Here is a 129,321-nt window from a genome sequence, read left to right on the forward strand (position 1 = left end):
GAAGGAGGGCACAGCGTGCTGGTTTGGACGGGTTTTATCTGTGAAACATGAAAAGAGGGATGGACACGCAGAGAGGCGTAGACGAACAGCTGATGGATTGATAATGGACTCTATTTCAAAGGGGCCGATAAATCTGGGAGAAAGCTTCTTGGACATAGACTTCAACGGGATATCACGGGAGGATAGCCAAACCTTCTCACCAGAAGCGTAGGAAGGAGCAGGAGTTCGTTTGCGATCGGCCAGCCGCTTGTTCTGTTCGGCCGTGTTGTGGAGGGCGTGTATTGTGTTCCTCCAGATGTTCTGGCAGCGACGGATGTGGTGTCGAATGGAAGTGACAGCGATGTCGTCTTCCTCGGATGAGAGTAATGGTGGCTGGTAACCTAGAGAAATTTCAAATGGAGACAGACCAGTAGCGGCAGAGACATGGCTATTGTGGGCATATTCCACCCATGAAATGAATTGACTCCAGTCAGAGGGATTAGTTGAGGTGTAACAGCGGAGTGTTGACTCTAATTCCTGGTTCATACGTTCAGATTGGCCATTAGTCTGTGGGTGGAATCCCGAGGATAAAGAAACTTTAGCATTGAGCGCCCTACAGAAATTTTTCCAGACTTGAGAAATAAACTGAGGTCCTCTGTCAGATAGTATTTCCTGAGGAATGCCATGCAAACGGAAAACATGCTTCACTAGAAGTTGAGCCGTCTGAAATGCGGTTGGCAGTTTACGAAGAGGGATTAAGTGACAGGCCTTAGAAAAACGATCAATAATTGTAAGAATAGTGGTCATGCCATTAGACGGAGGTAGGCCAGAGACAAAATCAACAGAAATATGAGCCCATGGACGTGTAGGAACGGGTAACGGTTGAAGAAGCCCTGATGGAGGTTGATGGGAAGCTTTATTTCTAGCACATACTGGGCATGCCAGAACATATTCTTTAACGTCTTTGTGAATAGATGACCACCAGAACTTACGGTTTATAAGCGATATGGTGCGGCTAACCCCTGGATGTCCAGAAAACTTGGACGCATGGATCCAATTAATAAACCTGGCCCGGACCGCAGCAGGTACATAGATCCTATTAGAGGGGCAAGAGACAGGAGCTGGTTCTGATTGTTGGGCTTGTCTAATGAGATCCTCAATTTCCCACGTTACTGCTGCAACCGTGCAACTGGGGGGCAGAATAGTGGCTGGAATCTTCTCCGAGTCATCCGAAGAATGCAGGCGAGACAGAGCATCAGGTTTGACATTACGAGTTCCTGGCCGGTATGAAATAGAGAGGTTAAATCTAGAAAAGAATAAAGACCATCGGGATTGCCGGGGATTTAGCCTCTTAGCTGATTTAAGATATGATAGATTTTTATGGTCAGTCCAAACCAGCACAGGATGTTCGGCCCCCTCCAGCCAATGCCGCCACTCCTCCAGGGCCAACTTAATTGCCAGAAGTTCACGATCGCCCACATCATAATTGCGTTCCGGGGAAGATAATCTGCGTGAGAGAAAAGCACAAGGATGAGTCTTGTTATCTAACTCGGAAACTTGTGAGAGTACAGCTCCAACTCCGGTATCAGATGCATCAACCTCGACGATATACTGTTTTGTTGGGTCTGGTTGGATGAGTACGGGCGCACTGGCAAAAAGGGTCTTAAGTTGTCTGAAAGCCGCATCTGCCTCTGGGGTCCAACAGAAAGAGGTCTTGGTTGATGTAAGGGCAGTTAATGGCAAGGCGGTTTGGCTGTAGTTTCGAATAAATCGGCGATAAAAATTGGCAAACCCGAGAAATCTTTGTAGTTGCTTACGTGTCTCGGGAATCGGCCACGCCAAAACAGCCTTTATTTTCTCCTCCGTAGGTCTGATTCTCCCACCTTCAAGAACAAAACCAAGAAATGAAACTGATGCTTTATGAAATTCACATTTTTCAGCCTTTACAAACAGTTTGTTTTCTAAGAGTCGTTGTAAGACCAGACGGACATGTTTCTTGTGTTCTGCGAGGGACTTAGAATAGATCAGGATATCGTCCAAATACACAAAAACAAATACATTTAGGAAATCTCTCAGGACATCGTTAACGAGTGCTTGGAAGAAAGCCGGGGCATTAGATAATCCAAAAGGCATAACCAGATATTCATAATGACCAATGGGTGTTTTAAATGCTGTCTTCCATTCATCCCCTTGGCGGATTCGGATTAAGTGGTATGTGTTTCTGAGATCCAATTTTGAAAAAATAGTGGCACCATGAACCGGTTCGAAGGCGGATGACAACAGGGGCAGAGGGTACTTGTTTTTCACAGTTATCTGATTCAGTCCTCTATAATCAATGCAGGGTCGAAGCGAGCCGTCCTTCTTGCCAACAAAGAAAAAACCTGCGCCCAAGGGAGAGGAGGATGGACGAATTATGCCTGCGGCCTTTATTCTGAAGTCGATTGCGAAATCCGCTACGGTTCGCTGCCCCTGTTTCATTTTCCACAACTCCCGTGAAATAAACGTCTTGTCCGACTCTTGACTGAAAATTAGTTTGAATTCCCTTAGAAATTCAGCAAAAGTGCACCCATAGTTGTCGGGGATGGGAAATCTGGCTTCAGCCCAACTTAAAGCTCGACCTGACAGTAACGAAAGGACATAGGCAATCTTCGCGCTATCCTGTTCAAAACTTTGGGGAGCATGATTAAACATTATCGAGCACTGTAAGATGAAACCCCTACACTTGTCTAAATCACCAGAAAATCTTTCTGGTGTAGGTGGTCGGACCTCGGAAAACGTGGGGCGGACCGACTGAACCGGATCGGGAGCTGGTGCAGGAGTAGAGGGTGGAGTTTGTGGAACGGAGTTCTGCAAGAAGTTTGTTAGATCTAATAAGTGCTGGTTGGTTTCGGCCTGACGGGTGCACAGCTCACGTAGGGCGGATTCATGAGATTGAAGTAGGGCCTGTTGTTCTGACAATGTTCTCCTAATGGCATCTGCAGGGTTTGACGGTTCGCTTGAGTGTTCTGTCATGGTGAGGTCTAATTTTCTTAACCACATGCAGAACACCACTGGAGGACAGAGATCAGCAAAATATAGTTTATTAATGTAAACACAGATTCGGTGGATAGAACGACGAACTGTCAGGAGAGGGCTTCTGGGGGAGGTCGGCACACTGAGAAGTAGCAGAGGGAATGGTAAGTTCAGGGGTAATCGGAAATGGGAGCTGTGAGAGTAGTAGTCGATCTTACTTGGGAAAATGATGATGACAGTCCTGGAGGCACTCCGGTGGATACCGGGTCTTGGCTTACAGTAAGTTCGAGTGGCGTCCAGGAGGATCGGAGGAGGCTGCGGCAGAGAGCGGGCCAGTGTTTTCTGTGGTGGAGGACAGACGAGGAGCGGATCCACAATCCGCCGAATAATCCGGAACGGAAACGGGGCTCGGGCAACCCGTGGGTAGGTGGTGTCTCGAGGTGAGTCAAACCAGGAAGGATTCTTCAAGGAGGCCGCTTGGTGTCACGAAAGAATAGCTGTAGGAAGAAAAACAACGAGAGGGATACTCAGAGGATCTTTCTGGAAAGGCTCGGAGGTAGCTCTCTAGGGGCTTAGAGTACCATATAGGCTAACACTCAAGCGACGAAGTACTGGTAGTCCGCTCCTCTTAAGCTCCATGACTGAAGAGGTGATTAAACACCGGTGCGCTGAACCAAGGCCCGTCCCTCCAGAGAAACCTCCGCCCGTAGACGCCATCTGGTGGATAAGGAATGAAACAGCAGCGAAAAGGAAACCCCCCAAAACCCCGATTCCCAACATCAGATCCAGATATTTGCTTCAGTTTCAGCTGCAGTTTTATTTTTAAACTGTTTGTGTCGCTGCTGATGCTTCATCTGTCCTTTATGAATCTTTTCTGTTCATCATGTTTCATATATTTAATCGCTGCAGGAGCTCCTGACCCGTCAGGCGATCAGAGCGCCGCCTGAGTCGTTTTGACCTCTGCAGCCTGAATGTTTGACCTTCAGGTCGTTTAGAAACAGATTCATCCTGTTTAACTGAGCGGGGTCATGCAGAGCAGGTTGTAATTCAGTATCTTCAGGCTTAAAGCTGCAGAGTCTGAATGAACAGATTTCATCTTGTTCACATTTGACCTTCAGATTATTATTATTATTATTATTATTATTATTATTATTATTATTATTATTATTATTATTATTATTATTATTATTGTTGTTGTTGTTGTTGTTATTATTAAACACTGAGGATGTGGTTGTCTCTGACTTCCTGTCCGCCATGTTGGAGGACAGAGCGACGAGACGTTGACGTTCATCAACCAGAGAAAACAATGAATGATTTATATTATTCATGTTGTGACATTTTAATCTCTTTACCGTTTTACTTCATAACAAACAATAAATATTATTATTCAGGCATCATCAGGACGACATCAAGTCCAAACGTCCCAATAATTCAGTAACAATAATAATAATATATATTTTCCTCTTTGGGTCTGAAGTCCTGATGAAATCCACAGGAACCATTTTCACAGACGGATCGGATCATGTCAACAGACGGACTGCGTCTCCCAGCATGCATTATGCTGGAGGCCATGTTGCTGAAAAACCTTTAAAACCGACCCTGTTTGAACCCAGACAGCCGGTTCTGATCGGTTCCTTAAAACCTTCAGTTTAACCTGCAGAACCTTCCAAAACCTTCCAAAACCTTCCAGAACTGCTGTTTGTTCATCTGGGTTCTGGAAGGTTCTGGTTTTTAACAAGTTATTCTTCCTGTTTGAAGTGAAAAAAATCATCCAGAGGAACCAGAACCTCTTTTTATTACTAATCAGTAATTAATGTTTAATTAATGTCTAATTAATGTTTAATTGGTTGAATCTGCTGCAGTTTAAATGTTTTGCTGCTTTAATCTGATGGATCCAGAAGCTGCAGATTATTTTTCTCCACTTTTCATGATTTTCAGGTTCAGATTTTAATTCATCTGATTCCGACAAGAAAAAATAAAAAATGTTTTTCAATCAGAGCAAAAACAGACAAAACTAAATAATGCAAAGTTTCTGCAGGAGGATTTTAACGTGTTCATCAGCTTCAGATTCATGTGTTCATCAGCTTCAGATTCATGTGTTCATCAGTGAAGCAGAAAGTCCTGCTGCGTCTCGGCTGCCTGATCTGTATTCATCCTCGCAGCAGAAGGTCAGAGAGACGGAGGACAGATGAAACAGTCGGGCATCAGGCTGCATACCAACGAAGAAGAAGAAGAGGAGGAAGAGGCGGAGGAAGAGGAAGAGGCCCGCGGGTCCAACGGCGCCGGACGGACAGCAGCTCAACGATTCTCTCTGAAGCAACGAAGAGCCACGAAACAAGATGAGGAAGAACTGAGAATAAAATATGAAATATCAGCAGAGAGAGATAGATATATGATAGATAGATAGATAGATAGATAGATAGATAGATAGATAGATAGATAGATAGATAGATAGATAGATAGATAGATAGATAGATAGATAGATAGATAGATAGATAGATAGATAGATAGATAGATAGATAGATAGATAGATAGATAGATAGATAGATAGATAGATAGATAGATAGATATATGATAGGTAGATGCTGTATTTTGATCTCCATCTAATTGTGAATTTTAAACAAACGTTTGAAAAGTTGCATAAAGATAATTTAAAGTTTTATTATTTAGTTTTATTGCTGCGTTGATTCGACTCCTGCACTGCAAAAACACAAAATCTTACCAAATATCCTGATCCAATTTATGTTGCTGTTATATTTAAACTCTAGAAATAAAATAAAACTAACATAAATAAATTTTCAGATGAATATAGAATCTTGATTTCAGTCAATTATTCCTCAATATTTCTGAGAAAGTTCTGGTTCCACTGGAAGATTATTTCACATTTTCACGTTTTGTGTTTTTGGTTACTCACATTTAGTGTGTACCTTAGTATTTAATTTGTATTTTGTTTTCTTTTGCACCTTTGCTTACTGTGTGTTATCTTTGTTTTTTGCCTGGGAGCTGCTGGTAACTTCAGTTTCCTGAGGGAGTCTTCCCAAAGGATCAATAAAGTACAACTCTAAGTCTTTTTCAGTGTATGTGGAATAAACAGGAAGTGAGTTCTGGGCTCCAAACAGGAAGTAGTGATGTCAGAGTTTGGTGCCTCTGGTGTGGCTCAGAGTCGTCAGGATTTTTCCACTAAAATCCGTTTTTATCTCCTGGTTCTGATTCTGGTTCATGAAACTCGGCTCATCGGTGGTTCTGACCCGGTTTGCTGGTTTCTGTTCAGGAAACGGTTCTGTTTCTGCTTCGCCGTCTGCAGGACTTTGTGACCTTTGACCTCATGGACAGGTCACCTTCAGGTCACCTTCCTCCTAAAGATTTACAGGTTTTGTTTCTGAATTTGATCTTTGGTGAATTAATCAGGAGAAAAACTTTATAATTCAGATTCTAACAGAACCGTTGGGTTAATCCTAATTTAATGGAACCAGATTAAAGGATTAAATGGTTTCATTCCCAGTTCAACCAGCAGGGAGCCGTTTGCTCGGTGGGAACTTCCTCCCTGGTTCTGAGTGCCGTCGGCCCACGGAACCGACCCGAGGTCAGCCGGCCCGCCCACGTGCCGTTGCCGTGGCGACGCGGCCATTCGGCTGAAAATCGGTTCATTGTTCCTCAGAACAACCAGAGCCTTGATTTACTCTGCAGCCATTTCTGCACACGACCTTTGACCTCCTGCCAGCAGTGATTGATCACCAGCGTCTCCATCTGATTAATTCAACTTCAGCTTCCTCCGAGGTCAAAGGTCAGAACCAGGTCAGAACCAAACGGATGTTTGGATTATTAGGAAGAACGATGGAAAAAATTCTGTTGGACTGAAGAGACCCGAGCCTCATCCCAACTCCAGTCTGATTAACCCAACTCCAGTCTGCTTGTCTAGTCAAAGTCCAGTTCGGTTGTGAGGTGTGAACACTAACTGACCTCTGACCTCTGGTCCTCCAAACCTCCGTCTGGGTTCAGTTTGAATGTGAACGCCAAGCGGACCAGAGACCGCTCCACAAGCAGGAAGTGGACTACAGCGCAGGGCATTCTGGGTAAATCCACCCACAGCTAACGTGCTAGCCTAGCGCTAGCAGCAGAAATGGCTCCTGGTCTTCAGCCAAAGACTAAAGAGAAAAATCTGACGCCTCCATCTTGTTTCCATCTGGTGAAACAGGAAGTTGCTCTCAGTGTCTTCAGAGGTTTTTGTGTCGTTTCCTTCAGTGGTTCTTGGTGCAGCGCCCCCACAGGCCAGGAGGGGAACAGGTTGGTTTGGGTCAGAACCACAGCAGCTGGAGGTGGAGCAGATGATGGAGTTCTGGTTCCAGTAGAACCGGGTCGACTGGACTGAAGGAGGGAAACAGATTTAAATGCACCTAGAAAATGTCCCCCATCATGATTCCACCTCCACCAGCCTGGATAGTGAAGGAAGGATCCGTGTTTCATGATGTTTCCATCAGATTCTGTTTGGAGCTTAAATTGGACCTTTAAATGTTCTGTTCTGGAGGGTCTGAGTGGTTCCAGCTTCAGTTTCCTGGTTTTATCCGACAGTTCTGGTCTGGTGGTCAGAACTGGACCAACTGACCTGCTGCCTTTAAAGCTCCTTCATTCGTCTTTCTGATGCTCCTTTCATCTTCAGAAACTCGTCTAAACGTGTTGAGTTTCTGCCACCTGATTGGCTGATTCAATAAATGATTGTTTAATATTAAAACCAGTAAACTTTTGTTCCCAGTAGAAACCAGTAGCTCCAGTCTGAAGGGCTTCATGGTTTCCTGAGACTCTCAGGAATGTCATTAAAACCTTTTCATGTTTCGCTGCTCGGCTTCAAGGAATGCAGAGGAACAAAGACGCCTTTCTGCTGCGTCCGCACCGAGCGGCGGGCCGGTTCTGGTTCTGGAGGAGAGCAGGGGAACAGTTCTGGTTCTGGTTCTGGAGGAGAGCAGGGGAACGGGTCCGGTTCTGGTTCTGGAGGAGATTTAATGGGTTTAAAACAGGAAGGAGAAGAAACAGAAAAAAAGGAGGGATGGAAAATATGAAAGGAAGAAAAAACTCAGGAACAAAATGAATCAAAAAGAGAAATAAAACATCAAATAAAGGAAAAAAATTAATTAACTTGCAAAATATTAAAATAATAAAATTGAAGTAAAATATTAAATATGATAGTAATTCTATTAGCAGCAATAAAATTTATGTTTTCTGTTCTGATTTAAATGATTGAATAATTTCTGAACACAGAAACATTGAAGCCGAAAATGAAGAAAAGCTGCTGGTGACACCTGGTTCTGGTTCTGGTTCTGGTTCTGGTTCCGCCTGCAGGAAAATCTCCGTTCATTAAAAACATTTCAGTCATTTTTTGAGTCCAGAGGAGAAACAGAACCGACGTCCAGCTGGAGGAAATCTAGAGAATAAAAACCAGAGAGGATCAGAACCAAACGGAACCGGACCGGACCGGACCGGACCGATGTTACCAGAGGAGAACGAGAGACAAGATGGAGGAAAACATCCTGAATACGATCGAAGATTAATTTAATAAAAACTAATAATTCAGTTTGATTTTCTTGTAAATCTATAAAAACTAAAGATGAGATTCTGGAGCGAAGCTGGAATAAACATCTGATATGATGATAAATAATATTTATAATATTTATAATTTGATTTAAAATTCATTTCCAGCTAATTATAGAAACATCATCTGCTGTTTAAATATAATAAATACATGGATAATAAAAACTACAGCTGTTTGGCTCAAATGAAACATTAAATGAAAAATTAATGGTTTAATGAAAAAATTATTTTTTTAATAAAAATAATTTTATTTAAAAATCTAAAACCTGTAATTTATTTTGAACTTTCGAGAGAAAAAAATATTTCTGATGTTTGTTACAGATTAATCTTTATGCAGCTGCAGAGGATCGTTTATTATATTTTATTTTATTTTAAATATTTCCATATGTAATAATTTTCCATCAACATTTTCTTTTCGGTTTATTTGAATCGTTTTGATGAAACTCTTGACAGAAATATGAAGGAAAGTTTCTGTAACTTTATGATTTGGTCCAGACTGAGTGTTTGTAGATTAATGTCCCCCTGAAACAAACTTTATCTAAAGTTCCACTTCAGCCAATCAGGCGCTGACAGATGAAGGAGCTTCAGGTTCCTTTATCTGACCTGACCTTTGACCTCCGGCTCTCTCCTCGCGGTCGGATGTTTGTGTAGGAATGTGAGCAGAGCCGCGATTATCCCGCTAATCCCCGAGCGGAACCAGGATGATCCGCTCAGACCCGCCGCTGGTTCTGATCCCATCAGTCACAAGATGGCCGCCGGCAGGAAGTCAGGAAAACTGGGCTTCATGTTCAATGAAGCAGTAAAAACAGCAACCGGCTCGGCTCGGTTCTGTTGGGTTCTGTTGGACCGGTCCAGTAACGTCTCCTCCTCCCTCCTCAGTGTCTGGACTTCAGCCGCGGCTCGCTGAGCGGAGATCTGTGTGAGGATCTGTGTGTCGGCGGCCTGGTGGAATATCAGCGCTGCCTTTACTACGAGAACGGAAAGAAGGTGATGGAGGCGCGATGGAGGGGAAACCGGGTCATCCTCAAGTCCAAACTGGAGAACTTCTCCTCCTACGAGCCGCTGGGCCTTCTGGACTACCAGGTGACCCACACACACACACACACACACACACACACACACACACACACACACACACACACACACACACACACACACACACTGAGGGAAATCTGAAAAGTGTGGCGTGTGCCTTACTGGCAGTGAACTGAGCTGCTGATGAAAAATCCAAACTGAAAACAAAAAATGAATTCAGCTGAAAAATGTTGCAAACAGGAAACAGCAGAAGCAGAAATCCTCCAGGCCACCAGGGGGAGTCTAGAGTCTAGAGTCGTTATTAGCAACAGAAATATTTACTGGATGTTTTGTTTTTTCAAAACAGATCAAACTCCATCAGTGCAGCTGTCGTCAAGGCAACGGCATCTGGTTTCTTGGTTTTTAGTTAAATGTTATTTAATTTAAACATTAAGTGATAAATCTGATAGTTTTAGTAAATTTGTGTTGATGCTCTTTGGTTTTAGTTGAGTTTGAATTTGAATGTGGGGGGAACTTTAGTTTGGTTCCATGTGTTGCCTGGGGAAAGAATTGGCGGGCGCACTTTGATCCAGCTGTAGAAACTGATTGTAAGAAGTTAAAGTTTTATTCCTCTGGACTCAGTAATGAGGTTCAGTTTAGTTTTATTTGTGTAAATATTATTTTATGAATTAATTTAGTTTTGTGTCACATTTTTAGTTCTGACGGCATTTTGGGGATTTTATGATAAATATTCACAATAAACGGCTGAAAACAAGAACTGTGTTGATTAAACTCAGGAGAAACAATCTGAACTTTGACTAGGCCATTTGGACCCACATCCACCCCAGGCTCAGGATTATCTCCGTCCATCTTCCTGTTTCCTGTCCCCCAGCATGATGCTGCCACCACCGTTTCTTGTTTTCAGGAATCGTTTTCTGACTCATTTAATCTTCTGTGTTTAAATCTGAAGTTCTAATTATCTGAACTTTAAAGCTTTAAAATTATCGTGTAATTTTAAATTATTGTCTATCAGCCAAAATAAAACTCATCAGTTTCTTGTTTTTGTTTGTGAATTTGTTTAAATCTCAGGAAGCAGGAGAGGAGCTGTCGGCGCTGGACGTGGTTCTTTACGCCACTCTGGAGGTGAGTCATCTCACCTGAATAATCCGTCTTTGGCTGCTGTCAGCCTGAACAGGTGATGTTGTTCAGGTGAGAAACTCTCTGGGTCTGGCTGAGGAGGAGGAGGAGGAGGAGGAGGAAGAGGAGGGAGGAGGAAGGAACGGCTCCAGCCTGTGGAGGCAGAAACTGAAGCTGAGAGAGAAAAGTTACTCCAGAGCCGATCTGGGCTCACTGTGGGCCCTGCTGCAGCAGGAGGAGTACACCTTCCTCAGGTGAGGGCCGGCGGCCATGACGGCGGCCATGACGGCGGCCATGACGGCGGCCATGACGGTGGCCATGACGGCGGCGACACGCAGGAATGAACCAGTTTAGACTTTTCAGATTTAATTTATCTTTTATTCTCTTTTCCACAAACCTTCATATTCAGTTTGTTCAGATTTGAATTAATTTAGTTAGAAAACCAGGAAGTGACTGAAGAGGAGAACCCAGTGACCCAGTGGGTCCAGGTTCTGGTTCTGGGCTCCTGTTGGTCGTTTTCAGAATGAAATCAGTTCATTAATTTGTGTTTCGGGTCCAGAGTTCTGCAGGACCTCAGCCCCCATGTGGCCCAGGTTCTGGGCTCCTGCGGCCATTTCTACGCCGTGGAGTTCCTGTCGGCCGGACACGCCTGGGACCAGAACCTGTTCTCCATGGACGAGGTGCCGGGTCACGCCGGAGGTTCTGGTCGGTGGAGCTCCAGGCTGGTGGTGCATCGGATCGCGCTGAGCTTCATGGACATGGTCCGGCACTTCGACGACGACTTCACTCACAAACTGCATCTGTGTGACGTCAAACCGGAGAACTTTGCAGTCCGGAAGGATCTGACGGTCAGTCTGGGTCCGGTCAGGAAGTTCTGTTAGGATCGAAGAGGATTTTAATCATATTTATTATTATTAAAATAATCTTTATTAGGATTAATAAAAGACTCTTTAATGTTCTGGTTTAATCAGAAAATATCAGCTGAATGTGAATTTATTGGCTTAAAGTTTAAAATCCAGATTTTCACTTAAAAAAACTCTGAATAAATTTATGAGTTAAAGATTAAATTATAAATTATAAAGTTTTCAGATAAAAATGCAGGTTATTAATAATAACAAGTAAACATTTACAAAAATAAAAATCTAAACTGTTTTAAAGTTAAATCATTAAAACTGAATAAATTCAGGTTATTAATGAATTTACATTAAATCACGTTAAATCACAGTTTTAATGTTCATAATAAAATATGATCTTTAATGATTTTTGTCTTAAAGTTTAAATCCTTTTGCTTTCAGACGTTGTGACAAAAGTTTTATTATGAAATAATTCCTGCAGTTTTTCAGAAACAGAAACAAAATCATATTTCAGAGAAGAAAATATTAAAAATTTGAATCTGAGCTTCAAACTTTAATCTGTGGAAAAACCTGCAAATGTTTTTAACTTTAAAATGTTTCCAGATGTGGAGAAAAATCTGAGAAATTTCTATTTTTACCCAAACATGGAAAATAAAATCTGTTCTTTACTGAAATATTTCTGGAAGATTTTATGAAACTGGAGTTTTTGATGCTTCAGGCAGAAAAATAAAAATAAAATAAACTTTGAACTTTGAAACATGGAAAGTTTTTTATTTTAGTTCAAACTTTATGAAATGAAAACATGAAGGATTGAATATGAAGTTACATTTCATCTCTAAGGTTTTCTTATGAAACTAAAACAATAATCAGGAAGGAAAAGAAACGTTTAAAATAAACAAACATTTCTGCCTCATTTTTCATCATTTTTCTTTTTGTCAACTTTTCATAAAGTTGATTCTGAGCTGCAGCCGATAATTCTGGCTGAGCGCTGTTTCCTCGCTGCTGCTGGGAGAACTGGGAGAACTGGGAGAAACAAGGAGACCTTCTCAGTTTAAATATGAACTGGATTTAATTTAGACCAGGAATTAAACTTATTATTTATTAAAACCCAAAATAAATGATTTTAACATGCTGTAAAAACTTAAAGCAGATAAATTGTTACTGATGGAAAATAAGTTTAATTTGCTGTTTATTCTTAACCATAAATAAATATTGCTAAATATTATTAGCAGATTATTAATCTCTCAGATTAAATCTCTGACTTGAAGTTTTTATTTTAATTCTAACATTAAAATTTTACAGTCAGATTTTCTTCACTTCATTTTGTCAAAAATTCAGGATTTAAAATAATTTCATATATTTGTTCATCATATTTTACACAAATTTAATTAAACTTTAACATTTTAAAGTTGTTTTGTTGCCACAATTAATTATAAATAAATTTAAAATTCACTTTGACAATTTTTAACTCTGATCATTCATAATTATAATTATTATAATTACTAGGATTATTATTGCTAATATTATTATAAGAATTATTTAAGTATGTTTATTAATTAATAACTAATCTTTATATATAAAACAACAGAAAACTTTTTGAAAGTTTGTCTCAAAAATAATATTTTTCTATTTTCATATTTTCTGTTTAAGGTTTTAAAATTAACTTTATTAAGTTTAGAGATTCGTCTCTAAAAATGATTTTTCATAATTTCTGATGCCTGTTTTGTTCTATGAACATTTGAGAAAATGTTTTTTATGTTTAGGAATTTATTAATGTTGTAAAAAACTGATAGAAAAAAGAAATAAATATAGAAATAAATATAAAAGGTTTTAATGACGTCTGGTTAGTTTAAAAGTTCAAAATCAAAGTTTTCACAAATTAATTAATTTATGTTTTTAGATTTTGATCTTTTTGACTGAAAATCTATTTTTATGTTCAGAAAATGTTTTATCCTCTTTAGATAAAAATGAACCAGGTTAAAATATTTCAAAATAAAGTTCTGGTCCAACATGTTTCCATTGAACTGATTTTTGCTAATTAATTTTTTATGTTTGGATTTTTTTTAGCTTCATATTTCTCATCATTTTGCATCATCACTGCAGTGTTTGTGGTTGTGTGTGGATACGTTTGACCTCCTGACCTCCAGGTGGTGGCCATCGACGTGGACATGGCGTTCTTCGAGCCCAAGATGAGGGACATCCTGGAGCAGAACTGCAGCAGCGACGACGACTGTAACTTCTTCGACTGCTGGTCCAGGTGTGAGGCGCAGCGGCGGCGCTGCAGCCCGCGGCGCCGCAACACCAACCTGCAGGTCAGAGGTCACCGCAACGTCTCAGGAACAGATTCTGAAATTCAGAAAAACTTTTTCTTACACTGAATAAAACGAAGTTTTTATCCTGGGAATTTCTCAGCTGAAAAAACCAATTTATGAAATAAAATTATGAAATTATCTTTATTATTTATGACACTTTGAAACTTTAGATTCATTTTAATTAAGTGAATAGTTAAATATAAAGAAAAATTATAAAACTTCAAGCATTTTCAGGTTTTAAACTAAAATGAATTTTATTCTTGCTAAATATTTTTATTGATGTATTTTATAATAAAATACTGATTTTCTTCTGCTTATTGTCTCTGGGATGAATTATGGAAGAATAATTTGACTTTATAACGTAAATACAGTATTGTTAGATAGAAATAAATGTTTTAATTATAAACCTGAAAATAAATTAAATATTAATAAATAATAATGAATGTTTAAAACAAATGAAGAGGAAAGTTCATAGGTCGTCTGGTTGAGACCTTTTGGTCTGAAAGACCTCAGATCTTCATCGCCATCATCACCATCATCGTCGTCATGACAACAGGAGGACAGCCTGTCGTCAAGCGGCCGATCAAATGTCTCCGATATCAGATATCATTTTTCATACGAGGAGAAAAACTGTTTGAACGAAATGATGGGAAAAAAATAAAAGTTCATAAATAATTACTGAGATTTAAAGATAAATTCTTTAAATAGTTTGAAACAAAACAAAACATTTTTAAACAGCTTCTTTATTTCATAGGAAATAAAAAGTTGATAAATGAACATAATAAAAAATCTAAAATCTTTTATATGAAACCGAAGAACAAAGAGAGAAAGAGGAGAAGAAGAAGCAGCTGAGTGACGACGGCTCCTGATGAAAGGTCACTGACAAGCTGCTCTCTGATTGGCCGACGCTCCACAGGGTCTGCTCAGGTTGACCTTTGACCTCTGCCAATCATCTCTTTTCAGAAAGACGGTTTTGTTTTTCTGAAAGCTCAAATCGGCTTCAGATGATTTTTCATCTGATGTCTTTATTGTTTGACTTTCATCAGATTTTCTGTTTCTTATTGTTTGTTTTTGGATCATATTTTCATCATTTCTCCTGTTTTCTTCTGTTCCAGGTGATTTGTGAGAAAATCTTCAGGCCTTGGTTTTCTCCCACCGTTCTGGGGGCCAAAGCAGGGCTCCCCCTGCAGGTGGGGCTGGAAAACGGACTTTTATTCACTTCTGTTTCTCACTTCCACTAAAAGAGGAGAGTCAGTAAAATAAAAATAAAACTAATAAATTAAAACAAGAGAACTGAGAAAAAGAGATTTTATGATCTAAAATTAAACCTTTACTAAAATTGTGCAGTTTTCACATTTGAATTGTTGACTGTGTTGTTTGAAATGAATCTGTAATATTTAGATATTTGTTCATATTTAATCCCCCAGTTTACAGATTATTTACAGATTATTTACAGATTATCCTCCAGTCTGTAGTTTGTAAACAATTTTTCTGCCATGAAGGTCAAATGTTTGCAATAAAAAGTTATTTTGTCGTTTCTGCAACGTTTGGCTCCCAAACTGAAAGATTTAGTTTTCATTGGTTTATTATAAAAACTAGATTAAATCTTCTTCCTGTTGTTTGCAGGTTAATAAAACATTTTAGCGCCACCTACAGGTCACTGCTGGTATCTTAGTGGTTCGTCTAAAACTTTCCTCTGGTGACGAACATCAGATGATTTTGGCTGTTTGGTTGAACAGGTGGAGCTGCAGCGAGCCGTGCAGGACTGCTCCGAGACCGACGGCGGCGCCGGCGACGAGGGCGGAGCCCGCAGGGTCCATCAGCGCCTCCTGGCCGTCCTCAGAGCCCTGCTGCAGGAGGAAGTGGCTCCTGAGGACAGGAAGTGGACAAAAGACGAAGCGGAGCACGTCCACACGGTGCTGAACTTCTGAGAGGAACCAAACAAAACGTCCTTCATGATGATCGGACTGTTCTGGAGACAATTCCTGCTGTTTCCAGAACCTCATCAGAACCTCATCATGACATCAGAACCTTATCAGAACCTCAGAACCTCGTCATCACATCAGAACCTCGTCATGACACCAACCGGTCAGATCTGATCCAGAAAGTCTGGATAAACGTTCCAATCTAAATGTTCTGAAGTTCTGGTCGTTTTCACCAACATGGAGGAACTTTAGTTTGATCTGCAGAGAAAATCCCAGATATTTTACAAAATAATATTAATGATGTTTACAAAATAATCCCAGATATTTTCAAAATAATATTAATAATATTTACAAAATAATCCCAGATATTTTACAAACTGTTTCAAAATCAAATGTTTTTGGTTTGGAAACAAATGTAGCCAAACAACCAGAACGGATCAGAACCGGACGGGTTCTGATGGTTTCTTGTTTGTAATGAGCTTCTTGTTCATCGGAGTGTAAATATGTAAATAGACGGTTTATAAAAATGATTATCTTGATGAATCTGGGAACCGAACCTGTTCTGGATCCTGCAGGATTTTCTTCTTACAGCAGAACTTGGTAACGATTAGGCTCCGCCCCCTCCTCCTCGTCAGCAAGCCGGTAACCATGACAACAGAAGAAAAGCCCGTTGGCTCCTGTTTGGCGACTCGTTACCAAGTTCTGCTCCGACCCGTTGGTCTCAGTGAGATTTATTCACTTTTTCTCATTTAAGGAGAAAATAAAACATTTTTAGCTTCTGCAAAACTTATTAAATAAAATGTTATTAAATAAAATGTTTCTTTGCTTAATAAATAGATTCAATGTTAAAACATTTTTCTGTTTGTCGTCCATAAAATATTAGCAAAGAAAAATTTTTTTCTTTCTAGGCAACAAAGTTCAAATACAATTTATTTAACAAGTTTCTCTCTATAAGAATAATTAGTTCATCAAATAAAAACTACGACACAATAACACAAATATTAAAACATTTTAGCTCTAAACGAATCAAAGCATTTGATTTTGATGCTTTTTGGGAAACAAATGGTTCCAGGTTCCTGGTTCCAGATTTCTGGTTCCTGGTTCCAGGTTTCTGGTTCCTGGTTCCTGGTTCCAGATTGCTGGTTCCTGGTTTCTGGTTCCAGGTTCTGGTTCCAGATTTCTGGCTCCTGGTTCCAGGTTCCTGGTTCCAGGTTTCTGGTTCCAGGTTCCTGGTTCCTGGTTTCTGGTTCCAGGTTCCTGGTTCCTGGTTTCTGGTTCCAGGTTTCTGGTTCCTGGTTCCTGGTTTCTGGTTCCAGGTTCCTGGTTCCAGGTTTCTGGTTTCTGGCTCCTGGTTCCAGGTTCCTGGTTCCAGGTTTCTGGTTCCAGGTTCCTGGTTCCAGGTTCCTGGTTCCTGGTTCCAGGTTGCAGGTTCCTGGTTCCAGGTTCCTGGTTCCAGGTTTCTGGTTCCAGGTTCCTGGTTCCAGATTTCTGGTTCCTGGTTCCAGGTTTCTGGCTCCTGGTTCCAGGTTCTGGTTCCAGGTTTCTGGTTCCAGGTTCCTGGTTCCTGGTTCCAGGTTCCAGGTTCCAGGTTCCTGGTTCCTGGTTCCAGGTTCCTGGTTCCAGGTTCCTGCTGGTCGGAGGACAAACTGGAGTAAAACTGGAAGATTGAAACTTTGATCATGTTTCTTATTTATTAATAGTAATATTAATATTCCAGAGTCCTGGATCTGATGATGAGGAGGAAGATAAAGATCAGAGCGACGGTGAAAAACGTTCCCCAAAAATAAAACAAACTACCAGAAGAAACCTGGAGACGGCAGCTCAGCTGCTAGAAGGATCTAAATATTCCTCCAATAATTATTGATAAGATCATAAATCTGTTTTTTATCAGGGTTTAAATTGTTGGATCATTTTAGAGGTTTAGAAACGTCTCAACTGAATGAATGAATTTTACATCTGTAAATAATTTGGGTTTTAAAGGCGAATCAGAAACTGGTTGTTGCTGCTGGCAGAAGATGCTGGTCAGAACTGGAGCACAAATCACAGCGTCTGTCTGTGGGGTGCTGGTTTGTTGAGTCTCCTCACTTTATCAATCAGGACACAAATATTAAACTTATGAGGTCAAACTGGAGACGCTGCCATGGCAACACCGACCATCAGGACTGAGATCATTTCCAGCTTTTCTCTCTGAACGGGTCGGAACACGAACCCTTTCGAGCCTGAAGGCTTTCATTCAGAACCGACTGGACTTTATGAACCACAAACCAGAACCAAACATCTGAGGAGTGGATTTCAGCGCTGAGCGTCCTGCGGCGCTGCGGCGGCGCGAGCTAATGCGCTCCATGTGCGGGTCGACGACACGCTGAGGAAAAACAGACTGGAAACTAAAAACAAGAGGAAAAACTGAGACAGAACCGATTCAGGTTCTGCTGAGGCTCCGACAGGCTCAGTGGGTCAGGAGGGACCAGAGAAACCAGAACCAGCTGGTCTGGGGTTCGGCGGAGCAGCAGGTGGAGTAATTAGAGAACCAGAAACACAAAATACCAGAAACTCCAGAGAATGAACCGGGTTTGGTCCGTCAGTCGGTTCTCTTGACCCATTTAACGCTAGAAAAAAGAAAGAACAACAACAAACAGATGTTGCCATGGCAACTTCAGGTGTAGATTCACCTGGAAACCTTCCAGAATCCATCTGGGATCTGAGCAAAAACATTCAGAGCAGGAAACAAAGAACCGGCTCGGTTCTGATGGTTCTGGTTCTGATGGTTCTGGGTCGGTTCCTCTTCAGGTTCTGCTAACTCATTTCGTTTCTCTTCTGTTTCTTATTTTCTGTTTTGGAGATAAAATCTTAATGTTCATTAATATTCATGAAGCCTCATTTGCATAAAGCCTGAGGGGATTATGAGATCTGGGCCGGTTCTGAAGAACTGGGCCGGGTTATTCTGACACCTTTCAGCCATTTGATGCTTTTATTCTGGCGGTCCGTCTGTTGTGTTCGGAGTTTGACTCTGTTTTCAGTTTGTTGCCATGGCAACAGGGTTCGTTCTGGATCTGGGCCTCAGGAACCGGATCAAACAGGCTGGTTCTGCTACAAACCCGACCAGAACCAGAACTAGAGATTAGATCAGAAACAATCAGCAGAATCTCCAGTTATCAGTTATTATATGAAAAACGTGATAAAAATAATTGATCAATATTTTTGTTCAAATCATATTTTCTGTTGTGTGAAAATTTGATTTGATTGTTTCAACCCAGAAAATGAATCATAAACTGAAATCAGAATAAAAGTCATTTTTATTTTTATGCAAATCACAAAAAGCAACAAAAGGTTAAATTTTAGATGGAGGCCCTCAGGTGGACGGGGGCCCTCAGGTGGGCGGCGCCCCCTTCAGGACGGACGGCGGCGCTAACGGAGCGGCAGCATCATGCTGAGGTCTGTTTTCATTTTCCATCTGGACTCTTGATGCTTTTTGAAGGCAGGAAAATGATCCAACCTGAGCATTTCCATCAGGTGGAGGTCTGGACTTTGACTAGGCCACTGCAGCACCTGATTCCATCTTCAGTTGTAGATCTGCTGATGTGTTTGGTCCTGGTTCTGACCCAGTTTGGACCCGTTTCAGCTGCCGGATTCATGGACTGGTTTGGGCTTCAGAGGAAATCCAGAAACCAGTAAGTCTGTCCTGGTCCCAGTAGAAACCAGTAAGTCTGTCCTGGTCCCAGTAGATTCTGAGTGGAAACATTCCTGCAGCTCCGGTTCTGATTCCTGCAGCAGTTTTCCTCTCTGGGCCCAAACAGAACCATCTGGTTCCACTTAGCTCTGATGTTCCCAGTGCAGCAGCCCCGCCCCCTTCTCACTGGTCATAAACCAGTTTAACTGGAGGAGACTGTGCGGCCCACTAACCACAGCCTGACGGGTCCGGTTCTGCCTCGGGTTTAATTAACGATAAGAACCGATAGGAGAGCAGCTCATTTCACACCCAGCTGGTTCAGAGCCACAAACCCGCCGGGCCAGAAACCGTCCTGCAGACCCGCCGGGCCGGCTGCAGAACTTTAACTGGAAACACGTTTATCCTTCTGCTCAGAAAGAAGAAATTAATTTATCGGTTCTTCTGGAAATAAATCATGAATTAAAGATTCAGTCAGACTGAGAACATCGATCTGATCTCCACAAAATAAAATCCTTCAGTTTGTCCTCAAATAAAATGAAACATCCAGGAGTTCAGTTCTGGTTCTGACCCGGAAACACCTGGTTCTGTAAGTACTGATCCGTTTATTAAAGAACTCCATATAAACAAGCAGAACGGAACAAAGAACAGAACAAAATTCAGAGCAGCTTCAAGTTTCTCTGTGTGTAAACTACACATTAAATAAACTACACATTAAATAAACTACATATTAAATAAACTACATATTAAATAAACTACACATTAAATAAACTACATATTAAATAAACTACACATTAAATAAACTACATATTAAATAAACTACATATTAAACTACACATTAAATAAACTACATATTAAATAAACTACACATTAAATAAACTACATATTAAATAAACTACACATTAAATAAACTACATTAAATAAACTACTATTAATAAACTACACATTAAATAAACTACATATTAATAAACTACATATTAAATAAACTACATATTAAATAAACTACATATTAAATAAACTACATATTAAATAAACTACACATAAATAAACTACATATTAAATAAACTACATATTAAACTACACATTAATAAACTCATATAATAAACAACTACACATTAAATAAACTAATATTAAATAAACCTACACGCTAAATAAACTACATATTAAATAAACTACACATTAAATAAACTACATATTAAATAAACTACACATTAAATAAACTACACGCTAAATAAACTACATATTAAATAAACTACATATTAAATAAACTACACATTAAATAAACTACATATTAAATAAACTACACATAAATAAACTACATATTAAATAAACTACATATTAAATAAACTACATATTAAATAAAACTACATATTAAATAAACTACACATTAAATAAACTACATATTAAATAAACTACATATTAAATAAACTACATATTAAATAAACTACACATTAAATAAACTACATATTAAATAAACTACATATTAAATAAACTACATATTAAATAAACTACATATTAAATAAACTACATATTAAATAAACTACACATTAAATAAACTACATATTAAATAAACTACATATTAAATAAACTACACATTAAATAAACTACACGCTAAATAAACTACATATTAAATAAACTACATATTAAATAAACTACACATTAAATAAACTACATATTAAATAAACTACATATTAAATAAACTACACATTAAATAAACTACACATTAAATAAACTACATATTAAATAAACTACATATTAAATAAACTACACATTAAATAAACTACATATTAAATAAACTACATATTAAATAAACTACATATTAAATAAACTACACATTAAATAAACTACACGCTAAATAAACTACATATTAAATAAACTACATATTAATTAAACTACATAATAATTAAACTACACATTAAATAAACTACACGTTAAATAAACTACATAATAAACTACATAATAAACTACACATTAAATAAACTACATGTTAAATATGTAGTTTATTGTGTAGTTTACTGGACCCAGGTTCTCCTTTTGAACAGATCCCTTTAAAATCTGTTTTTCTGTTTATGCAGTAAATTTTAAAACATTTCATGTTTCTGTGTATTTTTGCTATAATTTTTATTATTTTAACTTTTATTTGGCTTTAAAAGGATAAAAATATTCAGAAAATTGATCTAACAGAAACTCAGATGTTGATAATATAACTGATAAAAGCCGTTTATTAATAATAACTTTAAGTGGAGGTCAAAGGTCGCCTGCTTTTCTTCCCTCCAGCAGAACCAGAACTTGATACTTCAGGCTGTTACAGAAACATCTGGAGCAGCAGAACCAAGCGGGTCCAACTCCAGCTTCAGCTGAGCAGAACCAAACCTGGAGCAACGCTCGGCTGCTGGTCTGAGGAGAAACACGGACCTGGATCCACCGAGCAGCTGGAAATGAACCGGGCCGGATCCGGACCCAAACAGGTTCTGACAGGTTCTGGTTTACAGACGGTTTCTCTCCTGAGTCTCTGTTTCCCACAGTGGAGCTAATCTGCTGCAGGACCTCTGACCCTCAGCAGGTCAGAGGTCAAACCAACTGTTGGTGTAAGGTTACCGCCGCCTCGGGTTCTGGACGGGTTCTGACGGGTTCTGGACGGGTTCTGGACGGGTTCTGGCCGGAGCTTCTCCTTCAGGCGCCACAAACGGGCAGAGAACGATGACGCCTCGTTCTGCTCTGAAACTGCAGCACAGATCAACCTGCTGCAGCACAACAGTTTAACCTGCTGCAGCACAACAGAGTTTAACCTGCTGCAGCACAACAGAGTTTAACCTGCTGCAGCACAACAGTTTAACCTGCTGCAGCACAACAGTTTAACCTGCTGCAGCACAACAGAGTTTAACCTGCTGCAGCACAACAGAGTTTAACCTGCTGCAGCACAACAGTTTAACCTGCTGCAGCACAACAGTTTAACCTGCTGCAGCACAACAGTTTAACCTGCTGCAGCACAACAGTTTAACCTGCTGCAGCACAACAGAGTTTAACCTGCTGCAGCACAACAGTTTAACCTGCTGCAGCACAACAATTTAACCTGCTGCAGCACAACAGTTTAACCTGCTGCAGCACAACAGTTTAACCTGCTGCAGCACAACGGTTTAACCTGCTGCAGCACAACAATTTAACCTGCTGCAGCACAACGGTTTAACCTGCTGCAGCACAACAATTTAACCTGCTGCAGCACAACGGTTTAACCTGCTGCAGCACAACAGATCCTTCGGTTCATGAAGGATCCAGAAAATCCTCAGAGTTTCGTCTCCAGACGCTGCAGCGTCTTTCATGTCCTAATTAAAGTCACATCCAGCTGCAGCAGGTTCAGCTTCCCGCCGGCGATTCCTTTAACGAACCTTCCTGGGAAACATCCATCAGAGGAGAACGTCTGAACCGGGCCGAACCGGGCCTGCTTTAATTAGGCCGTTTCCTCCCCGATGCCTTCAGAGGATCATCACCACTAAATCAGCAGCGCAGGACCAGATCAACCAGGACCAGATCAACCAGAACCAGATCAACCAGGACCAGATCAACCAGAACCAGATCAACCAGGACCAGATCAACCAGAACCAGATCAACCAGGACCAGATCAACCAGAACCAGATCAACCAGGACCAGATCAACCAGGACCAGATCAACCAGAACCAGAGTTAACCTGCTGGTTTACTCGGATCATTAAGGTCCGATTGACCTGCAGGTCCAAAAGTCCCGGCAGCTTCTCTTTCTGTCTGCCTTCGTTTGCAGTGGGACAGAATTAAACGTGACGCAGCTCGATAAATGATTTAGTTTCGTTTTCTGATGTGACATAAAAACCATCAGAGGTTTAAAATCCTGCAAACAACAACAATAATCATAACTAGAGGAAAATAAACTAAATGACACCAGGAAGACAAAACTGATGAAATAATGTAAATATGACCAGTTAGTCCTAAAAATAAAGAGAAAATGGTTGAGAGGCTCTGAGCAGCTGGACAATATGAATAAAACTAGAAATAAACTAATAAAACTATCAGAGGTCCAGAAAATATTAAATATTAAAACAAACTTCTCAGTGAAAACATTCTAAACAAAAATGATTAAATCAGCCAAACTGTGATCCGCTTTGTGATTTTTCATCCATAATTAGATCAAATAAACGTTTGTTGACAGATATTTAATTTTTCTCGGCAGTTTGATCGACTGGATTCTGATTCTGATCTGTTTTTCCTCCAATAAATACATAAATCCGATCATTTCCAAACGTCTGCAGTCTGAACGTCGCGTTTCTCCGACAGGCGTCGTAAAACTGGACTAAACAGAGGAAACGCTGACGATGAGAGCAGAGGGTCAGTGAACGCATCACAGCCGCTGGAACTGATGGTAGAGGAGCAGAAACTGAAACTGTTTGAGTGACAGCTAACAGGAAACGCCTCACAACCAACCAAATCCTTCAGCATGACATCACTTCCTGTCCTCGTTTCTCACAGGAGCAAAGCAGACGGAGCGTCTCATTACTCCACATGAAGAAGAACCCGACATTCCTCCTGACTAATGAAAGTCATATTTCAGCTGCAGGCGGACGCAGGAACACAAAGGAAATATTTCCAGAGCAGCTCATGATGAGTTATGGCTGCTGGGAAAATATTAATCATGTCACATAAAAACGCCTTCGCCGCTTCTGAGCCAGAAGGTTTCAGCGAGGAGGAGGAGGAGGAGGAGGAGGAGGAGGAGGAGGAGGAGGAGGAGGAGGAGGAGGAGGAGGAGGAGGAGGAGGAGGAGGAGGAGGAGGAGGAAACGTCTTTCCCACAGAGACGGATTGTTTATGTCTGGACCAACAAGTCTGGTCAGAAAGCAACCAGAAAATCCTGAGAAATGTTCATGTTTGTTTAAAAACAGCCAGAAGAGACGATAAGAGAAGTTATGACTTCAGAAACGTTCCTGTCCTCAGCAGAGACCTGGGCTGCTGAGACCTGGGCTGCTGAGACCTGGGCTGCTGAGACCTGGGCTGCTGGGGTCTGGGCTGAAAACCACCAGGACGTTTTTACTCAGGTTTTAATAAACATCAGGAGAAAACGAGACGATTTGTCTGCAGAGGAAAACTGAGAAAACAGAAACAAAAGTTTTATTTTATTAAATAAACTGAACTTATAGAGGAAAAACGGTTTAAATAGAAACGTTTCTGGATATTTAAACCTCAGATCAAAACTGTGGGAAATTAATTTTTATATAGAGTTAAAGTTTGTTTAATGAACTAAAATAAAAAGAGAAATTTTCTTGTTTGTTTCATTTATTGCAGTTTTTCCAGTTAAAGATTTACTGAGTTTATCCAACAATTATGGAAAAACTTTCAGATAAAAAACATCAGAAAATGTTTTACTTTTAAATATTTATCAACATTTTATCAAAGTAAACCACATACTTTTAATTTCTATAATAAAATATTGTAATCCTAAATGTTTTATTAAAATCCTCATAATTAAATAAAGGATTATTCTGCATGTTTCTCTGAGAGATGAAGTTATTAATAAACTTTTCTGTAATTTTTTTAGCTGTTGTGTTAAACAGGATTAAATTAACTTTATTTATTATAAACAATCTGCTGAACAAAACGTTTTTATTATGAATATTTCTGCATGAATAAAATAACCATCAGCGTTTTGTTCTGTGTTTTTACTGTTGTGTGGTTCTGAAGGATTCTCACTCATTTCTCGGGTTGGTCCAGATCTCTGCAGAACCTCGGCTTCATGTTCTGTGATTTACGTCTTTGGATCGTCTGTCGGTGGAAACCGGGCCGTTTCTCTCGCCTCGTTTCTGTCCTCAGACAGAAGCAGTCTTTGTTCTGGACCGGGTCTGGACCAGGTCTGGACCGGGTCTGGACCGGGTCCGGCTTCCTGCTGCCGGCTCCTCGCCGTCAGGATCCGACAACGAGGCCGCTCCGCTCCGACCCGGTTCCCTCCGTCAGCATTTCTGGGTCGGAACCGACGGTTCTGTGCAGGTCTGAAGAAAAACTTCAGTAGAATTGAGAATCTAGACAGTTTTGATCTAGGCGATTATTATTAATATGTTAATGTTTGTAATAAATAGTTTTATTTATTGTTTCCATCCGTTTTTCTCCTCCATGAATCCACAGAGGGTCAAAACTTTACATACAGCTCGTCCTCCTTCCGCCGCAGGAAGTTGATCCTCCATCTGGAGCTTTTTGGATTCATCAGGAAGTTTTTCTGTTTTTCTCTTGAACCGTTTTGAGTTTTGGTTTTTCAGGGTTTTGTCCCTCCCAGGATGCCGTACTCACTTCATTCCTTAGTTTGTGATTCTTGGCTCTTGGTTCTGTTCTCTGTTTTCATCTCACCTGGTTCTCATGTCCATTAATCACCTCCCAGCAGCTGGAAGCCAGCCAGTTCCTTCACCTCGCTGTCAGATCCCACCATCATCCTCCATGTTTACTGAGTCCCAGCAGATTTTCTCCTGAAGTTTGTTATTCTTTCAGTAATTATTCACACCAACAACACATTAACATGAACATTAAAGTTCAGATTAGATTAGATTAGGTTCAGATTAGATTAGGTTCAGATTAGATTAGGTTCAGATTAGATTAGGTTCAGATTAGATTAGATTAGGTTTAGATTAGATGAGGTTTAGATTAGATTAGGTTTAGATTAGATTAGGTTTAGATTAGATTAGGTTCAGATTAGATTAGATTAGGTTTAGATTAGATTAGGTTTAGATTAGATTAGGTTTAGATTAGATTAGGTTTAGATTAGATTAGGTTCAGATTAGATTAGATTAGGTTTAGATTAGATGAGGTTTAGATTAGATTAGGTTTAGATTAGATTAGGTTTAGATTAGATTAGGTTTAGATTAGATGAGGTTTAGATTAGATTAGGTTTAGATTAGATTAGATTTAGATTAAATTAGGTTTAGATTAGATTAAGTTTAGATTAGATTCAGATTAGATTAGATTAGGTTTAGATTAGATTAGATTTAGATTAGGTTTAGATTAGATTAAGTTTAGATTAGATTCAGATTAGATTAGATTAGGTTTAGATTAGATTAGGTTTAGATTAGATTAAGTTTAGATTAGGTTCAGATTAGATTAGATTAGGTTTAGATTAGATTAGATTTAGATTAGGTTTAGATTAGATTAAGTTTAGATTAGATTCAGATTAGATTAGATTAGGTTTAGATTAGATTAGGTTCAGATTAGATTAGATTAGGTTCAGATTAGATTAGATTAGGTTTAGATTAGATTAAGTTTAGATTAGATTCAGATTAGATTAGATTAGGTTTAGATTAGTTCAGAGTTTAATCCATCAGCAGGATTAAGTTTCCTGTTGTTTCTGTTTTTATCTTCATCCAGAGTTTAGAGTTAAATCTCGGAGCCGCTTCGATACGAGCCACACTCTGATATTTCAGAGGAGGTCAGATGACCTTTGACCCCTGATTCCTTCCTTCAGCTGTTTTCCTTCCTCCAAGTTTTTCCTGCTGCTGTGGATTTAATTTGCTGTCAGATTATTAATCTGTTCAACGTTCTCATCTGAGGAGATTAAAATCTGTTTAAAGTTAAACAGATTTTTAAAGCTGGAGGATTTTCATCAGAACAGCCGTAACAGAGAGTCTTCAGTCAGAGGCTACTACTGAACCGCTGGAACACTGACCTCTACAGGAGATCCTTCCTGCTCAAAGCCACCAAACAAATTAAAACATCTCATTTATTCTCTATTTCCTTAGAATATCTTTAATAACTTTCTGCATACATTTGATGCTGATTTCTCTTCTCAAAACAGGAAAGACAGGAAAACATGTCATTGATAGAGAAGCAAACAGAGTCTCTGCTGGGCCTTTGACTAGACCAATCTCTCTGGTCTGATGACACAATATTTATTTCTATATGTATCAAATGTTTGGGCAGGTTCAGTCCTCCGTAGAGAGGAAATGTTAGCAAAATCATAAACTACTTGAATAATTTATAACTAAATGACAGAAATGAAAGTTTTTAAGTGTTTCAGCAGCTGGAGGAATAAAACGAATCCAGGTGTTAGAACTTTATTCTGATAAATTAAATAAATTAAATAAATATTATTATAGATTCACAAACACAAAACAAGAAGCTGCAGTTTAAATATGTAATAAATACAAAACATACCCAAAATATAAAACTTTCCCAGAACTGGGATTTTTATAACTTACAGGTTTCATTAGTAACACAATTTACCCAACATTTTCAAACCAACTTCAATTTCAAACCAACTTCAAGTAAAAATCTTTCAAAAATCTGAATATGTGTTAAATTTACATGAAACTAAAAAATATTTTTAAAAATGTAACCAGAAAGTTTTATGAAAATAACTTTTAAACTCATGAAATATTTAAACAAACGCAGGAAACATTCTGAACATTTAGCAGAACAATCATCTTAAAAACAGATTTTATAAAAACTAAAAGCTTTTTTTTATTATATCTGAAAATAATAAAACTCGTTTGAATTTAAGAACATATGAATCTCCTGTTAAACATAAATGTCAAACCTCAATTTCTTTTAATTAAAAAACAATACAAAATAAATTATAATCTAAAAATTACCTAAATATTTTTTTTAAACTAAACCCAATAATGAATATTTTCTTTATAAATAATGCAATTAAAATAAAACTAAAATAAATCAATGAAAGAGAAAATAAAATGTTAGACATTTCCTTTTTTAATAAAAAATAAAGCTAGAATAAATAAATGAAATTAAAAAGTTAGAACAGAAATAATATAAATGTTCTTTTTAAATAAAAAACATTAAATCTTTCCTCCAGCAGCAGAGAACGCTGCTGCCGCCGGAGGATTTTACCGTTCTGTGATTGGCTGTGGTGCAGCGGCGCCGTCCAATCAGGCGGCTCAGGCCTCGGCCAGGCAGCTCATCACCTTCATCATCAGCTCCTCCTTCCTCAGCTTGGAGCTCACAGGGATTCCTCTGTTCCTGAGCCACAGCAGTAGAGAGCGGCCGCTCAGGCCGGACCACTGGGAGGGAGGGAGACCATGATGTCATCAGGCCGCGCTGACATCAGCTCTGACATCAGCGCTGACATCACACCACGACCTGATGTCAATATTAACGTTCAGCGAGCCGCAGCCGATGGATCGTCCATCACTTTGGGATTAATAAAGTATTTTAAGTTTGTAGCCGCCTGCTGCAGCGCCACCTGTCGCTGTTCATCACTCTAACACACTGCGATGCTTCACCCTGAGGACGGCTCCATGTTTAAAACCTGCAGTTTACCGGAGCTAACTGCGCTAAATGTTTTCAAAGTTAGCAGGAAAGCTAAGCGCTAAGCTAAAGTTAGCTCTAATGTTATGGTGAGTTCCCACCCTGAACAGAACCTTTAAGGTCCGGTTCACAGCCGGTCTCCAAAATAAGAGCTGATTGGGGGGTCAGCTGCTCTTTGAGTTTTTAAATCAGGTTTTCCTGCAGAACCGGGTCGATCTACAGAAGCGGGTCGGTCTACAGAAGCGGGTCGGTCTGCAGAACCGGGTCGATCTACAGAAGCGGGTCGGTCTACAGAAGCGGGTCGGTCTGCAGAAGCGGGTCGGTCTACAGAAGCGTGTCGGTCTACAGAACCGGGTCGGTCTGCAGAACCGGGTCGGTCCGTCTCACCTGGTTGCTTCTGGCCATTTTCTCCACGTCTTCCACTGAAACTTTGGACTTGTTGTGTTTCTCTTTCAGATCGAAGCCGACCGTCTGGAAGGAGAACCAAACAATCGTCTTAAGGTTCTAACAAAATGATGCCATTAAATTCCTTCTAGAACCAGAACCAGAACGAACTGGACCGACCTTCCTGCTGCTGGCGGTCTCCCTGTGCGGCAGGGTTGGTTCTGGTTTGGTGCTGCCTTCAGGGCCGGCCTCTCTGCTGGTTTTCATGATGCTCCTGGGGGCGATGCTTTCGGGTCCCGCTGCCTTCCAGCGGTCGGCGGCCCGTTCGGGTCGGACCGTCCCAGAGGTTCTGCTGGGTTTGGTTCTGGGTGGGATGATGATGGCTGCTTTCGCCTTGAACACCGGGCTGAGGCTGGAGATCCGGGTGACCCTGGACTGACCCGACGACTGAGGAACGGCGGCGCTCCGGCTTTTAGGGCGGCGGGCGAATCGGGGGACGATGAGAGGAGGAGGAGGGAGGGGTGCAGCTGAGGAAGAGGAGAAGGAAGAAGAGGAAGAGGAAGGTGTGGTTCGTGACCCAACAGGAAGCGGCAGGGTGAGTCTGCGTTTGTCCTCCATCCCTCGGTTCTGCTGCTTCTGGACTCGCAGCAGAGCCACGCTGAGCCGGCAGGTCGGGTCGTTGTTCCTGAAGATGGGAACCAGTTTGGGAGGCGGGTTCACTGGGACCGGACCGGGCTGAGGAAGAGGAGGGAGGGATGAAGCCGGCTGGAAGTGTTGGAAGAAAGAGGAAACGAATCGGGAGTGGTCCGACTGGTGCTGGTTCTGACTGGAGGACGGGTGGGCTGACGGGGACCGGGCTGCAGGGAACCGGGCCGAAGGGAACCGGGCCTCCGGACGGTACCACAGCGAGTTCCCAGATCTGCTTCCTGGAAGAGCGCCGCCCTGCTGGGAGAGCGGGACCCAGGCGGGCGGGTCGGCCCGGGAGGACGGCGCAGGCTGGGACAGAACCGGCCTGGTGGTCAGGTTGATCTGGTCCGAACTCAGAACCTGAGGAAGGAAACGATTCACCTTCATCATCTGGATCTGATATCAAACCTTTATGTGAATCAGCATCACACCTGAAAACAGCCAATAGTATCCATGGAAACGACACAGCTTGGCTGATTAATGTTCCTCTCATACTGAGGAAACTATTAGCAGTGCTTTGGTGCCACCTGGTGGTGGGAGTCTGAACTACACCTGGTTCAGAAAGGGCTGACCGCCTGGAACAGGGGTGGGCAATCCTGGTCCTCGAGGGCCGGTGTCCTGCAACTCTTAGATGTCTCCCTGGTCCAACACACCTGAATCCAACAGCTGAATCTCCTCCTAAGTGCAGTCAAGTTCTCCAGAGTCCTGCTAACGACCTCATTATTTGACTCAGGTGTGTTGAAGTAGAGATGCATCTAAAAGTTGCAGGACAGCGGCCCTCGAGGACCAGGAGTGCCCACCCCTGGCCTGGAATGATGCTGATAAACTCCGTCAATAATCTTAACCAGGTTGTTCATGTTTCTGCAAATGATCATATATTGTAATGGGACCAAAATCCAAAAAGTTACTTCTGATTTTGGGTTTGAAGGTTTCTAGCGACACTCAGCAAGTTAGAAATGGAAACAAGTAAAACTAGTAATAAGAAGAAATATGTCAAATTTAGGTATAATTTTAGAAAAAGTAATTTCTTTCCATGTGTTTTGATTATGGAACTCTGAATCAAAGTTCCAGATTACTAAAATAATAACTAAATAAATCCATACTACAGCTCTACAATATACCACGGATTTACTGTGACTGTGTGGCCCTTAGAAGCATCAATAAAATAATCAACATACTGAGAATAAAAAGTCTGGTTCATTCCCTAACTGCCTGGTGTATCTGATTGGCATCACAGCTAAATTTACACTAATGGTGGATGTTTAAATTTATAATCTCTAATTAACTTAACATTTCATTGAGAATCTTCTGTTTCCAATTATGAATTTATTCTGAGGCTTTCAACCGTTTTAATGAAAGGAGACGGAGGTGAAAATGCTGTGACCTTTGACCTTGTTCCACATAGAGCAAATATTTCCTAAATGTTGCTGTTTTCCAGAACATCTGGTTTTTACATGCTACAAACAGCAGAGCTGAGGTTAAACTGGAACATCTGCAGGTCTGTGGAGGTGATTCTGGACGGTACCGGGTCGCCCAGATACGGAGAAAACAGACATTTAAATGTAACAGACTCTGAAACTAATTTAACGGAGCAATAAAAAGGGAAAGATAACAATAATCTGATAAAAAATAATAGCAAAGTTCATTTTTAACGACTTTCTTTTAACGAGGACAAAAGGAAAAGTGAAATCATTTCTTCCGTTCAGTTTCACCTTCCAGGCTGAGAACCAGCAGAAATTTCCACCTTTGAAGTGTGAAAATAAAACGTCTGAGCTCAGATGGATCTGGGCTGAACGGCATGAATATTTTAGCCCGACTCTGTGGGAGCTGAACTCGTCTCTGCAGAGTTTCTGACGGCCTTCTCCCTCCTCTAACACTCTGGATGAAGGATGGCTTTAATTTCAGCGGCTTTGATGCTCAACCTGCAGATGCTTTACGGCGGCTGGCTGCTGCTGAGAAACTCTTTTATTACGGCGCATAACGAAGAATATTCTGCATTAAAACGAGGATTCTTCACCAAACCTCATGAGGAGAAGCTCCTCTCACTCCACTGACGTCAGGAACATTAATTCATGAGATGGAGAGGAAGAAGCTGCTCTGAGGCTGTTAAACTGTCTGAAGGTTTTATTGGCTGGAAACGCGCGAATAATCTCATTTCCTGCAGCTTCACGCTCAGCAGAGAGGATTCAGGAAGCTACAGGAACAACTGGGAAATAAAACCACTTCTATTCTCACGGTTAGGAGACACTACCTCTATTTATCGACATCATAAACATTCAGATTAATGAATTACTGAGAAGAGGAAATTATTTCTCCTTTTTAGTTTCAACTTGCTGGTTCTTCCACAAGGGGGCAGTAAAGCAACAGCTGCTCCGATTTCACACTGCCAATCATTTTCACCAGAACAATTAAAGGATGCAGTAAACAGGCTGCATCATTTATCTTCTTTATTTTTATGTCATCTTCACAGGATTATTATTTCTGTTTTGCTAGAGAGAATGTTGTTATTAATCATCATTGTTATTGTTTATTTTAGGATCAGCTGTTTTTGCAGAATAAACATAAAGTTTGAAAGTTTTTTATTTTCTGTTTGTCTTGTTTTCTCAGAGCGTCGTCTCCTTCCTCTCCTCCTATTGGCTGCTGCTTGAGCAGTTGTGAGCGCGCTCAGTAGGCTCAGACAAACAGGAAGAACCTCCTGAATTAGTTTACTGTTGTTGACAAAAAAAAACATGATTTTTCCTGCAGTCGTTCAAAACTGAAGAGACAAACAACTTTTTTACAAATTAAAAATATGAAGAATACAAAGAAATGAAGACATGAGAAATGATCCCAGGTTCAGAAATGATTTACTTTCAGATTTAAAGTTTATCCAAAATAATTTGGAAGTTGATGTGAAAAAGTTTTGCAGATTTTCTGGTTTTAATCAAATAAATCAGATGTTTCTGTTGTGTTTGTTAATTTTCCTCCTTGACAGTAAACCTCAGTGATCTTGTTACAAAATCACTTCTGGATAATTATTTAGAGAATGCAAAACATTTATAATTCTGTTTTACAATAGTCTTGATAGTATTCTACATATAAACATATATTTCCATAAAATAAGTATTTTTTTCCCATCGATGGCAATAAGACTATTATAAAAATAAAAAATATTCTGTTATGGTTCATTAAGAATAGTTGAAAAACCTGAGATTAAATTAAATTAATTATAGACACTCATGTGATTAATAACTATTAAATGTTTTAGTTGACAATCGTCATGAAAATATTTAATGAATAGATAAATAATCAAATTAAAACAATTTAAACTATTTTAAATTCAATAATGAATTAAAAATAAATGAATAAAAAAAATACAACTTAAAGAAAATTGGAGATTTTTTGTATTTTCCTCCATGTTTTATTTGGTTGATGTACCTAGTAACTAATTATCATATTTCATTTTAAACTTTCTGGTAAAACAAACAAACAAAAAGAATATTTACTTTTATGTTTCTCATTTTTCTGAATAAAACAGTCAAAGAGCAAAACAGAAACATTTAGAAAGAAACAAGAATTTATCTAAGAATTTAAAAAGTTTGGTTTTAAATAGAAATTTTCTTTCAAAAACTTTTATTTAATAACTTTATCTGTGACTCAACCGAGCAGCGCTGCAGCTCCTACCTGCATGGAGGCAGCGGTGGTCAGGCCGGCCATGGGGTAACTGGGTTTACTGGTCAGACGGGTCGGGAAGCCGCACACGCTCTGCAGCCGCTCGCTGCTGTCGGCCAGGAAGCGGGCCAGCGCCCCCTGCAGGTCGCCCCGGGGGCAGCGCTGCACAGGCTGCAGGCGGATACAGCTGAGAGGGTAACTGAGGGGCAGGAGTGAAGGGACGACGCTTGGTACCATAACAGAAATAATAATAATAATAATAATAATAATAATAATAATAATAATAATAATAATAATAATAATAATAATAATAATAATAAAGTGTTTCAACCAGTGATATCTAGTTCAGGGTTTCTATGCTCTGCTGCTCTGTGCAGCTTCTATGCAGTGAATCTATGTTTGGATACGTGAAGACTTTCTCTCCCACCGGTCTGAAGTAGACGCTGCAGTAGACTCCGCCCCCCTCCAGGTCCGGCAGCCGGTAGCCGTACTGGGAATCAAACCAACAACCACTTCAGACCCGTCTGGGTTCCACAGAAAAGCAGAGCGAGGTTCTGACAGCGCGGGCCGGGTCGGGCGGTACCAGGCGGTTCCAGTGGTTCTGAAGGTCTCCGTAGGTCCGGAAGGGTCCGTCTCTGGGCAGCTGGCGGCTGATGCTGATGATCTGACCCTTCTTCATGCTGCACACAAAAACAGCCATGAACACGCAGAGCAGCGGCTCCACCTGCTGGCCAGAGGCAGCATTACACCGACCCGATAAATCAGAACCACAGAGGAAGGCTGGATTAGATTAATCTGGATTAGATTAATCTGGGTTAAAATATCACTTTAATACAACAAAGTATCCGAGTCAGGCTAAGAAAAAACATAAATTATGGAACATAAAGCCAGAAAGTTATGAGAAACAAGTTTAGGGCGCCGTAGGGGAATAGAGTCGTTTTACAATATAAAAGTCAGATTGAGAATAAAGTCATAATAGTTCATATCTCACATTACTAGAAATAAGTTTTACATCAAAAAGTCTAAATAATAGTTGGTTTTATTTTTTTACTATGGATCTTTTTAGTGTCTGAAATAAAGATTATCATCATCAGCAATAATAATAATAATAATAATAATAATATTAACAATGTCAAAATGTTTAAATAAACTGAGAATAAATGTGTCATTTTATGAGAATATAGAAAAAATTAACTAACAAAATTAAATATGTAAAGTTATATTTTGGTATCAAATGATGAAATTCTTAATTTTTTAACTAAAATTATTACATCAGATGGAATAAAATGAATTAGTTTAGAAAACCAGTGAGATGGAACAACTAGGACTGGGAGAGACTGGGAGCGACTGGGAGGAACTGGGAGAGACTCCAGCTTTTATTCTTTAAATCAGGATTTTCTGTTAATATTATGACTTATTGATCATCATAATAAAGTTATTAGGTTCTTTCCTGGCTCTGACAGGCCGTCAGGTCCAGGACTGTCCACCGGGTGGCGCCGGCCCACCTAGGCAGGACGTGGCACCAGACGGGTCCCCCAGTGGAGGACGGGTCCAGGATGAATTCCGGGTCGCTGCAGAACCTCTGGAGGACCGGCGCCGGCAGCCCAAGGTTGTCCAGCTGAGACAGAGACACAGACAGGTTCTGGTTCTGGTTCCGGTCGGCCCGCTGCCCCCCTCAGGGCCTCCTACCGTTGGCGGCGGCGTTCTGACGGCGCTGGCTTCGATGCTGAGGCTCAGCCGATCGCCGCTGGTGTTCATCTCCAGACCTGAACCAGAACCAGAACCGTTAACTATACCGGGCCGGCAGAACGTGATGCCGCAGAGGAACAGGAAGCAGAACGTACTGACGGCGCTGAGCATTCCTTGCCGGGTCAGGAAGTCTGCCCCTGCAAACAGAACCAGGTCAACCCGTTTCAATCAGTCAAACTTTAATAGTTTTTTTCTCCCTCCAGGGTTTTTTGTGGCTCTAGTTTCCCTGATATGACAGAAGCTGACAGGAAGGAGGAAGACATGCAGCAAATATATGAATAAATATTCATTTATCAAAGTAAATACAGTAATTTTCTATTTCAATAAACCAATAAATATTCTCTGGGCTCTGTTCCAATCTGATTCATCATAAACTGATTCATATGTAAATATCTGGATATGAGGGATGAATTCATGACCTTTGGCTTCATCTTCATGGCGTTTCAGGGTTGAAGCTGATTGGTGGAACCCTGAGTGGGTGTGGCCTGCTCTGCCTACCTGAGATCAGGTAAAGTCCTGCTTTGTTCCAGCTGGGAGCCAAACGGCTGATCAGAGAGTAAGAGAGGCAGCACTGCAGGTCGCCTGGAAACGCCGTGTGAGGACCGCCCAGCTGCACAAACACACACACACACACACACACACACACACACACACACACACACACACACACACACACAGTCAGGTGACCCCTGCTGGTTGCAGACAGTAACTACAACAGCCTGATCTCACCTGCAGACGGTTTCTGATGGCAAAGGCCTGAAGGACGCCGCGCTGCAGGAAGTGGACCTGACAGGGAGACACGGGTCAACATGAAGCAGCAACATGCAGCAGCAACATGAAGCAGCAACATGTAGCAGCAACATGCAGCAGCAACATGAAGCAGCAATATGTAGCAGCAACATGAAGCAGCAACATGCAGCAGCAACATGAAGCAGCAACATGCAGCAACAACATGAAGCAGCAACATGCAACAGCAACATGCAGCAGCAACATGAAGCAGCAACATGTAGCAGCAACATGCAGCAGCAACATGAAGCAGCAATATGTAGCAGCAACATGAAGCAGCAACATGCAGCAGCAACATGAAGCAGCAACATGCAGCAACAACATGAAGCAGCAACATGCAACAGCAACATGAAGCAGCAACATGTAGCAGCAACATGCAGCAGCAACATGCAGCAGCAACATGCAACAGCAACATGCAGCAACAACATGAAGCAGCAACATGCAACAGCAACATGCAACAGCAACATGCAGGTCTGATGTTCCCAAGTTGCCCTGATTGCATCAGAATTCCGACACACAGGGAGGATAAAAAGCTTCACACTGAGCCAACATGTCCAGCAGTGACCTTCAGCAGGGTCGTTCTGAAGGTCGCTGCTCTTCTCTCCTCCTGGTTTCCTGCAGAACTTTCACTGACTGCCTCTGATGAGGACAGAACCGAATGGACTGAACGGTTCAGACTGCTGCTCTGTGCTGCAGGCAGTTTGTTCTGATAGTTTGGGTTTCCCTTCATCAGCAGCTGGTTTTACTTTCTAGAAACAAAGTTAAAGAAGAGAAACTAAAGTCTTTGAAATAGAAACTTTCCCTGATTATTCTGAATCGGTTCAATGAGATGATTTCTAGAATAGTTTTCTGTTTCCAGTCACAGAGAGGCGAACTGCTGCTGCTGCTGCTGCAGCGGCGCATGCAGGTAGCGTGTGAGCAGACGGGGTGGCGTGCAACGTTTCCACGGCAATCATTCATGTTCCTGTCAGCCTCACAATGTCTCAATCTCCACATCTGTGGAACAACAGGAAACTTCCTGCTGCAGCAGAGAGCGACAGCAGAACCAGACCTCAAGTTTACATCTTCATTCATCTCATTTATTTATTTACTTTTTACATAATAATTATCCCTAGTCTATTACCTATATATGATCTAATATCATTATTTACTAGTATTAGTATTTTATTGGATTTTTAAAATTATTATAAGTTGTAGTTTTAACATGGAAGTTAATTAGTTATTATCATTATTATATATTTTTAATCTTTTTAATATTCAGCTCAAATGATTTATATTTAACCACATTATGTCCGATCTGAATGAGTAAGTTACCAAACTTCCATCCATTTTCTGCCATAATGTTTCACACTGTAATGCTGCTTATTAAAGCCAATAAACGGTGGAGGCTTACAGACATGACTGCAGTGACGTCAGTGATGGAGTCCAGAGCAGGACAGGCCAGGATGTCCGAGTACAGCAGCACCAGCTCCCTGTGGAGACAACATGGCGGACAACATGGCGGACATGTCAGAGCGCATCCTCAGCTTCACGTGTCTCAGCTTTGAACAGGTGATGTTTCAGGTGTTTACCTGCAGGTCTTGATCTGATTGGTCCTGGGCTCCTGCTGCTCTTCCTCCTGCGGACTCAGCGTGACGCAGACCAACTGGCTCAGGTCCGGAAGTCCGAGGAAGAACAACGACTTGGGCCCGACGCCGCTCATCCTGCTGAAGACACACTTTACTTCATATTTACCTTTTCTATTACATAAACTCTCCTTTTAATTCAGATTCAAAACTTCTAAAATAGATAGATTACAACGTCTATATTGTAAAACCGAAAGTTTGTGTAAGAATTAAAACTCTTTAGCCGCATAAACAGAACATTAAAGATGCTACAAAGACATTAGCAAAAACAACCACTGTTGAGTTTTTTATTTTGGGTTATGATAAAATAAAACATTATGACACATTTATAACTTAACACACAGCAACAAAAACACTTGTTAAAGTGATGTTAGGTTAAAAGTCTAAAAGCTCTTCCTCACCTCGTTGACTCCTGAACTTGGTTAAATCAAGATAATTCAGCTGGGCTCAATTTAGCCTCGATTTTTCTGTCTGAAGTAGTAAATGTACATCTACTCTTCAAGGTTCTCACATTTGTTTTCTATAAAAACTATTAAATTCAAAGCAGTAGTTCTGAATATATGAAAATCATTTAAATGTGCCTAAAAATCTGATAAACCTTTGCTCGAAACAAAGATGGGTAACACAAAGGACGAGTCTTCATTCCTTATTTCATCCATTGTAACTTCTTTTGTTTTTAGTTCAGGTTATTTTCTATAAATTCGCTCAAATATATTAAAAGGATGACGCTGTGTTCCTCTATAACCTTTACTTACATCCATGTGGCTGTTGTCAGTATTTTAGTTAAGTCTGGTTGATTTTCTCTTCTGCCACAATGTAGAGAATCTTTGTAATATAGACCAGCTTTGAGTTTCAGGGGCGCGTGTTTCCCGCCGGAAACTTCCAGTAGTTAAATCAAAGCTGGTCTGTTGGACAGGAAGCTCTGCTGTTAACAGTTTAGAAGCTGCTAATGTCCAGAGGAAATCCACATTAAAGCAGGCCCTCTGGCAGCACCAGCGAGTAACTCAACACGCATTACGTGAGGTGCGTGAGAGAAGCCAATCCTTGCGTGAGAACTGGTTTCCTTGAAAACTGTTGAACTTTAGTGAACTTTAGCCTGCTTTGCCCCACAGTCTTCGCCCACAGCTGGGCGATGACTGACGTCTGGTGAGAACCAATCAGCGACTCACTTTGTTAACGATATGGAAGTGGAGAGCCAATGAGAGTACTAGAATAACTTTGAGGGCGGTACCAACCGTGCAAGGTTCTGCTTGGTGCCTTTAAGTAGCATTACTTAAACACAGTCGGACCGGAAGTAGACGTATTCTTTCAAAATAAAATCTCAACATTTATCAGTCTAAGTTAATAGCCAACAACTGAGTCTGTAGTCCGCACATAATTATTTATTAAATAGACAAATATACTTCCATCTGGTTTTAATATAAAATATTGACTCAGCTACATCAACACCCAACTGTAAGAAAAATGGATAAAAATATGAAAAAAGGGGGAAAAAAAACCCCAAAACATTTCTTAAGAACCCCTGTGGGTGAGAAGGGGACATTTTTAAAAGCAAACTCAAGATCCACTTTTTAAATTCATGAAGTGAAATGACTTCAGATTAACACGACTTCTCACCGGTTAACGACTTCATTGAGGAGGAGGGGAAGAGGGTTGGTCAGGGCACCAAACAGGCTAGGACCGCCTCTGGCTGCTCAGGACACTCAGTGACGCTATACAGTAAAACCAACACGTTTTAATTGTATTTTATCTTAATCTATTCCTTTATCTTTTTATTTATTCGTTTTATTTTAAAAACTTTTTAATTTTTAGCTGATTTATTTATTTAAATACCTTTATAAATATGTATTTAGTTGTTTGCTTAAAGCACTAATTTCTCTAGTTACCTAATTTTTTGTTAGTTTTATTGCATGTAACATTTTATTTTTATTTTTTAAATTGAATAGAACTGTATATATTTACTTATTTGTGTAATCAAAATATCTTCATTTTGATTTTTTTATTTTAATTTTTCACAAGTGCAGCACTTTTATGTAATTATTACAGCTTTTGTTTTATTTTTTACTTTTATTATAGTTGATATATTAACGCCCTGACTCTTCAGCTTTATTTTGAAAACTCCAACCGGAAGTGGCGTTACCGCGAGCTCACCTTGATCATTGATAAGTAGTGAGCGCTGGAAATTGGAGTGGAGTGTCTCTGGGGTAAATGTCGGAGTGTTTGTGCGGAGTCACGGTCGGACTCTCCCCGGTATTACATAAGCTCAGTCCGGCCGAGTAGCTCCTCCCGGTTCTCCCGCCGCTTCGCCTCCGAACCGACGGACCAGGAGCCACAGAGATGGGCGAGAAGCAGGAGAAAAGCCCCGAAGGAGTGAAGTACTTCAGGCTGTCAGAGATCGAGGAGCAGAACTCCTTCAAGTCCACCTGGATCATCATCCACAACAAGGTCTACGACGTCACCAAGTTCCTGGACGAGGTGAGGAAAGTTCTGCTTCCGGTGTCCAGAACCGCGGTCCGGTTCCGATCACCAGCCGGAGCTTTTCCGCGGTTTGCTGATTTTATCAGGATTAAATCAGAGCCGCCAGGGCCGTAGCTAGGGATTCCGGATTTGGGGGCCCGGGCCCCATATCGCCACCAATTATAAACTACTCTAGAATTTAATGTCACTTAATGAATCTGAGCAACTTTTATATTAAACCACTGGTTTTTGGTTATTACGTATTTATTGTTTTCTGTAATAAGACATGGTGAAGCCATTTAAAAGGCAGGTTGCTAAATCAGCTGCAAGTTTTTTCTGTCATAAATTCAGAATTTCAAATATTTTTCTTTATTCTGCTCATCATGTTGAGTTTTCTTTTTTCACATATTTTTAGTTTAACCTCATTTTTTTCACCTGTAAACTAACCAATCACAGTTGAGAAACAAAGTTTAACTCTTAAAAATAATAAACACTCTGTTATTAAATTTAAACAATCTTTACTTGAATTTAACAACCTAAAAATTTAATTTACAAATAAATATAAAGTTAATCTTTTTTAAATGAGCTTTGAGTCCATCTAAAAACTATTTTATAATAAACTCATGAACCAAGCGTCCTAACCAAAGTAAAGTTGTGTTTCTACATTCAGACATGGAAGAAGTCGATCAGGTTCTGACAGGTACTGGACCGAGTCGGTCTGCAGAACATTTTTACCTTTCACTGTACATGTACTTCCTGTCAGGCACAGGAAGTACTTCAAATCAGAGGATTGATTATTAAAAACCCAGAAGAATCAAAACTACTGATGAATAAACTGTTCAAATAAGAACATTTCACTTACTGCAGTCGTCTCCATGGTAACCAGCTGTTGGTCCCGTCAGCCAATAGGATTGCAGGTTTATGTAGCATGAAGCTGATTTGTTCAGGAGGTTCAGCAGCTCCTTGGTAAACGTCTCTATCAGGTCAGAGGTCATTTATGAGCTGATATTTCCTCCTGCAGGAACTTTCACACAGAACCGACCCGGTTGGACTTTTGTCCCGCCGTCTGTCAGAGGACAGGCTGCACAGAGGTGAGGGGGTGGGCGTGTCCTCAGGTGAGCGTCAGCGCCGGCCAGCCAATCGGGACGCTCGGTCCGGGCTCCCTCAGACCCGGTTCTGATGAGGCCCGACTCGTTGTCTCTGCTGCAGGCTGTAAATCATTGGCAGGGCGATCCGGCGGACCGGATCAGGGACGAGAGATAAGAGGGAAACGCCGAGTCAGCAGAATACACACAGAGAGAACCAGAACCTAGAACTGGAACCAGAACCTAGAACTGGAACCAGAACCTAGAACTGGAACCAGAACCAGCAGACTGGATCAGGGACGAGAGATGAGAGGGAACCAATTTGGTTCAGTTCATTACAGTTATTAAGTTTATTAAAGTTATTTCATAATAAGATTTACCTCAAACATCCATCAGAACCTTCAGAACCATCAGAACCTTCAGAACCATCAGAACCGTCCGTCCTTCATCCTGAGCTAAACAGAAACAGTTTGAGGAAAAACATCAGATTATTGTTTGTTTCATTAAATGTTTTATTTGTCGTTGTGCCGATAAAGGAGAGAGAATTTAAAATATTATTTATTTTGGGAGAAAATTATTTTAGACTTTGAGATTTTGGTGCAAAAAGAAAAGAAACTGATTAAAGATGTGAAACTTTTCTGAAGATATTTTCATATCAACTTTAACATATTTATTACTTTCTGAATATTTAACATATTTATTACTTTCTGTAATAAATATTTATTACATTTTTGGGCAACATTAGGTATGTAAAGAGTTTCATCTAATAAAGTCCAAAATAATGATCAAATTGTAATAATTTAGTCAATTACTTTAAACTTTACTGGTGAACAGAATATTTTACACTGTAAAACATTTTTATTAGAATAAGAAAATGAAACAAAATGGAATTAAAATTCTTATTAAAAAAGTTTTGTGTTTTTTTAAAAAGTAGCAACTGATGAACAGGTTTCATAAAATCTGCCTGAATAATTCACTGCTCCTGATGATACCGGGTCGTACCGGGTCGTACCGGGTCGTACCATTTATAAAATAAAATGTTAAAACCGATGATTTTTGGTCACATTTTCAATAACTAAAATCACAAAGCAGTTGATCAGGGGTTTCCATGACAACCAGCGCGTTCTGGTTCTGGTTCCGGTCGTGACGGTGTGGTCCGTGTCCGCAGCATCCCGGAGGCGAGGAGGTTCTCAGGGAGCAGGCGGGGGGCAACGCCACGGAGAGCTTCGAGGACGTCGGCCATTCCACCGACGCCAGGGAGATGGCCGCCAGCATGGTGATCGGAGAGCTGCACCCGGTCAGTGTGGGGACGTCGCCACGGCAACGCCAACATGACGACACGACGCCATGACACTGACCTTACTGTCCACCATGACACCTCCGCCCTCTCACTAACTGTCTGTCTGTCCGTCTGCAGGACGACCGACACAAGATCGCCAAGCCTGTGGTGAGTCAGCAGAGCCTGGGGCATCATGGGAAATGTAGGCCACAGGGTTGGATGAGGAGCAGTGAACCCCAGAGACAAGATGATGATGATGATGATGTTTAACTCTGACCCTTCTCATCACTTCTCTTGTTTGTGTTGGACAGGAAACGCTGGTTACCACGGCGAAGGAGGACGGCAGGTAAACACCAGGGGCCTCCAGGGGCCACCAGGGGTCTCCAGGGGCCACCAGGGGCCTCTAGGGGCCACCAGGGGTCTCCAGGGCCAAAGTCGGATTCCGTCTGGGTGGTTTAGTAACTCCTGCTCTTCTCTTGCAGCTGGTGGTCCAATCTGATCATCCCCACTCTGGCAGCCGCCATCGTGACTCTGATGTACCGCATGTACACCACCGACAGCGAGTGACGTCATCGTCTGAGCGCTGTGATGTCATCCGGCGTAGAGCGGCGGTTCTAGAGCGGACGACTGGCCGCTGTGGACCAACAGCATCACATTCCCTCAGTCTGATCTAGGATCCACGGCTCTATGCTGCGCCGCCATGGCAACTCTGAATTAACCAGAATTTAACCAACCAATCACATGACTCTATGATCCAATGAAGTCCTTCCTGCCGGGCATTTCCGATCCAGATGTTCAGCAGAACCTCATGATCTTGCACTGGATGTATAATTAGTTTTTATATCTTCATAACTGAATGTGAACGAGTTCCTGTCAGTCAGCAGCTAATGTTGGGTCCAGTTTGGTTCTGGTGACATCAGTCTGATGGGTGTTTCTCTCCAGAACCGCCGTCCCGACTCGTTCTGCACTAATAAAACTCTTAAACTGATGAAATTCTGACTTAATTTTTATGGAAAAAGAATAAAAAAAGTTTCAATTTGTGTTTAAATCGTTCCTCCGTCCAGCAGGTGGAGCCCTTCAGACTGAACCGTTTTCCAGAACTTCTGGTCGGTCCGGATCTGATGAGATCTGTCCAGGTTCTGTCAGAACCGGAACCAGAACCCAGTGATGCTGTCTGAGTGCAGCTGCTTTCTAATGTAATAAAGTGATTGAGAAGTTGCTGCTGTGGGCTTTTATTCTGAAATCTAGTCCAGGTTATTCTGGGATGGCTGGTTCTGGAGCCATCAGATGAATGCAGCTCTGCAGTGCCACCCTGTGGACGGTCAGTGTAACAGGAACAATCTGATGATTTTATTTAGTTCCGACCCAAATTAAAGAATTAAAACCTTTAATTCAACCAATCACATGTCTAAGTTTAAACTATGTTAAATATCAACCAATCAGCTGGAGGTCGGCGGCCTGTTGCTGGGAAGATTTCAGAAAGGAGACCAGAGAAACAAAGCTGATGTATTTTATTATTATATTAAACCAGTAACAAACTGGGACGTTGATCCTGGTTTCAGATGGACGACTGTTGATGCAAAAAGCTGTAAATATGGGGGATCAAATGGAGGTCCGGGGGCCTTTTACGGTCCTCTGAATGATTTTCTGTGGCCTCCAACTGGAGTTCTGGAGTATAATTAAAGTTAATGTGGCTGGAAGTTCAGGTGACTGATTCAAATGAGTCATTTGTTCTTTTAATGGGACTTTAAAATAAAATAAAAATGGCTGAATAGAAATTGTTCTTAACTGACTCAGTTTCTGAGGTTCATCTTAATCTAGAAACATCCAGAAAGTTCAATTCAAACAGCAACAGTTTTTAAAAATGAGGCTCAGAAAATAATAAACCCCTGAAGAATCAGGAAACTGTGGCTTTATTTTTATATTGGATCTGAAATAATTTATCTCTATTTAAATCTGATTTAATTTATTTCAATAACATGGAGATGATTTTAGTTTATTATTTGAACAGAAAAATAAAATAAATGTCAATCTTGATGTTTACATTTTATTTAAAATAATTGTTGAGCAATTGTTTCCAACTTCATGACAAAATGTTTGGACTGAAATTAAAACTGAAAACCTACAAATAAAAAAAGAAATGCTGCCGCCTGGTGGTAGGAAGTGGTAATCAGTAAACCCTCGCAGGGAGTTCTGGGTCATAATTAAAGGTTTTTAGGTTTTAACAGGTGATCCTCCACTTCCGGTCCCCTGGGGGAATAAATACGATGTGACACAGGAGTCCAGTTAGAAACTCTTCAAAATGGGAAAGAAAAGGAAACAGGAAGCAGGTTGTCATTCAGATTGTTTCAGAAAATACTCCAACAATGTACTTAAGTAAAAGTACAAATACACAGACAAAAATGTACTCTAGTAAAAGTAAAAAGTACCACATCAACATTTTTACTGGAGTAAAAGTAAAAAAGTACTGACTTTTAAAAATACTTAAGTATTAAAAGTAAAAGTACTTGCTGAATGTATTACCTACAGTAATCACTAATACAATATCATTAAGTGTATCATATTTAATTTTAATACATCAGTAATGTGTCATTTTAATGAACCACAGATAAAGCAAGTTTTTATTGTGTTTACTCTCTGTCACATATTTACAGAGGGCCCCTGTTGGTCAGGGGCTCCGCAGGGGGCCTCCGCAGGGGGCCCTCAGCAGGGGCCCTCCGCAGGGGGCCCTTAGAACTGTCCTAAGTTCCCCCCTATAGCCGCCACTGAGTGCAGTGAGAAAGTACTTGTACTTCATTACTTCCCTCCACTGAGAAAGTAAAAAGATTTTCACATTTACAGTCAGAACCAACCTGAACCGGATCAGAACACCAGTTCTTCCTCCAGTCAGTGATGATGATGATGATGAAGGTCAGAAAAATCAGAATATTTAAAAATTTAGAAAAATGTAATAAATCAAGATATTAATTCAAATGAAAGGTTTTACATACATTTTAGCATTATTTCTATGTTTCTGCAATAAGTGATTAATTTCATCTTTTTATAAATTTATTCTTCCAGACATTTTAGTAAAAGATGTTTAATTTGTTGTTTCTGCTGAACATTAATAACTGATCAGAGATCAAACTGAAACTGTTTTTAATCAAACTTGATGTTAAGTTTCCGGTTTTCCTCTCAGCGTTGACAGAACCGGAACTCTGACCCGCTGCTTCCAGCCACAAACCCAGAACCAGAACTCTGACCCGCTGCTTCCAGCCACAAACCCAGAACCGGAACTCTGACCCGCTGCTTCCAGCCACAAACCCAGAACCAGAACTCTGACCCGCTGCTGCAGCCACAAACCCAGAACCGGAACTCTGACCCGCTGCTTCCAGCCACAAACCCAGAACCAGAACTCTGACCCGCTGCTTCCAGCCACAAACCCAGAACCAGAACTCTGACCCGCTGCTTCCAACTTTTATTCTTCAGGAGGAAACATTTCATAACCTGCTAATGGAGCAGAAAATTAGAATAAAACGTTTCATTTGTTTTCTGTTTTTTCCTTTTAAGCTGAAATCCCAGCTGAACGTCACCATGACGTCACCATGGCAGCGGCGGTGACGTCATGGTGACGTCACGCGTCTGTTTACTGCGCGCTGATTGACGCACCTGCGGCACGTGAAGCGCCCCGTTATGTAAGAAAACAGTGACCTTTGACCTTCTGCTGCCATGATTGGCTGATTTTTCAACAATGTCACATTTAATGAGTTTATTATTCATTTATTAAAGATGTTTACAGGAAGTAAACTTTATAATTCTATTACTAATAATAAAAATCACAACATTATTATAAAACAATGTTATAACAATAATACTGACTTTATAATACAACAACTACTGATAATAAAGATTGTTATGCAATAATAATTCATCATTATTAGTTCAGATCAAACTTCAAAATATTTATTTGTGGCAGAAAACAAATAAATATTTTACAAAAGTTAAAATTGAGAAAATTATTTAATTGTAAATTTTCTTTAAATCTTGTTTTGACTCCATCAGGTGTTTGTAGTTTACTGACTCTGACCTGGTTCTGGTTCTGGTTCTGGATGGTCGGAGTTGAACTGTTCCTGATTGTGGCCGCAGTAAATCCTTCTGGAGGCCATGAAAGGCCCACGAACCTCATGTTGGAAACCAAACCATCTGAAAACAGAGAAATGGTTTATTAAATATGAAATCAGTCAGTGGAAACTCTGGAGGAGCTGCAGGGAGCCTCAGCTCAGGTGGCAGAACACAGAGGCACGCCACACTTTTCAGATTTCATATTAATAATCTTTGACTTTGTCTCATAAAATCTCTTTAAATCCTGAGCAGCAAATAAAACAGGTGAAGGTTGTGTGTGTGTGTGTGTGTGTGTGTGTGTGTGTGTGTGTGTGTGTGCGTGCGTGTGTGTGTGTGTGTGTCACGCAGGGGGCGGGGGTCCGTATAGAAGCGGCGCCACGTCCGCCGCCCCGCAGGTCGCAGGTCGCAGCTCACCCATGATCCGCTCAGCTCCGCCGTGCGGGCCGAACCGGGCCGGCCAGCAGAACGGCCTGCGGGATGAAGAGGAGGATGAGGAGGGGGACCTGGAGGACGAGGTGGACGCGTCGCACCTGGAGAAGTTCATGCGGGACCGGAGGAGAGCCCGGTCGCTGCCCGCGTATCCCGCCGCGCTGCTGGACGGCGGCAGGAAGCGGGTCAAGTTCGCGGACTCGATGGGTCTGAGCCTGGCCCGCATCAAGCACTTCAGCGTCCAGGAGGACCCGCAGGTCCCGCCCAAGGTGCTTGTCCCGGTACCAGAGCTTCCCCCCGCAGCAGCCGGACCCGCGGACCAGGCCGGAGCCGCCGCGGCTGCTGGCCTGCTTCCCCGAGCCGCGGGACGCGGAGCGGCGGGTTCGGGAGCTGCGGGTCTGCCTGGAGAGGCTGGCCGTGACCCGGTTCGAGCTGAGGGGCCAGGTGCGGGTCCTGCGGGGCTGCGCCGTCAGGGAGGTCGGGGTTCGGCTCACCTACAACGACTGGCTGTGCTACGTGGACGCGCAGGCGGTGCCGGTCCCGGTGCCGGAGCAGCCCGGGTCGGAGTCGGTCCGGTTCGGCTTCACCGTGTTCACTCCGCCCTTCATGGACCCGGGCGCCGCGGTGCACTTCGCCGTGTTCCTGCGCAGCGACGAGGGAGAGTTCTGGGACAACAACCAGGGCCAGAACTACTCGCTCCGGTACCGGAACCACTGCCAGGACGAGCCGGGCCGCCCGGACCCCGAGCCGGCCGGAGAGGCTTCTCCATCCTTCTGAGCGGATCAGAACCATCCGGAACACTTCCAGCACTGGACTCCAGGCGGGATCCAACCGGACCGGTTCTGATCCAAATGTTTGGCTTTCAGGATGAAATAAAACCAGGAAAACCTGAAGAATCCCGGAACCATTAATGTCCAACAGGTCCATTCCTCCATCCAGGCTTTGGTCTTTGTCGGCCATATTGAAAATCCAAGATGGACGATAATCGATAATTTAATTTGATCAGATTTTTTTGGGACAGAAAACATGTTTGGACATTTGATCAATTTATTCCTGACAGAGAAACTTCTGCCACCAAGTTGTTTTGGACATTTAATTTTAAATTTAATTATCAAAGATCGATCAATAAATGGAATCGATTATTATTATTATTATTATTATTATTATTAGACAGCCGCCTTAAAATCTCGAACCTCTCCCTTCTAAAAACATTCATATCTGCCTGTTTTAATAGTTTAAACACCAAATATAAAGAAATATGAAGACTAATCCGCTAACAGGGCAGCTAATTTTTAATCCACTTTAATGTTTTTGCTAACTTTGAAAATGTTTAGCACACTTAGCTTCCCCTAAACTAATTTTCTGGATAAATTCTAAATCTCTAATTTCCGTCACTGTTCTGTAAACAAAAGTCTGAGGACATTATAAAACATTTAAATTATTTTAAAATAAAGTTTAGTCTCTTAATGTCATATTTCATCTGAAGCGTTTTTGATAACTTTGAAAACTTTCATCACATTTAGCTTGGTCTAAATTAACTTTTCCAGATAATATCGAAAGCGCTAATTTAGGAGGTTGTAAACTTTTAGTTGAATAAAAAACTTGATCGATTAGCCGCTTATAGTCATGCTCTTATTTTGAAGGGGGAGACTGTTTAAAACGAAACAACATTTAATCAACCAGAGGTTCAATTTAGCGCTTTAGCATTAGCTTCCAGTAGCCACCGCGTTGTAGTAGCGCTCTAGCATTAGAAGGGCTATGTTTATAATTACTGCTTTATGGTTAGCATAGCTACCATTTTAGCTAATGAAGCCCGTACCTGTTCCTTATAATAATTCAGATTTTAACATTTAAAATGTTAGATTTTAAAATGTAATATTTTTTATTGAGCCCAGCGTTAGCCGAACTAATATCTGATTAGCGCTATAGGGATAGCATAACTAGCCCTTTAGCTAGCAGCCCCGTCCCTGTTCCTGAAAATAGTTTAGATTTGTTTTATGGAAAAATATAATCAGAATTATTGTCTACAAATAATTTGGCGTTTTGTTTATAAATACAAACAGGTTGAAGATTAACTTTAAAGGACCATAAATATATTATTGAAAATAATCGATATTTGGTCAGAAACAGTGAAAAAATGTCTTTGGTATAATTTCACTTTCTGAATGTTACATTAGAGTTTATTAAGCTAATGAATATTTATCTTACATTATGTTTTACACGATAAATAAAAACACAAGGAAAATAAATGCTGGTTTTTTACATTAAAGTTTTAATAAAGCAATAAAATCAGGTGATTATTATCCAATAATAATAATAATAATAAATAATTTGACTAAAGTAAATCTGATGTTTTCTCCTCATTTTCCTGTTTCTGGACTCAGGTGCTACAGGAAGTCAGTTGCTCTGATTCTGGCCACAGGTGTGATTTAACTGTGACGTCACCGGCAGGGCCCGCTCTGATTGGTCCGTCCTCCTGCCGGGTTCCGTGTCCGAGTTGTGAAACGCCGGTTCGGCCGGAGGAGGAGCTGCGGGATGTTTTCCTTCTGCTCGCAGTTTGGAGCCAAATATTTGGTTTAATATTGCACACAGAGCTGGAGGGGAGGAGGTTCGGTCCGGATTATGAAAAACAAACACTTCTGGGTCCAGATCCAGAGTTCGGTGCCGGTTTCACCCAGATGACCCAAACAGCAGAACATCTCGTCCTGCTGGTTTTCTCTGCTGCGCAACATTTAGAAATTATTTCCTCACATAAAGAGGAAAAAGTTCTGACTGGGCCCAGTTCCGGTCCGAACCCAGTAGAACCGCATGTGAGATTCTGTTCTATCAAACCGTCGCCATGTTTTTCCTCCGTCACTGATTTGACTTTTTTAATAAACAAAATGTTTTTTTCTGATTTTAAGACAGAACATCCGGTCCGGTCTAGAACCGGTCCGGTCCAGATGCTCCAGAACCACCGCTCAGATTGTAACTGTTTTCATGAAGTTCACAGTTCGGGATCATCAGAAACTTTATAAAACTTTAATAATTAACTGATCAGAAGGAAAGTGACTGAAATTATTTTAAAGCTTTTTATAAAATTATGAACAAAAAGATTTTGAACTGATATGAAAATAAACTGAATTAAAGACTTTAGTCTGACATCATTCAACATTATTTCAGGTCTTCTGATGAAATAATGAGAAGATTTAAATCAAACAATCTTTAAACTAAATGTTTTGAATCCCTCAGCACCACAGATCCTCCGCCGTGCCTGGCAGCGTTTCTGCATATTTATTTTTATTATATTATTATTATTATATATTTATATATTTATTTTCTCAGATTCTGCAGCTGAAATATCATCTGGTCAGAACTCAGCTGTTACAGAGCAGCTGGTGTTACGTTTGTGATGGTAGGACAGGAAATGGAGACGTTTTGACCCAACATGTCCTGGTCTTCAGTTCTGGACGGGAGACATGGGAACCTTCAGCCAGGAGTTTTTCCAGGACTGTCAGCTTCACCTCCAGGTTTTCTCTCCTCAAATAAACCAGATTCTTGTTTGAGGGAAGCAGGAAGCTGAAGTTCTCCTGCTGCTGGCCGACATGAGGAGGAGCCTGATGAAGATCATCGGGTCTCTGCAGAGCGGAGAGGATAATTCGCCCCGTGTTTCCAGCCCGGCTGTCCGTCCAGCTGTCTTCACGCTCAGACCAAAGTCCAGAGGCGCCTCATGTTGGTAAACCTGACCTCCAGTGTTTGATCCGTCAGAAAACGCCGCCGCGTCGTTCTGGTTGAGTCGATGTTCTAGAAATAAACCAGCTGCTGTTTTGGTTTCTGAAACATCCAGCGGATCACTGCAGAAATAAAACGTTGATTTGTTCCAGTACTTAACGAATCCTGAAGGAGAATTAAAGTCTGAAGAAACTTTCATCATGGATTTGATTTTATTAAGGATGTTAAAAGATTCATTCTGACATCCTGAAGACTCTGTTCTCTTCCTCTCTGCTCGGACCCAAACCAACCTGTTCCCCTCCTGGCCTGTGGGGGCGCTGCACCAAGAACCACTGAAGGAAACCACACAAAAACCTCTGAAGACACTGAGAGCAACTTCCTTCTTCACCAGATGGAAACAAGATGGAGGCGTCAGATTTTTCTCTTTAGTCATTGGCTGAAGACCAGGAGCCATTTCTGCTGCTAGCGCTAGGCTAACATGTTAGCGTTGGTTGTATTTACCCAGAATGCCCTGCGCTGTAGTCCACTTCCTGTTTCTCCGAGGTAGCCATGATGCTAACCGTTCATACCATCACCACTTCAGGTCAGTCTAATCGCCGCCTGCTGACCGTTTTCCGTCAGACGCTCCAGTCGCTGCCGATGAGGCCAAAACTTTTCCTTCATCGAGATCAACTGACATCATCATCATCACTGAGCTGTAAGGGAACCAATCATCATCCAGTTCTGGTTTCTGGATGGTTTATGTTTATAGTGTTTTGATTCAAACATAAATGGAAACAATTTTATGAAGGTCCAACAGGAAGTTGGTTCCTAAAGATCCAAAGCAGCAACTGAAGATTTACTGTCATGTTTCAGCACAGAGTGATGCATCATGGGAAGCATATTGATCAAAAGGTGGATCAATAAGGAGTGAAAATGGTCAACAGACCTGCAGGCTCATCAGAAGTGGGTCAGAACCGGGTCTAAAGTCCGTCCTGTACTGAGCATGTGCAGAAGGTCCAGCAGGAGTTGAGCAACAAGATCTGTGTTTGAACCAACAAACGGATCTAAGAATAGCAGCCGGAGGCCCCCAGGGGTCACTCACCTGCTCCACCAACACCTGGGGGCCGTCGGGCCAGACGGCTGCAGGAGAAGAAGAAACCACCAGCACCGCCTGGTGGTCGCTCCTGGAAGCGTCGCATTCATCTGGATTCCTCGTTTAGAAACTTCTTCAATAAAGTTAATTTAAAAAAAACAAGAGAAGTGAGCAGAGGAAACGGGCTTCAAAATAAGAGCATGAACAGAAACAGCTAACTTACTTTTTCAGTTGATAAAACTTCAACACATTAATTTAACTTATGAAACAGCCTCATAAATTAGAGCTTCAGAATTTATCCAGAAAATTAACTGGAGAAACTAAATGTTTCAAAGCGCTAAATAAACATTAGCTTCACTCCTAGCACATTAGCAACAGTGTGAATGCATCACAGAGGAGGTCTGGTTTCCAGATGTCCCTGAATGCATCACAGAGGAGGTCTGGTTCCCAGATGTCCCTGAATGCATCACAGAGGAGGTCTGGTTCCCAGATGTCCCTGAATGCATCACAGAGGAGGTCTGGTTCCCAGATGTCCCTGAATGCATCACAGAGGAGGTCTGGTTCCCAGATGTCCCTGAATGCATCACAGAGGAGATCTGGTTCCCAGATGTCCCTGAATGCATCACAGAGGGAAACAGTTGGAGGTATCCTGATCTTTGGCCCGGTCTGTTTTTCTCGGTACCAGTTTAGGTCCAGTCTGTCCTGGTTGGACTGATGAAGATGAAGATGAAGATCTACTGACCGTATTTCACAGGTTTCAGGTTTAAATCCATCCTTCGGTAAACGGACCGGACCGACCCGGTTCCCTTCGTGGCTTCAGGCTTTTGGACTCAGAGCTGCCAACATTAAAAATAATTAAAAATAAAAAGAAATAAATAAAATAAATGCCATAAAAACGAGTCAGAAAAGAAACGAAACCAACCGAATAAAGAAACAGAAACTTAGAAATATTAGAGAAACTTTTAATTTCACGTCTGAAGCAGGAAGAAGCTCAGAGACGATCATCTGATCATCAACCAGAACCGATCCCAACGATAACGATCCGTATGAACCGTTGCCATGGTAACTCCTCTGGGGGCGGGGCTTAGGATGAAGGGAGGAGCCTGCAGATCTGAGTCATTTTACACTTAAAAATAAGGATTTTGATTCAATTTAGAGATGAAACTCAAAGTCCTGCACTGTAAAAACAAACGGCGGTAGTTGACGGCTGTCCGTCCTCCTCGTCTCCTGCAGGACGGACTGGATCAGCTTCAGTTGGTTTCACACGTTTTCATCCAGCAGCTCATATTTCCTGATGTTTCATGTTTCAGGAAAAACAAACCGAAGTTTTGAGATTTTCCTGCAGAGGAAACATGAGAAACATCAGGCAGGAACAACGTCCAGCTTCACTCCGGTCTACATCTCCCACAATGCATTTCACAGGCCGGGCCGAAGCATCACGGCGCGTCCACCACCGTCCGCTGAGCCTCGTACATTTTCCCGATGGAGACCTGGACAGACGGAGACACGAGGGACAAGTCAGCAGGAAAACCACAACTTACACTGAAAAACAGGGAATTTAGCTAGAAATATAAATACAATTAAAGGAAAACATTTTAATAAAATTAAAGGAAAATATTTACATAAAATTAAAGGAAAATATTTTAATAAAATTAAAGGAAAATATTTTAATAAAATTAAAGGAAAACATTTTAATAAAATTAAAGGAAAATATTTACATAAAATTAAAGGAAAATATTTTAATAAAATTAAAGAAAATATTTTAATAAAATTAAAGGAAAATATTTTAATAAAATTAAAGAAAATATTTTAATAAAATTAAAGGAAAATATTTTAATAAAATTAAAGGAAAACATTTTAATAAAATTAAAGGAAAATATTTAAATAAAATTAAAGGAAAATATTTACATAAAATTAAAGGAAAATATACTAAAATTAAGGAAATATTTAATAAAATAAAGGAAAGATTTAAAAAATAAAGAAAATATTTAATAAAATTAAGGAAAACATTTAATAAAATTAAAGGAAAATATTTACATAAAATTAAAGAAAATATTTTAATAAAATTAAAGGAAAATATTTTAATAAAATTAAAGGAAAACATTTAATAAAATTAAAGGAAAATATTTACATAAAATTAAAGAAAATATTTTAATAAAATTAAAGGAAAATATTTTAATAAAATTAAAGGAAAATATTTACATAAAATTAAAGGAAAATATTTACATAAAATTAAAGAAAATATTTTAATAAAATTAAAGGAAAATATTTACATAAAATTAAAGGAAATATTTTAATAAAATTAAAGAAAATATTTTAATAAAATTAAAGGAAAATATTTTAATAAAATTAAAGGAAAACATTTTAATAAAATCAAAGGAAAATATTTAAATAAAATTAAAGGAAAACATTTTAATAAAATTAAAGGAAAATATTTTAATAAAATTAAAGGAAAATTCAAAAACAAAAATAAATGGAAGTGAAAATATTTAAATGAAATTATTAAAGGGACCACGAACGTTCGGTGTGTTTTTTCCAAAGTTTGACATAATAGTGATGGAGTTTTACATAAACAGTCAAAAAATAAAATAAAACATATAACTTGACCTGTACCTATTGAGAAAATATTTAAAAATATTTCTAAAAATATTGAGGGAAAACCTACATGTTATTCTGATTAGTTCATATAGTAAATATATTTAATTTATTAGTCTAAAATTGTAATATAATTAATTGAAATTTTATAAAACATATTAAAATTTTTTAAATATTATGATTTAAAAAAATATTTCTTAAAAGTATTATGAGAATAAAAATTTAAAACTGAATGAAAAAGTAAAACTGAAAATACTTTAAATTGTTGCTAATTTATAATATTGAAAATCATATTTAGAAATAATTAATTTCAATTAAAGATTAAGGTATTTAGAAATATTTTCTAATTTACTTAATTTATAAAGTGAGAAACAGAAATGAGCATTAAAGAGTTTTAATGTTTCCTCCAGCAGGTGGCGCTGCAGAGAGGCTGAACTCTGATGGCAAACAGGAGAAACAATTATGCTGAGTGAGAACAGCTGTACCACTGTGTGTGTGTGTGTGTGTGTGTTCTGCATCGATCTGTGTTTTCAGTGCAGGAAGCTGAGGTGAGACCTGAGCATGGTGGACATGCAGTCGTCCAGCCTCAGCTGCCGGCGGGTCGGAGCTCCAGAGAAAAGATTTTTACTTTCAAACAGAAAATGATCAAATATTCAGCTGTGATCTTCTGAGCTCATGTCTGTTTCTGTTAACCCACTGACCTCTGACCTCATTCAGACACAGAGTCTCTGAGGTCTGGAGATGAACATTTATCTGTCACTTTGACAATAACTGGTGGTGATTCTGTGTCCCTCTGGTGTCTCCATACTGCAGAATCTCTTCACTCTGACCGACTGAAGGGAAACATTTCTGACCCTTAGACTCAAGCAGAAGGTGGAGGTTACAAAGGTCATGAGGTCATCGCTAGATTACATCAGCAGTGGGTCTGGAATGAGGCCTTAAGAGGTTCCTGTGTTCAATTCATCCCTTTACACTGGATGGAGGCCGAACCACCAAAACCAGAGCGGAGACGCCTTACAGGATCTTACAGGATCTTACAGGATCTTACAGGATCTTACAGGATCTTACAGGGCCTTACAGGATCTTACAGAATCTTACAGAATCTTACAGGATCTTACAGGAAGCCTTCAGTGTCTTGGTGAGATCTGGTGTTAGAAGTACAGGCTAGTTGTTCAATGGGTTCTTTGAGTTCTGGATGCCTCACACGTCCACAGTGGATCTGTTGTGGTCTCTGCCATGGTCAGTGCTGTTGGGCCGTGATCCGTCTGTAGGATCATCCCCCCACAGCACACGGGGTCATGACCCTCATAGCAGAAGTTGTTACTGAAGGAAGAAGACTCAGTTTGTCTTGTTTTAGCATCACTGAGGAGTTTAAACCGAGATCAGAGATGTTCAAAAGCAAACTGTGTATCCGGGTTACGGACCGGCCCCAGAGTCTCTCCGGGTTTCCTGCTCCTTGGTGTGTGTGGTTGTTCCGCTGCAGCGCCAGCAGGGGGCAGCGTCTCTCCACGCTGCCGCTCCTCTCTCTGCTCCGGCTCATTAATTATTCTGCCGTCAGACCATTCACCCCCCACATGAATCCCCTCTTTCACTTTCCGTCCTCTCTGCGAGGAGCCCCCTCGCCGTGGAGCCCCCCCACCGTGTGTGTGACCTCCTGATTGGCTGTGGTGCGGTGTAGTGGGGCGGGGCGGGGGGCGGCCAATGGGCGCCCAGGAGGCTTGGCTCTCATGTAAATTGTTGCGGCTGTGTCTCGTAACAAAGGGAAGGCCTCGCTCCTCTCCTCTCCTCCCCACATTTGTTCCTCTCTCTGCATCACTTCATCTTTTTATTGGAGCTGCTGTCAGTTTCACCTCATGAATAATCGATGGCCGAGTTGTGAAGATAAAACCGCCGCGCTCCGTTTGGAGGATTCAGGGCGGCTCACACTGCAGCCGCCAGTTTACATTCAATTAAAGCTGCTTTATGCAGATTTACAACGTTTCCTCCGGCTCAGAGCGGAAACCAGAACTGAACTGAGGCGGTTCTGCTTGCCGGACCAGACCACTGGCTGACGCCGGGCCGGGCCGGGCGCTCGGCTCCTGGCAGACGGTTCTGCAAAGCCGGCGTGTTCTGCTGCTGTCGCCGTCTCAAGCTAAGACTCAGAGATCCTGCAGGATTCTAAAACAAATCCAGCCTGCGCCTGCAGGAAGCAGAGCTGCAGCCGGTTCAGAACCTGACGGGTCCCTCAGAGGAGCCCGACCCATAACCCCACGCTACAAACCAACAGAACCATAAATCAGGATGTTATAAACTCAAAGAAAAGGTTTCTATCACTACGGCTACAGACGGGGCAAAGCAGATATTGATCAGGTCAATAAAGACAAATCAGGACATTTAAACTCTCAGGAAGTTAACGACACTACAGAGCGTCTTAAATTCAATGAATCTGAGAACTAGACTGCTTAATCCCAGGAGATTAGGAGGATTTTATGCAGGAAAGTTTTAGAGAACAGAGATTAGAGGCTTAACCTCAAATTATTATCAGGTAATGAAGAGAAAAGGAGTAAAAAAACCTTCAGAATGATAAAAAACCTGGTCAGAGCCGATCCAAAGGGAAACAAAGACATGAGTCTGACCTCTGACCTCTGAAAGGGAAACATCGAACATCTCCATCATGTCGGTTCCTGACTGAGTTCTCATTTCCTCGTTTTCAGTGGTGGGAGCCACTCATGAAAAAGCTGTCTCTGCTAACGCTAAAGCTATAACCATAAACATTAGCTACATCAACGCTAAAGCGCTACATCAACATGCTACTTAGTTAAAGCTAATGCTAACACTATTTAGAGCTAACTCTACAGCACCAACATGCACCATGTGGCAATGGCATGGTACATCTCCCTCTAGAGGATGGAGTTTGTAACTACACGCCTTCCTGAACAGGAAGTGATTCTTTGGATCAGATTTTCACTCATGGTTTCAGTTTTTGACTTAATGAGTTTTGCTGCTAAATTCAGTCAATAATCAAAACTTCAACACAGATGTTGAACTTCATTCAACTGAAAGTTCATAAAATCTCAAACTACTGCTTTACAGTTTATCAGTTTAATTTAGAGGAAGCTACGTGTGCTAACCTGACTGAAATTAGCTTCACTATTAGTCACTGCTGCTAGTTTTAAAGGGGTACAGGTGGTTTTAGGTGGTTTTAGACTAAATTTACCTGTAACATTAAAATGTACGTAAAACCTGAGAACATTTCTAAAAGAAATCCTGTTAAAATGAGAGAATCCTCTGAGCTTCACGGTGAAACCTCTGGAGAGCTCGTCTTCCTCAGAGACAGAACCAGACGATGCGTTTTAGCGTGAGCTCCTCTGAACGTCACGGCATCCATCCGCTCAGCAGCAGAACCCGAGTCGTGACGGGCCGACCTTCAGTCCTCCTCCCACCAGGCAGCAGGTGTAAGATTAACATCGCACCGCCGCTCTCAGCCGGGCTCAGGAGACACAGATCCTCAACGCAACACCCGGCTGTCTGACAGCCGCTCACCGCCCAAGCAGGTTCTGTGGATTTAACCCCAGCTAAGATGCTCTCTGTGTCGGGAAGGAACCAAACTCTGGACCTTCAGGGTCTCAGAAAGGAGAAAGAGGAGCAGAACCAGAAACACGATGCACATCTTCATCGTTTCTGACGGCAGAGATAAAAGAGGACTGAAGGTCCCGGGATGCCTGCGGACATATTCTCTGATTTTAAATTAAAAATAATAATAAAAATAATAATAAATCACTTGAATCCGACATGTTCCTCCAGAAACTTAGTTCTCCTCTGGAACAACTCACATCTGTCAATGAAGCCGAATGCAACCAGCTGCAGCGCCACCTTAAGGTCAAAATACTGCAGAAAACAGTCACATTTTCTTACATTAAAGTCAAAATTCTAAGAATAAATTCAGAAATGGCAAAAGTCAGAATTAAAAAAGATTCAGAAAAAAAATAAAGAGTCAGAATTAAACTCATAATTCTGTGATCAAATTGATATTTGTAAGGAAAAAGCCACATTTTTTCCAGAGGTCTGAATCGTTTTCTGCAGGTTGGAAGAACTTTAAGAGTCTTTGTTGGTCGGTTCATCCCGAGCGGAAACATTTATCGTCTGAGTCCCGGAGTTTACGTTCAGAAAGCCTGATCTGGCGCCGCGGCTGAGGTCAACGCCCGGACGTGTCGGCCATCTTGGCCTGCAGCCGCCCGTTTCCTGCTAACGATGAAACTTCCTGTGTGTTTTCCAAAGTGCCAGAGTTTCTGCTCTCCTCATAAATGATTCATGAACATTAAAAGCGCTTCGGGTCCCGTTTGAAAGGCGCCGCCTTCCTCTGTATCTTTTCCTCCGTTTGACATTTACAGTCTCCTCTTCCTTTTTCCAATTCTTCTCTTTTTTTATTGCTTTTCATAAAGTTGTGGAGGAGAACATTTAGCCGGTGGAGGCAGAGCAGCTCCACATTAAACAGCCAGCCACCGCATCACTCATCCTTTACTCTTCACATTCAAACTCTCAGCTTTTATGAAGCAAAACTCTGTTTTTGTTTGACTTTATGTCAGAAATCCATCACATCTGCTGCTGGTTTCTGCTCTGCGTCAGCGCCTCGGGGAAATATTTCGCTGTTAAGGTGCTAAAACCAACTGTTTCCTGTTGGGCTGCTGAGCAGCTCTGGTTGTTTATTTATGACATAATCAGCAAAACCAACCGAAGGGTTTAATCTAAATAGATCTACAAACCGAAACAAAAACGATCAGATTCATTTCATTTGCACATCATCAGAGTTCAGGAGACGTGTAGCTAAAGAGGCTAACCTTCAGTCAGGAGACCGGGTTGAAGAGCGAAGGAAAGATCAGGGAACAGGAGACGCTAGGTAGCGGGAGACGGCAGTTAGCGGGAGATGCTACTTTACTTGAGACGCTAGGTTGCGGAAGATGCTAGTGAGCGGGAGATGCTAGGTAGCAGGAGAGGCTAATTAGTGGGAGAGGCTAGGTAGCGGGAGACGCTAGGAAGCGGGAGATGCTAGTTAGCACGAGACGCCACTTTGCTGGAGACGCTAGGTAGCGGAAGACGCTAGGTAGCGGGAGACGCTAGTTTGCGCGAGACGCTAGGTTGCGGGAAATGCTAGGTAGCGGAAGAGGCTTGGTAGCAGGAGACGCCAGTTAGCGGGAGATGCTACTTTGCTGGAGACGCTAGGTTGCGGAAGACGCTATGTAGCGGAAGACGCTAGGTAGCGGGAGACGCTAGTTTGCGGGAGACGCTATACAGTGGGTAGCGGGAGATGCTAGTTAGCGGGAGACGCTAGGTAGCGGGAGAGGCTAGTTAGCGGGAGATGCTACTTTGCTTGAGACGCTAGGTTGCGGAAGATGCTAGTTAGCGGGAGATGCTAGGTAGCAGGAGAGGCTAATTAGCGGGAGAGGCTAGGTAGCGGGAGACGCTAGGAAGCGGGAGACGCCACTTTGCTGGAGACGCTAGGTAGCGGAAGACGCTAGGTAGCGGGAGACGCTAGTTTGCGGGAGACGCTAGGTAGTGGGAGAGGCTATCCAGTGGGTAGCGGAGATGCTAGTTAGCGGTAGATGCTAGGTAGCGGGAGAGGCTAGGTAGCGGGAGAGGCTAATTAGTGGGAGAGGCTAGGTAGCGGGAGACGCTAGGAAGCAGGAGATGCTAGTTAGAGGGAGACGCCAGTTAGTGTGAGACGCTACTTTGCTGGAGACGCTAGGAAGAGGGAGATGCAAGTTAGTGGGAGATGCTAGTTAGCGGGAGATGCTAGGTAGCGGGAGAGGCTAGTTAGTGGGAGACGCTAGGTAGCGGGAGACACTAGGTAGCGGGAGACGCTAGGTAGCGGCAGACGCTAGTTAGTGGGAGAAGCTAGTTAGCTTGAGACGCTAGTTAGCGGGAGATGCTAGTTATCAGGAGACGCTAGGTAGCAGGAGATGTTAGTTAGCGGGAGATTCTAGTTAGCTTGAAATGCTAGGTAGCGGGAGACGCTAGCTAGCGGCAGACTCTAGGTAGCGGCAGACGCTAGTTAGCGGCAGACGCTAGTTAGCTTGAGATGCTAGTTAGCTGGAGACGCTAGGTAGCGGGAGATGCTAGTTAGCTGAAGACGCTATGCGGTGGAGGCTACCATGTCTAGGATTCATAGTTGGACCTTCTGCATTTGCAACTTGATGTTTTCTGAGTGGAAAATGACGAACAGAAGTGCCTGTTTTTTTAAATACAAATTTTTAAAATGTTGACACGTTTGTCGTGCGAGTTTCCTAAGAACCGAGACAGAAGGGGGTTAAAGTCGACCCACCTGGCAGCTCAGGGCCTCAATCAGCTGGTTGTTTCAGGATGAGTTAGCGTCTTGGCTCCATGGGCTACCAGCCTCCGACTACAACAGTTAGAATTTCAAAATGGCTACTTTCAAATTTAGAAACTAAACTGCTGCTTTTATGGTTCATATTTACGGTGGCCGACAGGTGCAAATGCGCAGCAAAAGAGAAAACATGCAAACAAAAAAGAAGACACCCCCGAATGAAATGCAGCAAACAAAAAGAGAGACGCAAACACCCCCGAATGAAATGCAGCAAACAAAAAGTGTTGAAAACGGAAGTGCTCCAGACCACTAGGGGGAGTCAAAGAAAATAGTATTCATTTCTATGGGACCAGATGCAAGATTCAGAGAAAGAAATTTGAAAGAAAGTAAAGGTATCTCTCTGAATCTTGCATCTGGAAAGTGTGATTATTGTGAGAAGTCTGAAACAATAGAGCATGTTATTTTAGAGTGTTGTAAGTATGAAGAAGAGAGAAGATGCATGCTGAGAGAGTGTGTAGGTATTAAAGAAAGGTTTAATTTAATAGAATTTTTGAGGAGAGATTTCGGGAGTAGACATATTCAAATAATTATTCGGTATCTTAAAAAAACAAAGCTATTTCATAGGATATGAGTAGAGCAAGTTGGGTGTGAATGTGTAAAGAATATCAAAGAGGGGTATATAAAGCTATAAGCAAGTTGGATAATATAAGCAGGTGTGTATGTGTGGGGGTATGTTTAATCAGGAGTTAATGGAGGGAAAAGGTAGAAAGTGAAAGTTTATAGACCATCTCGAACCACACTCCATACTGGTAAGTGGCGGTAATGCTACTGTAAGTTTGTTGCCAACCGCCAATAAATACCAAGAAGAAGAAGAAGAAGAATCTTGCATCTGGTCCCATAGAAATGAATACTATTTTCTTTGACTCCCCCTAGTGGTCTGGAGCACTTCCGTTTTCAACACTTTTTGTTTGCTGCATTTCATTCGGGGGTGTTTGCGTCTCTCTTTTTATTTGCTGCATTTCATTCGGGGGTGTTTGCGTCTCTCTTTTTATTTGCTGCATTTCATTCGGGGGTGTTTGCGTCTCTCTTTTTATTTGCTGCATTTCATTCGGGGGTGTCTTCTTTTTTGTTTGCATGTTTTCTCTTTTGCTGCGCATTTGCACCTGTCGGCCACCGTACATATTTGTTGTTCTTCGAGTAGTTTTTCAGATTTAATCACTAGAACTTTTTAATGTGTTTGTATAAAGTATAAAAACAGGCTTTATTTCCAGGATGCAGCTCCGTGTTCATCATTAATGCTCCAACAGCCAAAACAACCAACTGCAGGATTTATCCAGAAACTGAGTCCGTCCCTCACTCAGCGGGAAGCTTTTACCATATCAGAGTATTTATGTACATGTAAGCATTTAAGAAAAAAATGGTCCAATTGGTAAAAGCTCCAGAACTGAAGTAGCCCAGTCGCTGTCCATAGAAAGACGCTCTTTGAGCTAACGGTACGCTAAGCTAATGGATCACTGACCAATCAGAAGAAAGTTCCTGTGATTCTCCAGACAGTTTGAGAGCAGCTAACCCAACTTGAAGCTCCCCCTCCCCCCCGGTTCTTTTGGTGGGTCCTTGAAAGCAGCACCGACTCTCAGGTTCTGTTTGGGTCTGCAACCAGAACCTCCCTCTGCTGCGTCTGGGTCGACTGGAAACCGACCAATGGGACGTCTTCACTTACACCCTGCTGCTGGTTAACCTTCAAACCTCCTTCCCTTAAGCCCCGCCCACCAGCTCGTTAGCCAGAAGCCCCGCCCCCTGAGGCGTTGGCCAGTGGCAGCCCGGCTGGTGAAAGTGAAGAATCTCCAGGGAGGAACAGAAACTTCCGGCCCAACTCGCCTTAATGAGGAGTTTCTTTGAAAATCTGTCGTTCCTGAACCTTAATTTCCTTCTGCAGCGAACGCTCCTTAATTAGAGACCGAGGCGAACCGAGCTACACACCGGAGTGTGTGTGTGTGTGTGTGTGTGTGTGTGTGTGTGTGTGGAGTTCCCTCGCTCGTGGCCGGACTCCTCTGATCTCCGTTTCAGTCCGATGAACCCAAAGGCAGAGTGAGGAGGAGGAGGAGGAAGGGGATAAATTGCCATCTCGTTATGCCTCCATTGTTTCGTCCTTCTCCCGTCTTCTCCTCTAATTTACGGTTTCACTCTGTGACTGAATCTGGAAAGTTTCATCAGCTGTGAAGCATCTTTCCTGTGAAGCAGCAGATTTACAGAACGATTCGACCTTGAACCGACCTCTCGCTCTTTACTGGAGAGCTGAGCCAGATCCTTCATCCATCGGTTTGTAAAGATTACAGAACAAAAACTCGACATCTGGTCCACTGCTGCTCTCTAGCGCCTCCTACAGGAAGCTCAGGTGTTTCCAAGCTGAACTCAGTTTTCCTGGACGGCTGCAGGCGGCGCATCGTGGCAGAGCTAAACCCGTCCTGCGTCTTTAAATGTACCGAATACTTTCAGTTTGATCAAAATGCTCAGTAAATATATTCTGAGCATTAAATGAATTCGTTAAGATAAAAGCTCAGAATCAGTTCACACAGTTCACAACGTCACACAGAAACGCCACCAGAAGCTCCTCCCCTTTCAGCAGAGGCTCCGCCCACATGGCAGATCCTGGAGGAGGCAAAAAAGGGAAGAGAGATGTGTGGTGTTAGAGAGGAAAAGAAGGCTGTGCAAGGCTGGTGACAACAAAGGTCAAAGGTCACAGCAAGAAGAAACAATGGAAGCAAAGCCAAAATGTAAGCTACGCTAAAACAGAAGATACGCTAACATAGAAGCTACGCTAAAATGAAGCTATGCTAGGAAAGAGTCACATGATCCTCCCTTTAATAAACTTATTTGTTTACTGAAGATAAAAGTTTCTTCTGTCGGTTTATTCCAACATTCAGGACTGGAGTTATTAGTTATTAGCTCCACAGCGATTGGTTATTGACGTTTTGCTGTCGGTTCAGTCACTGAAATGTAAAATGTCTGTTTTTCCACAGCGAGGTTAAACAGATTAAAGCAAAGTGACATCATTCAGATTCACTGATGAATCCGTTCAGATGCAACTTCAGAGCTCAGAACAGAAAACCGATGAAGAGACGGATCATCGGACGCACAGTTCAGCTAAACGAGCCTCTGAATAATCAGCCGAATGTTGATACCAGCAGGGAAACGGCAGCACAGTTAGAGCTGCTGTCCCGCTTCACTTCACTGAGCTTTTACTGTCAGCAGTCACTTTCTGTCATTAATTATCTTATTATTGCAGCCGGAGGAAAACCTTCGCCACGTCGATGAGGCGAGCGGACGAAACGAGCAGCAGTCACTCTGGGACGACACAATAGATAGGAAACGTGCTGAAGAGAGACGGAGGAAACCGAGTGGAGCAGACTGAAAATACACTGAAAACTGACTGAAAAACTGAAAACTGACAGAAAACTGACTGAAAAACTGAAAACAAACTGAAAACTGACTGACTTAAAACTGACAGAAAAACTGAAAACAGACTGAAAATTGACTGAAAACACCAACAGTCACTCAAACAGGCGAGATGGAGGAAACGCTTCAGGACGGCCCGCTTTACGCTGCAGGAGGAGCCGAGACACCGACCCAGAACAGAAACAGAACCATCCAGGGGGAGGAGTCCAAACTGAACCACTGCAGATCTACACCAGCATACCGCTGATCTGCAGCTAAGTTAGATGACCTCTGACCTGATGCTGAAGGTGAACCATCATCTTAGTTCTCCATCCAACAGACCAGATCTAATCTAGGAGGCAAACGGACCAGAAACACAGAACCTTCTTGCTGAGTTTCCATTTCTAATGTCCTCAAATGTCGGTCCATATTCTGTTGTGGTGTTTCCACTAAATAAGAAATTCAATTAAAATCACACCTGAATGAGCTTGTTAACGCGACAAGTCATTACAAATCATGACAGTGTAGGATGAGATATCGTCCATCAGCCAATCAGAGGAGGCGTCGGCGTCTGATTGGAGGTTGATCCGGGTCGCTGGGATCAAACCAACTCTGCAGGTCCAGCTGGTATTTTAGGCTTTTCAACCCAGAACTGACTGAAGAAACAAACCAAGAGTTCATTCCCACCAGTCGCTTCAACTCCAGTCCGTCTGTCTAGTCAAAGTCCAGTTGGGTTGGGGAGGTGTGACCTCTGACCTCTGGGTTCGGTTGAAGTGAATGCCAAGCAGACTGGAGACCGCTCCAAAAGCAGGAAGTGGACTACAGCGCAGGGCATTCTGGGTAAATACAACTAAAACTAACGTGTTAGCCTAGCGCTAGCAGCAGAAATGGCTCCTGGTCTTCAGCCAAAGACTAAAGAGAAAAATCTGACGCCTCCATCTTGTTTCCATCTGGTGAAGAAGGAAGTTGCTCTCAGTGTCTTCAGAGGTTTTTGTGTGGTTTCCTTCAGTGGTTCTTGGTGCAGCGCCCCCACAGGCCAGGAGGGGAACAGGTTGGTTTGGGTCAGAACCACAGCAGCTGGAGGTGGAGCAGATGATGGAGTTCTGGTTCCAGTAGAACCGGGTCCTGATGGTGACATATGGAGGTAAAGAGTTTAAATCTTTTGTTCTTTGTCCTTCACACTGGATGAATATCTCCAGAACCTCGTCGGGTTTCCTGACGTTTTTTAGCTGCTGCTGAGTTGCAACCCGATCAGGTCACTTCCTCCTCCTCCCCGCCTACTTCCTGCTCCTGGTTCGCCGCCGCCCTCCGGTCCCGTTGCATTCTCCAGTCAATGAATTTCATCATGCATGTACAGGAGGAGGAGGAAGCAGAACCACGTTGCATCAGTTCCAGATTTCTAAGAATAGAAGAAGAAAAAGAGAAGAAACTCGCCGAGGAGGAACAGAAAGCAGATGCTGCAGCTCTGAAATCACACGCCGTGTTTATCACATTACATCATCTCTAACAGCTTCAGCGGCAGCACAGATTACATCAGATACACTTTACATACCGGGCTGAGATTTCATCGATCAGCCAGGAAACTGGTAAAAGCTGAGAGGAGTTCGGCCCACAGAGCAAACGTCTCGGCTCCAGACCAGCGCTCGGTTTCATGAGGAGACATTTTTACAGCTGATCTGCTCAGAGAACCAGCCGAGAACGAGAACTCAGCAAACTTCAGTCAGAGGGAAGAAACTGCTGGTTCTGGGAGGACAGGAGGAGGATCTGATGGTGCAGCTTGGTGGACGCTCCTGATGGACGGTTTGAAGGGAAACGCTTCAGATTTTACAGCTGAGAAATCAGAAGACTTCATTCTGAGACAGACATCATTCTGAGGCAGACTACATTCTGAGACAGACTTCATTCTGAGACAGACATCATTCTGAAACAGACTTCGGTCTGAAGCAGACTTCATTCTCAGACAGACTTCATTCTGAGACAGACTTCATTCTGAGACAGACTTCATTCTGAGGCAGACTTCATTCTGAGACAGACTTCATTCTGAGACAGACTTCATTCTGAGACAGACTTCATTCTGAGACAGACTTCATTCTGAGGCAGACTTCATTCTGAGGCAGACTTCATTCTGAGACAGACTTCATTCTGAGACAGACTTCATTCTGAGGCAGACTTCATTCTGAGACAGACTTCATTCTGCCAGCTGCCAGCTGGAACTGCTATGTTAAAAATAACAATAAAATGTCCCAGGAATTATTGTGATGAACGATAATAAATTAGTTTAATTATCGTTCAGTTCTGGTCTTTTATTGGAGCCAACAGAGAAACACGGCCATGTTTCTGGACTGCAGCTTCAGTCGGTACAAACACTTCATTCTCTCTCAAACCGTTTGGACCTGATGGTGCTGCCGTAGGTCAGAGCTGCACAAAGGTCACCCAAAGGTCATTAATGGCCCTGACTTCATTTAAGATGCCAAACTACAGGTTTGTGATTTTAGCTTCTGGTTTTATAGACGTCTCTTTACTGGGACAGAACAACATGGCCGCTCCTCCCATCTGGTTTCTGGAAGTCAGACCTTTAGGTCCGAGCCTGTAGCTCTGACCTTCTGACCTTGAGCTCCGATCCTTGTCTCTACAGGCCAGCAGGGCGGCGCTGTCCTAAATGAGCAGCTTCCTCCTCACAACCTGACCTCATCTGGTCAGCAGCGCCTCGCTTTATGGATCATCTGGATGATGATGATGATGATGAAGTGTCTGCAGCCATAATGAAGTCCTGAGAAAGTGCTGCTTCTCTCCACCTGCTACCGAGGAAGAGGAGGAGGATGAAGGTGTCAGCTTTCATCCAGCTGATCAGCTCGCTAACACGGTTAGCACTAACAGAGCTAACTGTTAGCACAGAGGCGCTCCATCTAGATACCCAAACCTGCAGGCCGTCGCAGGAAACAGTACAGGAGGAAGAGGAGGAGGAGGAAGAGGAGGGGACGCCGCGCCCATGCCGGGTGCTGCCCTACTTTTCTCCTCCGCTACTGGATCAGGTTTCCTAGAACCCACCGGGTCCGCAGACGGAGCAGAACATCTAGATCACTGCTGATCTACATCACAACATCTACATTTCTCCTCAGCGTTACTTGATGAACAAGTAACGCTTATCAGCGTTCATCAGCGTTACTTGATGAACACATCGATCCTAAAACTTGATGTTTTAGGATTTATTAATTTCCTGACTGAAACCAACGAGAAAACGGTCCTGAATGAGTTCAGAGGTTTAGATAAGAGAACATAAAGCTGAACTGAACACACTGGTTATAACCATAAAGCAGGAAGTGGAAAACTAAGTTCACCCTCACTGCTGCCTCCTGGTTGAAGCATGAAACATGAAGCAGAACCAAAATGGCCGCCTGGAAGGAGAAACTCTTCTCTCCCGAACAAGATGGTGGCAGGACTGGGGTCCGCAGAGCTGCAACGGGATGGAGGAGGAAGAGACGACAAGGACGGCGTCCTCTGGACAGAAGAGACCAGAGATAATGGAGGAGCAGGAGTGATGCTGTGGGCTTGTGAAAATCTGTCTGTCGCTGAGTGGATCATGATCTACGGCAGCTGATAGGGACAAACGGATGATGCAAACTCCAAGACACACAATGTAAAAAACAAATGCAGCAAAAAAATTTTGGGAATGGAAAAAAAGTACAAAACAATTCAAACTGGCTCCAGTAAACGCAGGTCCTCCAGACCACTAGGGGGCATCATCTGGGACCAGACAACCAGTAAAGACGGGAGGAAGGCAGGTGAAAGAAAAGGTGTATTGGCTTGCTGGTAGGTTTCGGGTTTGTTGCTCGTAGGTTTCGTTTTGTTGCTGGTAGGTTTCGGTTTGTTGCTGGTAGGTTTCGTTTTGTTGCTGGTAGGTTTCGTTTTGTTGCTGGTAGGTTTTGGGTTTGTTGCTGGTAGGTTTCGTTTTGTTGCTGGTAGGTTTCGTTTTGTTGCTGGTAGGTTTTGGGTTTGTTGCTGGTAGGTTTCGGTTTGTTGCTGGTAGGTTTTGGGTTTGTTGCTGGTAGGTTTCGGTTTGTTGCTGGTAGGTTTCGGTTTGTTGCTGGTAGGTTTCGGTTTTGTTGCTCGTAGGTTTCGGTTTGTTGCTCGTAGGTTTCGGTTTTGTTGCTCGTAGGTTTTGGTTTGTTGCTGGTAGGTTTTGGTTTTGTTGCTGGTAGGTTTTGGTTTTGTTGCTCGTAGGTTTCGGTTTGTTGCTGGTAGGTTTTGGTTTTGTTGCTCGTAGGTTTCGGTTTGTTGCTGGTAGGTTTTGGTTTTGTTGCTGGTAGGTTTTGGTTTGTTGCTCGCAGGTTTCGGTTTCATTGCTGGTAGGTTTTGGTTTGTTGCTGGTAGGTTTTGGTTTGTTGCTCGTAGGTTTCGGTTTCGTTGCTCGTAGGTTTCGGTTTCGTTGCTCGTAGGTTTCGTTGCCATGTTCTGGGATTGCTGCAGTTTCTGCGAGCTGCTGCTCCTTCCCGCCTCCCGTTCAGGCGACATTAAAACTGATGTAAACACGTTACCAACAAAGGTCAGATTTATTATAATCCAGTTAAATCTGCATCTGTGCGGCAGGACGGCGAGGCGTTGACGCTCCATGCGGCGTCTGCAGGCTGAGCAGGTAATCAGCTTAACCTTTACAGGACAAAAAGGATGAAGGTGACCAGGTAGTCTTCATCAGCTTTAATATTTACAGCCCAGAGACAATCGCTGCTTTGAAATGTTTAATCAGAAACCAGCAGCTGAATGTTCCCGGCCGCCTCCAGACTTCTGGTTAAACTTTGGCTTCTGCAGAAATCTGAAACCAGAACCACCGAGGGTCCGACCCAGGTCCGGTTCCTGATGGCCCGGTTTGAATATGGCACTGCTGTTTGGAAACGAATCAATCAGGCTACGCAAATGACATCATCACATGTTGTCAGGAAACAGGTTCAAACCAGAGAGTTTTCCCAGCTGGATGTTTGAAGGTCTCCGTTTGGTTCCTCTGGTAAGGCACAGAGGAACCAGCGGACGGGAAGGTCTGAAAAGTCAGACGTGTTTCCATCTCTCTGTTAGCGCATTAGCTCTTTCAGAAAAGCCGAAACCCAAGCAAGCATGAAAACCTTTTTGTGAAATTGAAGTTATTTCATGTCATGTTAAGGTGATGCTTCAAAGTAAGCATAAAAAATGGCTGATGAGGAGAAAGGTTTGAAGAGCAACGTGATCATGTGATCAACTCTCTTCCAGAGAGACGGCGCTCAGGATAAGAGGAGCGATGCTCCAATCATGCCTGCAGGTGGCTACACTGTAAAAACACTAATAATGATTCCTCAATATGGATGAAAAGCTACCAGCTGTAAGTGAAATAATCTGTCAGTGGAACCAGAATTTTCATCGTTAAGGAATTAAAATAAACTTCTACATGTTGCTTAAAAGTTTCATGTAAATTTACCACTATACTAACTTCCTCGTTAGTATAGTGGTGAGTATCCCCGCCTGTCACGCTGAGACCGGGGTTCGATTCCCCGACGGGGAGAAGTTACCTTCAGGTCCCTCTTGAAAATGAGATCTAAATCTCAACGGGGTTTACCTGATTAAATATAGGAATATTATTAATTTTGTCTTATTCCAAGTGGAACCAGATATTTACACTAGAAACTGGACTAAAGGACAGCGAAAAGGGTTTCAGTCCAGGTCGTGATGAGGTCGGCCGGAGAACCTTTGGGAGGTTCTGGGTCAGGTTCTGGTTCTGGTTTTGGGGCTGGCTCTGGGTTGGGTTCTGGGTCAGGTTCTGGTTCTGGTTTTGGGTCGGGTTCTGGGGCAGGTTCAGGGGTGGGTTCTGGAGCGGGCTCTGGTTCAGGTTCTGGGGCAGGTTCTGGTTCTGGGGCAGATTCTGGTTCTGGGGCAGGTTCTGGTTCTGCTCGGCGGTGGGCCTCTCCATCGCTCAGTGAGGATTGAAAGCCTGGATGCAGACATACTGAAGCTGAAGGAGTTAAATTAGTTCCTCTGTTTCTCGGCTGTTTCTGCAGCTTTACGTCTTTATTCTGCGTCTCGTTTCCGTTCCAAGGCCTCCTTCCTGAAATCACACCGATTACAGAGAGCAAACTGCTTCAGCTGCTGCTCTACAAACAGAGGCGGCTCTGCAGCTGCAATCCATCATCTTTACTCCCTAACTAACTTACAGAGGCTCAGCGGCTCACGCGGCCGTGAGGGTACCCGCAGACACAATTAGGAACAAACTCAACTTTTTAACAGAGCCGGCGGCGCTGCGGAGGAGCGCCAGGACGCCCACGGGCGCCAGATCAGCTCACGCCCACACGCCCACACTGGACACCAACACAGAGGTTGGGAGGCCGTCACGCTGCAGAGGTCACACTGACCTTGGAAACACAGAAACGTCCCTCGATGTTTCTGGATTTATGTTGGATGTTTAGATCTATACTCCTCCTCCGTTCTGCTGCGCTGCCTCTTTAACGCGCCGCCTGGATCTGGACTCGGCGGAGGAAACCTGAAGCCACGCTGAAGCGCCACAGTATGGATTTCTGCAGCAGCCCGTAGTATTTGATGCGTTGTAGCGGCGAGCGCTTTCCTCCGCTGCAGCATCTGAGTCAGCGTGGGCGGGAGGCAGGAGGTAAACAGGAGCTGTGAGGCGTCAGGAGCCGATTCTCCAGGACTGAAGAGTTACTACTGTATAAAACCCGCTGCTGTCCATTCAGTACCAGAAACACAAATCCTCTTTACTCCATGGTTTATTTCTCATAATGAACCTGAATTTGTTTCTTTATTAAAGGCAAAAAGAATCTACAAACCAACCTGTTGATGTGAAAAATATTCACCCTGTTAGCTGGTTACTGGTTAATATGGATGAACTTTGAACTTTCAGGACATAACTTTGAATTTTATAATTTCTATCATTTTCTAATGTGACTCTTCAAAATGTGGTTAAAAATGTTGATTTTACAGTTAATGACTCAAAATGCTTCACTAAAATGTAAAAATTGGATAAAATGCAGATTTATTTTGGTCTAAAGATCCGATGAGTCGCCTGGTGAGTGAAGGTGGATTTGATCGACCCGGTTTCAGATCGGGTCTGATGGATCCAAACTGGAACATCTGAAACCATCTACAAGCAACACGAAGCATCACAAACCCACAGCCAAGCACGGTGGTGGCAGAGTCATGCTGTGGGCCTCACAGATCTGGAACACGAGCAGATCTGGTTCTGGCCGTGATGGGCCCAGTGTGACGGGCTCAGTGTGACGGGCCCAGTGTTGGCCCAGTAGAACCAGTGTTTACTGGTTCCATGATTCTGCTGCATTCAGATCATTTTTCTGCGGCGATAAATAAAACGTCCGACCAGCTGGACTCTGTCTGCTGGAGGAACCTCATGAATATGGGAGCAGCTCAACCTGCCGCCACCAACAGGCGGATGGAAAAAACTGACACGATAAATATTATCAACATTCAGCAAACACACACACACACACACACACACACACACACCCCAATCAGGCGTTTCTCCAGCTCTCCCAGTACAACCAGTAAACCAGAACAAACTGGGTTTACCCGTTTCTGATGTTTTGGTCCTGCTCATCGTTATCCTCCCTCCCTGACTGGTTTACAGCGGTACTGTTACCATGACGACCAGGTTCGGCAGTGAAATGTCAGCATGTAAATGTGATAGTTAAAGTGGAGTCCAGACAAAACGGGACGGAGACGTAAATGTCAAAACATTCATGAGTTTGTTTTAGACGGCAGGAGTCAAGTGAGCTTCCAACCTTCCTACAGTTAGAACCCAAAAAACACCTTCCATCGACCCCAGACCGTTTCCATCGACCCCGAACCGCTTCCATCGACCCCGAACCGCTTCCATCGACCCTAAAACCGCTTCCATCGACCCCAGACCATTTCCATCGACCCCGAACCGCTTCCATCGACCCTAAAACCACTTCCATCGACCCTAAAACCACTTCCATCGACCCCAGACCGTTTCCATGGACCCCGAACCGCTTCCATCAACCCCGAACCGCTTCCATCGACCCTAAAACCACTTCCATCGACCCTAAAACCACTTCCATCGACCCCAGACCATTTCCATCGACCCCGAACCGCTTCCATCGACCCTAAAACCACTTCCATCGACCCTAAAACCACTTCCATCGACCCCAGACCGTTTCCATGGACCCCGAACCGCTTCCATCAACCCCGAACCGCTTCCATCGACCCTAAAACCACTTCCATTGACACCAGACCGTTTCCATTGACACCAGACCGTTTCCATGGACACCGAACCGCTTCCATCGACCCTAAAACCGCTTCCATCGACCCTAAAACCGCTTCCATCGACCCTAAAACCGCTTCCATCGACCCTAAAACCGCTTCCATCGACCCTAAAACTACTTCCATCGACCCCAGACCGCTTCCGTGGACCCCGAACCGCTTCCATGGACCCCGAACCGCTTCCATGGACCCCGAACCGCTTCCATGGACCCCGAAACGCTTCTATAAACCCAAAAACACTTTCATAAAGCCAAACATTTCATAAACCCGGCTGGGACTGCTGTCCCCGTTCTCCTCTGGGATTGGCCGAGAGGCTGCGGTCGTTATGGGAACAAAGTGAGCGCTGGCGGACGATTAGCCTGCAGTAATGAGCCGACAGGTGGTCAGTCAGACCGCAGGTGTTCATCTGTATTCACGGCCCCCTCTGGCTCTGAGACCCGACCAGAACCGTCCAGAACCGGGAACACCACCTCAACCTGCCTGTTAGAGTGAGACAGTGTGTGTGTGGGTATGTGTGTGTCACACCTGTCTCTGAATCAGCGCCAGCATCTGCTCTCCCTCCTCCATCAGCCTCTCCACTGCTTTCGGATCTTCCACTTCCCTGTTGGCCCTGAAGGCATCACGAACACGCCGCAGTGCGTACGTCCTGCAACACACACACACACACACACGCTGTGGTTTCATTTATAAAAAGGAAAGGCAGGCCAACAAGCAGAGAGGGAGGGAAGCAGGAGCTGCTAAACCCTGGGAGGAGTTCAGAGCAAACAGCCGACCAGAGGTGGAAACGGCTCCACACTAAACCAACAGGAAGATAAATTAGAGCCAAACAAACCTCAGGGCGGCGCAATAAAAAAACAACAACCGCTTATTTATTTGTTTTTCTGCTCCTTGCATATAAAGAAACCTGCAGCAGCACAAAGAGATGCTGCTGATGAGCGAGCGTCGCAGCGGGAGCCGCTTCCTGCTTTATGAGCACAATTCACCCGAGGACCTGAGGAAGAGGAGGATGAAGGCTCAGTCAGCGACACCTCGGCTTCAGACGGCAACGCAACGAGACGCAGCAACCAGCCAATCAGAGAGCGGCAGGCCAGGTACTGAAAACCTGGAGGTCATTAAAAACATCAAACTGGGGAGAAAAAGATGAGAAAAAAAAAATTAAAGAAAATGAGGGGGAAAGAGGACAAACGGCGGACATCTTTAACCTTTCACTGATGGTGCTTTAATATCCCACAATCCTTTGCTGCATCAAAACGTCTGACCAAACAAACATGAAACTGTTTCAGGTGTAGCTGTGAAGGTCGTCTGATTTTCCTGAATGATCAGCAGAGTCAGAATCAGAATAAAGATAAGGTCCGGTTCTGTTGGACAAACAGAACCGGACGGGTCAGGAACCAGAACAACCCAGCAGCCTGTGGTGGCGCCGCTGAGCTCCTCCTAGCAGAACTGATGGGATTTGAGCTGAAGCTCTGCAGAGACCGATGAGCCGCCGCTGGCTGAATCGGGTCAACTCTCTGACCCGATGCAAACCGGACCCGATGGAGCTTCATCACAACCTGCTCCTCTCAGAACGTTCACATCCTGTCATCAGGTCCAACCAGTCAGCTTTACAGACGACCTCGGCGTTGACCTCTGCAGAGACCAACGGTCTGTTTGGCTCCATCAGGTCTATAAAGTTTGTCTCAGTGAATTGGAGGAACAAACTGCAGCTCTGACCAAAACATCCCAACATCAAACATAAACAGGCAGAGGCTTGAGGTAATCACTCCTGGATCCCCAGGAGGATCCAAGGAGATGGAGGTCTGGGTCTCAAACAGGAAGACAGAGGGACAGGAAGACAGAGGGACAGAAAGACGGAGGGACGGGCTGATGGACAATAGATGGACAAACTAGTTGATGGATCTTTGGGTCGATGGATGACAGTAATGGGAGGATGGACAGATGACACAATGGATGGACCAGTCTGACCAGTGGACATCCGAAGTGGTTGATGGCCAGAACAGGAATGTGTTCTCGTCCCAGGAGGAGAAACTCAGATTGTATGGGCTGATGGACATAGTGAGTGATGGACAGACTGGTGGATGAACATATGGATGGTTGACGGATGTACTGACAGATTAATGGATGGATGGACTTTGAGTTCACTTGATTTTTTCATTGCTGCTGTCAGAACATCTTGTTTCTGCAGAAACTAAAATGTTTGTGATGCCTGGAGTCCAAAGACAGACTGGAGATCCAGATTAGAGTCTGACTGAAGGGAAGGAAACCAGAAAGAGATGAAGGACGGATCAGAGAAAGAACTGATAGTTACTGTTGTATCTGTATTTATTAATAAGCAGCAGCAGCTTCTGTACCTGTCAGCTCATTGAGGAAAACCCGACAGCGAGACTCCAGACAGTGAATGACTGAACGGCGTGTTTGTGAGAGAGTGAGTCATCCCGTCACGGGAACTTCAGAGGGAAATCTCCTCTCTGATCTTCAGACGAAGAGACGGGAAGGGAAGAGGAGACGAGGAGAGGAGGTGAGGAGACACTGAAACTGGAGTTTCACAATCACTTATTCATCACAAGTCTTTGTCATCTTGCTGATAAGTTGACAGTTCTTAGAGCGCCCACGCTGCGTGGAGGATGCTGCGGGGGGAGGATATTTTTAAGCAGGAAGCAAAGACATAAGGAGAGAGAGGAGAGACAACATCAGGAGGCAAAGACACATCTAACCCAGGTTGCTCTTGATTACAATAATCCCTCTTTTCCATTTAGAGATACAGAACGTTACAGTAACCAGGAACACATCATTCCTGAACCCAGTTCAGCCGTAGGTCCATTGGTTGATGGTACCGTTAGGGCGGAGCTACTGGACTCAACACCGTCCATTGACACAGAAAGTGTGTCACGTCTGTCGTTGCTCTTGTTTGACGATGCGTTCGGTGTTTGAGTTCAACCTGTTTGGTTAAAAGTCAGGCTTTTTAAAGCTCAATGATTGGTGATCTGTGAGAAACCTCCCCCTATGTAAAGCCACTTCTCCGCCTGAATGGCTTTAACTGCTCAGATTCATCTCCATTAGCAGATCCTCCCTGTTTTTAGTACATCACTGCAGTGGCAGTGCAAGCTGGGAAAATATGTCCGTTGAGCTCAAGCAATTTGACTGACCCCTGACCTTGTTCGTTCATCAACATGTCACTTTAGACCACGAGCATCTCAACCACCCCAATGGCCGGCGGACATCTTGCCTGCTGCCAGAGAGCTGCTCAGGGTGGAAGAGTGTAACCTTGGTCAACGTGCGTCAACTTTTAGAGCAGAATGACGATGATTTCATCGGCAGTGTCTCTAAAGAACGAGCAGCAGTGAAAATCCAAGGACCAACGTTCTGTCAGTTACTCACCAACCAGCTAGAAACACTGGAACTACGTAACATTGGTTTGGTTTGGTGTGAATTTCATTCCTCCTTTAGGTTTTTCATAAAGTTCAATCGCCTTGGCTAGAACCAAACCAGACATTAACCAGACGGAGTGAGACTTGATAAAGGAGAAGCAGCTAAAGACTAAAGTCTTCAAGTCCCATATTTGATCTAAGCTGGCAGATCAGACATGATCTAAATGCAGAGGATAGAAACAAAGAGAAAACTGGTTCGATCTAGACAACTTCAGATGTAACAGATCAATCACTGTTCACCTGTAAAACTAGGGAATGTTGTTCACTTTTATCATGAGTCAGTACTTTGGTTTCAAGTCTGTCTGCCTGACTTTGCAGAAAACGCCACAGATCTCAAAGCTCTTGCTGGAAATAAAACAGTTTTTATTAACTATACTCTGTGTGCCTGACTGTCCTCCCTGAGACGATCCAAACTGCTGAGGTTCTGCTCTCCGCAGACCGCTCTGCTCCTCATCACCTCACTGTTTCACTTTCCTCTGGAAGATCATGAATGTTTCACCTGACTTCTGTTGGTTTCCGTGTTTTCTCTGGTTGACAAAATCTTCCAAACTCAGGCTGAGTTTTATCCCAGGAAGAGCAGCGAGCGCCTGCCTGGCTGTTAGTGCAGCATCAACAGAACAGCGCCAGCAGCAACGTCTGGCATATTCAGGTCACTCCACAACAACCTGGAAGCTCACAGGTACGGCTCAGAGCAGGAGCAAATCACTCCCACACGCTGCGCTGCTCCGCTTCCCACCAGGACATAACGGCACTTTGTGTGTCAAAGAGGAGTCACAACTCAGAGAGGATGGAAATGTTCACAAGCAGCGGTTAGATGTTAACATTTTTATTAGAGGAGTCTGACACAGAGACAAGAGACGTCATTAAAATAGAAATTTTATAGCTTGATTTTAACACGATTCATATTTTTTTATTAAGTGCTCCAAAAGCTGACTTTCCTCTGTGATGTGGGAACATTCCTGAAAAACTGTAATTTAACCAGACGCTTCGAAGCGGCTCTGATGCGACGTCCTGTGTGTTGATACAGAACATTTTGACTTGTTTACTTGCAACTGAACTTTGACTACAAAGTTATTGAGGGGAAAAATGGCGGATTCATAAAACTGATTAGCTGGAAGTCATGACCTTGTTTAGCAGTTCCACAGCAAATGCTGTAATACACAAAAACAACGTTACAGCGATTAAAGAAAAATGATCAGACTAAAAAATAAATCACAGAAAGAATATAAAGATATCTACACAAAACAAGGAGATAATAAATTAATTTTCTGCACTCCTAGACACTCAAAGATGTATTTAAGTGGATTTTTCATAATATGTCTCCTTTAAATGCTGGGATCCGTTTGTGACGTGTTGCTACCACTAGGTGGCGATAATGCACCAAGTTGCCAAAGCTTTGAAACCTCATAAAGACGTAAAGACCAGCAGGAAGACGTTCATTTACGGTTGATAGAATAAAATTATTTTTATTGTCCCTCAGTGGGAGGATTCAGTTTTATCTCATGACTGAACAATATTTCTAGCTTTTACGGTTATGATGATGCTGAAGTAAATCCCAGATCAGCTGACTGGTCGGTTCTGCTCCAGATAAACTGATCCACAGGTCAGGCTGTTCCAGAACCTCCTGACTCATACCTCTCTACCAAGTCCATTCGGTCAGAACTGAACCTGTTTTACAGCAAACCTCTGATCTCTAGTGGTCATTTCACTGCATTGACACAATGAAGCTAAAGCTACGTTTACAGAAGCTCACTGCCTGTAACCTGACGCTATTTTCATATTTTAGTTTTAAATTTCGACAGAATGCCTAAACACCTGGAGTCAGCTGTAGTTGTCATGCCAGGCCATCAAATGGTGCTGTGATTTTAGCATGTCACTGAACACACGTGTGCTTTTGACCCTTAGCTTCACCTCATGCTAAACAGTCACCGGCTCCGATGAACCAAGCGCTCATGTATACCAAGCCATGTTAAACTGAACAGGTCAAGTATCAAGATGCTATCCGCCATTGTTTTTGTTGTTATCCAGAGTACTTCACATCTCCAGCAGCTGCTACAGAAAAGTTTCACTTTGATTCTTAGTTTCAAAACGTCCTGGTGTCAGAACCTCTGACTGGAGAACGGCTCCGTGTAAACCAGAATCTCTTTATTGTCAGATCCAGTTTGAAATATCCAGATTTTTAAAATGTAACTAAGCCCCGCCTCCTGACAAAGTTCGGAAAATGTAACCAAAGTGGGCGGAGCCAAGAGACACAGAGGGGCGTGGCCAAATTGTAGGCTGATCTGATCTGATCAACTCTTCAGACCCTTTAGAAACGTTTTCTTCTTCAATAAATAAAAACTGACTAGCGACAAATCTAGCAACATTTTTTCTGTAGTATTGGAGACTTTTATGGTTTTATACCTGAACCAGAGCTGTGATGTAGACGCTGTAGGGCTGGAACCAATAAGAAAATTCAACTGCAGCACCCACTGCTTGTCCCACAGAGGGCAGCACTAAGACAGCTTTCAGACAAATATTGCATAGTTTTAAAAAATTACACACAAAAATTCAAATTTGAACAGAAACATAAAGATAGCACCTTCAAAGGCAAATGTAGACAGTTAATCTGCGAAAAACAATGTTGATTTGGAGTTAGGAGTTGCTTTGAGATGTAAACTATTTAAAGCAGCAGTTAACTCATCATGACCTGAACACCATCAGATTTAAAACGTGTTTAAAAGCTGATGTTGTGCGCATTAATGTATGCTCACATTAATGGTTCTGTGGTTTAAACTGTCAGAGTTCATGTTAGTCTGGGAACTGAACCTTCAGTTCTCCTTCAGGACATCCAGGGTTTCATAAACACTGACCCTGCTTCATGTAAACACAGCGGCTAGCTGCGTGTTTAGCCGCTGACAGGCAGTTTAAACCGGCCGGAAGGACCCCTCACACCGCCGAAAAGCCCCGGACTCACCTGTAGTTGTAGGAGGGGAACCTGCTGCTCTCCTTCAGCATCATCTTGTAGAGAGAAATCACCTGAGACCGAGTGGCAGCAGCCATGATGCTACACAGTACGCGGCTCCGTCCCTCTTTCCGTTTGAGCTCCGGGGCCCTTATTTCTAGGCAACCAAGTCGTGCCTGAACAGAAGCAACTATTTCAAATTGTATGTTAATCACAATTTGATTATTTGTTTTATTTTGAAAACAAACTTGGTTTAAAAATGTAAAGATTAATAATATAATAAATATACGTTTTAGACGTAATAGAATATTTATTGCATTTAAGCCGTACAGGCGCACCTCCGCCAGCTAAACAACAGCCCAACACAGGAGAGTGACAGAAGGTGAGTTAGCTTTGCTTCTTTAACCTATAAATATGTTTTTAAGTAGAGAAACATGAGGCTTTAATGAATGAACTGCACCACGAGGGTTAAATTCTTCACTACACCCCACTAACTGGTGGTGGTTCTGCTTTTTCACAGCTTTGTTGTACACATAAAACGTCTTTGTTTTGGGTCAACATGTGAGCAACCCTGCTGCAGAGGTAACTGGCTGAGCTGCAGCTGCTTTAAATTAACTTAACCCTCATGTTTATGCAGACACAAAGCTATTTAAACCTCCGACAACTTTTAAATATATAGCTAGTAGGTTCTGCTGTGACAGTTCTTAAACTGGACTCTACAGAACCAGAACTGTTAAAAGAAAAGTAACAAAGCTACATGTTCCCAAAACGGAAATAAGGCTTCACTTTATTAATCTGATTTTATCAATTCAAAAATATTTGATTTATCCCAAAGGAAAAACTAAATGTCACTGTAAGAATATTTAAAGAGATGATGTGGCCTGTGATGCTGTGTGCAGGAAGGCTCTCCTGTAGCAGTCTGTCTTGCAACACATCCAAAGACTCTGACTGAAGACTGTTGCTGTATAACAGTCTCATGACAGCCTGACATGCTAACAGCTCAATATCCAGGCAGCAGAGAAAATATTTCACAGCAACAAGTCCTGAATGACTCCATCAATTCTTAGCTAGCTATGCTAATCCACTTCTTTTGCTTTTGCTGCTGCTTTTTAAATCTGTCTGGTCAGAAAGCCGGGCAGAGAGGTGTTGGAGTAGGCAGGGGTGTCAAACTCCAGTCCTGGAGGGCCGCTGTCCTGCAACCTTTAGATGAGCCTCTGCTTCAGCACCTGAACAGAATAATGAGGTCATTAAGGTTCTGGAGAACCGGTCCACACCAGGAGGAGGAAATGAAACTGTTTCATTCCAGTGTTTTGTACCTGTGGCTCATCTAAAACCTGCAGGACAGCGACTGGAGTTTGACTCCTGTGGAGTAGAGGATGTGATGATTTAAACTTCCTCCTCCTCTCTGTGTCCATGAAGCCTCCCTTTAAACTCCTCTTGGATTTGGGGTCAGAGGTCAGGGAGCTGCTAACCAGCTGCTAATTGTTGAAAGAACAAAATCTTTAAAATGCCATTGCTGATGTGTTCCTAATGATGAGCTCTAAATGTTTTAATGGGTTTAAATCGGGTTACTATCTCTGAGTCTACTTCCTGTACCGCTAAACCCCATGACCTCTGTGTGTGTGTGTGTGTGTGTGTGTGTGTGTGTGTGTGTGTGTGTGTGCGCGTGTGTGTGTGTGATCTTTAGCCTGGATGTGTAAAAGGTCACAGACACATCCTGACTCCTGATATCCGTCTGTCTGTGACAGTAAAGGTCACGGTTCCGGCTGTGTGTGTCGGCCCGTGTTGGTTCTTTGTTGGCGCTGATGCGACCCGGTCCATTTTTAGACCGGTGTGTTTGCTGAAACCCAACAAATACACACATTGTGTTAGGCTAACACAGTTCATAGATCTAAATGACTTTTAGACATTTGTCACATGTTTGTGACATTTTTCTCATTTTCTGGTCCTTTTTTATCCATTTATTATTATTTTATCTTTGAGTTTTAATTTTGTCCTTTTTAAAAAAAATAAGTTTTGAATATATGGAGGCCAAAAAGTCTCAAACATTTGTGAAGGAAGTAAAGTTTGTGACTTTTATTTTAAAAAGTGTGTTTTGGTTATATTTTAGAAACACTATAAGCTAAACTTTCAGAACCATAAATCCTAAATTCTGCAGAACTTAATTCTCAAATTAAAAAGTTTAATCTGAGTTTAAACAGAAGCAGGTCTCAGCTGGTTCTGGAGGGAATCACCAGAAACAGGAAGTCAGAGCCTGTGGAGTCCAATCAACGTCAAAGTCAACAAATGTCAGTTAAACCTCTGATTTAGAGGAAATGTTGAATGATATTATATCCCTACAAACTTAAACCCTTTTCTAAAAACTCACTACATATACCTTAACATGTGTGAACACGCGCAGTAGAAATAGTTTTAGTGATACATGTGAAGCTGCTGTCTGTCTTTATCTACCTGTTTGGGGATCAGCCAATCAACATCAAGGAAAATAAATGCCACTTCTATATTGGCTGCTTTTCAAACACCAGCTAATAGCATGTTAGGCATATCTAGAAAAAAATATAATTTTTTTAGAATATCTGAGCTAAACACTACAAAAAGCAGAAACAGGTGAATTATTGTAAGTATTTAGGAGGTGAGTTGCACCAACAGGCTGTGCTCTGCGATATGACCTGGTTTAAAACCAGACAGGTAAACCGGAAGATCACCTGCGTCATGATGTAAGTACAGCTGAGTTATAATCACTACAAGTTGCAGCAGACTGAGGAAAAACGGACGGACCACATGGCAGAGGAGGAAGATGGATTATTAATTATTATGGATTATTAATCATAATGGAGGCCGACGTTATCAGATTAAGTAAAACTTTTGGGATTCTGATAGAAAGAAAGGCAGAGCTGTGGAAGTCCAAACGTCACTAAATATTTCTACTCAGAATACTTCCTGCTGTTCCTTTACGTTGAGAAAAAGGCCAGTTTAATAAATAAATAGTTTGAAATGTTTGTTTCCGGCTCCTGCGGCGTCTGTCAGCCTGACGGACGGCTCTGCTCTCAGATCAATAAAGGAGGATTTCCTTCAGTCCCAGCCGACCGGACCGACTCTTCCCCACTCATCCTCTGAATCCTGCAGATCAGGAGCAGCTTCTGTCTCACCGGGCCGCAGCGCCTCTCATCCTCCGTCACGCCTCATCTCCCAGTCCCAGGTCGGCTCTGATCACTTCCTGTCAGCTTCAGCTGCACCAAGACTCGAGAGAAACTAAACGTTCTGCCCAGTAACAGCATCAACATCAGCCACATTACAGGGAGTCAGCTCCGGTTCACTGCCTGGATGCAGCAGCTGCTCCAACCTCCTCAAAGCCACTGATTTATATTAAGTATAAATAGTTTGTTGAAAAGTATTAAATCTCTCCAAAAGAGACTCGGGGAGAACAGGCTGCATTAAAGACGGGAGCTGAGTGACGGCCGGATGGAGGCTTGGGAACGGGAACGGGAAGATCCGGGCTTTAGCGGCTCCATGCCTGCCTGGGGCAAATTCACTTCAGGTTATTTATAACTGCCAGTGGTGGCACACTTCCGCTAAGGCGCTAACAGCAGAGCTAACGGAGTTTAGTGGTTTTGACAACTTTGAAAACGTTTAGCGAACTTAGCTTCCCGTAGATAATTTATTTCTAATAAATTCTGATTTACTTCCGTTGAATAAAGTTTGACTGTGTTGTTTTGGTTATCGACTGTCAAAGATTCAAGTAGAAGTTTACTTTCATGCTTTTATTGTGAAGTCTGTTTTACTGCGTTAGCATGTTATTTACACAAGGTGGCTATCAACTGGTTGAATTTAGCGATTTAGCTTTTGCTAATTCATATGATGTAGCACTAAAGTGTTAAACTAAATATTGTGTTGTTTTAAAATTAGGATTAAACTGTTTTTGTAGCGCGTTAGCATTTCCTTCTGATAACTGTTATGTTGTTGTAGTTTCCTAATGTTAGCTTCTGCTAACTACTACTGTTGTTGCACATCTACATCCTCTAAATAATGTTATTGTAGTGCTGTAACATTAGCTTCAACTAAACACTATGTCACTAGAGCATTTAATGCTAGCTCCTGCTAAATATGACTTTGTTGTAGAGCTTTAGGATTAGCTTCTGCTAAATAGTGTTGTAGCATTTTAGAGTTAGCTCCTGCTAAATATTAAGTTGTTGTAGAACTTTAGTGTTAGCTCCTGCGCTTTAGCTATAGCTTGAACTAAATGCTGTTATTTTAGCTCTTTAATCTTAGCTTCTGCTAAATAATTTGTTGCTTTAGCGTTAGCAGAACAACTGTTTACTCTTAGTGCTTTAGGGTTAGCACAGTTAGCGTTTTAGCTACCTAAGCCAGTGTGAGCCTCACCACAAGGTAACGGTTTGGGCCTGTGTTGTGCAGCGGTTTGGCGGCGCGGCGCTCTGCCGCTGAACCCTGTGAGCTGATTGGATGTAATGAAGCCTGATGGTCGGAGCAGCTTCCCTCTCAGCCCTGATGAGCTGCTTTGATTCTCCGGCTGATTGTTTCCGTATCGCTGAGCCCTGAGCTGCAGATTGAGTTTTCCGTCTCCTTTCCACCTGGCAGATCAAGGACTGCGGCGTCTCGGCCATCGATCGCTTCCTCCCGTGTTCAGACGGCGGAAGAACCCGTCTGGGACCCGAGCCGGACCGCTGCAGATCGACCGGCCTCCTCTGTGGAGAGGTAAAACCAGCCGGTAAACACTCTGACATTTCCAGACGTGTTAAATAAAACTGATGTTCAGTCTGCGCCGTGAAGGGCTCCAGGCCTCCTGAATGTCAGTCCGGCTGGGAACGCAACGACCGGCGGCCGTCCGACTCAGGATGAATAACTAAACTGTTTAAACTGAACGATTCCCAACGCGCCGCCGGTCGCTGTGTTTAATGTCAGGCCGACGCCATGGAAACCAAGGCCTTGACCCCCAGGGTGACCTCAGCTTTGAACTCTGACCTTTTCCTGGTCCTCTGAGTCCAGAAGCTGCTCTGGAGAACAAATGCAAAAAACTGAATCATTTCCCAGCTTACAAGTTAAAAAATCAAACTTTTTCTCTAATATTCAAGAATCATTGACTTAAAACAAACTCGTATATCTTGTTGAAAAGTGAATTTGTCTTGATTCGACTGAACTCAGATGTTTTCAGTGTAAACTAGATAAATAAGTGTTTATTGTTTTACAGTGTATCTGTGTTAGTGACGGAGCGTCTGCTGGACGTTCGCTAATCTGGACGAGTCGCAGCTCATTGCCTGCAGCTCATCGCCTGCAGCTCTTCCTCTTCTGTCTTCTCTTTTCTTATTTCCTGTCTCCTTTAATTTTCCCAACCTCATCTCTTCCTTCCTGTTTCTGGTTTCCGTTCTCTCTCCGTTTCTTGGGATTCACGATAAATCGGTGTTGACGTCCGATCAATAAATCTGGACTGATTTTAAGAACTGATATTTGTTTCCATCTTGTTGCTGTTGGGTTGGATGCAGAGCAGGATTCTGGAGTTTAACTGGTTGGTTTTACACGGCGGTGAAAGTGAAAGGAAATACATTAATATCAGTAAATATCAGTTATCGGTCATAACAGATTTTCTTATTGATGAATCGCCAACCATCTCCTTTTTATTTCCTGTTTCCGTCCATCAGCTCCTGACCGGAACCAGAGTTCTGGCTCTGTTACATGTTGAGTTTCTGAGCAGCAGGCGGTTCTGATTCTGTGGTTCTGGTTCTGTGGTTCTGGTTCTGGTTCTGTCTGTGTGGATAAATCTGTTTTCTGCAGGAAGCTCTTGGGTTTTCCTGGCGCTGTGTCTCTGTGTGCTGGTGTCCTCCATCTGTTGTAGGAAAGCCTTCCTGAACCTGCTGAGCCCACCTCACACACACACACACACGCACACACACGCACACGCACACACACGCACACACACACACACACACACACACACACACACACGCACACACACACACGCACACACACACACACGCACACACACACACGCACACACACACACACACACACACGCGCGCGCGGCTATATAACGTGTTAAACACACTCCCATCGTCTCAGAACTCGGTGAAATCAAGGGAAGGAAAAACTCGTGCAACATCTAACTGCTTCCATTCAGCATTTTCACCCTCTTTCCCTTTAAATCTGCTTTTCTGTGACCTCTGACCCCTCAGTGGAGTCTGGAAGTGTCATATTCTGATCAGTAAAAGCTGTGAAAATCAATCCTGGAGGCGCTAATTAGAGGCAGCAGAGTGTCGGGCCCCTGAGGGCCTTCACTGGAGTCAACCTGCTGAAGGGTTTTCAGTTAGCACTGAGCAGTTAGCGCCGAGCAGCTAGCTGTTAGCGGTGATCTATTAGCACTGAGCAGCTAGCACTGAGCAGCTAGCGCTGACTGTAGCTTTCTTCTCATATTTTTGTAATATTGTGACTTTAGTCTCAGTAAATCTCTTTTCTTGGCTCTAATCGTTTTCATCTGATCTTCATTTCTCGGTTTCCTCAGTTTGTTCAGAGTTAAACTGGATTATTTTATATTTTTTAAGGTTTTGGTTCTGGCACATTTTCTGTATTTATTTGTCAGATGTTCAGCGGTGAACAGATTTCCAGATGAACGTCGATCATAACTGTCAGAACCGCCTGCCGGGTCGACCCGCTTCCTCTTTCATCTGAGATCTGCCGGTTCTCCACCAGGACAGGAGAACGAAGCTGCTGGACCGGTTCTGGTAGAACCTAAAGAGTCTCAGCTCATCAGGATGAAGGTCCAGATTTGAACAGATCAACTAAAATATAGATTAAAAAATAAATGTTTGGAACATTTTAAGCCTTTTTTCTGATGGTTCTGAGAATAAAAACCCAAATGTCAGACCATCAGAATATTCCATCAGATCAGTAAAATCATGTAAATATTTAAATGTTTTACAGTATTGTATTGCGTTTAGCTGCAGCCTGTATTTGCATAAAGATTTTCATGTTTCTCAGTAAGAAAGGTTTAAATCCAAACGTCTCTTCCTGCTCCGAACAGTTGGTGGTTTTTAATAAGCCTCCAGTGGTTCTGTAATAACGGACCCACTGGTGGGAATAAAAACCCAGAACTCTCCATCCTGACTGCAGGTTCAGCCCGACGGGCCGGTCGGGCGGTTCTGGACCAGTTCTGGACCGGTTCTGGACCCAGATCTACTAAACAATGGAGAATCTGATAAGAGTTGGGTTGTTGACAGTAGAGTCTCTTTTTCTACCTAGCAACAGAGCTGGGTGAGTTCTGATTGGAGGAACTCATTTATTTCTGATCAGGTTCTTTGATCAAATAAAGATGGAAGGTGAGGAAATAATAAAAGTTATTAACTCAGTTGAACTTTCACTGATCCGTTTTCAGCCAAACATGAAAACTTAAAACCAGAGAAGTTGAACTTTCCTCCTCTTGTTGGGGGAAAAGAAGGAGTTCAAGTTTCTCACAGTGTTTCCAATAAAAGAACTCTAGTTCCTGAACTGGTTCAGTTCAGAGCGATTTATTGACAGCAGTCGCCTGTAGTGAGGATGAGTCGTCAATAGAGGGCGCTAGCAGCCAGATCTGAGCTTTCTCCTTTATTTACTGGTTCCCTTTAATTTAACGACCCAAAGACGTTTCAGCTCGTCGCCACGGCAGCGTTCAGTCTTACTGCACAAACAGGCCAGGGTCTGACCGCCAGAAGGGAACTGGTTGGACTGGTGGAGGTGGTTTGATCCGGTCAGCTGCTGGTTTCTCAGCAGGTTGCTGCTCAGATGACTGGCAGCTGTTGACCAACTGTTGACCGGTTAGCTCAGAAAGACCAGCTGTTCAGCAGAGGCCGAGTGGAGCAGCAGTCCACTCTGGAGCCTCTTTAGTCTGTGTGGAAACACAGCAGAGGTTTGAAGATGCGTTCAGAAACCAGTGGAACGGCCTGCTGGCGTCTTCTGGTTCCTGATCCTCAGCCACCCAGCTCTGACCTTAGAGATTTAAACTGATTGTTTACGTTCCTTCATTTCCATCAGTTTCAGTCTTTAGGGTCCGAATGAAGACCAGCAGGACTGATGATCTGGTCGGGCCCCTGGCCCGGTCTCTGGCTGCTGAGTGTCCTGAACACTGCTGCTGTCGACTCTCAGGCGTAAAAACTGATCTTTGTTTTTCTGTCCGCCGGCCGTCCTGCAGTCCGCGCTGACCGCTGTCCAGCCAAGTGTGACGGAGCATCTTGGACCTTCAGGGCCCGTTCTAGTGAATAAAGAGCAGCTCTCAGTTTCTACGATCCAGCCCTCACCTGGATCATGACCGATAGAACGGATCAACATGCTGACTCTCTGGCCAGCGGATGGTTCTGGTTCTGGTTCTGCAGTGCCTCTTGTTTTGGTGTAAACCCTCTGTGTTGGCTCTCTGTCGCTGTTCCTTCATTATGAGCAGTGGCTCCCGGCCTGCAGCGCCCCCCAGAGGACGGCTGTCGGCCCAGCAGGGGGAACCAGACGTCTGTTTCTCTCACATCCCTGAAGAGCCGAGCGGCTAAACCAGCCAAAAACGTTTTGCTCGTCTCCGTGTGCCGCAGATTTCCATGTTTAACTTCCAGCCTCTGTTCAGCCTCTCCTGAGCGTGTTAGCGCTGCAGCGGGTTCTGGCCTGTGGCGGCGCGGCGGCGTGGAGGTTAACAGGTGTTCAGGTGGATTCCTCACCTTCTGCTGCTCCTCCAGCAGCAGATCAACTGGACCTTTTAATAGAGCAGCAGCAGGAAGTGAGACGGCATCAGACAGAGAGGTTAGCTTCTGTTAGCCTCTGATGCTACCGTCAGGCACCAGGCTGACCTCTGACCTCTGGTAACCAGGGAACTACAGGTCTGCTAGTCTAAATATAACAGAACCGCTGTGGTTTGGTAGAGCTGAAAGTTATGGAGACGATCATTTTATTGAGTTGTTCTGGTCGATCCTGGACCCGATCAGCCGGGTTTTATTCATCTTCATTCTTAGAAAATTAATAAAAATGAACTTTGGTCCCACTGAGGAGGAGTTGTGCCCCGTTTGTTTGTCAAGAAATCAGATGCTGAGTGAAGAGGAAACTTTAAAACATTGAAGCTTTGTTTCCACTGAGCGGGTCAGCTCGGCTCGACTCGGGTCGGCTCGACTCGGTTCGGTTCAAGTTGGCTCGGTTTGGTTTGGTTCGGGTCGGCTCGACTCGGCTCGGTTTGGTTCGGCTCGGTTTGGTTTGGTTCGGGTCGGCTCGGTTTGGTTCGGCTCGACTCGGTTTGGTTCAAGTCGGCTCGGTTTGATTTGGTTCAGGTCGGCTCGGTTTGGGTCAGCTCGGCTCGGTTCGGCTCGGCTCGGCTCGGTTCGGTTTGGGTCGGCTCGGCTCGGCTCGGTTCGGTTTGGTTTGGTTCGGGTTGCTATGCAGAAAACTTGCTAAGCCCGGTGAAAAAATATTAAAAGTAGCCAGGAAATCTGAAAATATGACAATACGGATTCCTAAACATAGAAAAGTATAATTAAAATAAACCAACTTTTGCACTTTGATTAAATCCTAATGAATTAATCAGCCAGTGGATCTTATAATAAGATTAGTAATAATGGTCACAAAATAAAATAAATGTTATCTAAAATGATTGATGATGTCGGCTTTGTTAAATATTCAGGTATTTATTTCTTGTTTTCCTAAATCCCGGCGTTCTGTTCATGTGGAGCTGAGTTTAGATTAGCTGATGTTTCATAGCAGTTTGAAATAAATAACTTTATTCTTTGTTCACATCAGTCTCACTGAACGCTCAAATCAAACCTCAGATGCAGAAAGCTCCTCGTGCAACATGCTAACATCCAAGCTAGCTAGCACTCTGCCTCATGTAGCTGTGCTAACAGCTAACGCTAACGTAGCCCCGGTGCAGCGCCTTCCTGAACTCGCTGACCGGCGGTGAAAGCTGCAGCCTCATCAGTCTGTTTCAGTGGGATCAGATTCTGATTCATTCATTAATATTCATGTGATAAACTGACTTTATGTTTAAACTCATTTTTATGATTGTGAAACAGAAACGTCTCGTTCTGGTGAGAGTTAACGGGGAGTTCTGATCTCTGTGTGCAGAACATCAGTTCAGGGTTTTCTGTTTCTGCTGGGATCAGCGTTTCCAGCAGCCACATCAACACCAGTTAGCTTCAGGTTTCTGTCGGCTCGCCGCAGCGCGTCAGCGCAGGAAAATCCCTGAGAGGTGATTGATTGGGACGGGCGGCGGCGTCCCTCAGGGCGGCGGCCTGCAGCGATCGATGGGCCCGACCCAACGCTGCTGTCACAAAGTCCTGACGCCTCCAAACTGACCCAGCTGCTATGAAATAATAATGAAGGATGAGAAAGAAAATCTGCTTCACGCAGAAACCAGGCAGGATTGGTGATGGAGGAAGTGACATCACGGCTCATCCTCACGAATGAGGAAAGCAGAAGAAAAAAACAGATTTATGGTTTATTATTTCAGATTATGATGGTTTGAACTGAGCAGAACCTGGTTGGCTCAGGATGTATCTACATGATCCTTCAGGTCAGTTTGAACTTTGAACTTTGGGTCTGATGTAGAGATTTAACGGAAAATGAAATGATGTGAAATTAGTTTGGAGCTTCATATTGTGGTACAATGGCTGCACAATCTGGCTTATCACTCTAGAAGTGTTTTTATCAGTTAATATCAATAATTATTGGTAAATTTTTTGTTTTATGTATCTGAAAAACAACCAAACTGGTGACGGGGCATTTCCTGTGACCTTTCACCCCACACCGTTTTATTATTGTGAAGCAGTTTTGAGTCACAGAGGATAAACATGAAACTGCTGCTGCGCAAGTTACTCAGCAGGCTGTTGCTAGGCAACCGCAGAGTGAGTGAGTTAGCTGATGCTACCAAGCTAGCTGAGTTAGCTTGAGCAGCTAAAGCCTTTCTCTGCCTACATCTCCCAGAATGCTGTGCGGTTCTGGATCAGAGTTCAGTGAATGTTCTATATATTAACTATTCAATGTATTATCTATTGATAATCATCACGTCTGTCACAATATCTATAGTTATTGATTTATTGTCTATGATTATTGATTTATTGTCTATGATTATTGATTTATTGTCTATGATTATTGATTTATTGTCCATTGGTACTAAAACCCCGACGACGACGTCTGGGACCAATAATCTGTAGAAATGTTCCTCCCTGGTTTGGTTCCAGTAGAACCGGGTCGACCGGACCATCAGGTGTTAAACGGGTTCAGTAGGTTCTGGTGACTCCTCTGTCATCAGAAAGCATTGTGGGTAGTTTAGAGGTTTCAGTGCTGAGTTTTTACTTTATGATGTAGAAATTAATTGATCATCAATACTCAGATTGGTTATCGATATCGGCCCATATTTTCATATCGGATCATCCCTAAACGGTCCTCGTATTTTTGTAGATGTAGTGAATCCTTGTTTCCATGGCGACGAGTCCCTGTGTGTAGAAACCGTTTCCTGTAGAGCCGGCCTCGCCGTGCTGGTCGGATCCCAGGAAAACCAGTTGCTGTTGTTCAGTCAGGTGGATGAGATGGAGCTGCTGCCTCGGCACTTTTCTACACCGCCCATAAAATCTGCCTCCTCCTCCTCCTCCTCCTCCTCCTCTCTTTATATCCATAGAAATCTCTTCCTTTATTATGTTTCTGCTGATGCAGGTTTGATCTAATGCTGCTTGTCAGAGAGCCGCCTGCTTCTCTGAGCAGAACATCCGCAGATATGACTTCATTAGGAGGAGGAGGAGGAGGAGGAGATGAAGAGCAGCTGGGACAAATGATGGCGGATGAATCGGATCGACTCCTGCCTTGTTTCAGTTTCAGCAGCTTCTCAGATCATCGCCTCCTGACCTTTGACCCAGGACCAGTCGGACCAGGCATCCATGTTGGTTTCCATCCATTCAGGGTCAGAGGTCAACCTGCTGATGATGTCATTAAACATGGCGGCTCGTTGGTCCAAACCGTGGTTACAGAGTATTTAATAACAGATGGAGTCTCTGTAGGAGGCCGACTGGTTTTATAAAATAAATCTTTTATTGAATATCTGCTATAATCTGGACAAACTGAACAGAATCTGTTTCTGGAAAACGTTTCATATCTGGTTCATTTCTAATCTGCAAATTATAAATCAACATAATAAATTCATTTTACAGTCAGAATCTTCTGGTGGGATTTTCATCAGTAGGTATGAAATAGAAGAGCTGGTCTCAGTTTTAATCCGTCACCATCCAGGTGTTTAACAACCGTCCACAGGAAGTGGTCACTGTGCCACAGGAAGTGGTCACTGTGCCACAGGAAGTGGTCACTGTGCCACAGTTAGCATAGTTAGCATGGTTAGCATCAGCAGCAGTTTGTAGAAAGTTAAAACAGCTCAGAGATTTTCCAAATGCTGCCAACGTTCCAGAACAAAGGAGTTCAGCCTTCCTGTTGTCTGCTGAACGTCTCGCTCTCTCTCGCTGTCCAGCAGCCAAAACACGACTCAACATGTCTTCGGTACCAGCAGCTCAGCTCGTCCACATCGTCTGTTGCTGAGGATAAAAGCAGGACAGCAGCGCTGTGCATCATCTCCTCGCTCTTCCTGTGTCTCAGGACTCTTCCTCGCTCCTCTTCCTCGTTCCTCTTCCTCACTCCATCTTCCTCGCTCCTCTTCCTCCTCTGCAGTCGGTGATTTATCACTTCCTGCTGTCAGCTCGTCACTTTTTTCTGTCCAGATGAATCCCTGAGTGTTCCTGCAGCGCCGCTTCCTTTATGCCTCTCTGATGCGTTTCTTCATGTGTGTCACCATGGTGACGGGGCTGGGATGTTTGCTGGGTTCTGGCCGGGTCGTGCCGCCCGTCCTTCAGCGATCTGGCAGCGGTACGTGGCGCTGCTGGCCGCCGCCGCGCCGATTAGTCGGAACAAGCCTTTGGCAGCCAAACAAGGGATTTTCTCAACAACCTTCACAACCTGTGAGTCATGTTTCTGCTGCTCCCCGTCAGAACCGCCAACCGGACCCGGTGGCAGCTGTAATTGGTGGAAACAACCAGACAACACCTGGGAATTACAAAGCAGCTCAGCTTGACCGGATCTGCAGAAATCACTGGAATAGCGTAAAATTCAGCTGAACAAGAGAAACTTTGGGTTTGTTTGGTTCCGAGCGGCCCAACAGAGAAACGGTCCAGTCAAAACCCTTTTATTTGCTAAATATTGAATAAATGCACAGATTTAGAGCAGCTTCCTCCAACCTGGCTCTGCTGATGATTTATTTATGGAAACTCAACTCCAGAAAGATGAAAACATCCAGATTTTCTAAAACTAGAATCTCCAACCAAAGAGACTTTTTCCCTCCGTCCAGTTTAATAAATCCAGATTTAAACTCACTAATTTGAAAATTAATTAGATTTTAACATGTTAAACATGTTTTTTCATCTGGATCATTTGTGTTTGTGTGTTTCTGGTACGACCGTAAATCTGACGCACAAGCGACGTCCCAAACCGCTTCTCCCCTCGTTTCCAATCGTAACCATAGAAACAGAAACATTCGGTCTCTGAGTTAGCTGCATTTATTATTATTAAATTAACATTTAATATTAAATAATCTGAGCTTCATCAGGTCTCAGTGATCCATGTTAACGTTTGTATTCTGGTCTGTTGACCTCTGACCTCTAACAGATTTACTGTAATGTGAGTTATCGTAGTTTTAGTGTTAAATAATCATCTTTATGGAGGAAAAACTAAAAATGACTCAAATCAGAAGAAATATTGTAGAAAAACCCTCAAGATAAAGATCCGGGTTTCACTTCTCCACCTTCCTGTGCGCGGGTGTGTGTGTGTGTGTGTGTGTGTGTGTGTGTGTGTGTGTGTGTGTGTGTGTGTGTGTGTGTGTGTGTGTGTGTGTGTGTGTGTGTGTGTGTGTGTGTGTGTGTGTGTGTGGGTGGCCATATGTGTGTTGTTGTTTGGCGCCGGAGGATCGGACATATGGAGCCCAGGATCTCATGCTACGAGGAGAATCGTGAAGAATCGGGTTCAGTTCATAAAATCCACATGAAGCAGAACAATATGGACCCAATAATAAAAAAACTCATTTTTCTGAAACATGTCAGCAGAAATGAATCTGCAGGAAGTGAAAATATCAGCCTGATCAACACTGAGGTGAGAAAAGATGCAGGAAGAAATGATTTAATTTTCTCAGAGTTTCCTTCAACGTTTTTATTCAGGTTTTGATTTATCGCTTTAGAAAAGATGAAACGACAAAACTCACAATAACTTCCTCAATCTTGCAAAAGCATTTTTATGTTTGCTTGATGATTGTTGAGTTAACGCGCTGAAGGACAGACGGAAACGTTTACTGAGTTCATCGGAGGCTCTGCCTTACCAGAGGAACCAAACTGAAACATTTCTCACTCTGAGGAGGACGACCTCTCTAACGCTCTACTTCCTGTTTGTGCCAGCCATGTTGATGACATCACGCTGTGGTGCAGAAACTCGACTCGTTCGCGTTTTATTTTTAAAAGTTCTGGTTCTCCGTCCTGCTCTGGAAAATCGTCTCCAGCTCAGTCAGAGTTTTTTCCCAGCCTCGGTTTGATGGTTTAGTCTCACCTGACCTTGACTTGTCCCTGACCTCTGACCCCTGACGCCTCGCCGCTGGCCGGTCCGGTCCGCAGCATCAATCCGTTTTGCTGCAGAGCCTCTGCAGTGCTGCAGCCTGTTGGCTGAGGGAGAACGGTGCGGATGTTTGCCTGGTAAAGGGCGGCGGTAACTGACGGCGGCGCGCTGCAACCTCTGCTGTTGGATCTTCATCCATTAGTGTAATTGTAAACGCTCACCTGCGGCTCCCGCCCCGCCTGACCTCCGCTGAGGAGCTGCCGATTTATTTTTACACTTTGCTCCCCGCTGCTGACTGCAAATGATAAATGTGTTGACCGGATCCAGGCTGATTGATCAGCAAACAGCGGCAGGAGGAAGAGCAGCTCAGCGGCGGCTGGCCGAGAACAAACCGCTTCAGGTGAAGCTGATTTCTGCTCCGTTATTAACTGGAAGCAGCGAGAGGTCGTATTTTAGTCCAGCAGCATCCTAAAGTTTAGAAACCTTTACGGCCCAGCAGCAGGAAGTTCAGAAGATAAACAGGATGACATTTAGATCAACATAAAACCATCAACCTGGAAACTGCAGCAGGAAGAAAAAGGTTTTATTAGAGGGTTCAGCAAAATGTAGCGGACGGACGGTTAATAAACCTAAACAAACCAACAGATTTTCTCTCCATGCTGATGATTTTCTGTTTTTCAGTGTAAAGGAAGTTAAGTTGTCATATTTTAATAATTAATGTTTTTATTTGTATTTTAATTATTTACAGACATTCAGGAACAGAAAATGTGACGATCAGTTTTAGATGTTTTACTGATGATGGACGGATGAACAGAATCTGTGATTTACTGACCTTCATCTCATTTGTTCATATTTTAAATTGCTTTCTGTTTTTATCATATTTTGACTTAAATAAAGTAAAAGTTAAAGTTTTTGCTCATAACTCTATGAAAACCTGAAGCTGAATAACTTTAATGCGTTTATTGTTTTTGGCTTGTTTAAAAAGTCCCAGCCTTTATTACTCTAATGTCGGAGTTTAATTAGCGAAACCTAAAATTCACCAGATGAACGGTGCTGAGTTCAGGAAAACGAGATTTTAAAGAAACGTTAAATAAAACTTTAAAAATCAAATTAATTTTTTCTGCATTTTTATAGATTTTGCCATAAACTCCTCAAACTGTTTTTCTGATTTCTCATCAAACCTTCTGGCTGTTCATGTTTTGTCTGTTGGTATTTATGGTTCCTATGGAAACCAAATGATTTAGTAGTGTTGATGGTGTTGGCTGGTTCTGGTCACCTCAGAAACATGGTGATGTTCCGTGAACCCAGATCCGGTTCCAGACTTCGTCGCTCTGATGGAGGACGGATTCCTGACGACTGTCTGCCGTTCCTCTCCAGCTCCATGGACGCCTCGTCATGATGTTGGGTTCTTCGTTCTTCCCCTGCGGCCGGCTCCGGACCCGCCCTCTGCTCCGCCGCCTGCTCTCGGAGTTCCGGCCCGGCGGCGGCCCGGCGCCGTCCAGGCGGCTCGGCACCGAGGGCCACACCCTGCAGCCTGTGATTGGCCAGGACTCCATCGAGCTGCTGGGCCACTCCTACCCCCGCGACGACTTCACCAACGTCACGCCGAAGATCCTGGCCAAGGTGGGCTTCCACCTGCAGAACCAGCCGTACCACCCGCTGTGGCTCATCAAGGAGCGGATCAAAGCTCACTTCTACAGGTGAGACCCGACGGACGGAGGTCCAGCTGTCTGGCGGACCAGAGGTCTGGAGGAAAAGCTTCAATAAACGCCTTACAGACTAGAACAATCGGGTTTGGTAGAACGAGCTAACGGGCTAAAGTTAGCGGTCAGCCAGGTCCAACATCAGTGTCTGACCTCAGAAATGTAATTCTGGAAGGACGATAAAAATGACTGGAAACTGAGTTGAAACTGTTGCAGATTGGGCCGATGACACGCTAAAGCCAGAGGAAGATGTTAAAGGGGCGGTGTCGTGTTTCCCAGGCATAACCAGGAAACTGTGTTAAAAATAAAATAGAGTTTATTGATCCCATACAGAACCAGAACCAGTGTGTTTCTGGGTCTGGGTCTGGTTCAGCTACTCCTGAGGGTTAGGGTTAGTTAACCCTTAAAAATGACACAGGTTGTTATAAAATGCTACATATATAAAATATGACTTAAAAGAAATGTGACTTCCTGATTTATCATCGTGAAATTGGGCCTCTGTCTCTTTAAAACCTCCTGCTGTTTCTGAAGCTCCGCCCCCAGGAAGTCGTCCCAACATGGCTCCTCTATTAACCCTTTAACGTTTTTACCAGTGTTGCTCTCAGATATATATTGATATCTCCAGGCGTTAGACTGGTTCAGTTTGGGTTCTGACCCGGTACTGGTTTGGTTCCAGTTCTGACTGGTTTATAGCTGTGGCCTCTCCCTCCTCACCTCCATCTTGGTTTCCTCTGCAGCTCCTACGTCGGTCGCTGGGGCAACCCTCTGTTCTCCGTCCACGACAACCTGAGTCCAGTGGTGACGGTGCAGCAGAACTTTGACAGGTCAGAAGCTTCCTGATGCACCAACTGGTTCTGGTCCTGGGTCTGGGCCTGGTTCTGAGTCTGGACTGGGACTGGGACTGGGCCTGGGTCTGGTTCTGAGTCTGGACTGGGACTGGGACTGGGTCTGGGTCTGGTTCTGAGTCTGGACTGGGTCTGGGTCTGGGTCTGGATCTGGGCCTGGTTCTGAGTCTGGACTGGGACTGGGTCTGGGTCTGGACTGGGTCTGGATCTGGTTCTGGGTCTGGTTCTGGTTCTGGTCCTGGATCTGGGTCTGGGTCTGGTTCTGGTTCTGGTTCTGGTCCTGGATCTGGGTCTGGTTCTGGTTCTGGTCCTGGTTCTCCACATCGACTCCACTGAGACTGAAGCTGGTTAGATGTTGGTGCTGATTGGAAGAACGTCGAGGAAAGAGGATGGACGAGGGAAACTGGGTCCAGACCCAGTCCAGAAGCGGTCCAGACCCAGACCAGACCCAGTCCAGACCCAGACCAGACCCAGTGCAGAACCAGTCCAGAACCGGTCCTCTCTCTCTGCAGCCTGCTGATTCCTCCTGATCATCCCAGCAGGAAGCCAGGCGATAACTACTACCTGAACAGGTGAGCTGGTCCCTGCGGTGCCACGCTGACCCTAACTGGTTCTGACCCGTTTGTCCTGCTGTCTCCAGAACCACCATGCTGCGGGCCCACACCTCGGCCCACCAGAGGGAGCTGGTCCGGTCCGGTCTGGACGCCTTCCTGCTGGCCGGAGACGTGTACCGGCGGGACGAGATCGACGCCAGCCACTACCCGGTCTTCCACCAGATGGAGGGGGTCCGACTCTTCTCCGACCACGAGGTTCTGACGGCGCCATGCGGCTGAGTGGACCGGGCCGCGGCAGAACCTCTGACTGTGTGTTCTGCAGCTGTTCTCCAGGGTCCGCGGCGGGGACGAGCTGAGCCTGTTCGAGCGCGGCGGGCGCCGGACCGCCCAGAAGCAGGAGAGCCACAGCCTGGAGGCCGTCAAGCTGGTGGAGTTCGACCTGAAGACCACCCTGACCCGACTCGTCACACACCTGTTTGGACCAGGTGAGACCGGCCTGACCGGACCAGGCCGATAAGATCCTCTTCAGCGTCCTCACCCTCGTCTTCCTCCCCTCAGACGTGGAGGTCAGGTGGATCGACTGCCACTTCCCCTTCACCCACCCCTCCTTTGAGATGGAGGTGCGTTTCCAGGGCGACTGGATGGAGGTGCTGGGCTGCGGCGTGATGGAGCAGGAGCTGCTGCTGTCGGGTCAGAACAAAAACCAACTTTATCCACATTACCGACTGTTAAGATCACCACTAGGTCCTCATCATTAAGGTCGCTAAGGTCATTATTAGTCAATAAAAGTCACTAATAGGGCCGTACAGGTCAGTATTAGGGTTATTAGGGTCACTAAGGTCATCATTAGGGTCACTAAGGTCATCATTAGGGTCACTAAGGTCATTATTAGGATTGTTAAGGTCATCCTTAGGGTCACTAAGGTCATTATTATTGTTGTTAAGGTCATCATTAGTCAATAAAAGTCACCACCAGGGCCGTACAGGTCAGTATTGTTACATACAGTATTTGGGTCGTGAAGGTCATTAATGTGAGTGAAGGTCATTAGTCATTAATGTGAACACGTTCAGGTTCAGTTCTTCTGTTTTCTCTGCCTTGTGAACTGATCAAAATCTTTATTTTGACTCAAAATGTTTGGATCACATTCAGTAATAAAACTAGGAGAGGACCAAGCCAGAGCCTGGTGGCTCTCCGCTATGGACAGAACCTGATTGGTTGTTGGGGTCTACACTGTAAAATATGATGGTTGTGTGAAACTGATAAATGCAGCAGGTTGGTTTGCCAGGCTGCTTCTCTAAAGCTGGATCATATTTTTATTTGACTGCTTCCAGAAAACTCAGTAAGAGTTTTTATTGAAAATATTGTTTTTCATACACAATCACATTTTGTGCCTATTTTAAATTATTCTGCTCAGTTGGACATTCTTTGGATCTCAGTTTAATAACGCCATGTTAGATTATTTCTCCTGTTAATGGACAGGCCGTTATGAGACATGTCCAGAAGGTTCTGGGTCCGCCGTCCCTTCAGGACGTCCACCTGTCCCTCAGGTGTCCCTCCCTGGACCCGTTACCTGTCCGACCCTCCCGCCCTGCTCGGTGTCCGTCTGTCCAGGTGTATCCGGTCCGTCTCTTCCTCCGCCTGCTCTCTCGCTGTCAGGCGGCTAAGTGATAAACTTGCTGCTTTGCCCTTGAACAAGGCCGCTCCGCTCGGCGCTGCTTGTTCTAATCAATAAAACATTCTTAAAGACGCGGAGCGGTGGATCAAACCGCCGCTCTGTTCCCACTGACACGCTTCGCCGTGTGGAGGCGGGCTGTCGGCCTGCTAATGGCCGTTCTGTAGCTAGCAGCATGCTCTGGGTTTAAATGCGAACGGAACCACTCGGAGCGGACCGGGTCGGCCTCTTTGAGACGTCCACATCGAGTTCAACCAAACCCAGAAACAGGAAAGAGTTTCAGTGTGGACTTTGGACTGAATGACATGAACCGGACCGGACCGGACCGGACGTCTGGGAGAGTTTTCTGGTTTTAAAATGATTCTCAGAAGAAAAATGATGCATGAAAAGTGAAAAAAGTTAATATTACCATGAAAAACAAAATAAAACCCAATGGAACAAACTGATTAGTGCGTCCAGCAGCTTATCAGGGCCGTTGTGGATGTAAAAAGCAAATGGCCGCCAAAAAACTCAAAAACGTTTAAGATAAAAACTTGTAAATTTCTGGGTTTGACAAGTTGCCGGGTCCGGACTAGAGGAGGTTCTGTTGATCTCCATCAGGCTGAGGCAGCAGTACGCTCATTGTTCATGAAGACAAGTCGTAGCTAACACCGAGTCCACTCCGAGTCCCACTCAGAGTCCCACTCCAAGTCCTGACCCGAGTCCAACTCAAAGTCCCGCTCCGAGTCCCACTCCGAGTCCTGACCCGACGCCCGGCTGCAGCAGTCTGGATCTGCTAACAGAACGTCCCGTTTGGTCTCGGTGAGATCATCACTCAGCTGCTTTGCAAACATCGATTTTCCCTCAGCAGTGACTGTCAGGCTTCTTTCTCTCTCAGATGTTTGTTTTCTCTTCCAGATGTTTCCAGTTTAAACTTCCTCCTGTCTGTGCAACCAGAAACTGCATCATGGGAAAACTTCTTATAAAAATCAGCTCAATAAAAGTTTATGAAGATGTTACAGCTCTGAGGCGTGACCTTTGAACTGTCCATCAGTTTACTGAGATGATCAGAACCTGATAGCATTCTGGCTAATGTCGGCATATTAAAAAATATTATTTATTTGCACTTTCTCTGTAATAAATAAATAAATTCAATTTAAATTCAAAGCAACTGTGGAAGCACTAGCTAAACAGTTAGCTGCACTAATTAGCACTGATTACAATCATCAGTCATGCTAGCGCTAAAGCTCTACAGCAACAAACAATTAGGTGGACGCTAATGCTAAAGCTGAACACCAACATGGAGTTAGTGGAAGATGTCAAACTTTATTCAACTTAGTTTAGAAAAATAGCAAGTATCCAGAAAATTTAATTTAGGTGAAGCTAAGTGCTCTATGCATTTTAACAGTTAGCAAAACAACAAAAAGTGCTAATTTAAAAAATTAGCTTTATTATTAGCATGTTAGCAGCATTTCTCGTGACAAATTTCTTTATTTCCCACAATTCCACTTAGCTGGAGACAGCGAACCTTTAGCTAAGCTAAGTGTTTTCTAAGTTAGCAAAGGTGCTGACGCGCTAACCTACAATATTAGCTCCACTGTTAGCGCATTAGCAGAGCAGTGGAAGTGAGCTGACGGCGTCCAGCTGCTTTCACTGAGCTGTTGTGTTTGTCTTTGAACTGTTTCTGTTGTGCAGCGTTTTTGTGAAGCGTTTGTGTTTTTCCTGCGGTTTCATCATCGCGGCTTTGTTACGGTTTTCATCTGACGTGTGTTTCGGCTGGACTCTCCAGTCATCCCAGTCCTCATTCACAATCTGCCTGGAAAACCATTACACCCAGTTAAAGTCACTCTGCTGACAGTTTGCACACACACACACCACACCACACACCCACACACACCCACACCCACACACGTCTCTGTTCTCATTTTCACTCTTTCAACACTCCTCACCCTCTCCACCTCCCATACGTATCCACTGCGGCAATGTGGCTCGTTGCCTTGGAAACCACTCATTCACCCCCCCATCCCACACCAATCCCAACCCCAACCAGCATCACCCCTCCTCCATCCACCCTACACACACACACACACACACACACACACACTTCTTTTCTGCAGCACAGAGGAGACAATAAGGCAGAAGTGGTGAAGACGAGGGGAGCAGGAAGTTAATGTGATGAAGAGGAGTAGTGGGGGTGATGATGAAGAGGAGGCTTAAATGAGTGGCAGGACCCGATCTCCACAAGAGGCAGAAACAGGGGCACCAGTTGGTGTTGGCTGGTGTGTGTGTGTGTGTGTGTTTTATTTAATGGTGGGAAGCGTGACGGCCATATGTGTTGCCGCAGGCTTGTCGCGCTGAGGGAGAGAGTTAATGAGAGGAGGAGGAGGAGGAGCGTGATGAAGGTGGTGAAAGTTTGCTGAGTATTATGGGATGAGTCAGAGGTTAACGCGCTAATGGATTAAAAATAAGTTAATATAAAATAAAACACAACTGAAGATGATTGAGAAGGAAGATTTTCCTCCATAAAGCCACCAGTCAGCTTCCTGTGTGTTCGTGTCATTACCAGTTAATCACCAGTTGATGGAAACCAGTTCACTGCCAGTGCAGCTGGCGCCCCCTAGTGGCAGCGTTGGGTGTGATGATTTTTAATGTGACCATAAATTCAAATTTCGAGAAGTAAAGTTAATCTAGAATATCCTGAAGAAAACGCAGTTTGGAGCTGATGTATCTGACAGCAGCGCTGCTTGGCACACACACCTCCAAATTGCACGCAGGCTTAGCTGTGCTGGTTGCTAGGAGACGGAGGGATGCGGTTTTCCATCCCGCATCTCGAATCCAAAATATAATCAGAGAAAACCGACATCAGACGGAAAAACGTCTGAAGGTTTGAATCAGAAAAAAACCCAGTTTTCCATGAAACTGATTTAAAAAACAAAAAACTTTACAGTAAATAAATAAAGTCACATGTTGAATAATATAAGGAAAATATAAACTGATTAAAAAATGAATGAGGCTTTTTTTGGTGTTCACACAAAAAACTGAATATTCAAACAAATAATTTAGTATTTATACACATAATTAAAATAATTTTGTGTTAATAAAAAATACTTTATTTTATATGATTTATTGTCTAACAGTGTGTGTGTTAGACAATAAATCTAACACACACACTGTTAGATGGGGTGTGTGTGTCTGCGGGTTTCTCCCTCTGGTTTTGTTGGGCAGCATGTGGGACTTGGCAGTAATGACTGGATTTCACCACCAGACACACATTAACACACACACACACATTAACACACACACATTAACACACACACACACACGCACATTAACACACACACACACACAGGATGGGGGTTAATGTGTGTGTGTGAGGTTCAGTCTGATTAAAGTCGTGTTGCAGACATTAACAGGCTCTTTGGTTCCTCTGGGACTGTTGGGTTCAGGTGGCGCCCCCCCCCCCACCCCCCCACCCCCCACCCCTCTGATTAAGTCATGTGACCCCCCCCCCCCTCCGTCATTACCTCCTTCCATCCATCCATCCATCCATCCATCCATCCATCCATCCATCCATCCATCCATCCATCCATCCATCCCAGTACTCCAGATCCAAACCCAGAGAATAAAACTCTTCTTTCTTCCTCTCTGCTCACACACCAGGCGGTGGGGAGACGTTTCTGTTAGTGTGTCTCTGTGTGTGTGTGTCTCTGTGTGTGTGTGTCTCTGTGTGTGTGTGTGTCTCTGTGTGTGTGTGTCTCTGTGTGTGTGTGTGTCTCTGTGTGTGTGTCTCTGTGTGTGTGTCTCTGTGTGTGTGTGTCTCTGTGTGTGTGTGTCTCTGTGTGTGTGTGTCTCTGTGTGTGTGTCTCTGTGTGTGTGTGTCTCTATGTGTGTGTGTGTGTGTCTCTGGGGTTTGCGGAGGGCAGAACAAACATTTGTTTGTGCAGCGATCCATCTCAGCCTGCTCTGCTTCCTCCATAACAAGCAGAGGAAGAGGAGCAGATAGAGACTCTGAATAATAATGCTGTGAAACCTGAGGGAGGTCAAAGGTCGCTTAGATCTACGTTAGACGGGGGGATCCTCCCAGACACCGAGCCAGTCAGAGGAGGAGGAAGACATGAGTCAGTCTGCCGTTGCCGAGGGTTTCCCTCACAGCGAGGCAGAGGAGGAGTGGTGCTGAGGGCCACGGCTCGCTATGCAGGAGGGATTTCTGGCTTTCACACCAAACTTCTAGAAAACTTAACTTTTTACGATTAGCGTGGCTAAAAGTGGAGATGAGAGGAGAGAAAACTCTGTTACCGACTTAAGTTTTAACGGCTTTTCAGACCCAAAGTGACTTTCTGCTAAAAAAAGAGACGAAAAACAAATCTGGCAACAAATCTACCAACGAATCTGGCAACTTTTCTTCACTAAAGCAACTATCATCTTTTTTAACGTAATCCATCAACTCTCGCTTTGAAATCCCGACTCGCCACCAGGGGGCGCTGTGACGTCGACGTCAACCCTTGGCACCAATAGGAAAATGTAACTGCAGTACCACGGATCTACCCAAAGAGGGCAGCATTGAGGCAGTTTTATATTACAGAATTTAAAAATTTACAAAAACTGTCCTAATTTCCACAGAAACATAAAAAATCTCCTTCATGTCCAGATCAGACAGTTTATCTGCTAATTAATGTTTATATTTGGTTCAGTTATTTTTCCTCTGCAGGATCATTTCTCTGTTTCTACAACCAAAACATTGATTTAAGGTTCAGCCTGCTTGGGTCAGGATCACGGTAAAGTTCTGCAGAACATGAACTTGATTCATCTGTAGTTTATGTAATAATAAATGATGGGGCAACTTCTCCATTCTTTTGTTTTTTTTACCCCACCAGGGTCTTTTTTGTGGCTCTAGTGTCCCTGATATGACAGCAGGCTGACAGGAAACGGGGGAAGACATGCGGCAAATGTCGTCGGGTCCGGGAGTCGAACCCGCGACGGCCGCGTCGAGGACTCAAGGCCTCCAAATACGGGTCGCGCTAACCGCTACGCCATCACGGCACGCCCATCTCCATTTTTAACCTTTTCCTCCACATCGTTTTATTCCTCTGAGGTTTTTAACATGAATCTGAGAAAATGTGACGTTCCTCACTGATAACCAGACAACTGATCTGAAAGTTTTCTGCATGTTTGGCGTGAAGGAGGCCGAGCGGTTCTGGTTCCGACGCTGCAGAGACTCAGACCTTCTGCTGCTGCTAAAAATACTCTGCAGATAAAAATAGATCCGAGCGGCTGCTGACCGCAGTCAGTCACGGCGCAGCGTGCGCCTCGGTCTGCAGAGCAATAAAAACAGATCAAAGGATTTATTTCACTTTCATTTCTGCCTTTATTAGAAAACACTTGAACTGCAGCAGCTCAGCCTGATTCTTCCTGTAAATCCATATTTCAGACGCTGAGTCAGATTTTATTGCTTCTGCTGCTGCAGAGCAAAGTTTCATCCTGCTGGAAGCCGCTGGATCTGGATCAGAACCGACACGGTGACGGAGTCGCTCCGGCACAAATCCCTGCCGTTTCCCCGGATGTTTGCTCCAAACCGATCTGTCCTGCTGCGACCCGGACCGGGAGCAGCGGAGGAAAACATGAGCTGCTGCGCAGGTTCTGGTTCTGCTGGTGCTTCTGGTTCTGCTGGTGGTTCTGGTGCTGGTGGCTCTGGTGCTGGTGCTGGTGGCTCAGGTCCTGGTGGCTCTGGTTCTGGTGGTTCTGGTTCTGGCTGTGGAAGATCTGACAGAAATCAGAAACATCCTCACAGCAGATCCAACAGAACGGTTCTGATCCGATTCTTCTGCTTCTACAACTGCAGAGAGAAAAAGAGAAACATGAAACTTTTTGTTGATAAACAATAATAATTAAATATTCATGATAATAGCTTTGGTTCTGTCGGTGTCACAGCGCCACCTTGTGGCCCGGCTGACCTGCTCATTGTTTTTCTTAACGGTTCTAAAATGTTCCAACGTCGGGCCGAGTGGCGCAGCCATGTTCCCATGTGTCTATTGTCCAGTCATGACCTTTGACCTGCTGAGGTTTGATTAGTCAGGAGCTGATCCTCTGAGTCGTTTTCCTGGAAGGAGGTGACCTTTGACCCTCCTCAGGTTGTTGGGCAGCAGTAGTTGCTGATGATGCTAGCGCTAACGTAGCGTCAGGTTCTGCTGATGAAGGGAAACCGTCCCGTTAAGGTTCTGTTGTTTCCTCTTGACGGTTTTTATTAATCCTCCTCCTCCTCTCTAAGTCATCGGTTACGTTATCGTCCTGTAGCTGGAGCAGCTGACGTGTCGCCGTGGTAACGGGGCAGCTGCTGACTGATGAGTCGGCCGTTTCATCCTGTTGACTCAGTTTGGCTGGACGCTGCGTGACGAAGACGATGCTGTGATGTCACCTTCATCCTCCCCGCGGTGACGCGCGTCCCACAGCTGACATGTTTGTCTTCATCGTCTCCATCTGCGCTCCTCTTCCTCCGTCAGGCTGAGTCAGCAGCTCAGCGCCGCACAGCTGCTGCTGCTTCCTGCAGCTCCAGAGACGAACCGGCGGAGAGCAGAGGACCGACTGGACCGACTGGACCAGCTGGGCCAACAGGACCAACAGGACCAGCAGGACCGACTGACCAGCAGGACCAACAGGACCAACTGGACCGACTGGACCAGCAGGACCAACAGGACCAACTGGACCAGCTGGACCAGCTGGGCCAACAGGACCAGCAGGACCGACTGACCAACAGGACCAACTGGACCGACTGGACCGACTGGACCAGCAGGACCAACAGGACCAACTGGACCAGCTGGACCAGCTGGGCCAACAGGACCAACTGGACCAACTGGACCAGCAGGACCAACAGGACCAACAGGACCAGCAGGACCGACTGACCAGCAGGACCGACTGGACCAACTGGACCGACTGGACCAGCAGGACCGACTGGACCGACTGGACCAGCTGGGCCAACAGGACCAACAGGACCAGCAGGACCGACTGACCAGCAGGACCAACTGGACCGACTGGACCAGCAGGACCAACAGGACCAACTGGACCAGCTGGACCAGCTGGGCCAACAGGACCAGCAGGACCGACTGACCAACAGGACCAACTGGACCGACTGGACCAGCAGGACCAACAGGACCAACTGGACCAGCTGGACCAGCTGGGCCAACAGGACCAACAGGACCAGCAGGACCGACTGACCAGCAGGACCGACTGGACCAACTGGACCGACTGGACCAGCAGGACCAACAGGACCACTGAACCAACTGGGCCAACAGAACCAACTGGACCGACTGACCAGCAGGACCGACTGGACCAACTGGACCGACTGGACCAGCAGGACCGACTGGACCAGCAGGACCAACTGGGCCAACAGGACCAACTGGACCGACTGGACCAGCAGGACCGACTGGACCAGCAGGACCAACTGGGCCAACAGGACCAACTGGACCGACTGGACCAGCAGGACCAACTGGACCGACTGGACCAGCAGGACCAACTGGACCAACTCCCAATGCCTCCGACCCGTTAGTCAGGCAGCTTCGTTAAAACAGGTTCATTTAATGAGCCGACCTCCGAAAACAAGGCAAACCTGGACTGGCCTAGTCAAAGTCACACAAACAGTAGAACAAGAATCCATGAACCCAGAAACACGACGAGTCGCTCTGTTTTCCTCGTCTAGTCAAAGGCCACTTCACGCTGCTCTGCTGAACATTTCCTGTTTCCAGTTTTACTTCCTGTTTCCAGAGTTCTACTTCCTGTTTCCTGTTGCGTCCATCTTCTCCTCTGTTATTATTCAGCCCGTTTGGTACAAAATGAAACCTGGTGGTGGCAGCATCATGCTGTGGGGTAGATGAACAGTTCTGATTGGTTTCTACTTTTGGACCAGAACCTTCCGGTCCGGTTCAGAGCCTCAGAGTCTGCTCTTCCTCCTCCTCCTCTTCTTCTCCGTCTGTTTGGACTGAGAGCTTCCCGGGTCTCGCTCTGCGTCTCCATGACGACCAGGTTGCTCCGCGGTCAAGCAGCAGGATAACGAGACATTCCCGACCCACGGTTACCGTGGCGTAACCCCCGGTTACCGTGGCGTAACCGTGGTTACCGCAGCGATGCGACTGACTGGTTCAGCAGCAATTATGCGGCTGGAAACTCATTTTTACTTTAATTAGGCCAATTATAACAGAAATATGATGCAAAACAATAAATATAGAAATTAAATACTGATAACAGTTTGATGCTTTTGGTCATTTTAGAAAAATTTAGGGAAACAAGAAAAAATTAAAATAAATACTAAGAATTAAAAACTGAATCAGAAAAAAAACAGGTGTTAAAATAAAAACACAAAATAATTATAAAGTAAAATGTGTAAAACATAACATGGCAAAATACAGCAAATAAATGAAATATGATATAAACATGTAAAATAAAACATAAAGAAATTAAACAACGGCCAGATGAGTAAAATTAAAATACGACAAAAAATTTAACAAAAACAAAATAAAATATAAAACCCAACAAACAATGAAACATTAAAAAATAACATGAAATATATAAAAGCCAACAAGAAGAAATAACATAAATAAATATTTAAAATGATAACATGGCGTCTAAACTGAAATACAAAATTACAAAATAAATAGTAGAAAGAAAATCTGACAATTCAGCTGCATGAAATACAACAAAATATAAAAACGCATGAACTAGACATAAAAACAGCTTTTAATAGAAAAAAATATAAATATAAATTTACTGAACTTTTAATTCACAAACTCACTTTTTGTTTTAATATATAATCTTATGAAAGTTCTGGTTGTTTTATCATTTTTAACAGATAAATAATAAAAAAATTCATCCTTTTTCATCAACTTTTCTGTTATGTTTAGTTTTCTAAACTCAAATTGATATAAAAATGAAAATCATTTAAAAAATCCAAATAAAAAGTAAAAGCAGAGTGTGATTGGACTAGGCCATGAAGAAGTAATGGCATCCTAACAGTGGTAAAGTCTGAACATCTGGACTCACTTTCCCTCAGAAATCACATTTTCTCTGTTTTTATGGGACAAAACTAAAATGCTGACCAACATTTTTTGCTCATAGTTTTTATTAAACCAGATTTTTATGAGTTTCATCTCTGAATCATAACAAGTTTACGTCGTTTATGGCTCATCCAGCTGAGCAGAGCTTCACTGCAACTGGATGAAACATTAAAGTTTCCCGTTAAATAAATCCGTACAGATGTTTCAGAGATGAACGCGGCGGTTCTACCTGTCCAGGCGAGGCAGCGACAGGAGGAAGCTAATCAGGAGGGCGAGGAGCGGCCGGAGATCGTGTTCGGTGTCAGGCTGGCGGCGGAGACGAAGGTCACGCCTGTTCTTCTTCTGCTGCTGTGAAACAGGAAGTGGAGACATGGAGGACCGAGCCTAATGGCCGACTCCATGTTTCTGCTCCGACCCGAAGTCAAAACGCCGAGCCTGACGCCCCGACATCTGGAAGAGCTTAAATCATCTGGAAGAGCTTAAAACATCTGGAACAGCTGGACAATTAAAATATGAAAATCATGACTGTAATGTGTTTACAGTAAAACAATCCTCGTGATCCGGCCCGGTCCGGTCCGGTCCGGTAAAGATCTCCAGATTTTTACTGAATCTTGAAACTCAAATTCATAAAAACTCTCAGTAAACAAAAGAATAAAATATTTCTGACATATCATCAAATACGACCTCATCATGTTGACCGGACATCCGGACCTGGTTTGGACCGAACAGAAACTTCAGCTACAAATTTAAACAAATTAAGTTAATATTTCTAAAAGTAGATATAATTAATATCTATGACATTTCTTTGTACCATCAGGTGGTTTAGTTAACTGCAGATCACACACATGCTGGACATTTCCTGTTCAGACTGTCACCACCAGGGCGGCGCCACAGAGATGATTCTGGCCTGTGGATCGGGTTAAAATGATGCCTTTATTTTCTTAATGCGGACACTAGATGGACTCTAACTAAAGGCTGAATTTTCTAAATATTTCAGTTCTGTGATGAAAGATGAATTTATTTTGAAACGTCTTTACCACAGGACATGAAGCTGACTCAGGAACCTTTTAGATTTAAAATCTAAAGGTTTGACATGTTAATGATAAATTAACCTGAATAAAAAACAGGAATATTTAAAGTGTCTGAACGAGAGCTGAACAGTTAAAGTTTAATCCAAGTGGGATTAAAGATGGATTAGGGAGAAACCTTCTGATAGTTCTGCTGATAGCAGATCGACGAGGCACCATCTGACCCGATTCGACCCGATAACAGCCGAACCTTCAGATCCCCGTCTGACCAGAACGTCCTGCTGATGGAAACCGTTTGGACCGAGGAGTTCTGGTTCCTTTAGGTTCACGTTACGACTGAAAGTTTGGAAAATTCTCCAGCAGGAAAGATTTGGGTTCAGAACATCGGAGGAAACGAGCTCTGCTGCGTTTAAAACGACCTACTGAAACCGACCTCTGACCTCTGGTTCTCCAAAAGCAGGAAGTGGACTACAGCGCAGGGCATTCTGGGTAAATACAACCAAAGCTAACATGCTAGCCTAGCGCTAGCAGCAGAAATGGCTCCTGGTCTTCAGCCAAAGACTAAAGAGAAAAATCTGACGCCTCCATCTTGTTTCCATCTGGTGAAGAAGGAAGTTGCTCTCAGCGTCTTCAGAGGTTTTTGTGTCGTTTCCTTCAGTGGTTCTTGGTGCAGCGCCCCCACAGGCCAGGAGGGGAACAGGTTGGTTTGGGTCAGAACCACAGCAGCTGGAGGTGGAGCAGATGATGGAGTTTATAAAGTTTATAAAGTTTATAAGTTTGCTTTTGTCCTTTGAACAGGTGAGACCAGAGTAATGCAAAGTTTTCCCATAATTCATTGCAGCATGTTTGGAAGAACAAACTCAGAATAACTTTTCGAGATTACATGTCAGCTCGTTTCTCCGGGAGACAGCAGAACATTTTAATTTGAACTTTTAAACAAATCCAATCAGCTCTGAACTGGTATTTGAACACAAATTAAAAGTTTGTGGGACTGGCCCAAAGAACGCTGAAAGTTGGACCAAAGTCTCTAAAAGGTTTAAGTTTGGAAATTAAAACTTAAATAACGTCCAAGAGGAAATCCAGGAGGAAATCTGAACAAACACTGAGGAGGATAGAAGAGCGAACAGACCGATGAAGATCTGAGTCCGTTATGTTCTCAGCAGCGAACAGGACAGGTGTGGAGATAACGGCCGGAAAACCAGCAGAATCAGTTCAACAAACTAAACTCTGAAAGGTTTCCAGGAATAAAAACATGGAGCAGAATCTCATTAATCATTTCAGGAAGACACGACTGGAGGAGACAAACCGATTATTTTCTGTTGCCACGTCAGATTCATGTCAAATGTTCTCATTAAAACAACAACAGATGATCCATATTTACCTGCATAGAGACATCAGCAGGTTCTGCTTCACCTGTCTGTGCTGGAGGAGGACAGATGGAGAGGCAGACACACACACACACACACACACACACGCTGCGTGTCGGCGGCTCTCCTCAGCGTTTGTGTCCAGGTGTTGGAGTTCAGGGGATTTCCCTCCGTCTGTTGGCTGCAGAATCGTCTCAGGTTTGGTAAAAGGTTAGAATCAAAACTCTGAGCTGGAGGGTCAAACGAGGGTCAAATGAGGGTCAAACGAGGGTCAAACGAGGGTCAAACGAGGGTCAAACTGTCCTGGTAGAAGAACGGGGATGAAGAGCTGAAGGAAAGCAGGTGGCGCTGTTGATTGATTGGTCCAGAGCGTTCCTCGGGGTTAAACTGGTTTCTCCTGGATGGTTTCCAGTCTGGAAGCTGGACGGGAATCTGAGTGTTTATGTTTCTGAGGATTTTTACTCTTTGGAGCAGAAAGTTTCTGTTAATCCTCTAAGAGTCGAAGCGAATCATGAACAGTTGGAAATATTAGTTTTTGTTTTTGATAACGTCCTTTCAGTCACTTTTTTCTGCTACGCCAACAGAATTCGAAGCTTGGTCGCTCATGTTTCATCTGTCAGGGTTTAAACTTTTTACAGGTTTTTATCGAATACTGTTTTACATTTTTTATGATTGCTTTTAGTTTTGCCTTCAGCAGGGCCGGCCAAAAGCTTTTTGGGGCCCTAAAACCAAGATGGTTCATCGTTGCTAAGCTACTCTCTGTGTGTAGCATAGCTGCTAGCATTAGCATCGTTTGTAATTAGCTTACATCACACCAGTATTTCTATAGCTGCTGATTTTAACTTTACAGGAGAAACAAACTAAATTATTTTGCTTTTGAAAAGCAGAGTGGTATTTAATTTGTTTTAAGTATTTTAAACCAAAACCAGCTGATAAATTTACAGCAAACAAGTTAAAAAGTTTGATATTTTCTATTTCACCATATCAGAAAACAGATATTACAAAAACACAGTTCTTTAATGTGGTGGTCTTGTTAGCATTTTTAGCTAATGATATTAAGCTCTTGTTGTTTCTCCCAGCCGTGTCTTTATTTTATTTGCTGGTTTTGCCCGTCAGCCATCTTGTTTTGTATGGAATGCTGTGAGATTATTCCCAGAATATTTTAATGTGAGATAATCTTTAATCTGGAGCAGTTCTGATGTTTCAGAGTTTGGTTCGTTTTACGCGCCGCAGCCTTTTCCTCTGCTGCTCTGTGAAACCTCTCCGCCTCGTTAGTCCTCCCGTAATCTCAGGAGGCGTTCAGGGACCGTTGATTAGCAGCGGTGGGTCTCAACCTCCACTAAACACTGGATCAGGACGCTAAGCAGTGACGGCGCCTCTCCTCGCCAAATCCCGACCTTTTGCCGGTAATCTGGCTGTAATCCAGCTGATCTCTGCGGCGGTCGCTGCGGCGCGCTCACCTGCAGCGAAGCGACTGAAACAGGAGGAGGAGGAAGGCGTGCGTCATCCACCTGAACACTCATCAGCGTGTAATTCAGAGTGGGATCTGCGTTAAAATCTGATATTGTGGAGCAGGAATCATGAGTCAAGTGTTTGTTCGCCCACTCAGGCAGGAGGAAACAGAGGGATACAGGAAGTGATGAGGGGAGAAATGTGCTTCCTCCAGACTGTTCCAAGCAGCTGCCGCATCAACTAAACATTTAGTTTATTTACACTTTACCTGAATAAAATCAGCATCCATGTGTTTCCAAAAACCTGAAAATCTTTAAGACGTCGGCCACAGGAAGCGTGTTTTACTAGATTTATTAACAAATTAATGAATAATAACCTAAAATGTAGTTTAATCTGATATTTCTACCTATGTGATCAGATGGGAGAGTTGTCCTGCTCTGTAGCTTTAAGTTATTAAATTAGAAACTATAAGTTAAGCTACAGAGCAAATTTAACATTTTACTCAAGAAAAATTAAAAGTAGTTAAATCTAAATTTACAATAAAAACAGTAAAAATGATAAAAGATCTAAAGTTACTGATCAAATCATCAATATTTTATAATGATGTCATCAGAAAGAAAAATATAAATTTATGTGAAAGTTCTGGTATTTTAAAGGCTGGAAGGAAGAAGTAGGACAGATGAAAAGTGTTTTTATAATTTAAATTTTAAGCATCTGAAACACTTTTCCAAATCAATCATTTTCAAAATAAAACTTATTAAACTGATATTATTGGTCTGTTTCTCCTATTTGTCCTTAAAATGTTTTAGTTCTTCATTCAGTGGAGTTAAAGTATCCAGAACTAAGAGTAGCGATAATTTATAATAATTAATCTCACACTACATTATTCAGACCTTCTGTCTGCGCTGATGAACACTCACTCACCTCTGGATGCTAAACACTTGAAACTGAGAGTAAAACCGACATGCTGACCTATTTTCTGATCAGAGTAGCTCATGATTGTGACCGATCTGCGTTCCTGCCACCATAAATGATTCTTAAATAAGAAGCAGAACTTCCTGATGTACACGCTCTGTTCCAACCAGGAACAGAGCGTTATAGAACAGAGCATTAGTGAATTTTACCAACTTCACTGATGTCGGTAAAATGTTAAAGTGAAACAGACTCTGATGTTTTCTCGTTGTCAGAGTCAACAGCTTCATCTCTACATCCAGTTTTTACCTGAATGTCACACCTGAACTTCATCTAGTTTAGAAAACGTCGCATTTCAAACCTTCGTTATGAAACATCTGACAACAGGAGCAGCTGGTGAAGGATTTTCCCTCCACTCTGATCTATAGGCGCCGAGGTAAACCCGAGTGTTGCCTGGCTACTAATCACGCTGCATAATTTATGCTGACCTCATAACTAATGCAGGAGGCTGATAGGAGGCGCTGCTGCGCCCGTATATTGTTTCCATGGTGATCCATATTCATTACTGGACGCTGATGGAGCGCCGCTCCGGCTCCTCTGGGGCAGTTCATGTTTCCGAGCGCAGACATGTTGTCAAACCAAATGTTTCTGAACCAAATCTCATTCCTCAAAGCTTCAGCAGCCGGTGCTGCACAGACAGGAAATAGTGAAATAATTACAGGATCCTCTGATTCTGGTTGAGCTGAGCTACAAACCTGCTAGTGGCTTCTGGCGACATTGGTAGGAATGTAAGAATATCAGGTTTTCTTTACATTTTGTATTTTAATGAAGTAGAAAACAAACATTTGTGCTCAGATTCCCTGATTCTGACCCGATTCAGTGGACAAACCTTCATCATGTGGGATCAGATTAGAGACATCAGACGCTCATCGTGTTAAAGGTCGATGTCAGTTTTTCATAGTTAGCGTTAGCGGTCGCCACCGCTAGCTAAAATATTAGCTGTGCTAACCTTAAGGCTCTAATAAACATCAGTTACGCTAAAGCTAAGGTGCTGTATCAACATAGCATTTAGCAGAAGCTAATGCTAACACACTTAGCTTCAACCGTGTTGATACAGCATAGTATGTCGCCCTCAAGTGGGCCAAGTTTGTAATTACACATCTCTGTTGTAATTTAATGTAACGTCTTTAGATGTTTTCATGTTTTTGTCCTCATTCTGTTTTATTTTGTTCCAGTTTTTCTTGTTTTAACTGAAACAACAGAAAACAAGAGAACAGGAAACAGAACTGCTGCATCTTTAGCCCCTTCAAAACAAAAGCATGAATATAAACGTCTGGCTACTTGAAGAATTGCTAACAGTTAATAATAAAAACATCAAACTTTATTCAAGATAAATTTTACAAAACAATAAAGTAAATTAGCGCTTTACAAAAGAAAAAGCTAAGCTAAGCATTAGCTAAAGTGCTATGCTAAAAGTTAGCTCCACTATTAGTGGATTAGCGGATTGAATTCTGCTGTGTAGTGACTGGTCACAGTTAGTTAGTTAGTTAGTTGTAACTAGTCCAGTTCATTCTAAGCTTTAATTGAATCTTGGCAGATTTAAATGACCCAGTTGTTGACAGTTAACTGCACTAATATGTAGTTTCATATTTTTATCCTTTTGAGATAAATTTCCTGTATATATTCTGGATTATTTCTTTAGTTTTGTATTTATATTCTGTTGTTTCTCACTGATATATTGCTGGTTTTATACTAGTGTGTAAGAGCTTGACCTTTAACCTGCAGGAAGTAGCCCCTCCTCCTCGCTCAGCGATGCTGACTGACTCCTTTAGTCTGTCTGAACTGATTCAATCTAAACGTTGAGCTAAAATCAGCTGCAGTCATTAAATCTGGTTTCTGGTTTCCCACTTAAAAACAAATTAAAATCTCATTTCTAAGTTTTTTCCACTGAAGTGACAGACCCTCCTGAGTATTTTCTGTAAATCCAGTGATGCGTCTTAACGGAGACAGAGAGGTGACCTTTGCTGAGCAGGCGATGAGTTTCTCAGTTCTGATGTTTCTGTAGAAACATCCATTTCCTGTTTGTGGCTGCCGGACTCCCCGCGCTGCCCTGCGGTCGTGTTTACGTCCCGGAGAGCAGCTGCTGAGTCTCCATCTATAAATCATGGTGCAGGGGAACGGCTGAGGCTGCCAATAGTCTGCTGGCTGTTGCTAACGGTGACGGATGAGTGTGTAGCGGCGCGCGGCGTGGCGAGGCAAAGCGGCGAGCCTCCGAGGCTTTTCCTGTTAACGTCTAACTGCTTCGCTACAGCAGCTGTCTGAAACCGCCGCTGATGGATGGACCGGCTTCCTGTTGGAGCTTTTATTCTGAAAGGCGCTCCGAAGACGACACAGGAAGGGTTCAGTGGCGCCGCCCTCTAGTGGTCACAGTAACCCAGTTTCAGAAACGTTCCTCATGTTGGCTTCTGCTGCTGTGAGTCTCATGGCTGAACTTCCTGTTCCTCTGCATCCCTCTGGATTTACACTTTGGAGAAAGTCAGAGTTCAGTGAACGCATCGCTACGATGAAGACGGTCAGGTTCAACGCTTTGCTCCCAGTCTGCCAAGAGAACACCAGTAACACCACTAGAGACTGGACGTGTTTCATCAGCATCGTCTTATTTTCATGTTGAAGCAAAACTAAATAACTTCCTCAAAAGATGTCAGTCGGTTTTGGCCGGACATCCACTGAGCCTTACCAGAGGCACCAAATCACAGCGGGTGGTGCAACATGGCGGCTCTGGTGTGATACTGTCTTAAATCCAGTGACCAACTGGTTGTACTGGTTTCTGGTTCAAATGTCCAGCAGAACCAGTTCAGACAGGAAGCTGGTTTCTTCCAGCAGGAAGCTTCAGTTCCTCTGATTTATGACCTTCCTGCTGGTCCAGGAGCTGACGGCGGCAAATAAAGACAGAAGAAGAAGAACGGAGGAGGAGTGGATCAGAACCGATCCGTTACGGATGAAGCAACGGGTCAGGAAGTCTGCTACCTGCATGATGAAGAGGAGGGCGGCGTGACGAAGAGCCGGCTGAATGGAAGGAGACACGGGGAGCGATGGAGGAAATGTTCATGAGGAAGAGGAGGGAGGAGTGGGAGGAGGAAGACTGACGGAGGAGAGGAGCAGAAACGAGAGGAAGGAGCAGGAAGAGAAAACGAGAAAAATATAAACTAAGCAGAGAGATGATGATGATGATGATGAGGAAGAGGAGGGCGAGTTATCTGGAGGAAGAGTTGATTCGGTTCAGATTCATTTCCCACATTTTTTTCTGACTATTTAGTTTTTTTAGGAGTTGCTTTCATTTGAACTGGTTCTGCAGGATCTGCTGCAGAATCCTGCCGTTTGATTGGTTGTCATGGCGCCAGGTTGCGGTCGATGATGTCATCACCAGATTCAGAAACGTCTCAGTGTGAATCTTCCGGATTAGCTGAAACGAGTCGGGCTGCAGAAGGAAACCCAAATGACCCTAACCCTGACCCTGACCCTAACCCTATCCCTGACCCTGACCCTGACCCTAACCCTGACCCTGACCCTATGACCAGTTTTGATAATTTTACTTCTAAACCTTCATTTCTTCCATTTCTCACGTTTAGTTTGGTGATTTGAAAGTTCATCCGTTGTGAATATAAATCCCCGTCGTTCATTAAAACCAGAAGACTGATGGAGTTTTTCTCCGTTAAACCGACCCGAACTCTGAACCGCGCGTCGTTAAACCAGTTACCGTGGAAACCCCTGATCCACAGGTTAAGACTCAATCTGTTCAGACGTAGAGCTGCTTCTTAGAGTCAGGATGGAAACTGGAACTCCAGTCTGACACCAGTAAACCTCCCATTACCAGTTAAATGGCCGCCTCGGCTGCTTTTAAGACGTGCAGCATAAAAAGCAGCTGCAGCGCCGTAAATCTGGACTTTACTCACCAAACCTGAGACTCGGCAGACAGATTTATGCTGCGGCCCGTTTCCTGCTCCAACAGAACTAAAGATCCAGAGTGGAGCCGTCTGAGGAGGATCTGAATCCGTTTGGTCTGCAGACACAAACGTCTGAAGTTCTTGTTTCTTCGCTTCTATAAGCTGGAAAGTTTCTGTTTGGTTTGAGTTTAATGGAAAGTGTGAAGATTTGTTCTTCGTCTCAGAGATTCGGTCGGTTTTAATGAGACTTAGCTTCATCTCCTCGCCCTGATTACGCCTGTTGCTGTGTGACGGCGGTGTGTGTGTGTGTGTGTGACGGTGGTGTGTGTGTGTGTGACGGCGGTGTGTGTGTGTGTGTGTGACGGCGGTGTGTGTGTGTGTGTGACGGCGGTGTGTGTGTGTGTGTGACGGCGGTGTGTGTGTGTGTGTGTGTGTGTGACGGCGGTGTGTGTGTGTGTGTGTGACGGCGGTGTGTGTGTGTGTGTGTGACAGTGTGATCGCTGCTGCTAATCCAGATGCAGCCGCTCCAATCCTCCGGAACGACGCCACAAACACTTCAGGACAAACAGAATCAGGAGGAGAGCTTAACGGCTGAGGAAGACGAGGAGAGAAGGAAGATTTCTAACTGTGACCTCCTGAACCCTGGCTCATTAGCATACAAACCGCTTTCCCAACTGCTGATTGGTCCAAAACCAAGGCCAGGATGTGAAGCAGGAAGTCAGTTTGTGTTTATGTGCACAGACCATTTCCAATCAACTCAGGGGATTTCTGCTCCCTCTACGTGTGTCTATCAGCAGAGCACACACACACACACACACACACACACACACACACACACACACACACACACACACATACTTGTATTTCCCGAAACGTGAGGACTTGTTTTGGCGAGTGACTAGGTGGTTACACGTGGGGACCCAACTTTCTAAATGAGCTAAAGGCTTGGTTTTAGGTTTGGATTTTTTTTAGGGATATTGGAACATGAAATATAATCTTTAACATAAAAATTAATCAAATTTAGAAAATCAAAAATCTGTCAGGTTTTTGGCTCCATGTGGGGACATGTCCATCACCAACTACCACCAGGTGGCACTGTGTAATTTTTGGGAACACAGTTTGTCAAATATGAGCAATCCTAGTTCTTTTAAGTCAATAAACTGTGTTATATCAGATTTGTTTTTGTTTAATGTTATTTTTAAGTACCTGGTAACATGCTTAATGCCAACCATCAATAATGGACTACATTTTCTGGTTCTATGTGAACCATTTTATTGCATAACTTCCAGTATCTTGTTGCAAAAAATATACATACAATCCAACATGCATGTACTAAAATGAAATGTATTCATTGATATGTATCCATAAACATGAACATACAGTATGCATACATACTTGCATTACAAAACTTGACTGCAGCTGTCTCAAAACTTCAAAACCGGCAGAAACTCCAAACAAAATCGACGTGGTAATGGCACTAACAAATGATCCGTTTTCTTTCACAGTAACAAAAAGGTCAACGCTTACCTTCTTTTGAAAGTCTCTCGTTTTAATGCATCTATGCGATTTTTCACATAGAATTTAATCCCTTGCCATGTCCTGTCCTTGAGGGCTACTGGTGAGGTTTCAATGCACTTCATACACTGGGCTTTCCCAGGAACCTTTCCAGAGTCAATACAGTCCATGAGTGTTTTCTCCACTGCCTGGATTTCTTCTTGGTTCCACTTCAGTCTCTTCTTTTGTGGTGGGCCTGAAAAATAATTAGGGGCACTTAAGTATTCTTCAATGAAAAAATGTTTCAGTCTGTATGACAGAGCAAGTTATAAAGCTATCATGAAAACATTTCTTTACTACAGCTGTAGTAAAGCATTATTTCATATTTAAGGGTCAGCTGTCAGCTCCAATAGTTGTCACTGTTGAAGCTGACAACTGGTAGTGAGAGAACACATAAATCTCCCCATCCTTTATAGAAGCATCAGCAGGTACAAGAGAGAATTAATTGTACAAAATACTTCACAAGCATAAATAATTAAGGTCAAGGGGATGTTCAAAAAATACGACAAAATTGTTTAAAATATCATCCATTTCAAAAACACTTCACCAAAAGGAAGATTTTGAGTGATTTGATGGTGGCTGGAAACTCGGTGAGCCTACGTTAAGAGAGCATCAACATAAGCGGGGCTCTCTAATGGATAAAACTTAAATCTCCCTTTGTCACAGAGTCCAAACTGGGAAAACTCGCAGGGCCTGATAAGTTCTCCTAGCACTATAGGTTTTGGAAATATTTTATAGGTGCAGTTAAACAGAAAGATTAAAATAATCACCCAAACTACCTTTGATCAGTCTAGTTAGTTTGCTGTTTGAAGACAGTTCAAGGTGGCAATAAGAGAGAAGGGGGAGAAGAAGTAAAACCAAACTTTTGCTTGAGGGTATGCAGTCAAATGAAAATTGAGCTATTCTAAAGTTTTATATGTAGAGATATCATGTGATCCTCATGAGATTATAAAATGAGGAAGCCTAATTTTGACACCACACAGACAGTGCTGTGAAATGTTCATTATTTACCCATTTGTTTAGTTCAATAAAAAAATTAAGGAAATATTGGAAATAGGTTTACACCTGATAATGTGAAATATTCAATGAACACTAAATGTGTAAAAAATAACTAAAGGTTTACATGTTCTCAAGCCTGGCTTGCAGGAGGAACATTCAGTTGAGACATTAGACCCGGTGGTTATAATTTCTTTATAATAAAAATTTGCAGTCAGATAAATTCTTCAGTTTGAAAGATGTGTCTGGCAACATTTTTAAAGCTTCTGCTCATTGATAATCTCCAAGGAGGAAGAGAAACTACCGTTAGTCGTGTTGGAGTTGCCAGAGACTTCCATGTCTGCCAGTACCTCGTCATCTGACCTCTCTGTTAAACCAAAGAAATCTCAAAATATTGGACAAAATGATCAGTTACAGAGTACATTGAAAATTTGTATAAATGACAGAACCCAAAAATGACATACATGAAAAAGAGTAATGATAGAGGACAGTGGCCTCTAAAGGTTCAATATTTATCAGAAATCTACAATCTCATTTTCTTCACGCTTATAAATATTCTTACCTTTTGCTGAGGGCAGATCATTGCTTTGTCCAACTTCAGTGGTGCATCTCCTGGTCACCCCAAATTGACCTAAACAAAGGTATATTAAGTAAAAGCGTATTCAACAGTGTAAGCAGTCAGTATGTTTACTTTATACAAGCATTTCAAATAATTAGCTTAACAGTTTAACTTTGTACTAATTTCTTAACAGCACTAAATCAAAAGCTGCTGGTATTGTAATTATCTAATTTTTACCGTCAACATTTAGTTTGGCCCTGTTAGCAACACTTTTTAAAACATTTCTCCTTTTATGGATGAAACTATCAGACTCATTTCCATGACCTCTATCTATCCATCAAATGTAAAAAAAAAAAAAAAAAAAAAAGATCTTGTAATGGAAACGGCACTTATTTGAAAAAACTTCTTAATGTCGAGTAAACCATTTTTATAATTCCAAGAGGTGTTTTTTCAGGGGATTCGATAATCCCCAAATTCACTAAAGTGTCAGGGAAGCACTTTTTCACATGTCCACATCCCTGGCAGTGATGGATGTGATATAGTCAGTCAACTTAATGTCATAAAATCTGGTTTCCAACTTCCAGGTGAGAAACAAGATGGCAACAGCTTAACCTTGTGGTTTTCTGACAATTATTCTAAAAATCTATTTTATGTAATCGAAATATATTATATATAATAGACTAGAGAGTAAGTTAAAATGCCTAAGCACAAATCTAAAAGTGCACTGCTGTCTTGACAACAGATTGTACAAAAGGCAGAAATCAATGTATTTGTGATTCCTCACCATTTTCTACTTTTTTGTTGCCATCCACATCTGGTGATCTGGAAGATGAAGTACCAGCATCCCTCTCAGCTGAGTCAACCTCTTCTTCAGTGTCTGATCCACTGTCCACAGACATTTTCTCTGAAAAATGAAATAACAAATATCCATCATATTAAACTATGAAGCATTGCATATGCTGTCAGCACAGTCTTAGCGCTTTTCCTTGTTCTATGGCCATTCAAGTGAGCAATTTACAATGGGAAATTATGATTGAATTTCCCAAAGATTAAAACAAGCAAACAAAAAAACTACAAGAATTAGAATATGTAATATAAAAAATGCCTGCTGAGCTACTTCTTCCTACTGTTGTCAATGTCTGACACTCAAACTTTTATAGATGTCATCTTTTTTTTTTTATTTACAAAGTCAAAATCAAAATAAATAAAACGTGCCATGCCAGGGGGTCAAATTAAATCTTCACAAAAAAATATACCAATTTACCTTGTGGATCAATGCTGATTTCATCCAGATTTCTTCCTTCGAAGTGGGAGAGCTGTCCTCTTTCTAGTGCCAGCAACACTTTACTGATTTTTGCCAACTGTAATGTCCCTTCAGGCAATCTATAATACTGACGATGAACTCTAATGTCATGGCCAAGGAAGTCAGCTAGGTCATCCATTTCATTGTCCTTTAGGTTAAGTACCTTTGACATGGTGGCCATGTGCTTCCTCAGTTTGGTTGAGGACAATGCTCCAGGGTGTTTTGCTCCACAGTTTTGAGCCATCTCACGAATAATATCCGATCCTCTGAAGTGATTGAGAGTCTGTGGTCTCCCGAACATGTATGGATTCTCATCCAACACGTCACAATTGCGGCGATTTTGGACAAGCAACTCCATTGATGATGCCATATTAGGAGCTAGGAGAATGGGAACCTTTCGGCCACGTTTGCCTTTTATCTCAATTCGCTGGAAGTGTTTACACAGCTTCTTTTCAAGTTCTGACAAAGCAAGCTCCACATCTGGATGGGTGACAGAGGTATCTCTCAAGGTGAAAGCGTTCAGTGGCATCTTGGATACTTCTCCCTCTCTTCTCCGGTTGAATATTATCACCTCACAAAGCGTGATCTTGGCAAGTTCAGCCCAGTTCTTCTTTACAGCTTCTTCCTTCAGGTTCCTCTGGCACTCCATCCTTTTTGTGTCAAGATACTGGTGCATTTTCCTAACGTCTTCAGCAAAGGGAATAAGCTGAGGAGCATTCCACTTAGCCTCATTCAAAGTCTTAAGAGCATGGGAAGAGACACACTCGCTCCATCTGGTCTCACAGATTTGTTTGAAAATTCGCACATTGTGAATGGTATTCTCATCGCCTGAGATCATAGCCTCACATTCAAGAACATTTGCCACTTTCTTGAGGTTGTGACCCAACTTGAGTGCTAAAGATGGCGTTTTGAAGATGTTTGTTCTTTCATCCAAGCCAGCCGCTTTCTTAACTGCATCTATAACATGAGGGAAGTTAGCTGGCACAAAGAAGTCTGGGAGCGTCTCCAACTTGCCATCTTTCTTCCCTTGCAGAACAACTCGTGTGGTTTCGCGCATCTTCTGTCGGATGTATTCGTGTCTTGTAACATCTTGACCATGTTTGTTGAACAAATGTTCTCCAAATTTCAAGATGCACTTCTCACTTTGGACAACTTTTGCTACATCATCATGGTGCATGTCACGTATTAGTTTCCAAAACTGTGCATTGACGCTGTCTGGTACTGGCTCTGCATATTTGCAAATGGCTTGGACTCGAGATGTTCCTGGCTTCAGTCCTTTGACTTTTTGACTGAGATAACACCTCTGCATATGCCTCCACAAGGATTTCCGCTTGAGGTAACCCTCGCAGTTGATGCAATGCAAGTAATCACCAGCTTTTGCAGATTTAGTGCATTGTTGGCGGGGAATGAGCATTCCTTTTCCCTCTTTAATGACTTTATTATTATGGGCATGGTTTCCTTTGTTTCTTATCAAGGACAACTGCAGCCGTCGTTCTCTAGAACCTTTGGGGCATTTCAGTGCACTTTCCACTTCTGGTATATCACTGTGTTTTGCTTCTAGATGACGTGCCATTTTGCTGTAAGGTTTGCTACAAAATGCACAAAAGTACCTTTTATTGTAAGCCCTACTGCCATCTCCCTTCTTCTTCAAGGTCATGACTGTCACATCAAGTGAAGAAGATTCTCCAGGATCTTTTGCATCAGTTGAAGAAGATTCTCCAGGATCTTTTGCAGTCAAGGAACTAGAAGTGGTCACACGCATTCTCTTAAGTGGTTGGACTTCCAGAGAAGAAGTATTTTTCTGGGCTCTTTTCTTCCTCTTCTTGAGCTGTTTAACGTCTACTGAACTGTCACTGTCGTTTAGACTGTCACTCTCAGATTCCTCAGAATCGGGAACATACTCTTCCTCAGTGATGTCAGAACTTGATAGAGATGCTTCTGAGTAGCAAAGCATTTGTTTGTTTAGCTAAAATTATTTTTTTAAAAAAGAGAGAAATTACTTTCAGATTATTTCTCAAACATATAAACAAATCAGAAGAAGTGAAATATGTACAACTAGTTTTAAAAAGTTCATTAAAAAAGAAATACTCCCAATACTAGTATGATTTCTTTTAAATTTTTTTGGTGCTTGTTAGCTCAAATGTTTTTCCAACATTTTTAAGCATCCTCAAAAAGTGACAGATTTACCAGCACATGGCGACTAACTGAGTTCTTGGATAGTTTGGTTTTAAATACTACAAAAAAATAGAATTTCTAACCTAAGTGAGTCTTAACATTAGGTTGGACTATGATATTTATAAATAAACTTACAATCACACTGTCAGTTCTTGTAAGCTCAGGCACGCTCATGTCCCCTTCAGTTGGTGTTGGACCAAGGATGATGGTATCGTCGCTCTCATCGGATGACTGTTTTGACTCCAAAAAATTATAAGTTTAACAATTAAAATGTGTCCATGCCTAAATGAACTGTTACAATTTAATACAGAGCTACAGTTAACTTCTACTGTATCAAGGTATTTAGAAATCCCAAAGATGTCACATATTAACAGCACCAAAAGTGCACAGGCTCCTTCAGATTACACTGGAGATTCTGCATTTCATGGTGTATAATATGACAGCGCAGTACTTAATAGAGTGGGTGAGAGGATAAATAAAGCAAATGCCTTGCTTACAGATTTAATACAAACCATGAAGTGATCCACCCAGATTTGTTACAAATATACCTAAAGCTAATATTCTGCTGTGTTCAAATGTGACAGTTAAAAATCAGACACCATGGCCAATTACTTTTGGATTTTGGTATCCATTACCACCTAATCTAACCTACTAAATTTAGATTAGATGACACTGAAACTATGCACATTTATTTTATATTTCAACTTGACAGGCCATTGGAATTTCATAGACTGGAAGATAATAAATGCTTCAGAGTATTTTGGGTTTAGTCCTGATTAGTCCATGTCTGGGTCTCTGGGAAGCATCTAGTGACACCTTGTATTGTAATAGACACTAAATAAATTTGAATTGACTGACAAGGTGAGTCCCCCTCAAAGAAAGCTCCTGTGCACAGTCTAAAGTTTCAGGTTACATGATTTTGCAAAGCAGCCAAATACCACCAAATGTATTTCTTCTCTGATAAGCAGCGTCTGCATCGTGACGTTGGACACTTGAAATCTTGTAATAACTGACAGTATTTTTGTTTCACAAAACTTTTAAAAATTGAAAGACGTTTTTATCCAGCATTAAAGATAGCTATGAATTTGTGTTGATTACATAATTATAGTAAGTATTAAGAAATCTGCAAGAAGATTTTCTTGATATTTTTACAATAATACTGTCAAAACAGCTCAAGCCACACATATAATGGTACATTTACTAACAGTTCTCATCTCTGGGTACATCAAGAAAAAGGTGAAGCAAAACTAACCATTAAGCCCTTCTGATGGAGAAAAGACGTGTTCTCCCTCACTTCATTTGTTGCCTTTGTGACGAGCTTCTTGTGATGAGCCTCACATTTATTGTGATGGGCTTTAAGTTTCTGCAGGCGACGAGCTTGACGTGTTTGATCCTATAAAACACAGAAAACAAGCATTGTAAATGTCCACATCTGTGAAATTAAACAAATTGGAGACACAGGCCCCAGATCGAACTGGCACCTGACCACATTGAGAATGATGCATCCAGGTGAAACTTTAAGTCAAGAATCAGCAACTCCCAGGGTTTAGGGGTTGCTACAGCACACTTCATTCAAATCAAATCATTCTCCAATAGCTTGTTATAAAACATTTGTTAATGATCCATTAATTTGAGTCAAGTGTGGTGGAACAGGAAAACATCTGTGCAGGACATCAGCCTTTATAATCAGTTAAAATAAGTAGAAGTGAATCACTGGGGTATTAAAACATTTTCACAATATTTTGAAAATCTGAGAATTCTTAACAGGCCTGATTTCAGTCATCATCTATGATCCAGACATGTTAAACACAAGGTGCCAACTTGGATGGAGACATATTGTCAAGATACAGCATTCCTCCCAAACTCAATACGACAAGCTTATATCAAAATGATCTTTTTCAAGCATTTCTCTGCATAACAACATTTTTGCCACTTCTCTACAGCGAAAATAACTTTCACCACTGTAGGATTTGTAAATACTAATGCACATGTTCATTGGTGAAGACAACTGGGCAGCAACTTTTCCAGACTTTAATTTAGAACAATATTTAAATTAGCTATGCAGTATGAAGAGTACATGTGAGCTAGAATGAAACTGAAATACTGTCACATCCTTTGAACTTATTCATAGGCACACTTACCATTTGCCTCTGCTCTGGATCAAGCCCAAATGTCTCATCTGTAGCTGAAATTTAAAAAGAAAAAAGTTAATATCACCTTAAAACAATTCAGAGGCTCTGCATCTCCTATATTTGGTCTTCTCAAAATATTTCTGGGTCTTATCACTAGGTTACAAATGTTAAATTTGGGATTAGAAATAAATATCCGACCTGCAGTATTCAATAATTTCAGCAATTCTTTAAAATTTCTAACTTTTTCAATTTAATACTCAAGATTGGAACAACTAGACTAAGGGTTATTAAATAAAATTATCAAAGTTATAGCAAGTCAACAATGGTCGAATGCAAAAAGGAAAGCAGTTGACCTGGGTTCTACCAAAGCTTCCCCCCTAACACAAATCTCTATTTCCTTGGACATTTAGAAACAACTGGCATTTGAAGTAAAATCACTGACAGATGTGCTGAGCCTTTTCTTTGTTTAAGAAAAACCTGACTTGGTACTCTTAAATCAAACATTAACTGATATTGTGGTAGCTTCTTCTAGGCAACTAAAATCATGTTAAAAAATTATAATTTTAATAGACTTCTTGTCACACCTCCCTTCTCTCACCTGAGCAGTTATAACTCGCATTATATTGATTTAGTGGAAACAATAATGCAAAACAACTTAAATGTGGGAAAAACATTGTGGGCTAATGCATCTTTCCCTGAGGTAATTCACCTTTTAAACTGGAACAGCTGGGTGTAGACTCTACTCCACCGTCACTCCTATCACTGGATCTACTTCTCTGGTTGGCATTTTCCAGGAAAAAAAAAAAGCATTCAATGATTATAAGTCAGTGTCAAAGGCCTGAAATTAATTTTGCCAAAACAGACCCCCCCCCCCCACCTAAAGTTATGATGCTGAAGTTAGTTTCCAATTCAAACCTCCTGATTCATCCTAATATACCCTCCCCCACTCCTACACCCCCCCAAAAACCCCATAAATCCCAATCTTTATTATTTTAAAAAGGATGTAGTCTGGTGTAATGTGGCCTGAAGGCTCCCTTCCCAGCAGAATCAACCTTTATGCACAAGGCATCCATTTACTTCTGCCTCATGTTTTAGCTCCTCATGTCTATCGTCTCTCAATTCAGAGCACATGTAAAAAGTTATTACTCTTAAGTTATTACTCTTTTCAATCACACAAGCAGGGCCACTGAAAATATTGCATATTTCATGATTTCTGCTCTATTAAGTTTGCATGTTTCAAACTTAGCTTTTTTTATTTTGCATTTGAGTCATTTTTGTGAGCAGTCATATTTTAATAACTTATCCTTTTTTGGTTAATTGTCACTTTTATTTCTATTTATTTGCTGTAAGACTGGACCTCAATAAATTGAAAATAAAACATGCATGCTTCTCATTAGCTGTAGCTAGGCTAATGTCAGCTAGCCATCCTAGTGAAACACAATTGAAACAGTTTTTACAGGTCAACACGTTTAAACAACATTTAAAAGTATATCTGACTGAGTGATATAATAGATAATAACCGGGAGTCCATTAAAATAACAATAATCTTACCATTTTCTTTAGCTAGATTGCTCCTCATTCCTCGGATGTTAGCATGAAGGTCTGAATCTCGTCCTTCGGTGCAGGTGTGCAGCAGTCAAAAAAGGAGCGCTTGATTTAGACTCCGGCACAGGCCGGAGTTCCTGCTTGGTTGCAAAAGGCAGCTAGCTGAGGCTTACGGCCCAGCCCTGTGTTAATAACTAATGACACCTTAACTTTGGCGTCACAACTCTACCGCACATCAATTAAGTTATAAAACTAGGAAATTAATTACTTAACTTGTATTATCTCCCAAAGTAATGCTTCAGGAGAAAAAATTATTCTTTGTAATGGACATTTTGTAGGTTCCACACCAGTCAAATCTGCAAAGTTTGAGAGCAAGCTATGGAGGAATGTTGAGGGGGGATGGCATGGGTGAGGTGGGGACGCAAAATCTCAGGATGTGTGTGAGATGGCAGCCATTACAGAGAGACTGGCGAGGGGCTATAGCAAATCAGAAAATTAGGATGTGGAAAAATAAATATATAAATTAGGAAGGTTTGCAGAAAGAGACTGAAGAATTGTAAGCCAGTCAACCAACCTCCTTGAGTAGCATACTGATTCTTGATTCCTCTTGTCCCACCATTCTTTATCTTCAACCAAACATTTTGCATTAAAAGTTCAAACATGCTGCACTTTATAGTACAGTATGTTTCCCTCCAATCCATGGAGGGAATGTTGAGGAGTTATGGGCATGGGTGAGGTGGGAACTTAAAATCTCAGGATGTGTGTGAGATGGCAGCCATTACTGAGAAAGTGGGTGGAGGGGCTACAGCAGATCCGGAAATTTTATGTGGATTAATAAATATATAAATTACAATAATTTGCATACTGATTCCTCTTATCCCACCATTCTTTATCTTCAACCAAACATTTTGCATTAAAAGTTAAAACATGCTACACTTTATAGTTCAGCATGTTTCCCTCCAAGCCATGGAGGGAATGTTGAGGGGGATGGGCATGGGTGAGGTGGGGACATCAAATCTCAGGATGTGTGTGAGATGGCCTCCACCCAGTTTCTCCATTGTAGAGAAACTGGGTGGAGGGCTGTAGTAGATAAGGAAAACTATATGTGGATAAATAAATACATAAATGTGAGCCAGTCAACCTGCTTGAGTAGCATGCTGATTCTTGATTCCTCTTCTTCAACCATTCTTTGTCTTCAACCAAGCACTTTGAATTAAAAGTTCAAAAATGCTACAGTTTATTGTTTTAACAACTCTAACTTAACAGAGTCAGTCAAACAAATCCAATCCTTCTTTCAGTTATCTTCTTGTCAGGCCTGGAGAGACCAAAGGGTACAATGTCACCAATGGCCTACTTAAGAGCTTGTGGAGCAAACCATTGGAAAAGATGAGGGGAGTTAAGAAAGACATAATACCAATTTGTACAATCATATTGAGCATATATGTTATTGAAATATTTACAAGAGGCTGTTAATTGATATAAATATGAAGTGCTTTATAGAGTGTTGGTCAAATCTCAATTAGCTTTTACAGATAATTTCTTCTATCAAGAAGAATATATAAGGAACTACGAGATCTTACTTGGTTAGCCCATCTTTGATGTGTTGGTTGAAGGCCATTGACAATGTTTGACCTCAGGAATCTACTTCAAGTGTCATGCCTGGCTCCCAAATACATTTTTGGGAACCAGGCATGAGACATTTTCAGCCTAACTGACAGTGCCTACTAAACAGTAACAGTCTATCTATCATCTTTGAAATTTGATTTTTATTCATATGAAATTTTGTATGGGTAAGCCACTTAAAATGGACAACACTGCATAACCTTTACACAAAACGAAGAGCAAATAAAGGATTTTGTTTAGCAGAAAACTTTTGCACTTAATATTGTAACACAGAACTCTTCAGGAAATCATTCCTACGAAGCAGGCCTAAACATGACCTGTTTGACTTGACTAATGAACATGGGGTGAAATACTACATTGTAGTTTCTCTTTAGGGATTTTAAAATTAGTTTAATTTAATTTCTGGTTTAGCTACTGTTTCAGTCTTTACGAAGGGACTTTTCTACGTCAAAGACATGAATATTTAGTTCTGAGTAATGTCTGCTTGTTTGTTGTCTGTTCATGATTGTTGATTGAAAAATGCTTGGGGACAGATTTTAAAAAAAAAAGATTTCTAGGGAGTGCTGTTGAGGAACACCCGCTGTTCAACCTCGCCCAGCCTAATTAGAATATTTTCCACAGAGTCTTTAAGCTCTTTAGTTCTTTCTTTAATTGAGACAACATCTGCTGCAACAATTTGTAGTGTTGCGCTCATGTTCCATATTTCTTCCATGAAGTTGGGGTCGGTATGTTTCTCTTCAGTGCAGCTTAAGTCTGTCAACAGGTTAGCAGAAGTGCTGTCAGGCGTGGGGCTGGTCCTCGCTGCTAGCTTGCTTCTCGTTACTGCACCTTTGAAATAGTTAGCTTTGTTGTTGCTTGACATTTCGTCGGTAAATTATTAATATCTGGCTTCTTAGAAATACTTTAGGTTTTAGCATGTCAGATGTATTTATATCCGGGTAAATTGAGAGGTGTATATTCCAGATAAATGTGAAAGAAAATTGTCGATTTCCGGAGCTTTCTTAGCTGCTGCCATCTTCCTCGGCAGTCTCCAAAGTTTGAGTTTTCGAATATTCTTAGGCCTCCAAATTGGTGCTTATTTACTGAGGAGAATCATAATAAGCCTTTGAGTTTCAATAGGTTTTCACAGCGCTTAGCTAAGTGCAATAAATTAAATAAAAAAGTAAATATTGGTAAACTTCACTTTAAATTAAACTAAAATAAATTACATTAAAAATACTCTATAATCCCACACTGTAAGAAATTAAGTTTAAAAAGATAGATTTTAAAGTTAAGTTTTAATTTGGCCATTAAATTGTAAAACTCCTTCTGACCAATAGGGGGGGCTAGAGAGTGAGCAGTAAGGTGAAGCACACTTCCGGAACACCTAGCCTAAAGGGGACTGCAATACTCTGTGTGACCACTATGAGCGCATGCCTTAAACACTCACACAAATTTTGTCTTGAAATGAAGTTCATGGGGACTTCCTGGAAAACTTCACGAGGCATGTTTATACACCATTTTATGCTACAAAATGGGGTTGTGCCGGTGGGGACCTCAAATTTGGTCCCCACGGGTAAATAGGTCCCCACGTGTAGGTATAGAATCAGGCCAATGTCCCCACGCAGGGGGAAAAACAAGAA

General features: G+C 42.8%; 7 protein-coding genes across 13 annotated transcripts in view; 4 read left to right on the top strand and 3 right to left on the bottom strand.

Moving 5' to 3' along the window:
* Window positions 1–16,615, top strand: part of fam69c (family with sequence similarity 69 member C) — a 36,229-nt gene extending 19,614 nt beyond the window's left edge. For all 3 annotated transcript variants that reach the window (XM_023326493.1, XM_023326491.1, XM_023326494.1), the window contains 7 exons: window positions 9,454–9,657; window positions 10,678–10,731; window positions 10,798–10,979; window positions 11,285–11,573; window positions 13,727–13,891; window positions 15,007–15,081; window positions 15,631–16,615. In XM_023326493.1, coding sequence (XP_023182261.1) covers window positions 9,454–9,657; window positions 10,678–10,731; window positions 10,798–10,979; window positions 11,285–11,573; window positions 13,727–13,891; window positions 15,007–15,081; window positions 15,631–15,822 — 1,161 coding nt within the window. In that variant the 3' untranslated portion in view covers window positions 15,823–16,615. The remainder of the gene's footprint in view (window positions 1–9,453; window positions 9,658–10,677; window positions 10,732–10,797; window positions 10,980–11,284; window positions 11,574–13,726; window positions 13,892–15,006; window positions 15,082–15,630) is intronic.
* Window positions 16,616–28,222: 11,607 nt separating this feature from the next.
* Window positions 28,223–39,289, bottom strand: c21h18orf63 (chromosome 21 C18orf63 homolog). The gene is made up of 14 exons (XM_023326490.1): window positions 39,242–39,289; window positions 37,571–37,705; window positions 37,393–37,471; window positions 35,943–35,999; window positions 35,712–35,823; window positions 35,309–35,350; window positions 35,154–35,230; window positions 34,970–35,082; window positions 34,048–34,144; window positions 33,872–33,954; window positions 33,477–33,663; window positions 29,307–30,173; window positions 29,130–29,213; window positions 28,223–28,495 (listed from the first exon to the last, which is right to left on the bottom strand). Exons 2-14 carry the CDS (start codon window positions 37,699–37,701, stop codon window positions 28,373–28,375), a joined length of 2,052 nt encoding a protein of 683 aa, XP_023182258.1. The 5' UTR covers window positions 37,702–37,705; window positions 39,242–39,289; the 3' UTR covers window positions 28,223–28,372.
* A 512-nt stretch (window positions 39,290–39,801) lies between these two features.
* On the top strand, window positions 39,802–43,664 carry LOC102232156 (cytochrome b5). The gene is made up of 5 exons (XM_005814467.3): window positions 39,802–40,099; window positions 42,335–42,463; window positions 42,584–42,613; window positions 42,757–42,791; window positions 42,928–43,664. Exons 1-5 carry the CDS (start codon window positions 39,962–39,964, stop codon window positions 43,010–43,012), a joined length of 417 nt encoding a protein of 138 aa, XP_005814524.1. The 5' UTR covers window positions 39,802–39,961; the 3' UTR covers window positions 43,013–43,664.
* A 3,258-nt stretch (window positions 43,665–46,922) lies between these two features.
* On the top strand, window positions 46,923–47,847 carry ppp1r3g (protein phosphatase 1 regulatory subunit 3G). Its single transcript, XM_005814469.2, is given in 2 exon segments — window positions 46,923–47,247; window positions 47,249–47,847. Coding segments are annotated over 2 exon segments (789 nt in total). The 5' UTR covers window positions 46,923–46,962; the 3' UTR covers window positions 47,753–47,847.
* A 4,862-nt stretch (window positions 47,848–52,709) lies between these two features.
* On the bottom strand, window positions 52,710–78,887 carry lyrm4 (LYR motif containing 4). Its single transcript, XM_023326502.1, has 3 exons — window positions 78,748–78,887; window positions 72,889–73,009; window positions 52,710–53,251 (listed from the first exon to the last, which is right to left on the bottom strand). Exons 1-3 carry the CDS (start codon window positions 78,831–78,833, stop codon window positions 53,198–53,200), a joined length of 261 nt encoding a protein of 86 aa, XP_023182270.1. The 5' UTR covers window positions 78,834–78,887; the 3' UTR covers window positions 52,710–53,197.
* A 188-nt stretch (window positions 78,888–79,075) lies between these two features.
* On the top strand, window positions 79,076–107,626 carry fars2 (phenylalanyl-tRNA synthetase 2, mitochondrial). Of its 5 annotated transcripts, none has more exons than XM_023326498.1 (9): window positions 79,076–79,117; window positions 83,332–83,448; window positions 94,693–95,015; window positions 95,756–95,842; window positions 96,376–96,435; window positions 96,504–96,672; window positions 96,740–96,902; window positions 96,976–97,107; window positions 107,347–107,626. In XM_023326498.1, the coding sequence occupies exons 3-9, from the start codon at window positions 94,711–94,713 to the stop codon at window positions 107,370–107,372; spliced, it is 942 nt and encodes a 313-aa protein (XP_023182266.1). In that variant the 5' UTR covers window positions 79,076–79,117; window positions 83,332–83,448; window positions 94,693–94,710; the 3' UTR covers window positions 107,373–107,626. The 5 variants fall into 5 exon arrangements, with proteins under 5 accessions (XP_023182266.1, XP_023182267.1, XP_023182264.1 ...); XM_023326499.1 differs by lacking the exon at window positions 107,347–107,626 and adding an exon at window positions 98,690–99,062; XM_023326496.1 differs by lacking the exon at window positions 107,347–107,626 and having other exon boundaries at window positions 83,332–83,461; window positions 96,976–97,411.
* A 9,657-nt stretch (window positions 107,627–117,283) lies between these two features.
* LOC111606294 lies at window positions 117,284–125,324 on the bottom strand. The gene is made up of 10 exons (XM_023326812.1): window positions 125,241–125,324; window positions 124,541–124,584; window positions 123,652–123,792; window positions 122,535–122,639; window positions 122,005–122,190; window positions 120,186–120,963; window positions 119,706–119,825; window positions 118,925–118,993; window positions 118,667–118,729; window positions 117,284–117,562 (listed from the first exon to the last, which is right to left on the bottom strand). The coding sequence occupies exons 2-10, from the start codon at window positions 124,541–124,543 to the stop codon at window positions 117,336–117,338; spliced, it is 1,692 nt and encodes a 563-aa protein (XP_023182580.1). The 5' UTR covers window positions 124,544–124,584; window positions 125,241–125,324; the 3' UTR covers window positions 117,284–117,335.
* Between the last annotated feature and the right edge of the window lie 3,997 nt (window positions 125,325–129,321).

The sequence above is a fragment of the Xiphophorus maculatus genome, chromosome 21, assembly GCF_002775205.1.
Source record: "Xiphophorus maculatus strain JP 163 A chromosome 21, X_maculatus-5.0-male, whole genome shotgun sequence".
In the NCBI taxonomy this organism is placed as follows: Eukaryota; Metazoa; Chordata; class Actinopteri; order Cyprinodontiformes; family Poeciliidae; genus Xiphophorus; species Xiphophorus maculatus.

Excerpts from the sequence above, each read along its gene's own strand:
- c21h18orf63 (XM_023326490.1), bottom strand. The coding sequence starts at position 37,701 with ATGAGCGGCGTCGGGCCCAAGTCGTTGTTCTTCCTCGGACTTCCGGAC. Across the intron at positions 35,083-35,153 it reads TCAGAACGCCGCCGCCAACG|CTGGACAACCTTGGGCTGCC; the intron begins GTAGGAGGCCCT and ends TCTCTGTCTCAG. Across the intron at positions 29,214-29,306 it reads AGACCGCCAGCAGCAGGAAG|ACGGTCGGCTTCGATCTGAA; the intron begins GTCGGTCCAGTT and ends TTCTCCTTCCAG.
- LOC102232156 (XM_005814467.3), top strand. The coding sequence starts at position 39,962 with ATGGGCGAGAAGCAGGAGAAAAGCCCCGAAGGAGTGAAGTACTTCAGG. Across the intron at positions 40,100-42,334 it reads TCACCAAGTTCCTGGACGAG|CATCCCGGAGGCGAGGAGGT; the intron begins GTGAGGAAAGTT and ends CCGTGTCCGCAG. Across the intron at positions 42,614-42,756 it reads ACAAGATCGCCAAGCCTGTG|GAAACGCTGGTTACCACGGC; the intron begins GTGAGTCAGCAG and ends TGTGTTGGACAG.
- lyrm4 (XM_023326502.1), bottom strand. The coding sequence starts at position 78,833 with ATGGCTGCTGCCACTCGGTCTCAGGTGATTTCTCTCTACAAGATGATG. Across the intron at positions 73,010-78,747 it reads TTCCCCTCCTACAACTACAG|GACGTACGCACTGCGGCGTG; the intron begins GTGAGTCCGGGG and ends TGTGTGTTGCAG. Across the intron at positions 53,252-72,888 it reads TGGCGCTGATTCAGAGACAG|GTCTCCATCGGGAAAATGTA; the intron begins GTGTGACACACA and ends CCGTCTGTCCAG.
- fars2 (XM_023326496.1), top strand. The coding sequence starts at position 94,711 with ATGATGTTGGGTTCTTCGTTCTTCCCCTGCGGCCGGCTCCGGACCCGC. Across the intron at positions 95,016-95,755 it reads ATCAAAGCTCACTTCTACAG|CTCCTACGTCGGTCGCTGGG; the intron begins GTGAGACCCGAC and ends TTTCCTCTGCAG. Across the intron at positions 95,843-96,375 it reads GTGCAGCAGAACTTTGACAG|CCTGCTGATTCCTCCTGATC; the intron begins GTCAGAAGCTTC and ends CTCTCTCTGCAG.
- LOC111606294 (XM_023326812.1), bottom strand. Across the intron at positions 118,730-118,924 it reads TGATCTGCCCTCAGCAAAAG|AGAGGTCAGATGACGAGGTA; the intron begins GTAAGAATATTT and ends TTGGTTTAACAG. Across the intron at positions 117,563-118,666 it reads CAACTCCAACACGACTAACG|GCCCACCACAAAAGAAGAGA; the intron begins GTAGTTTCTCTT and ends ATTATTTTTCAG.